A 144179-nucleotide genomic window follows, 5' to 3' on the forward strand; every position below is an offset into this window, starting at 1 on the left:
AGGATCGATTGCCCTGCCCATGTTTGAACAGTTTATTGCTGCGAATTCCCCTAGTCTCTCTCTTCCTGAATCCTACCAGGGCTCGCATGATTATTCCGAGATAAAATATTTTTAAAACACAGTTTTGTCACTAAAGTTAAAAAAGAAACACACAACGTTTATGGAAAATGAGTTTTTCTTACCGGTTGCATGTTTCCCATCGCCACGTGAAAAGCGCAGCTCTTGGTGTGTGAAACCTGACCGTGCGTTACTGCAATAACACGGTTTTACAACAGGTTCCCACTACAGTAACAGCTCTAACAGCACGACACACTATTAGTCGTCCGACAGCGGTGCCGGCGGAGGTGGCTTTGGACAGTCCTCCCGAGGGCTGGATGCGGGGCCCTAAATACCGCTCTGGAAAGGGTCGGTGAGGCCGCAAGCCAGGCTCCCGCCCACGCTCTCCTGCTCTCCCACCCGCGTCCTCGCCTGGCGCAGGTCTGCCGCGGCCCCGTAGCAAGCCCCCAGCTTGAGGCCGCGCGGGAGGACCAGAGCGCGCGGAGCGTCCCCGGAGCGCGGAGTGCGGAGCGCCTCGGCACGGGCCGTGGGCAGGGCTGCCGTCCCCGATCCCGCGGTGACGTGACTCCCGGAGCCGCTGCAGCCCGCTTAACGGACCTGCGAGGCGGATGGGATCCGTACGTGCTTCCGTAGCCAAGACCTCTGCACAGCTTTACCTGCCGCACCGGGAACAGCCCGGGGCTTTTCCACAGCCTCCGGCCGGCCGGCTCTGGAGCGTTCCTGCAGACCACCCCTGTCCGCCCGCAGCGCATCCCACAGACGGACATAACAGTCCTTTGCAAAGGAGGGTGAAGGACAGTCACCTCTGCTTACACGCAGGAAAACAGGGCAAAAAAATTGCTGACAGCAAAACAAGCAGTGCAAGTTCTCCGAGACGTCCCGCACGGAGCTCAGCCCTGAAGTTCAAGCACCCGAGACCGTGCTACAGGCAAGCACAGCAACAGAGCCCGGATCCTTCTCCATGCTCCGGCACGGCTACGTGGAGCTGAGAACAGCGGGCAGGAACACAGGCTCTAGGCTTCCAGACACCCCCTCCTCCCTTTGCAGGCAGCCCTGGCCTGTATCTCGAGATGCAGCACTGCAGATGCTGACGTTTAAGGGGCTTTGCCCCCACCCCCGGTAACTCATCTTTCCCATGGATCAATATAGGGGGAACCTCGCCTCTGGTTTGAAGACCAGAACAACACACACTGACTTGTCCTCAAAAATCACAGCAGTTCATTCCCCAAATAAGCCCTGTAAACCCGAGGCTGTAAAAGCCCCCACAGGCACTTCCAGGCCTTTCCCAGGGATCCCGACTCTTGGAAGCTTTGGCCTTTGACAGACACTCTTCTTTACAGATCTCTCCCTTCTGCACGCCTCACGCTGGCTAGAAGTTATTTGACACTTTTTTTTGCACCTAAAAGGCCACTTTTCCGTCTTTCACTCCTGGGAGCGTGCTGCAGGCCCCTCGGGGCAGGGTCTCCCCAGCCAGGGTAAAGGACGATGGGCGCTCAGTCCTGCAGGCGATTTCACAGGACCCGGACCCCGCGCATGCGCTTAATGATTCTCCACAAAACGCAGTTTCAAAGACGTAAACGGGAGGGGGCTGGAAAAGAGATCGCAAAGCGGCGTGAAAGCGTTCTCGTAATGGGTGACGCCTGAGATCGGTGTCGGTGGTGCTGCACATCCCGGCCCCGGGCGATCTCTCCCTGGAAACAACGCTCAGACTGCTCACACCCTGCTCTGAAAACTTCTCCTGCTTTCAGAAAACGTCGAATTACCTTCACCAAGGAAGTCTCCCGAGTACCCGCCTGCACAGAGGGCTCCACCGGACTCGACTCCAGAGAGGAAACCGGTTCTTGCTGCTGGCACACCTGGAAAGTGCCGGTATGGCAAGTCTCCTCTGCTGCATAACTTTCCATACGGTCATGGCCAGGCCTTTCCACGATCACTGCCTATATATGAGCATGTTCATCCCCCTTTACGGGCTGCCTGTGATCAAAATGCCACTTTTACCCACTGTCTCCTTGAGAAACCAACCAGGGTGCTCGGTCTAAGAGCAGCCCGTGTGGACCTCCTGGCCGGAACATTTAATCTCACATATAGGCAGAGGACGGAAAGAGCCCCTGCCCTGAACAAGTGGGTGGTATTTACTCTGCCTTTCGAGGCACTCCAAGGCTTAGCAACTCGGCGCAGAATACCGCAGTGAATCTGTCAAGATGAACTTTACGGTAATGATTGCCGTGTTTGACTCTAATGCGATCATGGCATGAATCACTTCTGAATGCAGATGAAGTGGCTGGGAAAGGAATTTTTTTACCTACGGTATTGATGTCTTTTTCAATCCAAATGGTCAGCCAACATTTGAAGCTGGTTTCTCTGTATTTTCCCGTGTACTTTCGGAGTCAACCCATCGCTTTTTCACGCCTAAGTTAGCGCCAGCCAATACCCATCTGCAGCCCCCGGCACAGGGCGTTCAAGGGCACAGCTCTGCTGTCGAGCAGAAGCAGCACAGCCACGCTGGCACTGCACCAGCCCGAAGCTAATCTCCCAGCTGAGTCTATCAGCTCGGGCTGCGCTTTCATTGATTGCGGCAGCCCGGCTCCTGGGCTGCGCGGAGCAGGGGCAGACCAAGCCCACACGTGCCTGCGGCGATCTGTGCAGGCAGGTCCTACGCTGTCCAGCAGCCCTGCGCTGAGCTCTGCTTCGGACGGAGGTACGGGCTCGACTACCGGATCTGCTCCCACTACCAACACCGAGCAGTGCGGAGCAAACCTACCGTTTCAGTAATGTTTGAGCCAACCTGTTAAGCTACGCTCAAAGCATTTTGGAGGCCATATAAACAATACAGGAATAACGGGGAAATGCAGTCCTCCCATGAAAAGAAAAGCACTCTGCCAGCTGGAGAAGAGGAAAGGAAAATGTGAAGAGAGTAAACTGTCTACAGGCACAACAGCAATGCAGATTATTAGCATTAAGCTTACACTCGTTTCAGCCAGGTTTGGAAGGAAAGCTGCATCCCATGAGGATGTGTTGTTATCAGGCACCTGCATTTCTTTCTGGGGAACAGCAGAAGCTTTTATAATGCCACTGGCTTTTCTATAGCAAACGTTGCATGCAGGTGCTTAAGCAAAACAGCCAGGAAGAATAATGCATGCAATAAGGAAGGCCTCTTCATAAACAGACTCCTTCCCCGTCTCTGAAATTTGCTTCTTTTCCATTCAAAAGATATATTAAAGATACTCTATTAAAGATAAAAGCCTGTGGAAAATTCGGGCCCCTGGTATATAGCTCTTTGGACACAAACATGCCCCCTCAGCACACACAGGCATCAAGGGCTGGTCTGCACTGACGCACGTGCCATGTGCACGCGTGACGGGCAGCGCTGCTGTGTGCGTGCATACAACGCTGGAAGTCAGGCACCGGCGGGGCAGCCGCCTCGCCAGGAAGAGCTGGCCGTGCTGCGCCCCGCGGTTCGCTGCTCAGGAGCAGTATTTCACCGGTAACGGCAGCGATGCGAAGCGTGGGGGGCACCGCAGACAGCAGCGGTGTTCCTGGCGCTCAGGTGTAAAGGACCGATGTGCCTGCACACGCAACGCACACGCAACGCACACGCAACGCACACAGGAAAAGTAAGGTCATCTCCGCCTAGCAGAAGGCGTACCCATCAGAAAAATGCCTTTCAGATTCCCTACATTTAAAACCTCTACAAGTGACTCAAGGGTCCATCTCAGAAAAGCATAATGGCAGGAAGCCATAATATATTAAAACAGTAGATTAAAACAAACAAGAACATTTTGGATCGGATTACACATCACTCTCCTCACATCTGACAACAGAAGAAATCAAAGGCAGTAAAAGACGATCGTAGACCATAATGGTCTAATAACTCTGTGATAAAAGTGCTTGTGGGAGTATGCTGTGACTAGCTCAGCACAGTCCTCAGGATACAAAGCAATCCTTAAATTCACAGTGGTGTACTCAAGAGCATTACAGCTTAAGTGCTCATTTAAGACTTCCTTGAAAATGCAACATGCTCACTTGAGAAACGTAATTAGGCCTCAATTGTGGGTGATGTTCACACATTATGGATCATCCTTAAAAATGACAGGAAAAGGATGATGGAGGGCTCTGGATTCTGCATTACAACTTCCTCTCCATCATCCCAGAAAAAAAAAATCTACTAATAACGCACCCACAGCGTTTCTCACACAGGGGTGTGCTTTCTTTCAGCTGTGTTAATATCTGAAGGTAAGATGGTAATACTGCTGCAGCTATTCTAAAAGATTAATTACTATATTCATCCATGAGCATGACAGTGACACCTAAAAATACATGTAATGCACAAAAATGCCATCCACCATTATTGCTTATCCTACAGAAACGTTCTGCTTTCCCCACGCAAAGCCAGGCCACATTTTGGTGGGTCCTGTGCAGGCCTGTAGCAGGAGGCTGTCCACCCGCCCAGCCTCGTTAGCCTCGCAGCCTGCTGAGACAGCGACTGAGACGATGCGGTGACTCTCCTAAAGGTACACGGCAAGCAAAACTGTCTGCCAGACGCTGCTTGAAGAAGCACACAGCTCTTGCAACTTCTCAGCCAAGTAAGTGCGAAATCTCCTTTTTCAGTAGTTTTGGGTCACTGGATTCCCTCCCTCTCCCCCCCCCCCCCCCCCCGCCATGCCCAGTAAATTATTTGAAGACTCTTCTTCCTGTCCGGGTTCCTATTCTGTTAAATAAAGAGAAGCAACAACAACCTTCTGCACAGAAACAGACAGTAGTAGCAACCCAATTACGAATTGCAAATCCTGCACGTCAGTTTGATGACTGAGCTATTTGGTTAGATTTGGAGTGGTTTGCAAAGGTTGCTAAGGGCGCTCAGGTGCCCGCTGCTGCTGCATGAGCTCTCAAAGCCACCCCATCGGACACCTCATCCAGCTATCAATACAGCAGTCTTTTTTCCATTCCTGAGCTCCAAATCTGTTTTGCCTTCTCCCCTTCCACACCATATTGTGTGTCCTGGAGCTGAACAGGATTGACTGAAGCATCGCTTCCGCATCATTTGGCATCATGGATTTCAATCCAGTATTGAAGATCTTTCGAGAGGTTGAAACTTCTATCACCTTCCTGTCATCTGCATCTGATTCCCGCAGTGCCGTCCCGGCTGGCTGCTGGGTGCTGGCAATGCACCCGCTTTGTCGTCAGGAACAGCACCGTCTGGGCGAGGGCCGGTAGATTAATGTTCACCTCATCCATCACAGACAATCTCCGTACCGCTAACTAGGCTCAAGTCAAGATTCCTCTTATTTCCAATAAGTCATTGGCAGGCCTTGATGTACTTCAGGCCAGTTTTTCAGTTTCCACTAGCTGCCAGATATGGAGGCATCGATGGTAGAAGCACTGGAAAAGAATTTGCCTGAAATAGGGCATTTGCACAACATATCACCTCAGTACAAAATACGATGCACTTTCCTGAAGAAACATGGAATACAGAAAACATTTTCCTTTGTGCACAGTTATCTGAGGCGTCTTTTGGAAAGACCTGGACGTGCTGCTTTCCCGTGAACACAGACCATGATGAAGTGAACAGTTTGCAGAGAAGATGGCGAAGGCTGGGGGACAGGCTGCCAGACTGCAGATACCACACACAAACTCATACTTCTTTTTTTCCTTTTGCAAGAGCACCATTTTTCTTTCATGTGATCACTCCCTGCCTGCTTTAGAGCTTGTCAAGGGAAGAGTACCCAAATGTCAGGGGAGGAGTATACAAACACACTGACTCTAAATAACGACAGCTTGAAACGACAGAGCCTGTAAATAAATCAGATGTTTTCTTTATTACAGAATTCAAAACTTACCCTGGCAGAAAGCAAACACCTTTATTTAAACCAGCATACTACTGAGATGGTTAATACTATCTTCTAAGGAAAAGTCAAATTAAGACCTTTATATGTTTCCTATTTTTCTGCAATAAAACTGTATTCAGTTTCTTTCATGTTAAGAACAAACTTCCAAATTAATTTCAAGTAATAGCAAAGCTTCAATTCAGCTTTCATTCCTTTTCAACTATTTCTCTCTTGCTTTTTTTCCCTCCTCTCACAAAACCCAAAAGAAAACAAAATTTGTAAACTTCAGTTACTACTTTTGTTTGAGCAGCAAAATTTTTGAAAGAGGTAAAAATTGTCACTGCTTTCAGTAAGACATCTTTGTTGGCAAATGTGTTTTCACTCAGCTCCATCTGTGGTGGTTTTGGATGGAGGAAGGAAAAGATGCACAGAAATTCCCAGCTGATTCCCCGGCTGGACATCTCTCTGAAGGAGCCAGCTGCCAGCAGCCATGGATCTACGTAAGCACTGCTGGCACTACAGTGGATCACCTTAGATGATTCCTACTCTGCCAAACACCAGGTCTAAAGACACACGGTGAGGCAAGGTGTGGAATTCCCAAAGCTGGACTCGTGCCACCTCCCCTAGGCGACACGCGCAGGTGCCCGGGAGGCAGAGCGGAAGGCACCGCTCCGCAGCCTGACTCAGGTCTGGATCAGCTGAGGCCTTCTGGAGACGTCGATGTCCCCCCCTCGCCTGTACAGGGGGACAGAAGCAACCAGGCTCCTCATTTAAGTGCCCACAGTCGGGCTGAGGCTGCATCTCTGCGGCCCTGATTCTAACCCAACTTTCTAGCATGTATACATTTACGGGGGCAAATTTTACAGTGGAGTATTGGGGTGATTTTGTATCAAACCATTTTTACCTTACAGGAGTGTTGCAATTATTGCTTTGACATGAACGACTTCTGTGGGAGTGCTGTCAGGATCTGGCTAGAAAATAAAAAGATTGCAGTAAGAAAGGTTCTTTCCAAATACACAAATCGGGAAGTCAAAATTATTTTGTGCCTTAATACTCAGTATTTTATATATCACTAATTCCACTCCAACCTTAAACAGAAGGGAAGAAAAGAACTCAACACTTGAAATATCCATTTGCTATCATTTGAAACCTTGTTCCTCAGTACCTCAGGGTCTGGTCATAGCCCACTGAAACGAAGAGATCCCACTGATGCAGCAGGCATCAAACTGGGTTCTTAATTCTCTTAATTAAACTCCTGGTAGCTGCAATGTTGCAATTAGCAAACACATTTGCAGGGAACATCAGGACTTTATTTACTGAATATATAAGTCCCATCTGGCCCCCCTTGCATATTCTCAGTCCACTTAAGATTGTCAGAACACGTCCAGTGATTTCACAGAAACACATTTTTTGCCGTATTATATATTGTTCTAAGTCTGAGTGCTTTATGCCCAGCTTGGCAGGTACAGTACAGACCAACAGAATGAGTCACAGCAGCACTGCTAAGAAACAATAAATTGTTCAGCATAACTTGAGATACTGTTAGCCTAAATCATAAACATAGTCTCAGTAATCTCTAAATCTCACTATCTTCAGTTTGTCTCTACCTCTGCTAACAGAAGTAGGAATTTTCTGCAAGTGCTGTAGTTTTATTTAACAAGCTGTCTTGACAGAAATCATACTGGCATAATTATCCAAGTTAGTACGTTGACTTCAAATTAAATACTTACCCCTGACAGAGTTAACAGCAACAGATTATCTCAACAGCAAAATAAATTCTGAAAATCTTGAGCAAAATCCTGCTCTCATGCAAAGCCCTGCCACTACGTCTTCTGTGGATCTCCCTCCTTCCCTTTATCGCAAGTACATTTTCACGTTTGCGGTACAAGCTCCACAATACCTGGATTTTGGGTTCAGTACAACCTCCCTATCATCCTCTCCTCAGCCCGCCCCTTGTTCAGACGATCACATCTCAGTTGTGCCTCTCCCTTTAAACTGCATCCATCTGTTCTGCGGTTTGAGGTTTTTCAAGGCCCCTCTGACATGGCATTAGGTGCACCAGCATCTCTGCCTGGGAAAACTGTTTGGGCTGGGATTTCTATTTATAATGGCTTTTTTCAGATCCTGCAGCTGTTATGCTTCCAGCTCCACTGGAGTATTTCTCCTCTCTCCTGCGGTGTAAGGTATTCTCACCACCACGGAGTGTAAATGTGCCTTCATATGCGTTTCTGAGAGACCCCTGAAACCTCTCCAGAAATCAGTTCAAGATAATTTTGGTCTTTAGTACATTGTGAGTGATGTATTTTGACATCAAGGTAATGAGACAGAGGTCTGACTTTTAACTCCGCGTCCTTCGCTGTGGGCCAGGTCCTCAGAGGGCTGCGTCCTTATAGCCGTCACCGAGGCTAGTGAGAAATACCCAATGCCCGGCACCATTAAGCATCTGCTCTGTTGTATTTGCTCCGATCTCAGCAGCTCACACTATTTTGCTCTGCACTGAAATGCTAACTAGCCACAAACACAGCCGTACCTTATTTCAAATAGATTTCCTCTTTTCAATGACAGTGTTCTGCGTTTTTAAAACAAAAACGGCACAATACAGCACTTTTCTTTTTGAAGTTACTTACTGCAGTATTTAAGGTACCATGAGTTTTCCTCTGCTCCCCATTACTGGTGACAGTGAAACATAGGCTGGAGGAGTTCTCAGATCGTTCTGCCCGGGACGAGAAGCCACACGTCACTCAACAGAGAGAGACTGTCCATACTGGAGTAAACTATTTCTCCCTCTCATGACGGGCAGCGCAAAAAATACAACACACACATTAAAGATTAACGTACAAATTAAGAACTACTAGTCTGCAGACTCTTGATCACATGGTGGGTTGGCACTTACTAGAAACCTGTCCCACTACTGCGAGCAAACTTGCAGCGTTGCTCCAGCACTGATTCTTGACTACAGGATGAACCCAGGCTTTCCTGATCCCGGCTGACATCTAGCCCTTATTCCCCACCCCATGAATGATGTGATCTCGGCTAAAGTCCTGTCCTCCGAGAACAATAGGAATGACACCTTTAGAGCTTTTGCCCTGCTTTATGGCCTCATGATCTCTTGGCCTTTGGAGTTCAAATGTCACATCAGGCAGCAGGCAGGCAGTTTTTGATGTAACCTCTGAACTCTGAGGGATAAAAGACTGCGATTCTCAAAGAGACAATCCATCTCTGTGTGGTCAAACGAAGAACGCCGTTCAATCAGACCATCGAATGCAAATTAAATAACATTTTCCTGGCACTTACTGGTGAATCCAAATTTAGAAGGAAAGCAAAAAACAGATTTTAAACCTGCTCCAAATTTATAAATCAAAGTGTTTCACGTGCAAGAGAAGAACTTGCCTGCGTGGTAGTAGAAAGGTTTAAAGGTTATGAATTACAATAAATCACTTGCACAGCATGCAATAGATTTATAGACCAGTACTTAAAAAAAACTTGAAAGATATAGTGCCAGTTACACATCCGCTGGCTGAGGTGCCACTTGCCTTTCCAGCCACCTACAAACCCTTGCTAAGTGACCCAGCGTTAATCGGCACTAGCTGGCACACGCATTAACGTCCCGGCGTTGCCGTGAGGGACACGGAGGAGCATGCTGAGGAGCAGATGGTATTTGCAGGACAACGCGGCGCGCCTCTGAGCACAGCCCTGCTCGGCAGCGGCCAGACGGGGCTCGGCACGCTGCCTCCCGCGAGGGGCAACGCAAAGCGACCCAAGTGAGAGGCACCCGGACCGCATCCCAGTTTAGCGAGGGGATATGAAAGTAGTTTAAAACCAAACCCTTCAACCAGTCCGTGCTGAGAATAAAATGTGAGGAGTCAGTCTGTCCTGTCCCGGTTTCGGGGTCTGCCTGCCCACCGTGACGCAGGTGGCAGAACAGGAAAGCAGGCGGACACTTACTGCCTTTATAAGTAATGACAACCGTGTGGATATTTCCTTAGAATCTGAAAATATACTTGTAGTGGGTGGTTTCCATTTCTAAGAGGTTATTAAAAGGTAAAAGTGAGTTTAATGTATTTGCTGTCAACAGGACATGAATATTCATCCTCCTGCAACCTAAACTGCTCTCTCTCTCTCCACCGCAAAACGACCTCGATGCCAAGACAATCTCATAAATTCCCAGAATGAGTTTAAGAAAAATACGTTTAAGTAGTTTAGGGAAAATATGTTCAACGCTTATTTAGAAATACAAACATACCTATTGAGAGCAGCTTTACAAAAATTGTATTTCGGTCGAGTTCTAAACAAATTTAAATCAAGCAATGACAAATCACCGCAATTGAACCTCCAGCGCGGGCAGGGGCAGCTGCCGCTCCGGGCCCCGGCAACGCGAGGCGGCGAGCCCACAGCTGCGGGCGCAGGAGCTGCCCCCCTCGACGGGCACCGGCCGCCCGGCAGCTCTGCCCGCGCCGCAACCTCCCCTCCGCGCCGAGGGGCTCGCGGCGGCTGCCGAGGAGCGAGCGGCTTCGCGCCCCTGAGGACAGGATCCCCCGCACAGGCCTTGACAGAAAGCAGCGACAGGCTGATTTACGACTGGTTAATTGACCACAATCAGCTTCTCCACAGCAACCGCCAGCGCAGAGCTCTCGCTCCTGCCGAATACGAAGTAGCTTTTCTCCCTCCGCTACCTTAACTGGGAAACGCGAGGTTAAAAGCGACCACCCCGACAACCAGCACAGACCAACCGATGCTCGGCAATTTTTTTTTTACCCTACTGTAACTTTCTAGCAGGAGAGTCTGAGATAATGCTCCCGTGAGGAAAAAGTGATTATCCTGGATTCAAATAAAGGTGGTATTTCTTAAATTCTGCCATGCTTAAGCAGGCAGCTCTCCATTCAGAATGCTGCTGGACTGCAATTGCCATTGCCACAGCTATTTAGCCTGCCAGAAGCTCTCTGCATGGAGGTAGCGTCCCTGCAGCATTCAAGCCGCAGACGTACAGCCTTTGTCAAATTAGAAGCTATAACAAACAGAAGCCAAGTGCTTGCTTTTACCCTGCAGAGGTCCCCTGCGCAAAGCCAAATGGCCCAGAGTTGTGCCCCCAGAAAATAAAGCAAAGACAGGCTTCTTTCAGGCATTTTGTTGCTAATGTCCAGGACCCGCGTGAGGTGCAGAGGTCTGGCAGTATCTGATCTCCTGCCTCCTTGGGGCTTGTCGGGGGCCTCCCCCCCTCACACTGCCTGTGCCCAGCCGTGTACCTCGCTGATTCAGCTCCTGGCCTGCCGAGTGCTCTTCCCTGGCCTCCTCCCTCGTCTCTGGGCTTGTCCAGCAGTCCCCTCTTTGACTCTGTCCATGGCCAGCAAACACGCTCCGCTCTTCTTGCTTGGGAACGGCGGGACTGCAGCCCTCGTCGGGGAGGACGCTGCCTCTGCCTGCCTCGCCCCTGGGTCGCGGTAGCTTGTTTCATTCAGTTTTAAAGATACTCAAATGATGTGGCTTCTCTTGGGGAAAAAAAGAAAAAAAGTTTTCAGACATCTGAGTATTTAAACCAAAGTCTTCGATTTTCAGCATCGCTTAAAGGAGAAAGGTCACTTTGGAAATGCTACAGAAACTGAAATACCAGAGGAAAGAAAGCAAATAAAATCACTGCTCTCTCTCATTCTTCCCATCTTCTTCTATCTATTCATATCTCTCCCTCCCCATCACAGCCAGCTAGTAATGAGAGCTCGCTAATGGCTCAGCTTATGTATAGAACAACTCTCATCACTGTTCTAGAAAATAATCAATCAAGCACTTAATTTTAACATAAGAAATAAGCTGCCTAGAGACTGTTAATAGATAACTAAATAAACAAACAATTGTGTGTGGGATTCAAAACCAGAGCAAATCTTTATTCACAGCCTTCTTGAGTTTGTTTTGTTTTGTTTTTTTTACAAAAACCATGCTTAGGCTGATGCTAAATTCCACACCTTCTCCAAGCTTGTAATCCCTTGTGTAGCTGGGTCTTGCTGTGAAGAAATCGTATCACATGCAGCCACTTATTTTAAATCCCTTTCCACATCCTGAAGTGTCACTTGGCATTGTCCTAGGCACAAGATCACAGCAAATATGGAGCCGAGGAGGTCTGGAGAGGGGAACATAGCCTAGCCAGGATACACTTTCATCTATAGGAGAACAGACTGTGCCTTTGAAACCAAGGCCCACACTGAATTTGACACCTTACAGAGAAAACTACAAATGCAGGTGTTGCTCTCTGTGCAAGAGGCATGTCATTTCTTAAATGAAAGCCTTGTATAATTGTCACAACCACCAAGTGATCAGTTAAAATGATACTGGAGTTTGTTACAGCGGGTAGGAAGTCAGGAAAGTGAAGGCAATACGAAATTATTCCTTTGCAGTATCAGGTCAGCGATCATATATATGGGCAAGTCTCCACTAGCAGAATAAACGGCTTTGATTACTGGGGACATCAATTTCCAAAAAAAAATACAGAAATACTTACACAAAAGATGCCACTCACAGAACTTTATTAGTGAACTCCACCCTCACACACCCAACTTGACACCGAAGAACTGTGAATCCAGAAAGTTAAAGTGACATTCTTTTCCCTGAAAGCCTAATGGATGGACCCACCATGGCTTCACCTGCATTAGCAAGTAGTTTGGCACAACGGGAACAGGTTAGTATATCACAGCGCGTGCTGAGGCCCTGCAGCTACACTACGGGCCATTTGGGTATTTTACTCCAGACAACATTTAGTCTGGTTCCTTGGACCAAACATTCAAACGGGATTCAAAGCTGTCCTTGGTTCAGATCCTTTTGCTTCTATTGGAGCATATTTGGTGCACACCCACAGTATTTCCATCCAAAGAAATGTAGTTGAATATGCATCAAAGTTGGTACACAAAGTGAATCGACACTCTGTAAGGGGGAAATACGTGCTTCAAAATCCTCTACTGATCTGAATCAAAATGCTGTTCAGTGAGTGCCAGTACGGAAAAAGAAAGGAACAGAGAGGACATGAAATATCACTGTAAAGAACTTGCTTACTCAGACACACAGCTGAATTATTTCTTTCAAAAAATTTAATTGGAATTCCATCTTTATGGCAAATGATACACAGTAAGGTTATACAAATTGTTTGTGTTACACTTAATGGAAGTTCTTGTTCAATCTAAAATCTGTACCTTGGACTGAAAGCAAGTGTTTGTACACATCTGGTATTAAAAAAATAAAAGGAACTTTTGTCTCTTTTGCGTCTTACATTTCATACTAATTTCCCACTCTCTGGTTGTGGCAGAAAGGGAATAAAAGTGAGCTTTTAGGTATTTCCAGGAAAATCCTGGCCCCACTAAGTTCAACTGCAAAATCCTCTTATAAAGGGGGACCAGAATCTTAGCTCACAGATACTATCCACACACCTTTTAGTATTACAGCACCACTTTTGGAAGCTATCACATTTTCAAAAATGCAGCCAAGTAGGGAGATTTTATTAAACTCCAAGAGAGAAAAACTTCATCAACCACAGAAAAGGCAAAAATACAAAGAGTGAAAGCAAATTCTTCAAAACATTCCATTTGCAAACATCTTTATTTCCCACTTCTTTCCTTAGGACATTAAGGTTTCTATATCCAAATTCCTCTACTTTGAAACAATATACTCAGGCTAGAGCTCCACAACACTGGGAGCATTAGTTTGAAGATTTTAATCCCTGGCCTGCAGTCTCGATTGTGCCAACTGCTTGTGATCCTGCACTGCAAACTGCACCACAAACCACTGCATTAGCACAAAAAAGAAAGAACAGCCTGGGCAAGGGGACAGCAACAACAGCGCTGCCTCCAAAGCCCCCACGCTGCAGAATTCCAGCCTGAACACTCAGCTCGCATTAACGAGCTCCTCGGACACAACACTGCCTCAATCGATCACTTAAACTCACTTCTGCTGGTGGCTTTTTTGTCAAGGCAAATGTTAATGAAAAACACTTGCAAATGAAACAAAGTAGAGTAAAAGGAGCATAATTGATAACAAAAAAAAAAAAAAATCAAATTAAGATTATTGTCCAACGACTTCAGCCTGTCAGATGCTGGCACCTTCACATTTTCAAATCAATTCAATCAGAGCAGAAAGTGGTCAGGATCTGACAAGACTGGGTCCTGAGTTAGTAGCACCAAATGTTTTAAATCTGCCACAGGGGCAAACCAAATGCATAAATGTAGAATTAAGTAAGACTGTAGTCTCCCTTTTACAGTGGCTATAAAGCATTGGTAGAGTGCTGAACAACAAGGCACATAAACAAAACATTTCAAAAACACCTGTCAGGATGGGATTCGTCTCTCCTTATCTGAGACATCTTGCGAGGCAGCTAACCACATCTGAGTTGGTGCACCAGGCTGCCTTCACAGAGAGGCAGCAACACGGCTAAATTCATCCAACCTGTTGTGGACATCAACCTCAAGGGGAGATGAATCATTTCTCAGAAGTACTTAAAAGATATCTTCTGACCATAAGCAGTACCTAGGAGACTAGCTCAGACATTGACATCTGCATCGTAAGTATCCAACGTAAGGTCAAATTCCACCATTAGTTAGCATGGTCATAAATGCTCCCAAACATAAAACCCATGATCAGAAGATTTCAATGGCAACAGAATTCTCACTGTTATCAGTGTCTGTGATTTCACTTTTTTATTTAGTTTTTAAATGCAAGGGAAAAAAACAGATTTCTATTAAAAATAATTGGTAGAGCTGCTAGGTCACTCGCTAGGGTAGTTTTCCAACAGGCTTTTTGATGTTGCATTGAGACAAAATAATATTTTGTTACATAGTGGACAGAGTGATATCATACACTGTTCAGCAAAATGAAAAACCCCACCAACTCAATGAGACATGATCTATCTGCTAAAAGCTAGAAAATTAAGTGATTTTACATTATGGTCTAATGGTAACAATAGCCTAAACAGGCCTAGTAATTATCTCACTTGTGGTTAGCATACTTTAAAACTGAATTTTAAATACCTTCTATTACTGGGAACAAATGTAATGCCTTGCAACTAATGCCAGCTGATATTTTCCCTACTATCTCCAGTGTGGAAGTACAAAGCCAATCCATATTCATAGCATCACAATGATCATATAAAGTTAATCTTCAGTTTCCAGCTTCAGCCAGACTTCTAAACGCGCTGGTCACGACCTGGATTTGAAGGTCAATATACCCTTCAACTTACAGAAAAAAAGAGATATTAGTAGGAACATTTTGTAAAATAGACTGTTTGCTACTGACCCACAAGTGTCAAGCAGAGAAGTGGGAATGGAGAGAAGCAGTTCTTCGTGAAAGAGACACATAAGGTCAAAGTTTGCTCCCCACATACACTGCAAACTTTGTTGTTCTTTTGACATGATTCATCAAAGCCTTTCCATGACAATTTCACCCTTCCACGCACATGGGACAACTCTACATAATCCATCTGAGCAAGGGCAGTAACACGCTCTTAGCCTTCCATTTTCCTGCCAACACGGTGAGTGCAGAGTCGGAATGGAGCAAGGAGGGGAAGACGGAGATGCACACAAGGAATCTCCACAGCGATAGCAGGCACTGTGAGAACTCTGGTACTCTCCATGCCAAGACAGACAAGAGAACAGCCTAGGACCAGAACTGAAAGATTTAAAGGCAACTGAAGCTCCTGGAGGGAGACAGTTTTGGCTACATAGTGCCTTGACATCATGCTACAGTCCTATTCAACACATACATTCAAAAGCCCAGTCCACTCATGTCCACAAATGGGGGAAAATTGCCCTACAGATTCTCCCACTGTTTGAAAGTCATATACCTCCACTAGTCAGAGAACACTAAAAATACAGCAAGGTGCTGGAAGTCAAAGCCCTGGACAGGCAGCACGCTCTCATTCTTGGCTTCTGCAGACCTGCCCCTGCTTCTGGGCTCCCTGCTACTGAGAACAGGCATAGACACAAAGGGTCGAGGAAGACTTCTTTCTGCTAAAGCAACAAGGGGTAGCAGTAACGTAGGGCGGTTTTGTCACTGGAGGAGTTTAAGTCTACCTCACCATAATCACACTCAGAAGCTGCAGCGTGGCAGTGGAGACACTTCATTCAACTCTCGAGACATATTAGGCCACGGGTCCCAGAGAGGCAGAAGACCACAGTTTACATCACTCCATGGCAGCATCTGGCCCACTGGATGATCAACACGGCACCCACTTATTTCTTTAATATCCCAGGTTTAATTCTTTTAACATAATTTAGAACCAGGGGACCATTTGTTTATAGTCAAAACAAAAAAGCAAGCCCCTGTTAATTCAACAGGGGCCTGTTTTCTTCTTAAACAACCTTATCATTAAAAGATCAGAGGTTCAAACTGTTCATGCTTCATAATTATATAAACAGATAAAACTGTCTGAGCAGCATGACCTCTACTTCTTCAAATATTATGATTAGCTGGCTCATCAATTTACAGAAAGTCTGTGTCTGAAAACAACCTGCATTGCCAAAGGACTGGCATTTCAGTGCTAATTACATCATGTAAATGTTTATATCCACGAAGCTGACGCCTAGACTAACACACATAATGCTCAGTGCCACAGAACACTGGTCACAGCTTTGCTCTTCCTTCATCCCAAGACAGCCTGGCGTGAAAGACCACTAACTGAGGTGCTGCGGTACTTCCACCCTGAACTACTTCAAGTCCCCAGGTCAGAAACGCTATGTGGTGACCAGTCTTTGAAACAAAGTCCCCTGATATCCCAAGACTAACCTAGACATCTGTCCTGGTGTTGACAGTGAAGGAGTAGTGCCCTAAAAAGGTTCTTCCACTCTACAAAACTAACACTACTTAGGAGTGGATTCAGCAGTCCTGAGGCATCCAAATGCCTGCCAAAACAAGCAAGCAATTTAAATGGGTTATGGGTGCATACTCCAGACCCACTCTAAGTGCCAGAAATCTAATAGATTTCAGCTTTAGACCACAGGATGCAAAAGCACACAGCTTTCAACATGAGGGGCAGCCTGCTCTCCTCTCACTCTGCTCTCAGGCACCTAGAATGTAATTTACTCCCAATTTATCACCTCAGTTTTAAATGACAGCTTCAATTAAGTTAGATCAGTTCTACCTATGTAGCTCCATAGGTATCCCACAAGAACCACAGCACTGTGACACAGCAGAAAACAGAGAGCAAATCTATAAACCTTCTGGAGAGCAAGCCTGACTTCCTAAGTTCACTTAACCAGAGAAAGCCCTTCTTAATAATGATTTTAAAAAAAGAAAAAAGGTATTTTGCTTAAAAGATGAGCCAACATGTTCCAACATGCGCTCTTGATGGCTGCTAGATCTGAACCATAGATTATCTGTTTCAACCAAGCATGTTCCTCAGCAAGCAAGATTCTTTCTTTCATTTTATGCTCTCCAAACACAGGGCTTTCCTGAAGATAATGTTTTTCTATAAAATGTAAACAAATCTTGTGAGTTCTACTATCCTAGCTAAGCTTTCATAGGAAGCCTCTGGCAGAAAAAGCAAAACAAAACAAAACCTTATCCTTATGTTCTAAAAAAATACGTTATTTTAAAAAGCATTAGAAGTCACTTGATCTTCAAAACCCATCTGAAAAGATCACTCTTAGAAGAGCTACCTGGTGACTGTGCTGGCTATACTGTACCATAAGCATAAACAAAGCAAACAATTGTACACTTGACCTGGAAAGCTGAAATTAATATAATCACAATGAAATCACACACAAATAAATCCCTGAAAAGTAGACAGAAGCCAAATTCCCTGAAAAGTAGATAGAAGCTAACTTACATAAAAGCTTTGCAAGTTTTTTTCTGTGCATACTGGGCTCATGCCAAGTCCCATCAGAATTAGACAAGATGAGGTCTCTTCACATCTCACAGGATCAGGCCCTTATCGCCCTACTTTCTACAGACACTCTCAAACAAAACATAAGGGAAAAAAAAAACCCAAAAAAGTCAAGTTCTCCTCAGTTACACCAGGTTAACATCAGTGAGACTACCATTCTGTAAGTACGTGACAGGGAGAAGAGTTCGGTCAAACAGTTCCTTTTCTTTGCACTGTCACCAGGGCAACTTTCCTGTATAATCCAGCAGTGTTCTCCTAGACTGCCCATCACAGCTGTTGATCAGTGAAGAAGGCTTTTGTCTCCCTGCAGACAGGATTTACACAGAGCGGACAGCAGAGGGTTAACTGCTTAGAGCAGATTTCATTTGACTGGATATGTGAATAGACCAAGTCTGCCAGAGCCTGAAAGACAGTTAATTAAAAATTCGACATGAGCAAATCCACTTGCATAAAATCAAAAAATGCATTAATGTGTGTTACAGACTAGTGAGATTGCAGTCTGATGGATTCACAGTTTGGCACTCTGCTTTTTAAGCACCATCTCCCTATGTTTCAGTGGAAAACCCCATTTTAGAGCTGCATTGGCATCATATCTTAAAAGAAATATTTTGTGAAGATGACTACAAATGAATAAAAAATTGTTTTTCTTTGTCAAAGCAAACTTCTAAACTAGACTTTTAAATATTGCAGTAAAAGAAAACATTGCAGTTTACAGATTACGTGCAGGGATTTCTGGTTTTGTTCTTAAACCCAAAATACTTTAAAAATATTTGAAGACACCCATAATCTAGTAGGAAACACAACTGCAAACTTCTACAACTATTGCAACAAGCAGGATACCTTGGAGAACAGTGGATTTCCATTAAGAGACTCTGCTCTTCTGATGTTTTCAACTCCACACTGAATCAAACACAAGAAGGAAGAGAAAAGTTAACTCTGTTAGAACCTTCATTAGTTATCTTTCAAAATCCTCTATTTTATTCAGAATTTGCCCCAAAATGACTGAATTAAATTCAATATCGTGTTTTTCAATAGAGATAAAGTGACAATAAGGCAAAATTTCACTCTGCTGCCAAATATCCAATGCTTCCTTTTTAGTTAGGATAGTAGCAGCTTAAAGAGTTCAGTCTACTAAGACAAATTCCCACCTCTTTTGTGCTGCTAAAAACTCGTTTGAGCCCAGCCAGTTCAGATTCATTCTGAATTTACAGAAAAAGAAAATTTGCCCCAAATCTCATAGCAAAGAGTAACTACAAAGCAAAATTTCAAAAGATGAAAAATACTTTGAGAGCACCACTATCCAAGCAATTATGAAAACTCTAAAATATTTACCTCGTTTGCTAAAACTTGGGCATACTCAATATCCAGTTCGTAAAGTGTTTCAATGTGGTCACTTGTAAATGCTATTGGGACCAACAACATGTTCTTCTTTCCTCTTTGACACAGTCCTTTAATGGTTTCATCTGTCTGTGGACCAAGCCAAGGCATTGGCCCAACCTGTAAGAAAAGGAGAAAAAGAGGACAAATAAATCATTCTGGGAAAAAAAAATTAAAGGAATTAATCATTTCTTTAAGCAGGTCAACACAAACTAGGTTATTTTTAACAACATCAAATATGTCCGTCTATTTTTGATAATACCTCTCACTTTATCTATTACATTTTTATGAAGACACATGGTCCTCCCATTTAAGTCCCCCCGCAAAAGAGTGTCTGGGCTGGCTTTAAAAGAGATTCTTGTATCAAAATGAAAGTTGTTTGCAGTTCAATAAAATCCTAATCACTACTGCACAGGTTTTACCTGTCTTTTAAAGTAGTAAGCATTTTCAGGATGCAACAAAATCTCTCATCACTTTACTATCCATGAAGTATGAAGTAGAACAAAACAACAATGGTGTGTTAGGCATAACGCCCTTGAGATATAAGTTACTTGTACTACATAATTCTGATGAAACAAATGTTCCTTGGTGTTTGCAGTGGTAATAAGAACAAAGTAATGGAAGCAGTCTTCCTGAAGAATAATAAGGCCTGTTTGGATTAAGTTCTTCTTATTAAGAATGTCTATTTCATAGTGACAACTTCTGAAAACATTGCTCAGAGATCCTCAAAAAGCAACACAGAAATCCAGTGGGTACTTGATTCTTCTTTCTGACAGATAGAGAGAGATGCTTATCTGAATATTATGAGATCACAGGTTTTCTAGAAGCCACACCAAAAATCTACTTTAAAATTAGGCAAAATATCTCAAAGGCAAGAATCTGTGGAAAAAGAGTATCTGAAAAAGCTGAATATAAGCAAGAGATCAGGGTTCTATTACAGCAGAAATATTCCTGAAAACAGCAAAAAGGCTCTGACATTATGACAAAGTTGGAAGAAAAGATCGTAAACTCTAACAGCTGAAGAGCTTTATAGTGCAGATGGCTTTATATTTTTCTCTTGAGCGCTTACCTTGGACTGCCACACAAGCCTGTAAGGATTGGAATAGTTCAGCTTCTCCATGACTCCTTGGACAGTAGCTCCCACTTCTTGAGGATATGGATCACCACGGTTCACTACCTTCAACACAAAAACACCAGCCCTTTGAATTCCACAGGGATACATTTGCGCTAAGTCCATCTAAAGACTAAGACTCATCTGTTGCTCTTAAACAAGAGGAGAAAGAAACCAAACAAAAACCCCACAAGCAAAGACAAAAGAATCATTTACCTAGGAAAACACAGCATTTACATACAACACAATGACATAAAGGTTATAAAGTCTTTTGGCATCTTGAGATTAATTCAGCTATTGTAAAGAGAGGTTGCTTGGTCTACAGGACAAGGACTGCTTCTCACTACCCTTTTAGCATGCCCAACATGCAAAGGCCTGGAGCCTCTAAGTTGATACGTGCACAAGTAAATTAAGAGCAAGCCCTTAAAGTCAAGCGTATATATAGAGAAACTGCTAGAGCAGTGCCTGGCCCATTTTCACCCCGTGCTGCTAGGCCTCTTCTACACAATCCCAAGCCATGGTTTGGCAGTTAGCACAGGCCAGGAACCTTTCCCACTAGGCAGGTTGCAAGTGGTGACCTCATCCCGACAGGAAGACAGTTTAATACCGCAGACACGGGTCATTCCCCACCTCCGGCTTCAGGGACAGAGCACACCAGGCACACGTGACTAACGGCACGGAGACAGCCCGGGAGCCCGGCATGACGAGCGATGCTGAGGGTCGGCCTCTGCCACGACGCGCTAGCAGGCAGCAGGGCCTCGCGCGCGCTGCCAGCCAGGGAGAGGCCGGGGCGGCACCGGCACCCCTGCGGGCACCCCGGCCTCAGCCCCGCAGGCATCACCACCACCCTGAGGCCGCAGAACCCAGACCGCGCTGCAGCTTCTGACAGAGAGCGTCCCGAGTTTTCTCCTCCTCTCTAAAGCACTCTAACAGCAAGGGCTCCCCACACTGGCTTTCCTGTTTCTGTCCTCGGAATTAGCTGTTCCGGTGCCTCCATAAAATAAGCGGAAGTTACTACATACCCAGAGTGTCCGTGGAGTTACAACTGTACATTTTTAAAGTAATGCACAAACACACGAGAGTTTAAATCAGGGGCTAAAAAGAAATGGAGTAAAATTCCATTGAAATCAGTTGCATTTTTCCCCCAGTACAGTAATGAGCTTCTGGTTGTACTGTCTGCTTCACACACCAAACGTTCTGGGGAAGTGACCATGTGAAAAGGTGAAGCACATTACATATGGTTTGACTGAACCCTGGGTAGGGTGTATAAAGTTCTTGACTCATCTTAGAGGAAAAATGACATGACGGCCCAACAGCATCTACGACGAATTTGCTTCACCAGAACATCTCCTCCTCCTCCTGTACACAACGGATAAATTCTTCAACCTTTACATGAACATACGGTCACATTTTGGTGTCAGTACTGTATTTCTGAACAATGACTAGAAGCCATTTTGCTGAAGTTGCTGGTTACTGACAGTAGAATGTTCAGGTCATTTAGTGCAACCTTGCAAAGAGCTTATTTTCATCCCTTCAGGGAAAATAATATTACTACTTTCTAGAGAGAAAATACTAAATTTTCCCCTCTATTATCATCCAGGTTTGAGCTTACAAACACGTGAGACCATAAAAGCAGCCACACTGAGTCCAACCAGAGATCCACCTAACCCAGCATCCTATTTTCAACAGCAGCCAACAGTACAGATCTGAGTAAGCACACAGGAAAGTAACAACAGCTCACAAGCCTCGTCTTTAGCTCTGGCTCAGGCCTTCAGCTCCGACTCACAAATTCATCTTTTTGTTTGTCTGACCCTTCCACAACAGTGGTGGACAACAAGGTACAACAACAAGGTACAAGGGCGGTCCTGTGGCATGCAAGCTGCACAACCTTCAAATCAGCTTAGCCAATGTGACTCTGATCTAGTAATTTCAGAAACAATCTTATGTAACTCACAGACATCGGGAGCGAGTGAGCTGAGAAAAGGATAACAACATCTTTCCTTTTGTCAGGTGGAAACAGATCCAGTTCTTTCTGTATGTGTTCAGCAAAGCACTGTTAAGATAAAAGGAGCAAAGATCTGAATCAGGAAATGCTAAAAAGTTAGTATACACTCATCAATGACTCAAGACAAGCACCTTCCGTGTTCTAGGTTGCTTTTAGAACTTCAAAATGCTGAGACCCCGCACGTATACTGTTCAGTATGTAATTACACACAGTGCCCAGTCCCAACACCACCAAATGCCCCTGTCAACTTTCGATCATTCCAATGGCTTTTAGATGCTGGTAACAAACTGAAAGAATATAGCCAATCAAACCAAACTATCCTTTACTGCCCCCAAAATGGCTCCCCAACCAGGCAGGCCACACAGATGCAACTGCTAGGGCAAGGGAAGAGAAATGGGTAAACAGGGGCAGAGAGACATCCTTTTTAACAGCCCCATTACACTTAAACTAGATTAAAGGAAATATGCAAACACGGCCTCAGAGAAGAACCTGCTTCATGGATTGTTGAGAAAAGCTCCAGAGAAGAACTTTATTCAGAGAACTCTACCCTGACCTCAGCTCCGAGGATAACATGGGAGACAGAATCTCTGTCAATCAACACTTGAAAACATTCTTAGTGCTACACAAAAAAGTAATGAAACACTTCTGACCTTACACTCCCACCACCAGCGTTCGAACCGAGAACCTGCATATACACATGAATACTGCATATACACAGCTGGGCTGAGGGAACGCACAGACAGAAAAGCAGCTGCCATCACAGCTTGCACATGCTGCTGCAGTAACGGGAAGTAGCTGTGTGGTCTTTTCTTAGATATTTTACAGTGAAAAATGGGGCAGAAACGTTAAAAAAATTGAAATGTAATTTCCATTTCAATTTTATAATCAGGGACTGAGCCAGCCATCCACTTACAGCTTCCCTTGGGCTTAAGGAAATACACACTGGTTGGCTTATTAAAAAAATAAAAGCACATGTGTACACGCTGTCTAATGGAAACTATTATGTTGTAGATTCTCCAAATATACCAAGGGTTCCTAAAGTCTGCTGAGGTGTTTCGCTGAAGGCAGGAGGAGTGCCTACTGACAAAGACAGACCTCAAGGTAGTATCACACTCAATCAGCTTGTCAGGGGAACTTCATGTAGTGCAGGCAGTTCCACTTTTCTGTCCTTCACTTATTTTTACAGTTTGTTCATCACAAGAATTGCTAAATCCAAGCCAGAAAATAAGCATTGAGCTCTCCAGCAAAGAACAAAAAAATGCCGTTTTCTCTGAAAACTAAGGAGTAGGAAGGTTTCTCTCCATTGCTCCTGCCGCAACCATGGCTAGAATTATGCACCCCTTTGTCAGATTCTCATGTGGCAGCAAACGGATGTGACCTGTATCTGTATCGACTACAGACCTGCTTCAAGCGGGAAGCTGGACTAATGACCTCTAGAGGTCCCTCCCAGTCCGCACCACTATGATAGCATAATTTTATGTTTTTAAAACAAGATGTACAGGGTGCTCACTTTCTCAAATCATCATGCCAAAGCATCTGGCATGAAATAATCATCCCTTATAATTTCAGGTATAGATATACAGTAACGAAATACGTCTTGTGTACAGAATGCATCCTCAAACTGAAGCATTCTTTTTACTCCCCCACCGCCTTAAAAAAAAAAAAAAAAGAAAGAAAAACACAACATAGTCTAAGCCACAAAATAGGTTCCTCTCCTTTTAGGATATTCTGTAGCTAAAAGCCTTTTAAGTCTTGTAAGAAACTAAGACTTGACCTAAAAAAGTGATTCCTCAGAATGTTTCTGTTGCGTAAAATTATTCAGTGTTTTTACTGGCAGCAAATATTTCTAAAAAGAAAACTCAAATGTACGTATTTACTTTACGAGAGCTCTTTATTGTTTTAAAGCCAGCTGTCAATGTGAAGATACCAAGTTTCTCCTACATTAACCAAGCTAAGAAAACCCCAAGGAATGTCAACTTGATCACATAGCCATAACAATGGGATGGTTGTAAATGAGTACATCTGACTCCTGGATGCTGAAGCATACCCACACTGTACGTGCAGAAGAACTGCAGCATTCTTTTTGCAGCTGAAATAGTGACTTTAAAAAGGGTATTTCAGGGTACCTCCATATCAAAACTGTTCAATTTACATGTCTCATTCTGACTGCCAACTTCAAAGATTCTCATACAGATCCATACCTGAATAAGAAGGGGATGTGTGGGCCATCGGTCAATTATACTCCACTTCATCTTTGGCTTCTCCCCCTTTTTATTATAGTAGCGATAAATAGCATTTAAACTGCTTCCTGAAAAACCGAGAATTAAGAACATAAATTCATCCAAGGCATTAATAACCTGTGAGATGAGAACAATTTTGTAGCAAACTATTTTAATATTTTAAAACACTACATATTTAAAATACAACTGTAAATCAGAACTGAGAACATCAGAGGGGAACAATTATTTCATAAAGTCCAAATAACGCAAAAGCAAAGAACAACTTGCTAAGTTCTTTAACTAAAGCACAGTTATTGCTGTAGTTTCCATGGAGAAAGTTTACTCAGTTGTGTTCCTGGACTTTCAGTTTATTTTATCTTAAAATAATAATGGCAACATAATGCTATCCTTAGTAAAAAATCTCTAACGAAAATTAGGAATTATAATAGAATACAGAAAACTCTGAGTGGGCAGTGAAGCCAACTGGAAAGGGTACTTTGATGAACACAGGATAGATTTGCATTAACACTTCACATACTGCATGAGGCTCCCTGGTTTTGGCTCACAGACACGTGGCTACATTCACCTCTGCTGTTCACCTTCTGCACCCATACACACTCTCACCTGTGGTAGAGCAGCTGTATTGTGGATACTGCGTGAAAGCAATAGCCCTTTCAACCCCATCTTTCTCCATCTCTTCGATTGCTTCTTCTGTCAGAGGATGGACATACCGGAAACCGATGTAGTATTTGTGAGGTGCTGTCAACCACATCACAGGAAGAGAAATTGCAGATGAAAAACATCTATTGAGAACTCCCCTATATTTTAATACCACCCTTCAATACCCATGAGTCATCTCTACTCAGAAGCATGGCCCATCAGTCAACATGCTAAACAAAAATTCTACCAATTGCTGAAGTTTTGACCCCTTCATTCACCAACAAGTACAAAACCAGATAGACCTAAAGTGCTGAAATAAACCTGCTGATACTCCTCTGGCTATTTTTCCTCAACTGCTGTCATATAAAAACATCTTTCATTGGCCAAGTATTTTGCTGTTAACTTACTCTGCTGTTAGGAGAATTTAGAAGTGATGTATATTATTATTTGTTTCTGCAGGAATCATTGCACTTCTGGTTTTGCTTAGCTTAGTAACAACATAGTTTTCAGACTACACAGAGTTCTGACACTTTACTAGATAAAATAAATAACTAAAATGTTTAAAGGGAAGACAAGGCTTTCTTCTTTCTGCCATACATTTTGACAAAAGGAAGGAAATTCTTTAACTAGTTTGTACATTCTGGGAAGTTTTATCTACCTAAACTTTCAAATATAATTAGGCTGCCATTTTGTGGGCCAACACCGAAACATTCAACTCTACAGGGATCATCTTGAGAGGATCAATTTTCAAAGAGGAAAAGACCCTGCACCTTATAGATATCAGCTTCCTGTTAGGCATTAAGAAAGTCAGCTAACCTTACTCCTTTCAAGCTCCAAGTGCCATTGGAGAAGTCATCAAAACAGCATGACTTCAGTGCATAAAGGAGTTCACGTGATGAGGGCCTCAGTCATGACACTGCAGAGGGCTTTTAGACAGAATTACCTGGATACTGATCATTTGTTCAACACATCCTCCCTTCCCTGCCCTCGAACTCCTATTTCAACTTCGAACACCTGGCTTCCTTGCCTTTTCCTCTCCTACTTTATCATCATCTTCTTCATCCTTCTATTTACATATAAAACTCATATTTCATTACTTGCTATTCCTTGCCTCTAGCTAACTCCGTTAAAAAACAAAAACAAAACTAGCACAATGTGGAACCATCATTTGATGCAACTGCTCTGGTCACTCTCCTTGTGAGAGAAGATGCCTCCCCCCACTCTGGATAAGTCTGGTCCATTTGCACATAAACCCCTAAGGACAGGGACCATTGTTTGGGGCGGGAGATTACTGATCCGAAATAAGGGACACGTGTTCTTCTATTTTGGGCTTGTTTCTGTCTTTCCACAGAAATCTTCACTCATGTAAACACTTTAGTTTGGAGGCAATACTATTTTCCTCCAAGGACAATGCTTCATGTTTTTGTTTTCCAGCTCTAATCTTTTGGTTAAACAGCCTATAGGGTTTTCTTTTGGGTGGGGGGAGAAGGGGCTTTTTAAATGGGGGGCAGAGGTTCCTGGGAGAACAAAAACTAAGTTTCTTTTTTAGGGTTTCTGGGTCACTAGTTCTGAAATAACATTTAACAGGTTTCTGAAGGAAGCAGATGTGCTGTGTTTGGTCTCCAGTCTATACATTTATGCAGGATTTGGGAAGCAGGTTTAGCTGGCCCCAGTTCTCCGCAGGAGGCAAGAGAGCTCACTGCTGGGAGCAGTAGCAAATAATGACCCAACTTCAGCAGCTCTGGAGGCCAGCAACCTCATTAACATTTTTAAATGGCATTAAAAAAAAAAAAAAGACTAACCAGAGGGAAGATAATATGGCTCTAACCTGGGAAGGGACATATTGGAAAAATTATGAGCAACTAGGGAGGTTCTTGCAGTGTTCTCACTGTATTATGTTTTGTCTTGGATCACGGGCAGCAAAGGAGAGATTTTCACGTGCGCATATGCATACATGATTTATAGTTGCAGTTAGAATCAGGACTAGTCAGAGTAAGTGACAGCTCCTTCCACCAAGAGAAGACAGCTGCCAATCTAAGGAAACAACGTGGCCCTCTCATCCCCTGGTCTTTCGTTCTTCCAACAGCAAGAAGGGAATCAACTGAAATAGGACTTGTAAAAAATACTGTTTGAACTGAAGAACTGTTTCCTTTCCTTATTGTTTTAACCATATTTTAAGAAGGCACATTTATAATTAACATTGCAAGACATCAGCCTACTCAATGCTACCATATGAAAAACAACACAATAGAAACAGATTTCCATACCACCATATCTGCATGATTTATTCAAACAGACTACTGAGCCTACCCACCCCTCTTCATTAAGAAAGAATTCTGTTTATTTTTCAGACAACTGCCTGTAACAGTAACAGTTCATTTTAAAATATTATTGTTCCCACCCGGATGACATGGGTGAGGCTGTTTATTTACTATTTGATATTGGTCCCATTGTCAAAATGGGACATGTCAAACATATAAATAAATCAATTTACTGACTTGCAGTACACAAGAGGGAATTTTATAGGTGGTTATTGATACTGTCTAAAATAAAGTCTTCAGGAATTGTAAATACATAACCAACTGAAAACTCTACCACCATCCCCAAAAATAAAATCCAGATCAGGGTAACAAAAGCACACAAAGTATTTCTCCTTCACCATGCATTTCATGTGTTACCACAACCTGGGAGTTATCCATTAACAGTACTTGTTATCAGTGCTCCCATTCGAAGTGTTAAAGGTGAACACACAATATTCCAAAATATACGGCTCAATCTGGAAGCACGTTTAGGTTTTTCAAGCTATTGAGAAACAACACAGTAGTTGGTATCACTGCAAAATTACTGAAGAAAAACTGTAGCACATTCAAATTTTAAAACTGCAGCTACCAGGAGGCAATAAAGTAGGTCTTTAAACAACATATCAGGCCAGATGTAAAAACTGCAACAACAGATAGAGACAGATGTGACTTAACAAAAACAGTCACCGAACAAAAGCAAGTGGGAGTGGTACTCTGAGGAAAAGCAGATAAGACTTCTTAAGTTTTATCTACAGAACCTTCTGAAAGCCTGACCCTTCGGGGGCTACTTTAAGTGAAAACACTACTGGTTTTGATGCCATGACAGGGCGTAGTTTCAGCTCTAGGCATTGACTATACTTTCAAGGACTGCAGCTGGAATTAAACTATACGGTAGCATCTGTGGAAAAAAAGAAAATGAATATAATCCAAATGAATAAATCTGTGACAGCTGTGTGTTGAATGAAAGAGAAAGAATTTTGGTCCTAGTCAAAGGCTGCTATTTTTCACTTTCCAAACCCTTCTATCTCCTAGCTCTAATCCTTTCCTACACAAGTCTGAAGTAGGTCCTAAAAAGAATTACAAAATAGCTGGGAATCAAATAATGTGCATTGTCAAACATAGAAGGGGATCCCCTGACATGCCAGTATCACATCAGCAAAAGACTGAGGCCACAGAAACTGAAGGAAAACAAATGCTTGCAGCATCCACCATCGTAAAGTTGCTCAGCTGAACAGAATGGAGATCTCCTTTGGTTTCTCTTACTTCAGCAGTTTTTCTATTAAAAATGTTTAGTGATCATACTGTAGCGGCAGGATGAGAAATATTTGAAGCAAACACTTTGGTGAGGAACTAAATGAGCAGCTTAGTGTTCTTGTTAATTCCTTTACTCACAGAGGTAGTTTGTCACTACAGAAACAAAAAGCATAATGCAGAGAAATGGCTTACTAGAAAAAAGGTGACCCCCATGCAGCTCACTTCAGACAGAGCAACCATCACATCATTGTTTCTCCTGGCTTCTGTCAACACAGTGACGATTCACTGTCTTTTTAGCCTATACCATGAGAGGCAAGTGACAGAAGACTGCCACCATCCTTGAGCTGCTACGTGGATGTGGAGTTTGATTTCCAGAGCTGCCACTCTATTTATTAATACCACGATTTTAATGTCACATGGCAAGAAACTGCAGCATAAAAGGTAATACATGCAAATGGTCTATCACTTCCAGAAAAAGGCAGAACAGCAGCAAAGATTTCTAGTTCCTCATAGCTGCTAACCAAGCATGGCTGAAATCTAATTCAACTAACAACCTAGCTGAAAGTAGTTTAGCTAAACTGGTACAAATTCCACTGTAAATACATTTGAATACATTTAACCTGAGTTAAAAACAGCTTGTGTATGAATTCAGTTTGAAGCTTTAGCAGGGAGGGATTGAACATGATCGAATCACAGCAGATTAACATTAGGTGAATAATACAATCGCCTGTCTTTGCACACCTAGCCCATTCCAATTACGAGATACAATGTGTTGACTTAAACCCTCAGCAGGAGGGCATCCACACAAGAATCTGCAATGGTTTTCCATTATACCAGTGCTACCAAGTATTTAAGGGTAGGATAACCCATACAAGGGTCACACCTGCATGCCATGAGGGAGCCTAAGTTCAAGGAAATTCAGTGAATTTGATAGAGGGGATGGAAATTTTGTTCGCCTTTCAAGCTTCCTCACAGCCAAGGAAGAACTAGCAAACACAGTATCTACTTCCATCCAAACCAAACCATCCGGCCTTATCTCCAGCTCAGGTCCTGGGGTGGGGCCGACAGCTATTACTCAACCCAGCCCTGCAGTTTCAACTATGAAACAGTATCTTTTCTTCCCACTGACACCCTTTTCAGTCCTGCAGTCAGGTATAGTTGGTGTTATCGCTTTTATTCATTATTAATGGTTACAAATTCAGTGAAAATTTCGAGAACTCTCAGTATGCACAAGCAGTAGCTGCAGAGGGACGTTTTAAAGGAATGAAAAACAGATCTGTGGCCTGGAAAAATATTTGAGGCTGCTGACACCCTCCCGTGCAGTTACTTATCTTTTAGGCTCACACTGACATAACAAAGCCAAATACAAAGGGCTTTAGAGAATTAAGTTCTGGCATCAGAGCTGTCTTATGTAAGACAGTCGCTGCACAACCTTCCAGCTGAGCTAGGTCTGTACTGGGAAACGCACTCTCAGGATGAGACAGCAAGGGTGGGAAACGCCGCGCTGTCCTCTGAGCCCTGACTGTGGGATGCTGCAGCTGCGCGCCCACCCAACGGCACAGCTCTGCAGTTAGAGGCAAGAAAGAGCCACGAGGAGGCAGCCGTGCATTTTGCAGAGGGACGGGAACTCCTGCCGTAGAAACTCAACAGCCTCAGCGCTCAGAACACGAGCCACCAAGAAACGCCAGATCAACAGAAGTTTTACTGTGTGCGTGCATGTGCGCATACGTGGGCACACGTGCAGCCTAAGGGGATCAGCATTCTCCCACCCTGCCTCCTCGTAAACAGTCAAGAAAGCTGCAGAGCTACAATTACATGAGATTATCCTGCCAAAGGCTGCAAAGCTCCATCTCCTTTATGCGAGTAAAAATCCCACTCTGAATGCCTTTCTCCCATGCCCGCCTTATTTGTTCTCATGAAATATACTCCCTTTCCTATCATCTAAGATTCAAGCTCAAGGAGGGCTTACACAGTAGGGCATGACCCCTCATACTCATACGCACCGACTGAGGCTCCTGGCACCTAACTTAGCCATCTAACAGTAAGACGCTTTGTCTAATGTAGTCATCTGGGTTTCTTCCTAGGAGAGAGACAGGGTGCCTTTGGAGGGTGAGCTCCCCCACGACCACCACCTGACAATGATCTCCAGATATGCTGGATCAACCTCTCAATATGCGCTGTTCTCTCTCGATGACGGGGGACCAGAGAACACCAGTTTAAGCCAGATATCTTCAGCCATTAAGAAGTTAGGTATGCATGATGAAACGTGCCAAAAGTGTCCAACAGTGGACACACCCAAATCAGCTTTTAAACCAGTTACCTCAGGCACAGATGGAGGTGGCACCTGGACCACAGCACAAACTGCGTCCAGCCTGAGAAGGTGGGTAAATGTTTCACTGTTGGTTGGATTGTGGTGCTGCTCTGTTGCTGCAGGTTCAGTGAGCACTGATAGCAATCTACTGTGCAAAATTAAAACTATTCTCCAACGCAGTCACAGAAGTGCTCACAGCACCAAAATATATTTGCGTGCATGGGAACCCCATGTTTTGCATATGCTGAGCTTCCAAAGAGCAAGAACTTTAGCAATATCTTTACTGCGATTTCTAAGTGCGAACAGTGTTTTCTGTCCAGCTCACAATAAAAGCAAGAAAGAAAAGCTGCTTTACAAACATACATTTCCAACGCATCAGACAAAACCAGGTTTTAACAAGGAGAGTGGAGTAAAGCAGTACCAGTGTGAGGAGACATTCTATCCAGCAGTTTCACCATGGCTTCTCCCTGCACCGCCGTCCACTTTTTGATCGGTGATCCGCCTCCAATCCTGCTGTACTGTTCCTGGATTCTTGGGGTGCGGCGTTTGGCAATGAATGGTGCTAATTTACTAAAGCATTCAAAAGCCACACATGTCAGTACCATAAATAACCCCAATCATCTCCCTCTTCCCCACAGACCTCTAGTGGACTGGGGTTTCTTTAGCCATCTCTCTGAAATATAGACCAGCAACTATAACTAGTCATTAATTGCATCACTTGTTTAATGTTATATTCTATCGCCCTTCCCAAATTTGTTAGCTGACAATAAACCATCGTTTGCGTTTAGAAGTTAAGATAACAATCTTGGCATTCCTATTTTAACAATCTTGGCATTCCTATTTTCAACACTTCCCACAGGATTACAAAACTTTTTCTTGCGCTAATTAAAAGACAAGACAATTAAAACAGATTCTCATTTTTAAGAAATGCTGGTGTACACAAAAGCTCTTAAAGTCTGAGCATACAGCTAGGACAGCAACACTCAGCACTCACCCTAACACAGGAGTTCCCGCCGTTTCTTACTTTTGTGCTGGAAGAGTCATTAGATCCCTGTCCAAGAAGAGACGAAGTAAGAAATCATGCACGTCATCCAGCCTTTCTGGACCACCCATGTTTAACATCAAGATTCCTGTTTTAGGTTTCCTACAGAAACAAAACAGACATTTCAAATCCTCGTGATGTACTGCTTTTTTAAAATTGCAAGACAATCAGCTTATCCTCCTGCATTTGTGTTTTGCAGAAGTAGTATTCTATTTAAAAGTTAATCCCATTTAAGCAAAAATATGAACTACAAGCATGAATAGCCAGCAAACAATAATAATAATCATCTTGAAACACTGAGCTTAATCTGAAGTATACTGAGAAAATTATTTTGCAGCTTGAACACTAAGAAGTTATAAAACAAGGTCCAAGGAACTATCTCTGATAAATTCCAGCTGTAGACTTTAAACCAAATTAAACTGATGTTTCCTTAGAAAACAGATGAGGTACTCACAGGTTTTTTTCCCATCTTTGCTTTAGAAAGACATCTTATCTCCTGAAGCAGTGAAAGAAGTGAAGAGCCTTTCTACACATAAAATCAGTTCAGCTTTGTTTATTTTTTTCACAATGGGTTTTCTGTCTATGTGCAGGTCTGACACACTGTTGAAATGGGAAAAGTGAGGCAAAACCAGCTGTACATGGCCATCGGACTACGAATGGGAAATATCCCTGACAAAACAAGTCTGCCAGCCACATGTCCAACACGTGCTGCCTCTCAGCTCCAAAGAGATGCCAAGAAAGAGTAAGGGAACTGCAACAGAACTAGATCTACCTTCTATCAGCACAGGGTCCATTATAAGACCTGCATCAGGAGCTCATATGTAGGAGAAAACACATGTGGGAGACAGACTGATTTAAACCTGAGATTCCCAGGCACTCTTTCACTTGCGATTTTGAAAACAAGAAAGAAGCTTAGGTAGCACACGTATTCTACAGCCCAAGAGAAAACGGCAGGGATGGCAGGGGAAAGACAAAGTTCTACCTAAGGAAAGAAAGTTTAAACAGCAACAAGTTATGCGCTGTAACATCCAGCCCTGAAAATGGATTCCACAACTAGGAACAATGTGCCTTTAGAAATGTTGGGGCAGAGTGAGAAACCTGACCCAGAAAACAAACCAGGCCAGGACCTGAGACTGAGCCAACACTGCTAAATGCCAGAATGCTCAGTATCATCTCTTTCCTGCATTAAACACGCCCAGTGCTGGGGGCATAAATACTTCTGTCCGGACAGGGCTCCAAATCCTCTCCAGAGAACAGTCATCTTTTTGAAAAGGACTTAGCAAGACTAACTTCTCTCTCGGCACAGCAAAGCAGATGGTGGTAATCACCTTTTTATATAAACGGCTGCTAGTCAGAACTCTCACTCAGGAGGCGGAGATCCCAGTCAAAACATTTCCACAAGCTGAAGGATTCCAGTTACTAAGATCTCTCACCTCCGGAGAGTGTTGCACCTATTTGGAACTTTGCCATTCTCCTGTTAAAGCTAAAGCTAAAAGTCTGACAAATAAAAGGAGGACTCAAAGGAGCCTAAATCTATCTTACTGGCCAGGAACCTGTTTCCATTCCATCCTTCCCAGAGTGTTTATGCTGTTGAACAAAAATCAGGAAGCAGAACCCCAACTAAGTAAAACAAAAAGAACAAACAGTAGGGTGTTATTTCTGCACTGCCTCAGGCCCTTATCATGGCCAGTGCCTCACTTCATGCCACAGAGAACAAGTAAGACGATCCTTGCCCCACAGAACTTAGCAGTGCGGAAACAAGCAGCTCAGTGAATACAGCTAGCCAGATAATGGCAATGACCAAAAAAAATAAAATAAAAAAAAAAACACACACCACACCAACCTTAGACGAATCACCGTGACTGCTATGTTTTGTAACATAACCACTGTTAGGTAAAGCAGCATACCTTATCAGAGAGCGACAGAGCACAACTAAACAAAGTCACACCCATCCACACCTCGTTGCAAACTTACTGCACTTCGGGCTGAATTTGAGGCTTTGTGCTTTTTGTCGCTGTGGCTGCAGCTGCAGTTGCCTGACCTCTCCATCGCACTGGGACCCTCACTTGACTGCTGCTTTTCACAACTGGAGAAAAAGATAACAATACCTTGTTAATCTCGCACCAGGCTGAGGGTTCTCTTCACCAGACACACGCTAGTCCCTCAACAGCTACACAAATACTCTTGGCCATGCTGTGCTATTTGGCATTTTATCCCTTACACTCCAGGTCCTGGAATCAGAATATTTCATGAAATTTCAAGTGTTTGTCTTTCTTTAGATACAGTGTACAATAACAGCCTTTTAGATACTAGGCAATAACATAAAAAAGAAAAAGAATCCTGTGGGGTTTTTCTTCTCCAAAAGCTTAATTAATTTTTAAACTCCAAATATGAGTTTAAAACATCTGGTGACAAAACAATAGAAACCACCTAGGGCTAACACCACTAGGGAAAGAAAATAAGTACATCAAGCTGCATAATTTATTATGGAACACGTACACCTAAGCTAGCTCTGAACAGGTTAAGTATATCTACACCACCTGTAGGTTAGACTTTCATTAGTCGGGAGTCCTCAGCAAACTTTCAGCAATGTAGGGCAGCACCGTGGCCCATATACAGTTCCTTACTTTGCCCCATACTGAACACAGCAAGCAGCAGTTTCAGCATCCATTTACCCAGGGATGCAGGAACCTTCTTTCTCATTACTTGAGCTGAACTTCTTCCATTACTCCTGGACTCCGGCCTCAGCCAAAATATGGCCCCAAAACAGAGGACGTTTTACTTCCCACATACTGCTTACAGTGTGCTTTTTTAAAGCATGTTCCGCTCTTCTTTAGGAGTTCATACCATTAAAACATATTTAAGTGCAACAGTAGTGCGAACTGCCCGAGATGAAAAAACTTGTCCAATTCTGCATCTCAGGCTCCCCAGCAGTATTCTGGTGTGATTACTTCCCTCCTCAGACTGTAGGAGTTCCAGCAGCAAACGAGCCCCGATAGCGTGGAACTCCGCAGGGGCAATTTACCCCGTAAGATCATCTTATGATTCACAGTCCTCTAATAAGATGCTAAACAGATGCTGAACACCCTTAAGACCTGCTGAAATCAATGAAAGTGGAAAGTGTCTCGAAAATACAGCTTCTTACTTGGGATTAGCAGTGTGTACTTGTGGAAGCATGTATCTGGAATGATATAAAAGGCTGCGATCTAAGCAATTTCATGCAATTTTAACATTGCTGCTGCCTGAAAGATTCTTTTCCTCTTCCAAAGTTTATATTCTTCTTCCAGTTCTCAAGATTAGCAATGCCTCAAAAAAATAATAGTATGTGCAAAAATTACATAGAACAATAAAAAGAAGCTTCAGTGGTAGCATTCATCCTGCACTGTACATGAACACTGTACAGCACTGGTTTTACGTAACTAAAGGTGAGGTTCGTGCGTCTTTCTATCCGCACCATAAAACATATGCAACAAAATGCACAGGATTTGCAACGACGATGATTCCATCTTGATGGAACATTGATAAAAGGGCTTCTATAAATTTTAAAATTAGCATAAGCACTTCAGCCTCTGGAAGCAAGACCCAATAAAATTCTTCTCCCACATACACACTCATTTCAACTGCTCTCAGTAAGTTTCCAAGCAGGTGGGAGTACAGCAATGCCTCTTTACAAGCAATGCAACATTAAGTTACTTTGTTGTTACAGCAGTAACTGAAAATTGTGTTATATTCACCAAACAGTAAGGAAAAAAGCTCCCAGTTTACGGAGTACTTAAAACTCACTGCACATTTTAAATCACAATACATATTTGTATTATGCATGCTTACAGCATTAAGATAACTGTGGAACTGACTTAAAATTGTATTTTTTATTCATATTTTGTTACAGTATCTAGTGTTATTTTTAAAATGCAACCTGTGGGTTCTTAAACAAAGATGATTTTTACATGAAACATTTAAAAGAAAAAAAAAAAAAACTTACTTAAACTCCTGATAGGAAAATACCAAGTAAGATACCAGCAAACCACAAGTTTCTTACAAAGGTAAAAAATCCCAAAGCCTCACAGTTCTCTCTTTAGATAAAAAAAAGATCATTATACCTTTTCCTTCTCACACGCTCAGCTATATCAAGCTAGACTTTCTTCAACGTCTCTAAAGAACAGTTTGTAAAATGTATTGCTGGGACACATTTTTAAGAATACCTTTTAGACTTAGATACATACCAGAATTTTCTCAAACTCATCTGCACAAATGCACACACTACCATGATCCACCTGAACACACAGCATCCCTTGAAATAAACCCCTGATGGCCTTCTCAGCTTAAAAGATGATCTGGGGCGTGTGAATGCCGCTGAAATACCTGCCTGATCAGCATTTAAGGAGCAGATTCTCCAGATATACTTTTTAAAGAATAAAAAGCCCACTGAGGATGTACTGAGTCCCCTTCTGCAGGACGAGTAAAGCTTCAGTTGTTAGTCACGCACCGCTTGGAAAAAAACCCAAGCGACCTTGCAGCTCGGGGACCAGTCCTCTATCAGCAGAGCAAGCATCGAGCGCAGCTTCGGTTAAGCGCTCGGCGAGTTGAGACCGGGACCAAAAGGCCCTCTTAATCCACAAGATTTTACTCAGGACGCTAAAAGGAGCCAAATCACTTTTTTTTTTCTTTTGGTCACAGGTCCCGAGCTAATTAAAGGAGAACACTGACGCTGGAGCCTGCTTTGCAGCCCTCAGCGCCCCGCCGCAGTCCCCACGGGGCCGCGCAGGCGGCAGGCAGACACGCAGCCGTCTCCCTCCAGCCCACCCGCGCCCGCCGCTCCCTCCCAGCCCGCCGCGCTCGCCCGCCCCGGCCCCTCCTGCCCCGCGCGCCCGCCAGAGCGGCCGGGCCGGGCCGGACTGTGGGGGGGCGCCCGCGCCGGCACCGCCGCGGCTGATGGCGTTACGCAAAGGCGCTGCCCGGAGGGAGCCCGTTGTGTAACGCGGTCCCGGCGGCGACGCCGCGCCGGGCGCCCCCTCCGCTCCGCTCCGCTGCCTCCCCGCCCGCCCGGCCGGGCCCCCGGCTCTGCCCCCCGCGCCGGGCAGGGGGCGGCGGGAGGACCCCGCCGGCCGCAGCGCCCCGCTCCCCGCTCCCCGCCCCGGCGGGCCGCCCGCCGCAGACGGGCGCCGTCCCCCCACCCCCCCCGCGGCCGGCCCGGCCGCCCCGGGGGCAGCTCCCGGCTCCGCCGCCTGCGGGCAGCGAGCGGGCCGCGGCCCCGGCACCCCCCGCGGGAGACTCACAGCGCCACGCCGCGCGCCCGGCGGCAGCGGCCATGTTGGCGTGCGCGCGGTGCATTCCCTCAGACCGCGGCCGCCGCGCTCCCCGCCCGCCCCCGCGCCTCCGGCGGCCACGGGCAGCGCGGGACCCGCCGCCGCCTCGGCCGCCGCCCCCCTGGCGGCCGCCCGCCCTTCCCGCCGCGCGGACATGCGCTCGCCGCGCCGCCCGCCAGGGGCCGCCCGGGGGCGGGGCGCCGCCGCCGCTCCGCCCGCCGCTCCGGCGCTGGGGGCGGGCCCTGGGCGCCCGGCGGGGCAGGGGCCGCGGCCGCGGGGGGGCCTTGGCGCCGCGGGGCGACGTGTAACGGCCCCAACGGCCGCGGGGCGACCTGTAACGGCCCCAACGGCCGCGGGGCGCTGTTAGCCCCGGGGGAGGGGGGAGGTGTAACGGCCCCAACGGCCGCGGGGCGCTGTTAGCCCCGGGGGAGGGGGGAGGGGTAACGGCCCCAACGGCCCCAACGGCCCCAACGGCCGCGGGGCGCCGTTAGCCTCAGCGCGGGGAGGACGTGTAACGGCCCCAACGGCTGTGCGCGGGGTGGCAACGGCCCCAACGGCCGCGGGGCGCCGTTAGCCCGCGCGCGTGTCTGTGAAGGGGAGGGTGGTAACGGCCCCAGCGGCCGCGCGAGGGGTGGGGGGGTTGGTAACGGCCCCAACGGCCGCGGGGCGCCATTAGCCCCGGGGTGGGGGGGAGGTGTAAGGGCCCCAGCGGCCGCGGGCGGGGTCTAACCTGGTCAGTCTGCAGCTCAGGGCTAGCGGGCTAGCGGGGCAGCTCCCTGCAGTGAGCACCCCTCTTCTCTACAGAGCCCAAGGGGAGAGGCACAGGTGCGTCTCAGCACCTCCAGGTGAAGTACCTTTTTACCTAAACTGTGCTACCTAGGTCCTAACCCTTATATTTTTCACAGACACCCACTGTAATTTGGCCCATTACTTGTCTCAGCGTCTTCATTTCTTTTCTCCTTCTACATTCAAAAGTCTTCCCTACTGTTCAGGCCAGGTCAGTAAGTTCGCAGCTGTTTGGATCAGCTGTTTTCTTTCCAGTCAGGGCAGTGCAGCTGCTCCGTTTTGCCGCTTTTTAGTTACGGGGTGCTGTCCACAGTTGGGCTCTTGCTGTGGGAGCTGCCGTTGCAGTGCTTGCAGGGCCCGAGGAGGGTGGCCATCACCAGCGCTCGCGCTTTGCCTCCGACTTCCCCTTTGGATGTCTGGGGTCTGTTCAGACTCGGCTCCCTCCTCCCTGCACAGCAGCTCCGTTTCTCTTCTCGTCCGTGTTTCCTTCTCGGTAAATGCACTTCCCTCTCCGTGTAGCACTGTTTTGCTATTTGTTTCAGTTCCTTTTGTACTTTTACTGTTTTGATGACCTTCTTTTGCAAGTCCAAGTTAAACCAAAAAATAGCCTAAAATTAATAACACTTGAGGCAGACTGAGCCGTTTTGTATGAGCCCATACCTGCAGCCTGATTTCGCTAAATCCTAAGCATGAGAACAGATGTGTTCCTCTTGCCTAGTGGCTGGGGACTGACGAGTCTGGCACAGCTTTGATTAACAAACCTCATCATTTAGCTCCAATATCAGAAACAAGCAACTAGAAGCTTTGCCAAGGATGTAGGGCATGTCGGGAAGGTTATAGTTGTGTAAGAAGGAGCTGTTCTCATGATGAGGGAGTAGCACAATTAGGGCTCAAGACACTCTGAAAGCACGAATGAATGCCAAAAAATATTACTAACGAATTGCAAATATGAATTACAAGCAACGTTGAAGTGCCACAAATGGGAGCGTCTTGATTCTGCGCTGTGTTTATGAAGAGAACAGGTCCAAGCACAAGGCTCCGAGCAGCAGGCTGAGCTGGCGAGAACACCCCGGGGTTCTTGCGCTCCCTCAGATCACTCAGGTTTTTTGGCTTATCTATAAACAAGCTGATATTACATGATGTATTTCTTGGGGCTGCTTATGTGCACTTTACACACAGCCTGAAATTTAAGCCACAGACTACGTTCATTCAGGGGCCTGAGGTATCTAGTAATTAACTTTGTCATGTCTTGGTGGAAACGTACTGTATGCGGGAAAACAGGCATAAATGTGCTCAAATGCAAGTATTATTTGACAAGGGTCGACATAGTGATTGTACCATGTCAGTAAATGTGTACACCTTATAGAGTGCTGTTGTGGTCAGCAATAGCCATGTTTACTTTCCAATAGCCTTGTTTAATTTCCATTTAAAAGAATGTAAGAGAAGAGTGAGTTAGAAGGCCAAATGTTTCCTTTTAATGTAACAGATACTGCTAAATGCAAATTTATTCTGAACTAAAAAAGTCCATGTTTTGTTCCATTAACATCAAAATAATGCATTTCTCCTTCACTGTAATGAGTTGCTTTCTTTTCTCACGGATCAAAATCTCACCAGAATAGACGCATTCACACAGAAACTCTTAAGGTCAACAAAATAATATCTGTGGTTGGAAATGGATTATTGGAATTTTTTTACCACTGATAACATACACTTTTCAAGTGAGGCCACAGTTATATTTTGCACATTTTGACTGTAACAGTACAACTTTGGATAATGTATGAGTTTTATCAAAAGTTCAGTAGCTGGTGTTATAAAGATGCTTAGCCCAGACGTGATATTCCCTTACTTGTATGAAAACAGTTGTATCAGATAAAATACTTCAATACAGATTTATTCATCTGCATGCAAAAGAGGCTATACTGACTTAGCAACACTGTAGTAGTTTAACTTGTTTCCAGATTTGTGTCTGTAAAAAGCAAACAGTTTATGTTCACTGAGAGCCTTTCAGTCAAATGCTTCAGCAGATATATCCAAAATGCATTTTAAGCTTGGCAGCTTTGGCTTTGCCCATCGGCTTTATTTCACAGTCCCTTTGAAGAACGCATGTTCTCCATAGTGTTTGTTGTTTGTTATCCCTTTTAAAGCAGTTTCTCTCTTACTGAAAGAACAATAAAACTAAATCATCCCAGGTTTAGTACTGACCCCTTGGCATATTTAAGTATGCACTTTCGTATAATCCTATTGAAACTGTGAGCCTCCTTGGGCAGAGTTTACAATTTCAGGAACCGTGTGAGCTGAAATGGTCCCTCTGCCGACTGCAGCGGTGTTGTGTTCAGAAACGCTGTAGGAAGGGAGACTAAGAACCTAAGTGCGAAAGACCCTTCACCACCCCCACCCTGAAACCTCCGTTCTCACAGTCTAAAGCCCACCAAGTGCCTTGGTTTTGGCCAGGAAAAGATCTTCAAACTGCTGCTGTTTCATCAGGGCTGAGCAGCACAACTGAGAGCCTCCAGGGTGGGAACTGTCTTTATCCCGGGAGGTCTCATGCAGCAGTCCTCCACTGCGCAAGCCTGGCTCCTCCACGGCCCGAGCTCTGTCCCAAACCCAAGAGCCCGGACAGGGTATCGCTCTTCTAGCAGGGTACCTGGTTGAACCAGTAGCTCTGTGGCTGTAGCACATGCTGAGCAGTTGGAGAAACGTGGATTCAGTGTCTTCCTCAGCTTGAGGTTTTCAAGGCTTTCAGCCCCACACATCCCAGGAAAGTGTGTGTCAAGAATGACACCCCCCCCCCCCCAAACCACTCATCTGGGACTCCACCTCAGCTTTCACCTAACATCAGATCCACTCCTTTTGGGCTCATAGTTTTCCTCTTTGTCCCTCTGACTTTATTGGGTCTAACTTCCTCTCAGTCCAGCCTAAGCCCCTGGTCTTGAGGCCCCAGGAATCCCCTGTCCATCAGCTGTTCAGCATCTCTGAAGGCGAGCATCTTTCTCGGTAATTCAAGTAGCTGAAACCTCTCATGATGCGAGTTAATAGAGCTTTCACACTCTGCGGTACTAGTGCAAGCTCATCACACTGCTGCTGCAGAAAGAATCGATGAGGGAGTCTATTTGTCTGCTCTAATTTGGCTATTTTGCACTGCCCCTGCATGACCATTAGCACTAGCCCCAAGGGCTCAGAAGTTATAGATCAAGCACCCAATAATCACGATTAAAACAAAACTAGACAAAAAACACCCTAGCATCTAGGTTTTGAAGCTAAAAATAATAGAAGTCTTTCAATTTGCATCCCTTACATTATACCTAGGTTACCTTTTCAAGGTTTTCTTTGCAAACATAACACTAGAAGATTATTTTTAAAAACTGACACTTAGGCATTTACTATGTTTGCACAGGGTTGGGAGCTAGACGCTAAGAAAAACACAGCCCCTTAAAAAAAAAGATGTAGAGTTCTGTGGACTCATGGGAGAGCAGTTCTTGATCCCAGTGTGGTATGAAACACATGCAGTGTTGATTTAGCCCTCCACATGACATGGGAACGTGCAGATCCTGGGAGCTTTCTCAGCAGAGCGGCTCATCGCACTTGCTCAGGTCTTGGTTAGTCTTTGAAGGTAACCCAGGATCCTTGCCTGCAAAGATCTCCATGTCCCTTGTTCTCTGTTTCGTCAAGAGCCTTGTGCAGCTGTACAGCGCTTCTTCCCGTTCACATTAACTCGTGGCCTCTTCTACCGTCAGGCTCCTCATTTTGCCTCTAGTGATTCTCCACTCCTCCAAGGGCCGCCCCATCCCCTGCAGCCCACGTTATTTCCATCGCTGTGGACAGTCCTTAGGCTTGGAGAGCAGCGGTTACCCTGGGTCTGGAAAGGGAAGGACATGGTCCTTGTCAGTAATACAGGATCCAGATGTACCGTTTTAATATAGCAATTTAATTAAAAGTCTGTATCAAAATTCAGAAGCTGTACACAGGGTACCAAATGTCCTCAGAGCATTCTGCAGCTGTTCGTGAGCCATTCTGTCATCTGCCCTCTTTCCGTGCAAAAGGCAGAAGCACAGCCACGGCAAAGGAAACGATGAGGACAAAAACCTGAGTTCCTATGCGTGTGTGTTTCCATCGAGCATGTTAAAGGGGGACCAGAGGTATGTGCAAACTCAGTTCAGATCAAACAGATTATTGGCCAGACTTTGTTCCTGCAAAAGCACATTTAGCTGGAATTTTTTTAAATACTGTTTTTATTTGTGTTTATGATTGGGGAGGTATTTTCACATGAGCTTTCACTGAAAAAAGCAAGTTGGACTGAAGTCAATGTATATATACATACACCCACACCCACATACATATATATATATATATATATATATATATACACACGTGGGGGAAAAGCAGGGAGGGGAGAAGGTTTATGTTTGGGAAGTACACTCCAGGAGGGCAGCGCCTGCTTGGAAATGGCCCTGAGCACTCCGTAGGGCTACATGTGCAAGCAACGGAGGAACATCGGCTGCATCAAAGCAATGCTTACTATTAGGCCTTATTTTACTTCTGCGCTAGTACGCTTTCAATATGACCACAGGAAAATTACTAGCCAGAACATGATATTTACTTAAACAAATCTGATAAAATTATAGCGCGACAAACAGCAAACGAAGCAAAACCCTCCCCACCCTGCGACTGCAGTAACCTCTGCAGAGCCTCACGCAGGCTTCCTGTGGCAAGCAGGCGTCTACCTGCGGCTGAGGGGCTTAATCAGTAAGTAATAGTGGGACCTGGCCCTAGCGGGGCTGCACGTGGCTATCTGCCTGCGCTCCTAAATGGAGTGAACGTGTTGGTCTCAGCCCAGTGCACCAGGAAAAAAAATAGTTATTTGCTGTGGCTGGCACCTCTGTGTTCTGCAGCCTGAAACCTTCTCTAGCAGGTAGAAAGAACGGACGTTTCACGGCGTAGGCGCCGTCTTTGGCAGGGCGCAGTAGGAGAGCTTAGCGGTGCAGTCGCATGTTGCCCACGTGGATACGCACCGTGCTTACAGTATGCCTCATTTATGAGATGTTCTTCACGTGCTGGGAGGAACAGAGCTTCTCAGCTGGGAGGCACAGAGCCACAGACCTCAGTTTATGACCAGCAGCACCTCCGCATACCAGTACAAAGCAAGCTGGGTTTCCATTATATCAACACCTTAATGTTGTTTGTGGATGTTAGGAATCAAAGGCAGCATGTTCCAATGAACGGGGGGAGTCAGACAGTGACGTATTCTTGGCCCTGCTACTGACTTGCTCTCGTGCGCTTTGGGGCACTCACTCCTTGCTCTAATGCTGTATTCCTTCCACCTTTTTCCACATCCTAAATTTAGCCAGCAAAATTTGAGGACATGCATATGCAGCAATATAACTTAGACAAGCTCCAGCTCGCGTGGAACAACACAGTCACCACGGTATATAGAATAGATACAGACTATCAGAAGAATTAGCCTGCTCGTTAATGTTTAATTTGAATCTCACGTCTTCTAGTAGCAGCTTAAGAAATTGCTCCGTGAACAGCTTAACAAGGTGAGGAAGTGAAGTACACATATTCGCTGACTACACCTCCTACAGCGATGACCTTCCTCAAAGCTCCTCGCAGTGTTTTCGGGCTTACACGCGTGCACTCCCGCCTGTCGCCGGGTTGGATTCAGCCCTGACAGACACGGGCGCTTTTCATCTGCCCTTCGCATGGCTGTGTCTGCTTATTCCAGGGCAGACCGGTCTGGAAGCCCAGCAAGTTAATTCCTCATTTTGTGATGATTCATCTGTATGAAAGCAAAACCTTATGTTAACACATTCCCTACCGATTTGAAAGTCCCCGTGCTTGATAAAATGCTGAGCTGTCCATAAACTTCGACTTGTCTTGAAGGTGGAAGGCAGCGTTTAGCAGCTCATTACCCAGTCTGGCACAACCCAGTCCTGCCCCCTACCCCCAGTCTATTCATACAGCCGGATGGAAAGTCGAAGGTGGAACATAACAAGCAATACTGGCACCTGGGCGGGACAGGGGGAAAAGTGAAACACGCAGCCAAAGCTCGTGCCCAGTCAGTTCAGGCAGGTGGGTGCCGCGGCCCCGCGGAGCGAGCGCTAAGCAGCAGTTCTGCGTGGTGGCTTTGGGGAACGCAGCGGTCGCGGGCAGCGGTGACGGGCGAAAGGACCCCCTAGGCTCGCTGGCCCTAGGTGATCCCATCGGCACTTCGTTAGCAAGACCGTGCTTCTGCCACCTCAGCCTCGTAGCATTGGTCTAGGGACTGCTTCGAGTCCTAACAGACAGGTTCTTCAGAAGTTTGTTACTCAAATGAAGACCCAGTTCTCCTCTGTCTGTGAGATTCTCGGTAACCACAGCCCCCAGCGCAGCGTTACCAGCAGCGTATCCGAACACCCACACTCCCTCTTTGTTCTTCCAGTGACCCGTGAAATCCTCCGTGAACAATCAACCTTTGAAACAGATGCCGGGCTGCCACGCAGAGGGCTGAAGCCCCGACTGCCAAGGTCGCCTTCTCTGCAGTCCTGCCAGGTCCACAGGTGAGGCCCGAGGCCACTTTCAGTGAGTGGATGAGACAATGGCAAAGGAGGGGGAATTTAGGTATATTAGAAACTAGAAAATCTTTCAGGACAGAGAAGAAGAAAGAGAAACAAAAACCAAGCAATGTTTATTTCTTAATCAGTAAGAGTAATTTTCTTTCTTAACGAATAAAGGCCTGAACTGTGCCTAGACCATAAACCAGGGGCCACACCAATCCTATTTAACATGGAGAAGGTTTGTTTTGAAGCAACACTTTACCACCTGCCTGTCCGTTAGGTTTTAATAGTTGGGTAAGAAATTGGTCCTTAATAATCCACCAACAGATTTACACTGCCTTTTGCTTAATTCAGGGATCCTTCCCATGCAGGTAGCTTGCCCAGCACTGTCTCTGCACCATAAGCAGATTATGAAACTCCACAGCATCCTCTGTGAAGTTAGAGTTGATGGCATCTTTCATTCCAGTCACCTTTAATCTCCTTGTCTGATCTGCTTCTTCCACTAGCCTCTCGCATGTCCTGAGACCTCCTGTAGCAGAACTGCAGTAGCTCTCTCCGAGGCTTCCCGATCCCCTCACTCCAGGCTTTTGAATGAAAATTTCTGATAGAAGTCTGTACGTATTCAGAAATTCTCCTTACATATCCGTAAATCCTTAAATCTATACAAACTCTGAATTACAGAAGCCTCTTGAGCATATGAGCACAAAGCAGTGGGGAAAAAGACAAACACGAAGGGTGCGATTACTATCTGGCAGCATGTTTAACATTTGGAGCAGGGTGACTTTTGCTATAGCTCACTGTTTATATTGTTTCTCAAGTACATAAGTTTGGGAGTAGGCAATAGCTATTGTTTTGTTTTAATGCAGTCAAGCTTGTTCATTTTTATTTTCTTTCTCCAGCTAATGTGCTTAACACATATTCAACAATATCCAAGGAAAATTATAGTTGACTGCACCTTTACAAGAACAACAACAAAAAAAAGCTTTAGTTCTAAATTCAGACAAAGAACAGCACAAAAGAGACAAGTAGGATGAAGGTGAGAAACAGAACTAAGGCACATTCCTGTTCAAGAAGCAGCTCTTAAAAGCTGTTGTCTTTTTCTGTTGGAAAAAGACTAGGCCACAAAGGAGTGGGAAAACAGGTAAAAAATGTAAATTCAGAGACATGTAGATAAGAAAGAAAAAACTATCCTTGCAATTCTCATTTCTTAGAGCATCTTTCATTCATCCTCAAAGTTCCTGTTCCTCACACTCCTCCAACAGCACACCCCGAGTCACGCAGCAGTGCCACAGTAGTCCCAGAGAAGCCCCAAGAGGACATGGAATCCAGCCATTCAAGAGCAGCTCTGGGCGCAACTTCATTTCTTCCAGCTATAGCAGCTGCTGTGACGGACAGGTTAGGTCCACTAAAAACCTGGCCGCACTTCTGACCTTGGGCCATCGCAGCTACATACAACGCCAGATGGTTCAGTCCTCACAGCAGCCAAGTCATGGTCCATTCCCGCTGGAGCTGGTGCCTTGGCAACTAATCATCCAGCATTAATTTTCTCATTTATTCTCTACCGGATGTTTCTGAGGGGAACTATCCAAGTCAAAAAAATCCTGCTTTTATGTTGTTGGAGATTAAGTTTAAAAACTAACAAAGCCACAACCCAATGCTCCCCCCCAACAAAAGACCTGGTTCCATTTTTTCCAGAATGTGTGTTTACTGCACTTTAAAATTCACATCTCATGTTTTTCCCATGCGGATATTGTCTAAGGCAAGACAGAGTATATTAAACAAGTCTGCTATAAAGGCCCAGTGAGGGGGAAAAACAAATAAACAAAAAAAATCCATAGGCATTACAGGTCAAAAAACATTGTCTTACACACCGACTTTTCCATATTGCCAGGAATTTATTGACTGCTGATTTAGACTAGTTTGTGTATGTAACATGCAAGATGAAGAAAAAACCCAATCTTTTACTACAAAAATATGGACATCACACAGCTCAACAACAATTCTATGAACGGCAAATCCAGATAAAATCTCAGTGCAGGTAGCAAATGATGCCCCTACTTTTTTTTATTTCTTCTTTTCACTGTAGTAAAAGGACTTAGTTTGTTTATGGCTAAGAAGCATTCAGATGACTCAACAGATTTAATATATAATTAATTCCGTTTGATAGCTTGTTTACAGCAGAGAACCTGCTAAGACGCAGTAGCAGAAGAGTACACCGGGCCAGCTGGGAAACATGGGACTGCTCTAGTATGAAAACATTCTTTAGCAGGAAATGGGAAAGCACTGCTTGAACTACAATTCACCTAGAGAGGACAGAAATTCAGTCAGCATACAGTGCTGGAAACCAATTCTGTTTCACAGTTACCAAGTTCTTTGGGTCTTCAATCAGTTACTTCTTGTTTGAAGCAGAGGGAAGAACCTTGGTTTTAAAAGCAACACAAACATCCAGGTGCCCATGAGCTAACAGACAGTCCTCTTAAAATGGTAATTCAGCATGTTAGGTGTGCGTGGTCCCACTATTGCGCTCTGTCCACAAATGCCAGGGAAAACTAACAGTGTACCTCACAATCAGTCTCAATAAATACTTTGGAAAAAAAGTACACCTCTCGCAGCAGAATTTTGCGTTCAATACTACATGCCTTGCTACTGAATAAACTCAAAACTTTCATTAAAAGCAGTAGGAGCTAAAAAGTGCAGCGCTTAAATGTATTTATTCTAGTTTTTATACTTCATTGCGCTATATAGATGATAGCCTCTTCATGACATTCTCAATAGTCAGTATTTGGGAATTTAAAGAGCTTGACCTTCCGATTTCTCCAACAAGAAACCACAAAAGAGAAAACAGAGGTCAAAAAAAATTAAATGCCCCAAATATTTTATTCATAAGTCACAGACATTAAAGGTAAAAGCGCATCTTCTTTTTTTTTTTAAATACCAGCTTATCAGGATCTTTGTTTTATGGCGACTTGAGAGTATTTTTACAATTTTTTTTTTAACAATTTTTTCTAAGAATTCTTCCAGTTAATTAATAGCATTTTCCTTTAAAAAGGGTTCCCTCCCAACTAAAATAGCGATTGTATTAACCACAGGTTGCAGTAAGTCTTGTTCTCGGACAGGCTGTAGTATGGTAGTGAATCGTTCTTTCCGAAGCATCAGTTGCTCCGTTTCCTAGCATTTCATCACAAGGACGGCTATGGTTTGCAGCGCTGGACGAAGCGAGGATAGAGACAGACATCTCTGATATGGTGCCTGTTCAGGATCCAGGTCAGGAATCGTTCCAACCCCAAACCATATCCACCATGAGGGCAGGTACCGTATTTCCTCTGTGAAATTAAAAGCAGAAAGAAGATACTAAACATGCAATTATTACCTAAATAACAAGCTAAATAACACCAGCAGAAAAAAAAATACAAAATCATTTTCTGAATGAATGACAGGGAAACTGGATTATGGTCTTCCCAGATAAGATAGTTGTGTTCAGCTTCTGAGGGGAAAGACTAGAAAAAGGAAGCTGAAAACGAAAGTCTTAATGACCTTTTTTCAGCCTTGTCCTTTTCACTAGGTAGAGCTATTCAAGTCTGAAGAGACCAATCTGTCTTCATCTAAAAAAGAAGGGCCTCACAAAGGTAGTGCATGGCAGAAGACATTACGAGAGGCACATACCAGCATAAGCCAGTCTCATGAAGGTGATCTGTAAGGGCAGTGTGCACCACAGCAAGCAAAAGCAATTTCAACAGAACAGAAGCTGTTACCCACTGCATTTTGCAAATGGCTAAATGATCATCTACTTCTGGCCATAAAAAAATGTTTCCCATTTAGACTGCATCACTTTAAGAGGAGTTTAAAAAAAATTCGGATACCATGTTCCCTGACAGGCAGGGCATGGAATCTGTTCTACGCACCTGGTCGGTGTACCAGTAGTACGGTGTGGGATCGATGCCCTCTCTCTTGTAGCCTTCTATTAGCTCCTCACTGTCCCAGATACGCATAGAGCCTCCAACAATCTCACCAACATTCGGCATCAACACATCGACCTACAACGCACAGCACGAGATAAGCTAGTACAAATAAGCTGTCTGCAGAAGGTGGAAGGAAAAAGAGCCCAAACATAAAGCATATTTCCATAACACTTTTTACCATATAATTTTAACTCTATGAGGGAAGAAGGGAAGGCAGTTCTTATTAGACTCAGCTTATAGATGGAAGAAACCAACTGACTAGGTTCTCCAGTTTAATCTCTGATTGAGAACAGCACCTACTCTTCCTGGCTGCCAAACGGCTCGTGTTCAGACAACAGGCTTCAAGAACAGTCAAAGGAATATTGTCTTTAGATTATTTATAAGCACTTTAGAGTTGCTTTGTTTATTTTAGTACCAACAAGCCATGCCAAGAGACTCCCAAAATGAAATGTGATAAGAATTCTTCAAGTTTTTTGCTGTAATACTCATTCATTTTATGCTCATTCACACAGACTTTCCCACCCCGTTTAGGAGCCTGTAACATAGGTAAAACACCAACTCACAGATTCTGTAAGCCGGGAATCCTCAGAACAGCGCGGCATATAAAAGGACTTTATCTCTGCAGGAAATCGACACAACAGGATTGGCTCATTAATGGTGTCTGTCATTAGTCTCTCAGGAGCTTCAGGAATATCCTACGATTAAAGAAGACTTATTAATATTTAAAACTAGAAACACTACAAAATCTCAAGGCCCACAACACATCAGGCAGGAAAGACAGACAGTTTCAGACCACACATATCCACACATTCACCCATTGTACCTAAATATTTAATCAAAATTATCTTAGAAGAACTCAAGAAACTTTATATAAATATAAATAATCCTCACAGTGTTTTAGACAGAAAGCTTATGAAAAGTCCAACCTGAAGGGAGACTTTCCAAATGACTAGTAAACATTGAAGAGCCTAAATTCCTTCCTCCCCCCAAACTGTTTTCCATAAACCTTAAAACTAAGTTTAAGTGCTTCCTTGTTATGTATACAGGGCTATTTATTAATAAACTCAACTGATTAATTACAGCCATGAGAGTATTTTGTTTTTTAAATTTTCTGACTGAAATTTCATAAACGGTGAAACATCAAGCAAAGTGTACAACCAGAAATTTTGTTTTAACCAAATCAGCAGTTTTAGTGTTTAAAAGAGGGGAGACGGGAAGGATGACACCGCAGTTACACAGATAGACCATGGCTTGTTAAACATTGTTTAGTTAAAAACTCCTCCTATCCCCCAAAGGTTTCACTCTTTCAGCTGATGGTAACACACATTTCTTAGACTACAAGTTAAAGTCAGAATACTAGAGTTTTCTTTAAAAAGAAAGAACAGCCACACGTGCTGGTTACTTGTTTTTAATCCAGCCAAACGCTGTGTTGCAGCACTGCCTTGCTGTACACAGCAAGGAAAGGGTAAGGAAGGGATAGGAACATAATCTTTCTCACAAAGCAAGCATCCATCTGAAATGGAGCAGGGAGGGGAGAGCAGAATCCCCATTTCCCTATGGAACCGAACGTTCAATGCGGTATGAAGGTCTTTCCCTCTATAATCCTTTCATACAGCAGCAGGAAAAAAAAACCCAGCACACCAGATTTCAAGCAACCAGTTTTTCTTCAGACTTTACTCTGTAGACTTTAAAGTTAAGGAAATCATATCATCTCTGCCTACAAACCCTGCTTCTCTTAAATCCTTTTATGACTATGGCTACGCCACCACCAAGTCCTACTGAGTTCCTTAAAGCATTCTGCCTTACATGCTGGCAAGAAGCGAGACGGGGAACAGATGGACACATGACAAAACGGGGTTTGATTCCAGCGTTCCACGTCACTGCATGAAAACCCAGGCCCCACTTGCACCTCCCAGTGCAACTGCAGTACAGCATCGCTACATCTCCCAGCACAGTCCAGGCCTGAGATTCATAGCAAAATCCACTTTGACTTAAATGGGACTAGAATTTCACTCATCAGCATCATCCTAAACAAAACAGCAGATTTCACACAGCAACAAAAAAAATCCAATAGCATCATGGTCCAAACACATTCTTCTTCCAGTCACTGACTATTACACCTTTAGTGCAGGGCTACGGGATTTTGTTTGTTTGTTTTAATTCCTCAAAAGGACTTACATCTCCAAACTCGTAGTAAGTGCCATCTTCCTTCTTCACATCGTGTTCCTTTAACCATGCAATGGCATCAGTATAGTTCATCCGTCGGAACGGACGTTTAGGGGGCTGGAAGCCCTACAAAGAAGAACAGGCATAAAAATGGTTAGAAGTGTATCTTTAAGAAGGAACTTTTAGAAATTTTTCTAATTGATCAGCAAGTCTATTTCCAGACTTAAAGTATATACATGACTCTTTCCAGCTCATGCATCAATAAATTGTTAGTTAAAAGATCAAGCTCAGAGAAGTGCTGAAGCAAGAACCAAACACAGCTGTCTACCCAATGCTGTACAGTTCACAGAACAGATGCTGAAAAAGATGGCAGGAGAAGGAAAAGCGTTTTCAAGACGGGCTCCTTTTGTGACTTCATTGCATACGTAGGTGTTAAACTGACCGTTCTGCAGAGGCTCCACACGCAGGGCCACAGGGCGCTATGCCACGACAGAACACTGCCACCTTCCCGCACACAGCCATCCCTTTGTGAGAAGGTCACAGGGTGGCTCCTGCCTGTGCTATTTCCTACCTCGTCCCAATCTCAGCCCAAATTTAAAAGTGAACAAGCAGTAAAAATGCAGTGTTTATCAGGAAAATAAGTCAAAATAAATGGGAATGACTGAGTCTATACGTCCTATGAGAGAAGAGCTGGAGATGGAAATAACACTGTTTAAGAGGCTGCTAACTTCCTTTGCAGAGACAACAAAGACAGCGTGTCTCTAACAGAGGATAGCTTTACAGACCTCCAAGTTCCACAATAGAAAGTAAAACACCAAAGTTGCGTCACTGCTCCCTTGTGCTCAATCTGCAAGTACCAGCTGGTCAATACTACCAGCTCTGGGACAAGTTTTGTTCCACTGGTACAGTACACACTACGGTACACAGCTGGCTCCTGGACCCTACCAGTCTGTAACTTCTCCCACCGCAGTCCCTGCTCCCGGGAGCACAGTTACCAGCCTTGCAGCATCATCGCTCTTTTGATATGACTGAACATTGCTACAGAAGCAGAGCTCGCTGCCATGCCCTGTCTTTTCCAAACGGACGGACGTGCTGACTGTGAAAGGCTAAAGATCAGGTTTTCTAGTCTATTCAAGACTGTTTTCCACACTGCTGCCTACCGGGTTTAGGTCATGCAGTAAGCTTGCTGCAGGTGATTTCAAGACTCTGTCCACTACATCACAGACCAAGTTCTCCAGACGGTCCAACAACTCCTCAAAACTTATAAAAGGGCATTCAGCTTCAATGTGAGTGTATCTGAAACACAAGGTCATACCGTTACAAAACACACACACTAGCAAGTTATCTTCAGCTATGAAAAAAGCCTCAAGAACCCCCTTTATCCCCTTTTTCATTTCTCCCACTTCTAAATTGTAAAGGAAATAAGGCTGTAAACACATTGTCAAGGAAACAACAGTATCAGCTGTATTTTCTAAATAGATAAAACTTAAAAATTATGTCAGCTCTGTTTAGCCCAAGTCTTCGTTCGGTAAACGCCAACGTATTACGACCCACTGGTCATTCACAGAGACAAGATGCTGCCCCAAAAGAACTTTTGCTCAGTCCTTCCCTATTACCCTAATGCAGTCTCCTCACTGTACATTCCATCATCCAACTGTCTGCTGCTTCCCTGCTTTATACTTTCATTTATACATACGTAATAAATATGCATATTTTCTCCATACTCTGCCAAGTGTCTGCGCGTCCTGGATTGCTCAGCTCTGTATGACTGAGCGATACAAAAAACATCTCCCAATGCCGGAAGGCAGGTCTCCAGGTAGAGCTGGGAGGATTGTGTCAAGTACGCCTCTTCACCAAAATAATCCAGCTTGAATAGGGTCGAGCCTCCTTCAACCTGTGTTTGGACTAAAGTTGGTGGTGTAACCTGTAAAAGAACAGGACTGTCATTACTTCAGTGCAGAATTAAGGACAATGATGACAACATGCAAGAGCAGTGACGTAAGGCACACTCTTCCAGAACACCCTCTACAAAGCTTTTGTACATAAGCATACAAGTACTTCATTCTGACATCCTTCATATCCTAAGCAGAAGTGTGCAGGTTTTTTGTGAATCATGCTGTAACACTTACATGCCCCAGAAGTGTCTACATATCTTTGGAGATTTCAGGCTATGTCTATAAAAGCAATCAAATAAGAGTTTCCTAACAAACAGCTTCTCTTTCGCTCATTTTAGGTCAGTCAGAAAGTCTATACAGTTCTTCCAAGAACAAGATGGCTCTGAAGAAAGGAGATTAAAGAAGTCAGTTGCAGACAAAGAGAAATACACTTACTTCATAGTATCCATTGGCAAAGAAGTGATCCCTGAAGACCTGTACTACCATGGAGCGCACCTTGAAGATTTTTGACATATTCTCGCCACGAATCATCATATGCCTGTTGTTAAGCTGCACGTCAACCTCTGAATCCTCATTGAGTAGGTTGTCAGCCCCTCCTGCCGGGGCCAGACCGATAAGCTCCCAGTAGTCGCAGTTCAGCTCGTGGCCTCCTGGAGCCTGCCAATTTGAAGAGCAGCAACAACTTTAGTCCACTTTTTGTCACTCGGATGTCACCATGTGGCATCTCAACAGAGATGCTAATTCTTCCAGTTTAAACAAAAGATGCTAAAGCCCTTCTAAATGCAGTTATTTTGAAAGTGGCTGCTTCGTAACCCAGTCATACCACTTCAGTCATATCACCCCTGAAAAACACCATTTGTAACCCATCATACACCTTTCAGACTTAACTGTAGGACTGAGTACTACTGCCAGGTAATTAGAAGATAAACGGAACACATCTAGAAACTCAGGTGTAATGTATCATAGAGAACTGGGTTGATTCTGCAGGAAGAACGGGATGCTGAGAGGGCAGGTGGAACTCCTTACTATCTTCAACTATTTAATGGGTGGTTACAAAGAAGATGGAGCCAGACTCTTCTTGGAGGTATCCAGCAAAAGGACAATGGTCACAAATTACAGTAAGGTGGTTTCAATTGGATATAAAGAAAAAATTCTTCACACCAAGGGTGGACAAACTCTAGAGCACGGACCTAGAGAGACTGTTCAAACTCAGTCCTTGGAGATTTTCACAAACTCACTTGGACAAGGCCCTGGGCAACCTGGCCTAACACTGGCTCTTCTTCAAGCAGCAGTTGGACCAGATGACCTTCAGAGGTCCCTCCCCCTCCCAACCCACAACCCTTCTATCTAGCTTACGCTGGCACAAAGTACCTCCCTGTATGCCTTCAGGAACGTCACACCACACAGACACAGTGAGAGGCCTCCCATATATTAGAAGACAATGCCAACTCAAAATTGCTGTATGACATCGGAAATATTTTGTTCTTTGTACTGTTTGAGACACACTCTGGATGGCAAACTCCCAAAGAAGTCAAAAGAAGCTGCTTAGATCATGACAGGGGAGGAACTAGCTCACTACGTATATGGTTACCTTTAAGTTTGCCTGTCAGAGAGGCCTGAGCAATCTTTCTGCACTAGGAAACATTTCACCATTATGTGAAAGCAGGAAATTTCATACTGACTCATTTCCCCCATTCTGTTCCCTACTACATGGCAAACAGAAGTCCCAGACCCGGGACTGAGCCCTCTCCAGCTGCTTGGGCTACAGAACTGACCTCTGCACTTCTGGTGCCAGAAGCTCCCCTGTGTGAGTCACAGGAGAATGTGCTTTTGGTGCCCAAAACATATTCTTCCCCTCCGCACCCAGTATTTTCAAGATATAAATGCAGTTTAAAAAGTCTAATCAATGGATATTTGACTCACTGTAAACAACATACAAATCTGGTGTTTTAGTGTACTGAAGCATTATATTGCTGTGACGAGACAAGAAAACGTAAGCAATGGACTCAAGCTTAACTGAGCTTGTCACTCTAACCTTAGGTAGAACTCTTGGGGACAGGACCCAAGTGGCAGGGAGAACTAGAAAAATTAAGCCTATCTATCCCAGTTTCATCTGGAAGACATGCCGGTAATGGCCAACAGTACATGGTTTACAAAACAACCGAATTATATGCAAAGCACCACACAGGAGTTCCACATTGACCTTATTTTATATACTATGCGAAGCCACAGAGAGGACTGCTTTGCTCAAATACTGTCTAATGCATCTTGGAAACATTGTCTGAAACAGCGCAACAATGCTCCAAGATGCGGTTTTGTTCAGATATACTTGTCTGCTATCTTCCTAGAGTTAGCAAACTTACTCAAAAGAACAGACATGAGAATATAAATGTCAATCTACGAGAAAGGAAAACAAATTCTCGCTTCTATAGCTGATGACAATTTTGAGTATGTATCTAAAGGAAGAGGTAAGCTTACAGAATAGCAAGATTAAATGTACATCTATTCTGTAAATCTCAACATGACTGCTTTGTGTTCTCCTTCAGAAAAAAACAACGCTATAATTAGCTATCAAAAGTCCGTGTCTTAAAAAAGACTACTTGAGATTTAATCTGTCCTCAGCTTCCTTGCTGTTGTTGTATCACAAGTTTTGCAACACAGATGCACATTTACTTTTGTCTTTCAGTCAATTCTGTCAGTTAAGACAGAAGTCTTACAGTAATTTTGAATAAATACCCTGACATGGGCCTGCGTGTTCTGATGCGTATATTGAGTCACTGTCACAGAGAAGGGCTCCTAAAAGCTTCTCTGCTGCCTTCAGTTTGAATCCTTTTTAGGAGTCATTTTTCACACATAGCTCCTTAACATGGCTTTAGCCCCAACTCCAGATTCAAACAATTTTCTGAACAGCAACAGTTTGTAGATCTCAACTATGAGAAAAGTATGAGGCATAAGCACCATCATATTTTGAGGCTTAAAATCACATCTGCCCGGTCACTAATCTGAGACCACCATCATAAACAGTGTTACAAAGCAAGTCAACAGATTGCCTTGTTCTTACTCCTTCACTAGAGGACAAATTAATATCCTCATAACAAACAACATGGTGAAGAGTCTACAAGCACATCTCAGTAAGAGAAAGCGCTAAGCCCAAATTCTTGATCACATTAAAAAAAAGAATAAACCTTATTCACTACCTTTCCAAGGGAAAATAAAACGTCACTTAGTTAACACAATTTTACATTGATATACCCTATAAAATATCTACAGGATGTATCAGTGGAAAATTGTTTCAGGCAAAAGGTAAAGCAGAACAGTCACTTAGTTCTCGTTCTCTCTCTCACACACACACGCATGCACGCACTGAACTCCAGGTAACTGCTGCAGCAGCTTTAGGTTTGTGGGTTTTGTTTTGTTTTGATTTGATTTTTAAACAAATTCCCACTGAACTCAACCAGTAATTACGTCCAACTCTGCTTCTCGTCCCATCAGGAAAACGATAACCTGTTACAGAGCAGGAGAACCCAAACACACAGCCGTATCCAACTGCCGTACCTGCTTGCCTTCGGGAACAAGGGTCAGCACACCATACACGGCAACACTGCTCTCCGTAGACAGAAGTAGCCCATTGTAACACTGACACTACAGAGACAAAAAGAAACAAAGACGCGGTTAAGATAATTTTTAATTTCTAGTTTTCCTATGAGATCTACTGGAGTCATGGACAAGATTAACTCATAATGACTTCTAGTTAGTCTTCGCATTGACAAAAAACTCGAGTGGTACGAGATACAATTTAACAATAGTAGGATTTAATCAACAGGTTTAGGATAGCTTCCAATCATCTATATAAAGGAAAAACAGATGAGGTACGAACTCCGCATTTATTCATTTAGAGACAGAACAGAATTATATCATCACAACTTACCAGTTCATCTGAAAGGACACACTGTAGAAATCCTGTGCCGTCTCTCAAAACAATGAACATCAAATTTTTTCCTAGTTAAAAACAGAACAAAAATGCAGAAAGCCTCGGATTTATTCACTGATCCACTGAACAGACCCACCCCCAAAAATATTACCACCTGGTGTGCAGCTTATTACTGAAGGACTGTGATTGTGTTAAAAAACAAAACAAAACAAAAGATGCTTCAGGTAAACACTGAAGCATTAGCTCAGTTATAGAAGCCTTTCACAGAGCTGTATTTTGTATAACTTGAGCTAAAATAAGCTTCAACAAACATCAACAGAAAAGCCAGCTGCAACCCCAACAGGGCTGGGATTGCACTGCCGTGCCATGACCTCAGCAAACGCACTCGGGTCCTGAGGGACTACAGGTCTGTCTGACAGAACTGATGAATGCACAGGCCCAAGTTACAGCTAACGTGGAGAAAGTGATGTCACGCTTCATCCACATCTTCACAAAAGCATCTGATGAGAAATTCTTTTTTCTAGGAACTAGAATCAACCACAGAGAAGCAGAACCAAAGAACTGGTCATGATATCCAAATCCACAACCACTTGGTCAAGTCCTTCAGTGAACAAAGATTATGTCTGAAGCCAGAATCAGCTTTGTCATACGCTTCTAGATTTTTTTTTTTTTAATCACAAGAGAACACTAAAAGCAGCTTATCGTTTTCTGGCTTTGTACTGGAAAGTTTTACGCAAGCCTCTCACTCCCCAGCTGATGCCACCTTGCTAACTAGGGTATTGATCATTTTGAAAGCAAACATACTCACTATACTTAAAAGTTATGCCACTTCACATAACTTAAAAAACCCTGATTTGTTGGTTTTGCCATGAGCAGATGCTAGTTAGCTCTTCAATTTGAAGGATTTGTTTAAGAGACGAAAAAAATTAAGTCTTTTTTAAAAAATTCTGTAGGATTGGCCTCCAAATCAAACATCCCAAAGGCTTTGGACTAAGAAGTCTATACACATTCATACATGATGATTAAGAAACATCTACACACTCACACATTATGCAGAATTTGTCAGTGGTGCACTGCTCAATTTGGGACACCAAAGGGGATATCTAACTGATAGTCTAAAAACTTCAGAAGGAATCAAACACCATTTACACTAAGTTTCCAGATTTTGATGGCTACCGAATTTGTTCCATCTTCCTGCATAGGTTTGATAATTTTTAAGTGCTTGTGGTTTACCTTGCCTACGTAATCTGTGAATCCAGCCAAAAATCTTCACTCTTTGCCCTCTGTAAGCCTCCAGAGCACCAATCTTTACCTGCACAGCAAGGAATAAAGGCAATCAACTGTAGAGAAGTCAATCAGCATTTAGATGATGTTTTCCACATAATTACTTAGAATACAAGTATATATGACATTCTCCTCCCCAAAATATCTCCTCCCAGCACTTGAAGGGAAGTTCCATTCAAAATATGAGCACAGCTGCCAACACTGAACAGCTGTTTAGGAAGGAAAGAGTATTTTATCCAGTCACATCAAAGACAGCATGTTTGGACAATACTTGCAGGCTTCATGTTGAGCCTGTTCTATTTAGCAGACTCACTTTGCCCTAAAGAAACTAGGAACTGTAATACCTTCAATCAGTCAAGAAACTCACTTTGCCTTTGGCCAAATAGAGAAGTCAAAACACTCAACAGCTCACACCTGAAGACCAGAGCGTTCAGGTATTACTGGAACTCCAAGATACATTAAATCACCAGATAACTTGGAGATGACGTCCCAGAAACATTTTCTGGTGCTCTGAAGCGTGAGTGGACATCTCTGGATTAATTTCTAAAAATATTCAATAGAGGAGTTCAGTCAGCAGTCCAAGACGCAGAGGACATCACATCTGGATCTGGCATAGGTACATCTAGACGTGCGGCTGAGGCACTGACACTGCTGTGGGCGGAACAATGAATCCAGCAGGCTCCTTTGAGAAGGATCAGGCCTCAGTAAGTCAGACTGCTGGAGCGCGGTGGTCCCGAAGAGACAGCAACTGCTTCCAGCCCAGCTGGGTACAGCTGCCCCTTTCACAAAGAGCAGCCATGCGAGGGCAAGGCTCAAAGCAAAACCATCTTCCATACGCGCTACACAGGGCCTGTCCAAAACATCACCAAGCAGCACATGTAACAGCTGCTTCCTAAATTAAGGCTTGGACAGCCCCACCAAATCCAGCAGGACTGTAGGAATAACCAGAAAGAACGGCACTCCATGTCTCAACAACTTGTGTTCTCTAACTAGCAGCGTTTCTTCACTCTCCACCACAACAAGAATCACCTAAAGGAAGCAAAACTAATGAACTTTTTCAAACAGAAGTATGGTCTCTACCAGGAGACAGACACGGACACAGAAAAGTCTGATGCATGAACTGACAAAACCCAGATAACCATCAAGTGCACGAGAAAGATCAAAGTCCATATACTAGCAGACACAGGTAAAAGAAAAACAAGATTACATTTATGGTTAGCAACAAGACGGTGGCCTTCAACAGCTGCCAGTGCCACAAAGCAGGGTCAGAACCAATGTCTGTACAGAGAAGAAGCTGTAACTAAGGCCATGCATCAAGTACACGGGATCTTACTCACACATTTTGGCTCTGGAAGACTAGGATCATTCTTGATAACAACCTTCTTAGCTTCCTCTAGGTTCTTCTCTCTTCTCAAGAGATCTTCTGCCTGGTTGTTAAAAAATTTATTAAACAGTTGCTACGAGGCTTTGTAAGATTCTCACACCTCACAGTTACTGGAGACTATAACGCACGCTTACGGACAAGAAGCTTTGACATCACCCTACTAGGGCCTACCCTAGTACGGGAACCTTCTCATCAAGTCCACGACGAGAAACTACGCACAGAAGCATTTCATATTTTTTCCAGGAAGACTAAAGGCAACAAATTGCAGTCATACAAACTCATCCAGTTTCAGTCATTTGCTCGTCCTAATCTAAACAAAGGCAAGTTGTAAATAACCTATATATAGAAAAGAATGATATAGGGAGGAACAAACTGAAGGTTTTTCTTTGGGGTGGGGGTGGGGTGGCTATTTAATGTCTTTGGGAAGGAAAGATGCTAATTCCAGCTCGGCATCATCTGCAACCTACCTCTTTCTTCTCCTTAGCCTCATTCTTCATTTGTTCCCTGTGCCATAGTTTTTTGACATTCTTCATCTGTGACTTTGAAATAATGCTCCATCTCTAGATAAATCCAGGGAGACAGCAGAAAATAAGAGATTACATCTGTGTCCTTCACACAGAGGAGCATCAAAACAACAATTTCTACTCAGAAGCTCTAATATTACAGTACCTCATTTTCTTTTTGCGAATCCACATAAATAGTAGGAAACGGTTCCTTTCCTGCTGTCATTAGAGCCTAAAAAGGTGTGTGGGGGGGAGAGAATTAATGGCACTGTAAGTAAACTAAACCCATGCTGAGATAAAGCAGACTAAAACCATGTAGATATCCTACTTCTGATCGTTCTGGTCAGGGGGTGGGGGGTGGAGGTATAAAATTTACCTTTAGAAGTACGTTACATATACAATGCCAGCCGCTTGACCTAAGTGAGGCTGAACTGTGAATTGAAGATAAACAGCACACGTTTTCTGCAGTTACCTTTAAAACAGTTTTGAATGGTTTCTTTTGTGTCCCATCACCAGTGGAATCACTGCCCTCTTGTTCAGAGACGTACAGCTCTTCTACAACACAGGACAAATACAGACACCTGCTTAAAAAAGTATTGACTATGCCTACATTCATGAAGAAACTGGACACACACAAGGATTTAAAATCTTCACAATTATCAGCAGTGACAAACCTTCAAAAACAACTGCTTGGCCAGACAGTATAAGACTTGGTTAGTATTTTCCATTTTAAAAAAATCTGTCCGCGTAGTAAGTGAATTATGTCAAAGTTTTAGGGACTTCCTAGACATGGAACTCTTGGCAGTTACTAGCTAACATCAGGAACCAAAGAGAAAGAAGCTTTTTATGGAAATAACTTTTTCCAGATAAGCAGGGAGATGCTTATCTAGAGAGGGAGATGATAAGTTGAGAGAAGTCAGACAGCTTAGCTAAACATTTGGCTGACTCATAGCCAAGAAATGAATCACCAGTTAAAAGAACTGAAGATATTTCCTCCTTTCTCCACACCCTAACTAGAAGTCAAAACCACAGGACAAGATCTATCTGCTCCAGGACCCACAAAGCACTTTCACGATCCCCTGCTCGGGTACGGGCAGTCCGCAAACATGAACCTTTCTTCTAACGTGAGTGCAGTTAGTTTCAACTTCCAGGGATAGGAGCACGTAAAACCTCTGTCTGATGGCAAGTCCATTACTAAAACCTTGCTTCCCATATTAGTATTACCGGACTTCGATTTCGCCATCCCTTAGCCTTCTCCATGCTAAACAGAGAAGCTCCATAAGTCTCGCAGTAAGGAGCATTTCCAATCTTTTAATCATTCTCAAGACTTCTCATCTTCCAACCTTAACTTGAATGAACCTCCAGTGCACTACTAGCTTTGTTAACTGCTTACAGCCACACCTGAGCACAACAGTCCACAAGAGCGAAACGCAGAGCTTATCCACATCCATCCATATATATATATATGCACGTATGTCAGTGCACACACGCAGACAGGTACATACATCCACTTCATTCTTTTCTGCTACTTTCACACATCTAGAAGCCAGAAACACACTGGTGAAAACTCATGCTAGAAATATTCTCCCCAGTCAGAAGGAAAAGCAATATATACTTTAATTAGCCTCTTATAAGCAACTAACTTCTATCAGGACGGTGTGCACGTGTCTGTATTTTAGTTGGAGAGTTCAGAAGTATTTTAATGAATAATTCTAGTTTTCATGGAAAACGGATTTGCTCATGAAAAACCAATGGGGAATAAAAGCATAAACTACCACGATAAATGACGTTAGTGTAAGGTTTCCTACTAGCCCAGCCACGTCTGGCGAAGGATCATAACCAATTTTAGCTTTCAGCAGGTAAATTCTCAGGAAACGCCCACCTCAGGCCGGGGCAAAGCAGGAAAAAAACGAGTAACCAAAGGTTACGTGGTTATGCGACCCCCGGGCCGGGGGGGGAGGGGGGGGCGGGTCCCTGCCGCCGCCCGGCAAGGGGGGCCCAGCCGCCCCCGGCCTGGCCCCCGCGAGCCGCCATCTCCCGCCCGCCCTCCCCGGTCCGGTCCGGTCCGGTCCGGTCCGGTCCTGCAGGGCCCCCGGCGCGCGCGGCCGCCGCCCCAGGCCGCGGGCCTCACCCATGGCGAGCGCCGCCGTCCTGCCGATGCCTTCGCCCGCCATGCTGCTGCCGCCGCGCCGGAAGTGCCGTCACGGCGCTTCCGCCGGTTGCATCAGCCGCCCCGCCCCGCCCGGCAGGGGGCGCAGGCGCCGGCAGCGCGGGGCCCGGGCAGCGTTTGGGCCCTGTCAGAACCGCGTCGCCTTCCCTAAGGGAGGGCGCGGGGCGAGAGCTAGTGCCCAGGCCCGGTGACGCCGAGCACCGGCCTACGCTCGGCTGTGGGCTCTCCCTGGGCGCTACCGCGGTGGGCTCGGTGTAACGGCAGCCGTTCTGCTGGAAGGCGGCTTCCAGGCAGAAAACGGAAACCCGCAAACTACCGCAGCAGCGGACGTCGCCTGGAAACGGGAGTCAGCCGGCGAGACGGAACGGCGGGCAGAGGGCCAGCACGTCGCGTCCCACTTTGTGGCGATTGCAACCAAGGCTTTCTTCAGGAAGCTGAAATACACAGATGCCCTTTAGACACTAAAAAACCCCAAAGCAAAAATCAAGCTTTTCACGGCGAGGGTGGTCACACGCTGCAGCAGGTTCCCCAGAGCGGCTGCGGCGCCTCCGTCCTCGGAGATGCTCCCAGCCCAGCCGGCCGCGCGCCTGAGCAAGCTGCTCTGGCCTACCCTGCTCGGAGCTGGGCCCTGCCACCCGCGGCGATTCTCCGAAACTGGTGAAAGCTGCTCTGCTCTTCATGGCTCACCGGAGCCAAAAGTTACGAAAACTGATTATCTACGACATGTTTTTATTAAGTCTCATTGGAAACGGAAGGAACATAGCCACCTCAGTTTGCATGCTTAGTATTTTAATATCACGCCCAGTTCTGGAGTCCAATACTTTTTTCTTTTAAACCACCAACGCCATCCATCTCAGAGAGATTACAGCTATCTCCACTTTTTAAATCCCTTTCACACTCCTGAACTGCACTGTGCTGACCCATATACTTATCAGAAAAGAAGCTGTAACTTTAGGATATTTATTTCCATTAAATTTTTGAAATGTACATTTTTCATTGAAAAAGAACTGTATATCATGTTTTTTGCTATAAAAACATTTCAGTATTCAACCTTAGTCCATGAGTCAGAAGTAAGTGAAACATTCATACACCTCAATTTGAAGAGTGAAAATATGTGCAAATGCAGAGACTTTCATTAAAAACTTTTTACACTCTAAGAATGGTATTTATTTACCAGCAAGTGAAATACATTCAGTATAAAAGCAAACAGTTTTCTAATTAACTATTATTCTTCATTGCTGTATCTAAAACAACTGAAATGAACATATTTTTGCCAGTTCAAAGGGCAGCTTTCCAAAGATTGAATATATCTCTTCATAAAAATACTGTACAAGAAAGAAGACACAAACGTATCCAAGAAAGTTAGAAAGAGAGAGACAGAGAAAAAAAATCCTGTTGATTGTTGCCTCAGCTCTCCATTCCAGGGAACCCCAAGGAATCAGCGAGGGAAGGAGTACCGCCATACCTCTCTTGCTAACAAGGTGCAAAGAAAGATCTCTTCCGATTTAGCACAGCAAGTTGCAGTCAATCATTGAAGAAAAAGAAATGAACTGAAACCACACCTATAAATGTCAGAATACCTAATACAATCTGATGCTGACTAAAGCTTATCACCAGATATATCTGAATCTCAGCTGTACAAGCTCAGGTGAGATTTTCTAGGTTCCTCTCAAAAGACAGATCAGATCACCTGATTTGCCATTGTCACTGTAAATGGTGCACACAGGTTAACTGCGTCTTTGCAGTTCACCTTCAAAGTCATGATATGAAATGTAGCTGCAATTTTATTCCAATATATTATTAAAATGTGAAAAAAGTTTGCAATTCCAGACATCACTAAAAAAATTACAGTGCTGGGTTTTCATACCCTAGATTGCATATCTTCCAGTTTCACATGTAACAGACATAGTTGCACAAGGAGTAGTAGCTCCGTAGAAAAATCTTGGCCTTTCTATGTTTCCAGTAGTCCTAAACCAAGAGGTTTTGCGATAAAACGTAACAATCTTCATATCCATGTGCCATTTGGTTAAAAAAATATCCTGAGTTTGTTTTAAAAAAACCCTTTTTTTGTGCAATCATTTGAATAAAAAGCTTCTCTCCTAAAACGTAGTAAAAATCAGCTTGTTTCACGAGCTTCTCTGACTTGTGTCACACTGTTGCGTAGCACTGCATCTAAAGGAGCACGCTTTCTGCATATGCTGCGTCCAGAAGCAATGAGATCAGCATATCCCCGCTGGTGGGAGAAAGCGTAAGCAGAACGACGGCCAGATATCCCTCGTCGAAAAGTACTCTGTCGTCGCTTCCACTGTTGTTCTTCTGCCATATATTTCTTACGGTTCTTCTTAATCTTCACGCATGCAAAACCAGATTAGATTAAAGATTCAGTACAACAGAATAGATTATAAAGGAAAAGAGCTTGTTTGCATTTACTGTTTGGGGAAATAACCTGATACTTTTTTACTATGTTAACTGCTTTACAAGAGAGTTTCTTGTTTAATTTGATTATGTTAGAAACAAGAATATATACAGTAACACATCAAAGTTTCAGGAGGGCTCACTGTGTTCTTTTTTTGCACTTCAATAATTGTTTTCATTTATTTTTAAATGCCTTTCATTAAAGTGGCATTCTGTAGATTGAAGATACATGGGATAGCTTTCAACTATGTTCTGACACTGGCAACTTCTTTCTTTTTAAACCACACTTTATCACAATTATAACTATTTCTTTGTGCATATGCAATTTGTCAGCTCTAGGCAAAATACAAGCAAAACAAAAACCGCTCACTATATCCTGAAACATAATAAAGAAACTCCAACATAGCCCAAATAAAAACAAAAGTCACACCATTGGTGTCACACCAAAGTAGGCTCGTGTGGTTTTACAAAGGCAAGTGTTAAGCCAAGAGAAAAGATTAGTTAACTAAACTGTGTGATGAGACTGTACACACACTTCTACATTACACAAGCACTCAAGGAAGATACGGGGCAATGAGAACACATCAAAGTAACACTCCACTTTGGACGGCAAAACATCCCGGCACCAGTCCTCATGCAATTAAAAGTCTGGCTTTTGAGCAACGCGGCTGCCACCCTCCCCGGTCACAGGAGCTGAATTCTACGGGCTGGGGGTAATTTTCCCTAGAGCACAATCACTTATCTTATTCGTTTCTGAATATTTGAACTAATACTAGATCCTGTAAGTAAATACACACCAAACTAACCAAAATACTGTAAGACTTTACTTACCCTATCACTTTCTGAAGGCCAAACCGTCATTGATAAGAAACGCAGCGCAACAGCAGGAAGCAAGCAAATAGCAACTGATAAAATCATGGTCAACCAAAGGTACGGCTGTCTCAGAGCATTCGGCGCAGTTCCTAAGAATAACAAGAGCAGAAATTCGTTTAAGAGCTTACACAGGATACGATCGAGTAGACTATCTATAAAACATAAGTAACATACTAAAAGCCACACAGCTTCTTCCCTGAGGACCTAACACTCAGGTATTCTGTGGCGTATCACAACATCCAGCTTTTATTTATAGAATCTACTATGAGGAGACAGAAGCTTACAAAACAGTTCCATTACCTTTACGACTTAGTCATATTCACGTTAAAGCTCTTTTAAGGGCTATGTGAGGCTGTGAGACAAATGCTTGGCTGAGATGCATGGCTTTGGTACTGCTTTAAAACATACAAAAGCAAGAAAAACTCCTTCTGGTACCATTGCTATGTATGTGGTCTCGAACCTAAGTGATACCTTAATATGAAAGCCAAACACCAAATCTTATGAAACTTCCTATCAGACTAACTAGCAGTTACATCTTTACATACTTCTGGAATGTGTACTATATTAAAGTACAAGGAAGCTACTAAAAACAATTCTAAAACATTACTAGAAGTCAAAGACAAATATTATATTAGAGGCAACTGCCTTTTTTCAGTTGCATTTGGCTTAAGAATGGGAACATAAATTGAGGGGGTTTATTATCTCTTTTTGGAATACTTAGATTCAGGCAACATAAGAATGCTTTGTCACTAGGAAGATTAGGAAGCTCAGTTTTCCTAAGAAAAAAATTGCCAAAGGCCTCTAGTCATGCCTCATTGGACTTGCAGCAAAATCCCAAGGAGCTGCTAACAACATTTGGCTCTGTCCTGCTTTGACCTTCCACTGATCAGTTAGGGTATGTGCTTCACATGTTGCCAAGTTACTCTGCGAGATCATTAGATCCCTTTATTTCAGGCTGTCCCACCAATTTTAACTTGATTTTCATTTGCAAACTCCCACTGTTGTGCAGTGTCAAGTTCCAGCTCACTTTCATTGAAAGAAAAGAATTATTGCAGTAGAGCAACCTGGCCCCAAACATCAACAAAATCTTTCTTTTGAAGCGAGTCAGTATTTACCACCATTTACTTTTACAGGCATCAGTTCCTGCCACAACATTTGGCAGTGGTTGTGCTCAAAGCTGTCTGAGACAGGAACAAGACATGCAAAAAATAATGACTGACCTGTGAACTGAAAGGCGGAAGGAAAGAGAACATGGATTCCAGCGCTGTGAAAGTCAAATGTGATACCAAAGTAAAGTGCAATACTCCCAAACACTGAGAAAGCATTAATGAAAGTCCAGTAAGATGTATCCAAACCAATCTGAAAGTGAAAACAAAAATCAAAAACCCACACCTCTGAATGAATTCATTAATTCCAAAGATACGTCAATTACTCTGAAGACTGCCAACTTCTTGGTCAAGTCTTCTCTCACACAGTTACACTTCAGACTGAAAAATAAAGTTGTGAAAGAGAAGAGAGAAGGCAAAAAATGTGAAAGCTTTTCTGCATATTGTTCATTTTCAGTAGAAGTATTTAGAAACATGACCAGAAGGTGTTTTCAGAGCAGAGATCATGAAACTAAGCTTACTTGCCTGAAAATTGACGATGAATATAAGAGAAGATGCTGTTGTGACAGCAAATGACTGATAATCCGAAGGTGCTTCTCCATCTTGTCCCATAGTTTTAAGATAAGCTCCATACGGTATGAAGAAGATTATCAGTGAAGTTGTAATTCCATGAATCAAACTTACAAAGAATTTCCTGTAGTTAAAAAGTAAGTCTTTCTGTCCCAAAACATACAGTCCAGGGAACCGAAGACTCAATCTGTCGCTTACATCCTTAATAAAAGGAAAAAAGTTGCTGCAATTAGAAATGAGGAAAGGCCATAGAACAAGTTTTTTCCCTCAGCAACATTTGGGCCTGGAACAGGAGCTTGGTGGGGCTGCCACGACAACACAGCTTTCTTGTTCTCAGGGTGAGCTCTGAAGAGTTAGAAACTCCGACGTCGCAAAGGAAACAGCTCTTTTCCTTTTTCAAAAAGCAGGCATTACTCTGTGGAAAGTCCTGCTACTAGGAAGGACCAAGACCACAGAACATTTCTCATGCAGCTACTGCATGACCTATTTCCACAACTTCTAGGTTTTTAACTCATTATTTGCAAAGACAAGAACATCCACAGCTGTGTTGCTCTTTACAGCTATATGTTGTGTAGAAGTCTTTTCACTACACTGTGAATAAGGAGAATACTAGTGCTATCAATGCATATCCTAATTTTAAGTCTCTAACATATACTCAGGAGACAGCTTAATTTGGTGCTGAATTTATTTTAGCTTTTATCACAGAAGTAAGCAGAAATATTGATTTGCCCCACCAGCAGGCAAGCCTTGTCTGGAAAAACAAGCAGAGAAGGCCAAAGCACTTGTCCCATTGAATTAAAACAACCGCTGCACACCGAGACGTACTACCAAATACAAAGTCATTCAAAATTGTTCGGTCCCTGCATCTTCAGTGCAGGAGGCTAAGTGAGGAATATCTTCTCCATTAACAACGTCACCTGTTGCTATTCCACAACATCACTCACACAACACAGCAGGCACTTGGAAATATTTTTAACAAACAACGTTAACACTGAAGACCTCTGACCTGCTTAACTTTGGCTATTTCAATAACCCTCTGCTTATTGTCTTTTGTTACCCCACCCACTGAAGAGGCAAGAGGAATACTTTCAAAAGAAAGAAAAGAAAGCCTTGTATGTAAAACAAAGCAATCAGTTTCGGTGTAATTTAACACTTGATGCCTTTGCATTCATCTCGTTAACAACACAGCACATACCTGGTCAAGCAAGCCAACCAGCAGGACCGGAAGGCTAGTATACAAAACATTGTACAGTGTGATGAACCAGTCTTCATATGCTGTCTGCAAAAAGAAAAGGAAACTCAGCTGCTCATTATTTCTTTTTGATTACACCTTTTCCTTCTAATTCTTGAGAAAATTCACACTCTATAATAGCATTAAATTACCTGTCTCAGCGTTTCCCCAAAAGGCAAGCAGCACCTTAGGTCAAAGGCCTGGGAAAACCATTTCTAACCTGCATGAAGCTGCCTCACTCCTTACAAACCATCTACGTTACCTGACCTGAAATACTGTCAAAACTGACATCTCATGCTGAGCGTCAGTCCAGTTTACAGCCGCACTGGTGACTGCGATGAGCGCTTGGCATCCCACATGCAAGTTTGGTGTTAACTCCCCCGTGTCTTCTAATACTCTTTTCTGCTCTGCCCTAGGCATCCACAACTTCCATCAAAGTACACACCATTAACCACTGAACACCGTTAACCTCAGGCAGGGCTGCTTGTTTGCGACCCTCCGCGGTGGCGGTTTATGCATTTAGGTGTGTGAGCCTTTCGGCATAGACCTCGGGAGGTGTGTTTCATCTCCCAAAGCCCTTGTGGTGCACAGGTGACCACAACCTTGCAACACTGAACTTTGAACATTGCCATTTATAACAAACACACTTCAAGCCACTTTAAGCAGCAGTTCAAGATTTAAAAAAAGGGAGGGGGAGGGGGGAGGGTTGGTTTCATACTAATACATAAATGCACCATCTCTCCATCTCACTTCACCTAGGAATATCTTAAGCTGCAGCGCTGGGAAATACCTCTTTGCCTCTCCCTGAAACATGCTTTTGCACATAAGCTTTTCTCTTTAGGAGGAGACCATCCTGAATTTGCTAAACAATCCAGATTTTGTGGCACCTGGTTCACTTTCTAGGCTTTTGGAAGAGGGTAAACAAAACAGTGTTTTGCAAACAGCTAAAGACTGAGAGAAAAAAGGAAGGTTAAACCACTGTTTAACAATCTTTTTTTCCCCGTACAACCATGATACTGACTTTAAGCGTTCTGGCATCCTAACCTACTGCTTAGCTTGTAACTAACTAGCTTAGTAGTTATTACCTATTCTCCTGCAGAAGTTATTGCCTTTAAGTCTGTTCACGTTCACTTCAGGTTCCCATCACTTCCCAGGTTAAGCCTTTGCTATTCCTCACTGACAGAAAGAAGATCTGCTTATTCATATTAAACACGAGCGTGTCTCTTACCTGGGCAGAAAAGCCATTAAAGAATGAATACCAGATGTGGGCTAGTGTAAAGGCAAAGTTTTTGTAGAAAAAAAATCTTAGAAACTTGCACATCCTTATGTAAGACCACCGGCCATGGACCAGCAGCAGTCTTTGGAGGTAGCGGAATTGCCCGAAAGCGTAGTCACTCGACATGACAGCTTGCATCCCTTCTTGGCCACTGATCCCAACTCCAACGTGGGCAGCTAAGTTCAGGAAACAAACACCAGATGCTAATTGTACAAAGGGAGAGGAACAACATCACTGAGGACAAATACTCTATCGGTCCTGTTCTTTACTGCAGGTTCTTCTGCCCTGTTTTATTTTTGTATACAGCATAAAGGCTACTTTAAAGACTTAACACAACAGTGCATAAGCCCTTCCTCTGATATTTATTGCTCACGAGTCCACAGTCATTTGTATTCTTTCGCTAAATACTCACTCCATCAGAACGGATGCTGGTATCAAGAGAAGGGAAGGGAAAGAAAGGGAAATCTGACTGAGGGAATTAAGTGATCAGACAGAGCAAGCAACCCCTGAATGAACTGGCCAGGCAGTTTACAGTTTCCTTTTCAGGAAGCATTTCAAAGAGCACCAGTTGCAGTACAGTATGGCTAATGCCTCTGAGTACAGGATAGCAAAGTTCTTGTTCTGCCTTTTATTACAGTACACTTTTGCAACCCACAACATGACAAGAGATGTAATTCAAGTGCCTTCTTGGGGAACATCTACAGAAAAAGCTAGAATATCAGCATATCAGCAAAAACCACCGACCATTTCATAAAGGGTTTCCTCAAAAAGGGAAAGCAGACACAGAAGCTAACAAGAACCACCAAAGTAAAGTTAACATGGGTAATGAAGTAAATTCTAGATTCTTCTTAACACCTTAATAGTGAAAAGACTGTGCAAGAACTCCCAGCAGAGATGTTTCCTAACAAAACAAACTTTACAGCTCGCTTACTTTTAATCATGTTTACATCATTGGCACCGTCTCCAATAGCCAGAGTAATGGCTTTCTTGTATTTCTTCACAAGCTCGACCACCATGGCTTTCTGCTTTGGAGTCACTCGACAGCAGATCACAGCCCTGCATTCGCATGCCAAATCTACAAAGTTCTTTTGCTGCTGTTCTTTGTTAGCTTCAGCCCTTCTTCTAATCTCAATTTGCTTTTGTTTTTCTTCTGCTGTTCTGGGGAATTTCAATTTAAGTTTCTTTTTCTTCTTTTTCTTCTCTAGCAGGATTTCATTCTGTGTAACCCGAGACAGAAATAAGCTGTGTTTCAAATAGCACTTTAAGGATTGCCTTAACACACAGAGAACACATTAAACTTCATTATGTCCCCTTTACAGCATTTTCAAAATACGCTCATGCAGAGGAGCGACAAAGAACACTGGAAACAATGGATAAAATGTATTGGTGAGATTAACAAAACCAAAACACCTGCTTTCACTTCAATGGCAGCTACCAAGGTGATTCAAAAGGCCCAAGACATTCCTTATTTTATAGAGCACTTTTTCTCTCAAATCTTCAACACTAAAAATATTTCTGAGCATAAATATCAAAGATGTTCAGCTGGCGGCACAAGGGCCAAAGGACTTTCACTGACTGGTCTGGCAAAGCAGACAAGTCAACAGAGTCCTCAACAGAGGACACTGACACGCTGGTACTCCTGGCCCCAAATTCTCAAACACACAGGAGAACCTCTTTTGCACATACCAGCCAGGAGCCAGTGATTATTAAAGCACGATCTCTACCACTTTGAAAGAATGGTTCATTCATTCGTAGAGAGGAATGTGTACTTGATTCAGCTCTGTTCCTCTGGTTTTCCAGCCTTGTTTGAAGGAGAGCACTGGAAAGAGAAGCAGACACTATTACAGAAAATTCAAGGATAAACTTTAAACTAAGCTAGATCAGTCCCAGACTGGAAATCTTTAAGAAAGAAATGCAACATACGCTACAAGAACTTTTTGCTATTTATTACGTGATGCTCTAGGTAGTGCTGGAGCAACAGCAAAGAGAGAATCACGTTAAATGAATACCTTTGCTGTTTTTCAAATGAGGAAAAGTTCAGACACTTGCCATTACTAAAAAATGGGTCAGGAATAGTTGTGACACACTGTTACAAGGTTCTAGTTCTTCTCCCAACCCCATGTAGCCCTTCCTGAGCATTTTGACAAACTCTTCATCACTAACCTCTGGATACGTTGCAACACATCATGTTTACGTTTTTATAGCATGGGTCCCTGCTGTGTACAGGAGTGTGGGATCGGGTGAAAGACCAGCTGGGGTAATACTGGAATTCTGGGGCAGGCTACGAGAGCAAAACCTGGCACAGATTTGTCTATGAGTCCTACAGCAGCACTCTCTGGGCTGCTCTACGTACTGAGCTACTCAAGATTTGGACTAGGGAGAGACCTACTCAGCCCACTCCAGAAGGGCTCTTGGGAGTATTCTGGAATGAAATCTCTATACATTTTCACAGAATTTGGACCATGGTTCTACTCTAGAGGGCACAGGGCTGAATCTTACTTATTTGAACTACAGCACAAGCTTAATATTTAACGTCAAGAGTGCTTCCCCCAAATATTACATCACCATCTTTACCCACAATGAAGATGCTGCCTTGTAAAATTGCAATTCTGGAAAAATCCAGAGGAACAGACAATGTACAACTGAACAACAGCCACCAAATGCTGTTCAGTTCAGTGAAGAATCACTGCAGGAGAAGCCAATGTTACTACCAGGATGATTTTGAAAATTAAACATTTTTAACTCCCACACAAGAAATCCTGTGTGCTTTTCACTTGCCTGATATCTTCTCCGTAGCAGATTGTTGTTTCATCTGTTAAGAGTTCACAAGAGAATCCAATATTTTCAGCAGTTTCTACAGTTTAAAAAATAAAAATAAAAAGAGGAAAATATCTAAAGTTCTGTAATGAGTTACTGTTGGGAGCAGCTAGAAGTGCCTCAAGTCCTCTTAAGTATATTTTAAACTTGTGTTTAAGTATGAAAAATTCACTTTCATTTCCATGCAGTGTAAATATAAAAATCATGTATGGCACAGAGAAGTTGGGGAAGTGCTTGTTAATTATTTCTCACAGAACAAGAACTACGTGGCAATGAAGATCCAGTGGGCGATGGGTTTAAAGTCAACAACACGAAATTATTTTTCCCGTGCGACACTATGGACCAGTATATTACAGGTGGACTGCACTGCCACAAGATATTCTGAATGCACTGCACTATACACTATGCTGTACTATGCTGTATTAGTGAAACAGGATGGTCACAGCCGCTTCAGGCTGGAATAGTTGGGATGCTGAAAGACAGACTGAAGAAATAACTTCATCAGGTTCTCACTGACATCCCAAACCCAAGTTAAGAGTCAAATGCAGACTGGAAAGTTAGGAAAAAAGGAAAGGGATTACTCTGAGGCAGAACTCTGATGAGACTGCAACAGTTGGGACAAGCAGGAGAGGCTAAGACAGTGAGTCAATGAGACCGCAAAAAAATCTTTGTAATCAAAAGACGTATGAAGGTTAATTATGGCTCGTACAACTCTGAACAAACATAAACACTTCAAGGAAGTGTTAATGCAATACAGCACTTCTTGTCATCTTTAAAGAGATTTTGTGCTTTGAACTGCAGCTTAAAAGGACAATATTTACATTTATGATATGAGTCAGTGAGGTTTCAGACCCATGACAACACAGAGGGCACGTAATGGAGGACTGACGTATGAAAACACAACTGGCTTCACCAACGTCTTCCAAGGAGGCGTTCCTACCTGCAGAGCCAGGCAGGCCTGGTGGTTAAAAGCAAATTGTCCTGCATTTACTTTGCGCTGGGAAAAGCAGTAGCTGGGTATTTCCCTACAGAAAACAGTCACAAAATCAGTCATCTAGGCTAATATGCTGAAGGAACACAAATTACACGGAAATCCATCTAGTAAACTCTGTATTGGGAACAGCTGACATGAAATACTGCACATCTTGTAGAAATTCCTCCAGTTTTCATTTAAATGACTTTCATACTAAGCTTTTCTAGAAACATGTGCTTCATTTCTAGTTTATATTTGTCTCAGTTTATCTTCTAGCTATTATCCAGCTTTTGCTAGCTCTTTGGCTGTAAGTAAACCCACCTTTTTTGTCACCAGTAAGCACCCAGATTTTAATGCCTGCTTTGGAAAGTTTGGATATTGTTTCTGGAACTCCATCCTGTAGTTTGTCTTCAATAGCTGTTGCACCAAGGAGCTGGGAGTTAGATGAAACACAAGTATTTAGTAAAAGAAACGCATACAAAACTGATTTCAGATATAGAAGAGAATAAAGCCATTCCATATCAGAGCAGAAAGTGTAATAAACTGGATGACTCAGTTTTCAATAGTTTGCAGTATAATACTAATGATCAAAATAATTTTCATCTGAAAGTAAGCTTTCCCAATTACACACAAAATTTTCCTGAAAACCACTTTAATTGTAGTCAATTTTCCAATTCACAAACCCACAAGAAGTATTCTCCATTAAAAAAAAATAGGCAAGTCTTGAAACCGTATTATTTAGAAACCTTAACCCAGTGATGCAAAACAGAAATGAGAGGAACGCTATCTAGCATACTCAAACTGCATGGTTTACACACCAGGATTATGACTGCAGATAAAAAAAATTCACCCAGAGACAACACTAGTAAGCAGAGCAAAAGAACTGTATCTGATATAAGCAGTTTCTCTGCAGTTTGAGTAGGACGCAAATCCTATTTACGGTTACTGCTTTTTGAATTGTTTGCTCAGAAGTTTCCATGCAGGTTGCATTCCAGAATCTTAAATTAGCAAGTTTAAAATGTCCAGAAATGACAGTGTTGAAATGCTGTGATAATAAGTGAGATCTGATCTGAATAATTTTGAGATTAAACGGTTAATAAGTATAATTATCAGCTAGGAGTTCAGAAATCAATTTACGGTGACCTTCAAAAATACAACTAACCAGTCTAAGTTTAATATAAGGCATTTCTTCAGAAGCAGCAAAATATTCTCAAATTTTGACCAAAATTCTCTAAAGATCATAGAGCAGGCACCTAAACAGGATACGGTTCAGAGCAATGGGTTTCTACACAGAAAACCTTTAATCTGAATGCAGTTAAAGTCGACTTCTATTCCCAAATACTAGTATGTGGTTTTACAGGTTTTGCTTATCAAAATATAACTTACAGCTTAGTTCATGCTGCTTATAGGACCTGCTACTTTGGATCACACTGTTTGGTCTGTTCACTCTTCTGTCACACATGACACTATATTCAGTCTTCAAAAGAAACTAAACAAACCCTCTGACACAGGAAAGCTGAATCACAGAGTAGAAATGCTTACTAAAATTACTCCAGGCCTGAAGAATTTTGTAACAAGTTTGGGGGTTTGTTTGTTTGTTTTTTAAAAACATGTTTATAATGCAACTACTGGTGTAAACTGGAAATGAACCTGTACATTAAAGAACAACAGAGAAGAGCATGAGATGGAAAAAAAAAAAAAGAAGAAAATCAGCTGAAAATATCATATTTTCTTTCATTCTGTTAAGCTCTCTAGAATTTGACTTGGCCAATAAAATACTCAAAAGACCTTAGACAAAAGCAAGAATAATCTATTTTCAAAAAGATCTGTTTCTGCTTACGTAAGAAAAAACGTACACTAAAAATTTAAAGTTCTACTTACAATCAAGTTCTTTTCTATTTCCTCATATACTTTATCCAGAGCTTCATCACGGTTAGTTATAGCTGCACTGGCCACCATGAACTTTTTATTCCATGCTTCAAATTCATCATGACTAATGTCTTTATAGCAGAGACAGAGTGTTCTAAGAGTCTCATTTGCAAAAATCTGAAAAATAACAAAAAACCACACATCCACAAGATAAAATTCTTCATTTTGAAACCAAACATCAAAGTTAAGATAATAAGCATTAGTCATGAGTCTGATAAAACAAATCTGACTGAGCAATTAATCCTTGGCATTTCAAAAAGCTAAAACTTAAATTATAGATGATGAGGCAGTCTGAATTGAAAGACTAAACAGAGAAGTGAAAAACAAAACAAAGTTTAGTGACCCGGAATATTGACAGCTATCAATTATAGGTCTGCATTTGTCCTAATAGCTTAGAAAAAGGAAATTAATAAAATGAGATTATGGGCAGAAATGAACTTAAAACATTATTGTGAAAACAGCATATAAATTGCAAACATACATCCAGCGCTTCTTCTGTAGCTTCTCTCTTCAGATTTCTTGGATGCAAGCGTTCATAAATTACTGTGTCGGCTCCTTTACAATATAGCCTGATATTTCCCTCAGATTCTCTTACTGTAGAGTAAAATACGAGAGGTGGGACAAAACGTTAGAGTAATCCAGACAGAGGAATTGTTTCAGATTAGATTAATTTTTCAGATTAGAACAGGTCTACTGCTGTTAACTACCAAAACTACAAGATCATGTTTCTTTCCAGTACATCATCTCTTAACATAGTTCAGCTATGCACCCTCTTCTTCCCTTTCCAGAGGGGACAAGACACTTGAACTCCCAAGAATTACGCTTTTGATGACGTTTCATGTAATAGTAACATCTCACTTGCGCATAGGAGCTGGGCAGAGACATACACCACAGAGATGATGCACAATAAAATAATGAAAAAATTTAGGTCTCTAACTGATTCAAGGTTTATTTCTTTAAAGGTAATTAAAATCAAAACTAAAAAGCTATTTATACCTTAGCCTGCAAACCTAGTTCCTATAGCTGTAGCTAGAAGAAACATCACATACAACCAATTTGTTCTCTGGGGGAAAGGGGAGTAAATCATCTTTGTAACTTTTCTTCACGCTTCTTCTAAGGCGACCTAAGATTGTCTTCAGCAGAGACCATGCTTGAACATCAAGACAGTCTAGTAAACACATTTGCAACTAATTACAAAGCTTCTCTTTTGCTATCCAGAGCTTTGCAGATTAAAATCTATTATAGGACCATGTCACACAGCAGAACTTCTTGACGTCAGACAGCTTCCCTTGCATTTACTTTTTCACCTACAAAATATGCATTGCCCTTGGTTCCTCATAACACATTGCTCCCAATTTTTACCTCTGCTAAGGAGCTATACAAGCCTATCACTAACATTTAGTTGTCTTTGGTCTTTGAATGGCAAGGTGAGCACGTTAGAATTATAGGAGTCAAACACCATACGACTGCAATGCACAATTTCTAGTCTCCAAACTTTTTTGTAAGAGGTCTTATAAATTAAAGGTTGGTTGTAATCAACTTACCAATGACAGACATTCGTTTCCTGTCACTGTTGAAATCCAAGATAGCAAGGACATCGTAAGTTCTTTCAATCCCCATCTCGCTTATAGTGATGGTATTCTGTGTTCGTGAAAGAAAAACATAGCCAAAGTTTCTGGCTGCTGTGACCAAGGCCCCTTCATCTGGGGAGGCCGCTTGATAATTGAGCTGACCTGTATCAGTGCAACAGTGAAAAGAAAAGAAAGCCAGGGTATACTTGAGCATCACAGGGCAGCACTCAAACACCGCAGCAAAGACTTCTCATCCACTCCTTAAAGGAATTGAGAGCCGCACATGCAGGGCTGCACCCTTTCCATTTCTGAGGTTGGGTCTAAAACTGAGAGCAGTGCAAACAGAGCACAGGAACAAGGAACTCCCCATTTCCTATTATGAATACTTTCCAAACGGGAGAAGTCACTGAACCTCTTCCCTCCATGTACCTGTAACTTCTCTGCCCCAAAGTAAGTATAATTTGAGTATCTTAACTTCTCAATCCTTTCATTTAAGCATTTTCAAAGGAAGCTCAAAAACACAAATCCTTGGCCACAGACACAAACATAACGTAGCGGAAACAAAACCAAAAACCATTTGTAGAAATAGCAAGAAAGGACAGGAAATGCTGGCTTCACAGAGATCTCACAAAAAGACAGTTAAAGAAATTCCTAAAACAATAGCTGTCTTCTCTTGTGTCAAGTATGTTTTAACTAAATCTTTCATCCTTACTTTCCACATTCACCAGTTCTCCCATAGCCACTCACCTTTACATTTATTTTCTGTCATATTTTCATTATTCAGTTTTGTTATTTGTTGCAGATATTCTTAGACTAGACATACCCAAATTCATGTATGCCTATGGAGCTGTACTTCAAGGAATAAGTGCATGAAACTCTCACGCTGAAAACATTTGTTTTCGCCACACTGAAAACAACAGGTCTCCAAAAGTATCTGTACTTGCAGAAGTGTATGTGGAATCAAGAGATTATGCTCGTGTCATCTTCATTTTATGTGGGGTTTATGCTTTTGAGACTTTAAATATGGATCTGCTTAGAGAGAAGTTCAACAACCAGAAAACAAAACCTCTGTATAGACAGCTCCACTACCTTTCTAAGTCTGCTGTTATTTAAGATGCATATTTACCAAAATGGTGACTGTCGTAAAGAGAGTCCCCCTATCATAAAGAGGTAGATAAATTCAGCACAAGGAATGCCACTGCGTCTTGCTGTTGTTTAATTTAAAAGAACAGCCTAACATTCCCTCCCACCTACGTGACAGACATTAGTTTTTGACCTCTCCAATGCGCAACTGGAGCTGAACTGTTGTTCCCCCTAACACAGGAAAAATACTCACCATCAGAAACATCAACCATGACAGTGTGACAAATGGCAAGTAGAAAAAAGAACTGTCGAATTTCTGGATCCTTTCCAGATTTTATTTGCTCTATCAGGTAGTGATCATAGAATGAGAGCTTTCCATCTGCATACGTGTTCCAGCTAAAATCAACTTGCTGGTAAAAGAAGAGAGAGGCTGAGTCATTCCATGTGCAATTGCTTCAGGCCTACCTGTAGGTCTTCATGTTTTGGCAAGGGAGGGTTCACTACCCACCCTAGGGACCTCAGGGCCGGATCAGAGTGACCTACCTCGGGGTGGTTTTGCAGCTGCCCTGATCCATCCCTGCAGTCTCCTGCAATGCAAGCACCATCCGTTGGGAGGCATAAGAGAGAATAACAGTTTTCACAACTCTTTCACAAAGTAAACAATCACACTAGAATATCTCAGATTAAAAAAGCAGATTTATTCACAACAACAGTACCTCCGTATCCTGTCAGGTATCTCTGTCTACAGGAAGGACGTGGAACTGTCATAAAATGTCTATGTTGGTTTAAGGCAATTTGCACTGTCAGAAGTTCCACCTCTGTCTTTAGAGGTAGGATGTTTAAAAAACACGTGTCATTGCCACACTGTGTTCCTTGTTTGAACTGATCAAACTATAGTTCAGTTTTGGAGTATGTTCACTGTGTATTTTAAATATTCCAAACAAGTTTGGAAATAGAACTAACAACAAAACAAAAACCTGCTCCCATTACACTTTCTTTCTTGTTTCTAAATCAATTTTGGCCCAGGAGTGTTTCTACCAAAAGTAAAGCATTCTGTAAATTACTCATTTCTGAGTTTTTTCCTGGAAGGTTTCCAGTCAGGTCCTTTATAAAGGAGCAAACAGTGCAAAGCCCTCCAGAACTTCGATTTACTGGATCTTTATTCATTTCCAGGGCTAAATTGTGGAAGTTGAGCTGAAACTAAAAAGACTTGTACATATCTCATTTCACATATACTCCCCTCCTGAACAGGCGTTACAATTTCTACTCATTTTTACAGGCTAAAGACGAAAACCGGGTCAGAGGCTGCCAGCTACGCTACACAGTAACTTCCAAGGTTTCGGCATATGTTCCCGTTACAAACTGGAACTCACGTGGGCGGCGTTTCTGTTCTAGTGCCCATCCCGGCCAGGGACTTCACCCCTGAGCCTCATACTTAACCTGGGACATCATAAGGGGGTCAGTCTCTGTCTCTTCCCTTCTCCAGGAAAGCAGAACCAGGAAAAACTTCCACTACCCTCAACTGCTGTTGATATCCCCCTGAAGAGAAAGGCTTCACATGGCCCACTGGGAATCCCAGTGCCAGTTCACTCAATAAAGCATGCTTCTGGAAGCAGCAGAACTTGGCATTTGCTATTGAAATTGAAAACTGGTTTTTATTATGGGGTGCAGCCGTAATGGCATAGACTTACCGTATCTTTGGCCATTAATGCAACATTTTTTAAATGTCATGACGTTCTGAGTAAGTGTTCCTGTCTTATCAGAGAATATGTAGTGGATTTGTCCAAGCTGTTCATTTAGTTTGGTGGTTCTGGCCTTTGCAGCTGTATCCTTTTCAGGGTAATACATTTGCAGGTCCCAGTCTATAAAATAGCTTTGTCCCAAACGAATCACTTCGACACTAAATGAAATAGAACAAAGTTCTTACTTCCATCATCATCTCACATTTCAAAATAATCACACCGTATCAGATCCAGGGAGCTCTGACTATATTTTCAGGGATTTGAATTACTTACATAGCCCAGAGGCTTAAGATGTAACATTTACCATCACCTTACAGAAGTACCCTGACCCCTTGACAGGCCAAACTAGTGACTCAAACTACACAGCTCAATACTGCGGTAACTGGTGAAAGACCCCAACTGCTTTATCAGTGCAAAAGTAATGATGGTGCTACTACTGTAACAAAAACAAATCCCACTTGGGAATAGCATTTTAAGTACAATTTGGACAACAGTGGGTGGAAGGCTGGACCTATGTTATAGACAGGTTTGCCAAAAGCAAGGGCAGTAAGAAAGGACTCTCTTTTGAGCTAAAAATTGGGACTATTTTTTCATTTTAATTTTATTTTAAAAGTAGTTTCTTCTATGCATTTTGTTAAACAGACTGTAGAATTACACAAGTTAAATACTGACAGGATAAATCCTGCAATTTTCTCAGACATCATTGCTTGGGAAACAATTTTTCCTTATTCAAAGTATAAAACAAATATGCTCATTATTGTAAGAAGAGCTTGATATCCATAAATTCTGAGTCTAGGATCATGATTTTAAACAAAAAATAATACAGCATAGCTCACTTTCTTCTAAAATTCCAGTAGAGAGGGTGAGCAAGTTCAACATCTTTTCAGTAAAACAGAATTACAGGGGATTAATTAAAGGGGGAATTAACATGCTTTCCTACCCAACATGAAGCTCTGTTTGTTACCACCATTGGAGAATTAAGTTCATTCACCATTAATTCTGAAGATCAGTAATTCAACCCTGTCACCAAGTCAGCTATTTAAAGGCTAAGGTATTTACCTACCTCACATACAGGGAAATGGGAACCATGGCATTCAGAACAATGATATATCCCCAAAAATTAAGAAAGCCACGGTAAGAAGGGCTGTAGTCTTCTCCGTCATAGAGGTACCAAGAAGAGTTACCAATCTGCTGCTCCCAGTAAGTGTGTCCAATGGCAAGGCCCGCTGAGAACAGGATGAGGAGGACAAAAATCTGCAACACACAAAGAGAGGGCCTGTGACACTTCAAAAATGTCTGCTAGACCTAATTCCCAAATCTCCATGTTCAAGATAGACTATAACATTTCTTTATAAGTAAACAGTAGGGAAGCAAATCTTTCCTAGAACAATCTCTTCACATAATCAAGGTTCTAACTTCAGTCCATTCTCCAAGCATCATTTATACTTTTTTACATTTATGTAGGCAGGTAGTGCATAGGGTACATGAACGTCTTCGGAGCAGGGGCAGAATCACAGTCTCGCCGAGATAGGTGCCAGCACCTGACAACAGTCTAGCTCCTTTTTGCTCTTTCCCTGTCCAAGGGTATCATTTCATTTTTACATGCTACTTTCCAAAACTGAACTGCAGATTGGAGGACACTGCTTATTCCTCTCACACACATGCCAAGGGTACTCATCTAGGAGGAAAAGCGTGGGTTTTTAACCTTTCAGGCTGAAGGTATCGCTGCACCAGGATCTAAGTTCAGTTCTTTATCCAAAGGTTTAGTGAAAACAACGAGAAGCACCTGCAACTCTGTTTTTGAAGTGCTTTTTTGCATTGTGTAGGCTGCCTACACATGCAATTTAGTGTCAGATTTCACTAACAGCTGCAGAGCGTTTCAGTCCCTTCTACTTGAACCCAGCTTCAAAGGTTTAAACAAAGTGGAAACATACCTAAACAAACAAACAAAACAAAAAAAACCAAGAAAGTTTCCTAAACTTATCTTCATTCAGTTTGCTCACTTAAAGTGATCTCAAACATCTTGATTTTAAACAAAAAGGCTTACAGTATAAACCATGTAGTTCATAAGGGAGTCAATCTGTGTCCTTTTAAATCTGGTCTTTCCACTATTTTTCATTATTTTTGTATCAGCACCTAAAATAAATAAATAAAATTGCATGCAAGCAAGTGTTATTACTACTATTTTATAAGACTGGTACATAAAATATAGCCAAGGTTTATAAGCGAAGGATGCCACGTCACTTCATGGGACATGCTTCCAGGCAGTAACTACTACAAGTGTTCATTTCACAAATACCTGCAAATATGACCACTCCATGGCAGAAGTCTGTGTTCCTGATTTTACATCCACGTAATAAAATCTTATCAGCATCCAACGGATAACTCATGTTTCTCCAGAATAATGATCCTGCAAACTTATCCAGTCGGTTATTAGGTTCTTCACATTCAATCAGACCTAAAAATTTGCAGGAGAATATGTTTAACATACATCAGTTTAATAAAACTGTATCAATTTGTACCTACTATACAAGGAATTTTACTCCATGCATTTTGGGGGGGGGGGGGGAATAACTGTTCTGAATGATCCATTTCTATGAAAACTTTGAAAATATTCAGTATTGTGTTGCTATCATTTTAAATATGGCATCTTCAGTGTATTTTCTTTCCAGACTGCAATAGCAGAAAGAATACATTTCTGCACCAATATCAGTACAGCTTTTACTCATAAATAGGACACTTGGCATTCTTGTACACCTTTTCCTTAACATTCCCAAGTCTTAACAATGGCGTGCAGGCAAGAGCGAGTCTGTCTTTGGATCTTACACTCTAGGACGAATGCAGTGTTCTGTATCAGCAGTTGGTATTATTTTGCCATTGAAGACTAACCAGCAGTGATCCAACGGAAGAGTATCCAAACCACACAGTTCCAAGCTGGACTTATATTCCACCACCTCTCTTACCAACTTTATGAAATATATTGCTACTTATTCAGATATCTGTGAATATTTTGGCTAAAAAGGTGACATTTGACTTTTAGGACTTGCACTTATTCCCACTGTCTAATGTATGATTGGTCACTTGGTACTATATATTTGCATTTACATCCCCAAAAATCGAGCTCATTGTAAATTTTTGGTTCAAGCTGCACTTACCATCATCAAAATTCTGCCTCATAAAAAACAAACAAACAAAAAAGAATTAAAAAAGTAAATAGCAACATGAACGCAGATTGCTACAGAGGAACGCACAATGGCAGCTCCAGGTCAAAGCGGCGGTTTCTCTAGCCCAGAACTGTCTCTAATTGAGAATGGTGGATGGGCAAGGGAGAGTAAAAGTACAGGACCAGTCAACAGTCACAGTCCCCAACAGCTTGTGGACAACAGATTTCCTGAACTAGAGACTTTTTACGTCCAAAACATCCTCTGGCATCCTGTGAATTTAAGCTTAACTGCGTATTGTGTGAAAAAGTGCCTCCCTTTTGATTATTTTGAATCTGTCAGCTGTTCATTTCATTTCACGCTCCTTGGTTCTTGCAGTGCAGCCATTACTTATTTACTCCACCATTCCACCCTATGCCATACAAAGGAGTAAATGAAGAGCACCAATGAAATGCATTGTTATAATTTTGTTGTAAATCTCTTTTTTTCTTTGAAGCATTTATAAGTTTAAGAATACTAAAAAATTAATCTTGAGATAAAACTTTATTTCAGATCTCAGTAAGAGAACGGATTCCTCCCTCTCAGGTTTCACAACATACACAGAACGTAGCTGGATTATATGGATTATAATGATAAATATGAAAAGGATAGTAGAAGCTATTTTCCAAATCTACTCCAAACAGCAAACATACTTTTCCAAAGAAATGAAATAGGAAAATGCTAATAAAACTTAACTCAGTCCTCTCTACTACTCAGTGTCATAGCTTATTCACGACATAGGTCTCCTCTTCAGATGGCCTGTATTTTGCTGGGCATTTTGCTCAGCAGCACGAACCTTTTCATTGTATAACTTACACTGCATTGTGACAAAGGCCAAGAAATCACTAACTACAGAATCACATGTACCTTTAGCAACATTTTAGTCTGCATCCGTGTTTTATTTACTTGTACTATGAACCGCTTGAGCAACACTTGAATAGTTGGAAGCATAAAATACAACAGTACAAACCACTGAAGTCTGCCATTGCACTTTCTTCTTGAAGATATCTGTCTGTTACCTCAAGTGCCATCTTGAATTTTAAGTTAGTCTCACTAAGAAGAAAGGATAAAAAGATCATTTTAATAAAAATACAGATACAGGAGAGAAGTCTGAACAATATGAAAATAAGAAGCAAAGCAACATGCCACAGATACCAACTTTCTAATTTGAAGCAATGGCAAAGTCACGCATTTGAAAATCTATCGTTCATGAATGTGAGAAATCCAAGAATTACGCGATTAGTTCTCAAATGGTTTAGTCATTTTTCTTCATAACTGAAGAAATCCCTTTACCTCTGCTCACTATAAATAGGTGAAGCTTCTCGGAATCATTGTTTTACTAACAAAACAGTTAAGTCTGAGGTAATGGTTATCTGAATACAATATTTATTAAGTGACATTGTTAAAAGCTCAGTAAAGAACAAACATGTTTAGCAACACAAACAGATCCTTGCTTTGCATGATGTTATAAATTAGTCTATAAGACCACTAAAGGTTGAGGGAGGAAGTAACTGCTCATTCAAAAAAATTAACATTTTACCTCATCAGGTGAAGTCCATTTCATTACAAACTTTTCTAAAAGAAATTCAGTAAGAGCTTCTCTGACAACATGAACTAAAAGAACATTCACAAAGCATTTTGACAGAGACAGGAAGATTTATACTATTTCATAATTTGGAATTGGAACAGTTTCTGTTTCATAATTTTTCCAGGGACTGAAGTGAGGCTGACTTGTTTACAGTTTCCTCATCTTCCTTTTGCTCTTTTAGCAGATGGGTGTAATACTTGCCATTTTCAGGCATCTGGGACTTCCCCTCTCTCTATAACCTTTAGAAGATGATTGACAGTGGCTTTACAATGATGCCAGCCAACTCTCGTTACACCCACAGATGCATCCCATGAGGCCCATCAGGTACAATTCATATAGACGGTCCCTAATTTAACTCTCCCCTGCTACCAGTGGTTTGCCATTTCCTTCATGGTTGCTTCTTGGCATAGAGACTTAGGGGCTGACATTATCCACGAAGACTAAGGCAAAGAAAATAATTGTACCCTTACCCTGAAAATAACTGTATTGCTTTAAAACAGCCTATTTCTGAAATACGCACTGCTTGCTCTTTTACTGTTAAGCCAAAAATAAACCTAAGAAATCCTTAAATAGAGCCTTACCCATCTAGTTCAGCTGTCTCTATGTAGCAGAGACTGTTTGGTTCTGAGCTGGATAGCAGCAAAATATCAGCCTAGTAAAACAAATAAATACACAGAAAAACAAATAAATCCAAGTCAATATTTGTAAAGAATGCTGTAGAAACATAAAATAAAAATATATCTAAACTACTTACAGGAACAAAAGTATTTTTCTTCAGACGAATAACATCTCCAACTTTAATATCTTTCCATTTTGTGGTTTTGAACCTAACATGAAGATAGTTTAGTGATTATTACTTTTTCATCTAAAACAGTATGTACTTTATAAATCTTAAAATTTTGCAACTTTCTTAGTACAAAACCTTACACCTTGAGCGTAAGCTGTGTTTCTCCCTTCCAGAAACTGCAATTTAGTTGGGATCTAAACCTACCTCTTCTTTTCCCTCTCCACATACATTTCTCTCCAAGAAAGTTGTTCTTAGCATAGACTTAGTGCCACAGAATAAATGTAAATGACTCCTTTAGGCAATTATCTTCTGATTCCAATTGTCACACAGACACGTGCAGAAGAGTGAAGAACAATAAGCTGAACTTTCATAGTCATCTATGGTTGAAGATCTGTGATGAAACTTAACAACAGGGCAACAAACACTACTTACAAAGTTAAAAGGGAATTGTACAAACCTCCCATCCTTGATGACATCACATGTCCTGTTATTAACCTCACTGTCCATCTTGTGACAAGCCTGAAAATGAGGAGCAGAGAATTTACTCACTACATATGCAGCAAGCACAATTAAAAAAAAACAAAACCCCAAAAACCATTGTTTTCTTTTAATATTAACAAAACATGTTTCTTACAATGTCATCCACTAGGTCTTTGACTGCAGTTATTCCCAGCACCAAGAGTAAGGGCACCAGTGTTGTATACCATGAAAGAGTCGTTATTTGGGGAATTGTCTGCAAGAAACAAATAAATAAAAATCAGCTCAATACGGGATTATCATCACGTTAAAGTGAGAGACATTAAGAGTCAACTGACTTATAACAAAGAAAGCCAACGCATCAAAGAGAATTCCAGGCTGGGTTGTGAAGATGCACAAAACTCTCAGGGACAAGCTTGATCATACAATAATTGTAATAATTTATCTTTTGTGTTGACACTTCTGATTCGTGAATGGGACTTGAGAGCCGTCATGTTTTACAGAGAAAGAGCCAACAGAAACATCTTTTTCCCACAAAATTCATGAATTATGTAACTAGCTTATCCTATCTAATACAAAAACAAGTAATGAATAAAACCTGCGTTGTGCTAGATTTGTATTAAAACGTGCTTAGTTTCTGCAGTAGTTGAAATACAGTCCCCTGTGAAGTGCCCTGCAACTTCCTGATAGGAGAGCAATGTATTGTGTCATAAGTATTTAGCTTAGTACATAAGCACTTCAAACTCATTTCACACTTAAAGCATTCTCTATGTAAAATATATCTTACCTGTAAAATAAGAAGAACAAGGAAATAGAAGTTGGCTGCTCTTTTAAACTGCTCAAACAGATTCAGTGGTAAAAAAGTGATTGGATTGTACTTGTATGTCTTAATTGCATTTCCCTGTTGAAGAAGATCAAATGTCATTCACAAGAGCAATACATTAATTGATTCTTCTTCAATCACAAATGTACAATTCATATTTCTAAGTAAAGCATTTTACTAGTCAAATCATTCCTATAAATAGCTTTTTTAGAGTTCTGCCTTTCCTGAACGGTTTAATGTGGGTTGCTGTCTCAATGAAACTAACGCACAAGGATCCGTTTCGCTGATTTTAACATACCCAAAAAAGCAGCTTAGACTTCATAAGCTTCAATTCTAGCAATACGTTAAAACACATAGAGTGCCTTGTAAATCTGGAGCACTACTAACAAGATACAGGACTTGGCACCCCTAGGTCACAGTTTTAAGTTTAGCTCAGGTCACCAGCAACCGTGAAGTTGTTGCTGTGTTACCAGGCGTAGTTATACACCTGCAAGCAGATCAGGGAAAGAACAGACAACTTATGAGACTTAACCATTCAAAGGCTATACAGCCTCCTTTAAGCACCACAAATGAAACCAATATCCTCGCAGTCGACAGTCTCGGATGCCAGCTCTGCAGCACGCTGGCAAAGGGCTGTGTTACAATGCAGCAAAAGAGAGCTGGCAGCATGAGCAGAGGTGGCAGTGGCAAAACTGTGCTCCTGTGGATGTAACTCCCTCTGCAGCCTCCGCTCCAGGACTAGCAAATCCCGCGGTGCAAGAAGCAACTCCGCTGGAGAACTATGCTGGAGAACCACACCACAGGACACCACACAGCCCCAGCGCGGATGGGATACAGCCTCCCTCAGGGAAATGGCACGGTGCACTGTGCATCTGTGCCAGACGGGCGCAGAGAAGGGGAGGGAGCGGCAGTGATTTTATCCCCCCAGACAGTCTGCTCTGAGGTGCATCATTTAGACGTTACATTTGCTTTATCACGGACCTACTTGATATCACTATTTGGCATGTAACAGGTCTCAGACATCAGACTAGAAATACTGAATCCAAACACAAAGGGCTGTTAATTAAACCCATTCAGGAGGGACAGTGTGGGACCCAGCAAAGGTTAAGTTGCATGAGAGTCAGTCCCATACCTAGTCCGCGCATAAAGGATTTCCATTCTAGTAAAAACTGCAGTTGTAGAAGTTTTATTATTAAACGTTCATGCTTGCACATGAAATAACCCAAACTGCCTCAAGTCCACACAGCAGCTATCTCAGGAGACTCATGAAACCACACAAGCCACACAGATAAACCAGGCCAGTTCACGTGGAACCCTACAGTGCTGTCACCCATCACTTACAACCAGTATTGCATACTAGCGTCACAGCTTTATTACCTTGAAAAGAAACAGTTCTATTAAAAAAACAGAAACGGGGGGGAAAAAAATGAAGCTTTTGTCTTGATAAATGAGATAAAAATGTCTACTTGATCATAGTCAGGTGGATTTAGAATGGGGGATATAACCCAGACTAGAAGGCTATCACTCTCTGTGTTTAAATGACCAGACAATCCTGATTTTTAAGACTGTCCCAGTCTAGCTTGATCAGGATATTGCTTAATACCACAATAAGACTTATATGAAAGATAAGAAGACAACACCTATTTGGATGCTCGTAACAGCCATAGTTGAGCAGATAAAACTCAGAATTTGGATCAAGGACACCTGCCTTCTAATTCTCTGTCTCATCTTAAGTAATTCTCTTGATACCTTGATTTTCCACTCACAAACCCGAAATCAATAACACTTCCCGACCATTGTGGAAAACCCGAGGAAAGTGTGGCTTTTATACCAATCAACAGTTGTTGAAAACATTGTACTGAGATTAGCAAAGCATTCATCCTGATCATCTGAAAACAGAAAAAAACTTACTGCATATTTGCTTTTTTTAAAGCACAGGAATACTGTTCTCTTAAACTGGGGCTGTTCGTGGAAGTGTCGATCATTTGCTTTAACGTGCCAGCTGCAGTCTGGAAGAGACAAGGGAAAATGGGTCAATAGCTGAATGTTCTAAAGATAAAGAAACAAGTTTGCCAACTGTAGATTTCCTTTCAAATGCCATCTTTTTAAGGTGCCTTCAATTGCAACAAAAGTGAGACTGTACCTACTTTTTTCATATATTGCCTAAAGAAGGTTTTCAAGAAATTTCCAGGTTGTCTTTATTAACAATTACAATACAGTCAGAGGTACTGATAACAATTTGGAAGTTGTATAAGGTACTGAAAACTGAACAGAGTAACACTTAGTCACACTAAATTCCCTTCCTTCCTCTCTTCCAACCTGCTTTTGTTAATACCTGCTAACCACTAAGTACCCAACACAGAGTTTCTGAGTCTTTTCTAAAAGGAAAGGGTACACCCTTGGAAAAATAAATTCATAAAACCATACCATGCAATGGTTTTCATTTACAACTGTAAAAAAGGTCAAAATCTAAAGAGCTCATTTTATTTCCTCAGCCATCAATTTTGCTCAATTGCTTGACAGCTTAGAAATATGAATTGCATTTTGCTGCAAAATCTAATAAAACTACACAAATTACGTCAGCAACCGCCTTCTGAAGTTTTGGCCCACAAGCTGATAAAATCACTTACAGAACAACTAAGCAATCTTGCCTCCTTCTGTCACCTTCAGTATCTGGCTTTTAAAGCCAGACTTGACACGCAGCATTCCTAAGGGGACAGTTTCTAGAAACCCTCCTCACAAACCCTCCATCTCCACTGCAAGGTGCATTATGCAAGTCCTGTGAACTCCACCTTTAAATGGAGTTCATCTAGGATGCAGATAGCTTTTGTCTGAATAATATTTATTGCCAGAATGACTCCTGCTGTCCAGCCTCCTTCACCTGCCAAACCTTTACTGTAATGGGATGCTTGGGGACAAAGAGCAGTACTAGAATGAACCTGCAAAACACTCTGACGTGCTTTTATAGCAGGCCCGTTTAGAGGGTTAACTTTAGAGTAGTTCAAACAACCTGAGGGGCTCAAGAAGTCCGCTGTGTCTTTATCTGTCTCCCCCACCCTACTCTACTCTGCATTTCGTCCTTTGTCTTTGCTCACTTGCCTCAGCCCAACCCATCGTGTATTTTCTATGCCCCCCCTTTCACCAGCTACCTACTCTGGATCCCGTTTCTGCCCCCAGGCCTACATCACCGATAGCCCTATGAATCTCGTTACCCACACCTACACTTTGAGGTCCTGCCCACACCGAAAGAACTCCCCCACGAACTAATTCAGCAGGTTTTTAACTGACTCACATGAGTACTTTACCTGCCCAGGAAGGAGGAGACAGAGACAGTATTTGAAGTAGGTTTAAGTCCAGTTTGCTTCACTCATCAGTTGCCTATCTCGCCCTTTTCCCCAACCCACAGTAAGTGTCTCTAATCAGTGCTCTTCCTGGTTTCATGGGATGCGCAGGATCTCAGTGTATCCACCACTACAGAGCATCAAAGGTGCTAAATTAGAAACAATAGGGGTGAAACTCCAGCAAGTAACTGGAGTTACTGGGGGCATGCCTGGGGGCCGCTGGCCTGCCACACCAGAGGCCTCCGGAGGAAGTAAAGGTGAATTCAGTACGAGGCGACTGTAAGCGAGCTGATCATAGGCTGTCCGAAGACTTCAAAAACAAAACCTCAAATCCAGTCACAAAACCATTTTTTTCCATCCAACACATAAAGCAAGTTCCCTTTTGACAAATCCGGGAGTAAGGTCTTTGCTGTCATCACACAACTTTGATTTCCCTTACATTGTTTGCAAGCTGTCAGAACACTTTGGTGCCATACGCTGCCTCTTCAGGGAGCTATCGCCTAGCTCCACAAGCAGATCGGAGAAACGCTTACCTTGCTGTAGCACCTGCGCTGAAAACTGCATAAATGAAAACACACATCAGATGAAGATGCACTGTGCATCCTTTTCAGGGCTTACATAAAACCCTGCAACTTACAGCACTTTTGGCTGTCTCGCATATGATTTACGTAAGAATTACAAGGGGACTAGTTTTTGATTTCTAAGGAGATAGATAAACATTACGGAAGTGCATGAATGGAGAAAATGATTGAATTTTATCAAAATGGCAGGACTGAGGAAAAGACTGTAGAAACATCCACAAGAACGTTTCTTAAAAAAGTTAATTCATAAAAATATTGCAGCGTTGATAAACCTTAGTATCTCAGATCAAGAACTGGCTGATTAGGTTTTAAGTAAAACCTTCATGGAGAAAAAAACCACAAAATTATTTTCAACTGCTTAAAAGTGATATTAATACCTAGTATTTGGGAAGATGGATCAATAACTCATCATCTTCAAAGGAACATGAAGGGAAAACCACTTTGGTTGAGGGTGAAAAAAAGCATGGAAAGGATGGCATTTTTGCTGTGCTACCTGAAGATAATTAACCACTGAACCAGGGAAAAGGTCTACAAATTCTGCAACTTACACCAGAAAATTATCCATTAATCAGAAAAAGGAAGAAAAGAAGATTAAAAAAAAGTCTGAAGGAAAAAAAACCCTGAATGAGTAAGTTTGCCAACTGCCTATAAACCCTTATGATTAGAATAGTGGCCTATCGAGCTTGCATGGTAAAAGCTCCTACCTCCTTAAAGCTTTTGCCTTGCCTGGGAGCTCAAAGGGAATCTGTCATCTCCATAGCTCTCTTCCATATTTTGGATAATAATTTGGATAACAGATCAACTGCATAGATGAAATAATTTTGTGGTTTACTGAACTAGCAGGTGTTACAACCCCTTTGGAGGGTGGAATCAAAATTCACCTCACTGATTTCAGATTCTCTGCAATTCACTAGGATAAAGGAAAAGGAGCATGTTACACTTCTGAAAGAGAAATTAAATGTGTGGGAGGTTGTTTTATTTCAGTTTCTTTTTTTTCCTTTGGTGCTTACAGTACGTGACAAAGTATAATTTGGGTTAGTGTTTGCCAGTGTACTGTGTCTACACAATAAAGTATCCGAAAAAGAAAAAAGAGACAATAGTCATAATGAGAAGCCCAGAAAACGTAACTGATGATGAAAAGCTAAAGAAGTTTTGTTTATTCTATAGCCTATACCACCTCAATTATCAAAAAAAAAAAAGAGGCTATGAATATGTAATAGCTGGTTATAAAACAAAAGGTCATCAGTTGTTCCCCACTGCCACATAAGCAGGCAGAAATCCTTATATATGTAGCAGGGAGTAGTTAAGTAAAAAGTAACTGCACTGGAACACCGAAAAAAAGTACTTAGGGTTGTAGACTTTTCACTCACAAAGGTCAAGAACAGGTATGTCTAAGCCATACCAAAGAGACTTCTCTCGTTTAGGTTCTTATTTTGGTGGCAGCACACAGGCTGTATTTGATGGATTTCTGCAAGTACCTTCTCACCCTAACTTTCTATTCCTCTGTAACTACTACAAATAAAGAAAATCATGAGACTAAAAGTTAGCATGGAAGCTGAAATCTCATTTGTGTAAGACTTGGAAAAAAGAAGTGTACACAAACCAACGGACTAAGCAGAGCAAGCTGGCTTATGCTGGCTCAAATTTACAGATTATGGGGAAGAACACTAACTGATGATCTCTTCAAGCAGTTCTCAAACCACAGACTGTGTACATTAAGGATCTGCCTCGATTAAGATCAGATCACTGTGCAGATCATTAGTTTTATGCAACAAGTAATGGCATAGAGTTTTGGAATTAGACTAGAATAAGTTGATTTTCCTCCTGACCTGTGTTAAACTGAATTACCATCACTAACTCCTCTACAGATTTACATAAGCTATCCATTCCAAATTCATTCTAACAAATAAAATACAAAAATCAAATTGATCTATGCACGGCTCAGCCCATGAAGTCAGAACTATTTACTATCCAAATAAAGTTTCTCTCATAACGTTACCTTTTTTAAACGACTCTTGTTTCTCCTCGGCTTCTCTATTGATTCGATTTTGTTCTGGCTCAACCGCAGGCTGCTGGCTGTCCAATTCATCCTCTGTCTCGTCATCGCTGTACGGCACCACCTCATCGTTGGGTTGAGAATCCTCATCAAAGGTGGTCTCTGAATCCTTTTCGGAGTTCATTCTGCTAGCGCTCTGTGAGTGTTTCATAAAGACAAAGGAATGAGTTAATGGAGCAAGTGCTGGAAACCATGTCTCCATAAATGTAGTCTGTCAATATCTGTCAGCAAAACCACATTCAAAACTAGTTCTCCGAGAGCAGCTTAGAGCATGGACTCAGTTTTCAAACACAGTTCAAAGCCATGAGGCGTAACAAGTCCTCCATAAACTTTCTGCTATATGTAATTATAAATGCTCACATGACCTACTAAGGGAACATCCTATTTTCTTGACGTAAGAAATCTTTAATGGATCGTAGAAATTAGTAAGCCCATGAACACCTGAAGCTTAACAGTTGCCATCACACTGCTCTTTATAGCAACACCAGGATGACAAGAGTTAAAGGAATTTAGATCCTAGGTCAGCAGCCAGAAGGCTGAGCACCGAGCACAAGCCACTGAGCGCTTGCAATCAGCAATTCAGGTCATGCAACAGCTCCTCAGGCCCAGGTCCCCTGGCTGCAAGGCAGCAGGAACGGCTCTCACACAAAATAAACCTTTGCTTCCCTCTCCCCTCCCCAAAGTCTTAACAGGAACATTTGCCATTAAAAGATGTCACATTTTGGTGTCCAAATATCTAAGGAAGTTTAAAACTCATTTTTTAAGATGTTCAACACAAAAAAAATCCAATTGTACCTATGCTATGTGTATGCGCATAACTCTGCCTGAAGCTTTTCAAAAAGCTCACGTGGTCCCTACACCTTACATACAAATACATTGTCTTCCAAATTGTGATCTCCATCTTCCATAAAGTGCATTTAAACTATAGCTCTTGAGAAATCCCTGGAATTGTTATTATTTGGGCTCCCGCATCTTCATGCGATCTTAGATCCAAGCAAGACATGCAGGAGAAGATCCTAGCCTCCTTTCGCATTTTCAGACTGCGCAGAAAATTTCTGCTGCTTAAGCCATTTGCTACAGTGGACAGTACTGAACTGTTTGTAAACAAAACTCAGAAACCACCTACTCATGGGCAACTCCTCCCCCTCCAACCACCACCCAGGAACAACCACCTACACAGCTCCTAAACGGTCTTCATCGACACTGGGTTAGCTAATCACTTTGCTGAGCAGTTTGGCATTTTATTAACTGATCTAGTACAGCAATTTATATAATTTTGGTGAGTGTGCCCCATTCATTTCCAGCCATCTAATACTCCCATCAGTTATACGGAAGCCTACATTGCTTGCATTTATTTCTAAAGGTAAATACTTCCAAACAGATTCTGTTCTGTCTGCTCAAGGCACTGTACAAGTTGGAGGAATATTAAAAACCACTGTGAGAGGAATGGGTTCCATAACCTCAGTAATTTCAAAATTAAATTAAATTAAATAGCCAGTTGAAGCCAAGTAACATACTAGCTGGCTACCAGGTATCTGCCTAGTGACCCATGTTCTAAAAAGAGCGTGGCTCTGTGAAATAACACCAACGCTACCCTATACCCCATATGCTGCTGCTAATGAAACCAGCAAACAGCAATGCCAGCACCCATTATTTGGGCTGACAGCAAACCTTGTCAATACCCAAGTTTCTATTTTTACAAAGCTGAATTGTCTCCCCTCCCTAATATCTCTTGGCAGAGAGATATAAATATTAAATGAGTACTTAATATGCTACTCAAATGACACAACTGTCTTCTAAAAGCCCAAAACATGTAACGCTATTTCATCATCTGCAGTTCCAGAGCATTCTCCTACCGCACGAGCTAATGTTTCAAGACTGCCAGTTTATAAAACAAAATGAAAAGCAGATATCATATGAACACAGTTTGACTGAATATGAATTAGTACAGCTTCTTCCGAGACCCACTCAGGGTGCTCACTGACGCAGTCCGCTGGGAACGGGACAGCGAGTCACTAACGCCCAAGTTGTGGAACCTGAAACTTCTGCGGAAGCATTATGTGCTTTCCTAAACAGCCTTGGAATTAGGCAATTCATCTGAGACACACGGGATTCAAGCTTAAATCCATGTACTTGAAGATCTCACTGTGCTGTTTTGGTTCCTTTCTCCTCTTTTTACCCTCTTTGTTCTTCCTCGACCACCACCCTTCCCGCACAAAATCTCGTACTTCACCTGATGCAGGAAGGAAGAGAAGTACACACCTGAAAGCTGAACTAAAAATGTATTTCCATAACCACCTGCTCATTAGCAGCTTAAAGCACAGAGCCAGTATAACCTGAGCGCACGTCGCTGCAGAAACCGGTCCGTGACGCAACCCATCCATCTGCCCCACGCAGAGGGCAGGGGGACGTCGGCTGTGCCCAGCCACGACACGGCCCCTGCGCGACGCCCCTCCGCACCGGGAGGGCCTGCCTGGCCCAGCGTTCGCCCCCGACCCCAGAAAACGCAGTACGAGGGTCAGGGACAGGCGTTTTGCGCCTCTTCACACAGGCCTAAAAAGATATGGAAAGGTAAGGTGCTGAAAGGGAGTTTTAAAAGTGTTTAAAAACAACCAGACCAGTTAAGTGGCAACCAAACACACGCTGGCAGCAAGACTGAACGTGTGAGGACATAAGAGAAAGATGGGGGGAAATCCAGGGAGTAAATAAACTCTGACAGTTACTGCTTCTGGCATGATGTGAGGGACAGATAATTGCTGCACATTGTTTTTCTTAATGTAGGCGGTATCTAGTGTCCTCAAAAGCAACTTCAATTAGAAATATAATTAATACCTGCTTTTTTTAAGAATCTGATACTACAATCTCTGCTGTCGATGGCATACAGACAGAAGTTTTCCCTACGTTGAGAGAGAAGCCATTTCAAAACAAGATCCCAGAAGTTTTACAAGATGCTGCATCGAGGGATCCCAATTTATTTTACATCTGCCAGCCTCAGACAAGCGTTTTCATCAACTATCACAGGTTTCCTCAGTCCAGAGGAAAACTGAGGCTGAGCACAATACTTAATTTTTCGCTTTGCAATTAGACACATCTTCCATCATTTCCATGTGCATGTGATTCAGTATCAGAGCAGACACAGTCAGAAGGCACCAAGGTGCGCAGGACTTACAGCCTGCAGCAAGCACAGTCACTTGACATCCCCCGGGAAGGACAGCCGCTGCGCAGGTGCCCCTCGCTCACCGGTACCCGGTACGGCTGCTCTGCGACACAGGCGGAGGCGGGAGCGAGGGAAGGCACCGGGCTCCCTGCGGCATCAATCCAGCGTCAGTCCCGAAGGCAAACAACCCGCACGCAGGAACCGAGAGCGCAGCAGAGCCTTTTCAGTAAAGAACAAAAAATCCAATATGACTAAATATTTATTCCAATTAAGTTCCTGAATTTATCACTGACCAGCACCTATTATTGCCTCTGCCACTAAATGGGTTCCAATAAACCATAAAAGACTCCAGAAAGGAATCCTGACAATAGTTACCATAGAAGCACTAGGAAAATATTGAAATAAAGCATACAAAAATACATTGGTAACTATTTGTGAAGCAGCAGAATTTCATTTGTTCTACAGCTGTATCACTTTCTTGAGCTGCTTTTTCTGACCCACAGAACTGTATTCAATAACCCACCACATGCAGGTATTCCCAAGCACAGCAGCTAATTTTTGTCATCATTACTCAGTAATGTATTACTCAGTAATCAGTATTACTCCTAGAAGCAGTATGGAGCCAGAGGAATGCTAACAGCTGATGAAAACTGCTAACAAGCTACTGGCTAAACCTTTACTGTAATGCAACCCATGGGACACAGCCGAGAGCCCAGGCCAGCAACCTTTCTGCTCATCAGCGGGCATTACCATTTCAAAATATGTAAATGGGAAGGAAAGCAAGTAATGCTGTTAAATGTTATGAGCAGAAAGGATAGTGTATCATCAGGTTATTGCGTGTCTTTTACTTCTTCCTCTCCGCTATGCTGCAAGCTCCCCTGCACTCCCAGCTAGTGTCATGTGTAAAGAGAGAGAGAGGGACACATCCTTGGAGAACTTCATCGTGTGGTGGATACTATAGGTTAGCTCTGGCCTCCGCCCTCGTTCCCCTCCACCGACGGCATCTCACACCTCGTCCCCCGAACCAGCACGAGCCTCTGCCACGCACTTCTTCCCCCAGAGACCTCTGTGCCCGGCAGCGCGGCTCCAGCACGTCGCTGTCAGGAGCAGCCAGGCGAGAGCTCACGACCCTCCCGCTTTGCTTCATTCAGGGTCTCAGCATACATTCAAAAAACCGGAATATGTATGAAGAAGTAACTGCTTCTAAACAACCCACAGTCACAGAGTCATTGAAATCAATCTTGCCCACAGTGCAATGGAAAAGCAAGTCAATGGCATTTTTGGGTTACTTATGCTCAGAAATGTATTTTGCAACATTTCTACCTGTAGTTTTTATATTATTGCTAGACTTGCTGCATGCTCATGCTATTTACGTTTTACTGTATTGTTCACTGCATTATAAAAAACGGGGGGAAGGAGGGGCAGGTGAAACAAGAAATATCCCCCACCTTTATAGCCAGGAGGAAACAGTCACAAGTCCTGAAATGGGGACAGGGACAGATGAAGTCTAGTATTGTTTACCTCCTGCGACTTAAGGGAAAAACAAAACAGAACAAGACAAACAATCAAGAGTACAAAAAGAGTCCCACACTGGCTCAGGAGGCAGATCCTGTCTGCACTAAGAGACACAGCAAGGAACTGGTACAGTCGACTAAAAAACCCACAAACGCAGAACTACAGAAGCGGCTCCACTTTGTCTTATGACAGAGTCTTCTGACAGCACGGTAGTATTTTTGAGAGTGAGCCAAGTTTCCTCCAACATCATTTGGGGAAAACCTTGCCAGACTCCTAACCATTTTCCCAATTCAGAGGCCCTGCAGGTTACTGCAAGGTTTTCGCTCCCTCGGGCAAACCAGACAGATACTACTGAACCAGGCGTTAGTCTTGGACACTAAACCCTCTAAACCCTTCCGTATACTCTTACTTAGCGAGCAATTACAGCCAACACACACCAACTTATCCAAGTTTTTCCTGTCCAAACAGGGGAATGGATAATCCTGCCCTTAAACATAATGTCTCGGCTTTGCAAGCAAGCCACAGGCAGGCTCTTTGCCTAAGTGTCTACTTTAGAAGCAGGTTTTATGAAATGCTTAGATTTCCTTTTCACTGCATGCCTGTGCAGGCAGAAGAAATCCCTCAGCCTGGGATTATGTTTTCAATCACAAGTTGCTTGAACATTAGATAACATCCTCCGAGAACAAACAGCAGGTAATGCTCAATCTCAATTATTCTTTTTTCTTTTCTGTTTTGGAAAAAGTAATATTCTCAGACTACAAGACTGCTGCAGCCAAAGACTCTGCCACACTAGTATCGTAAACGGGGAATGGTCGAAGATCCGTACACACCAAGTCCTTAAACCAAAAGTACTACCAGACCTTTGAATCGCAGTCACTCCACAACAAACAGAATAAGCACACATGCCTGGCACCTTCGCCAGCCCCGGAGGGCATCGAACGCAAAGGCCCCGCTTCTGCACCCAAAGACCCCAGCGCGAACATCCCAGAGGGCTGGGACAGTATCCTGGGAAGCATCACCGTGTGCCTGCTCTGTCCTTGCACTCCTCGGGGGGATGAACGGCAGGCTGAAAGACTTTGCTCTGCCTCGGAAGGCAACTCTTTAACGCAGGAGCAAAACCACGAGTTCATGCACTCACAAGCAGCGGAGTCGCCTACAGGAATGCTCTTGCACTGTTAAAAGGATGGAAACGACACGGAAGCAGTTCACCAGGAAGCATTCCCAATAACGCCTTTCTTCTCACCGTCCTCAAGCCAGCCACATACTGACCACCGGGTCTTCACCAAAACGACCATCTTGGAAATGGGGTGAGGGAACCACAAAAAATGCTACTTTTTCTTCCACGGGCCTGGAAAGGAATTGATGAGAACTGCCTCGAGAAAGGCACAGGATTTCACGGAATGAGGGAAACGGCTGGAGCATACAGGCTTGATGGGAGTTTAAGATGGAAAACCCCCCGACTAACAAAGGTATGACAGATCCGAACAGTGCCGGGGCCGAGATGAGCTCCTGGAAACACTGCTGGAAGAAAGAAAACCGAAGGATCGGGAAAATGGCCCGGGGCTGCCAGCGAAGGCACGCAAGCGAAGAAAGCACGGAGCTCAGAGCTCAGAGGCCAAGCAAGAAAGTACACGAAAAGGCAACGGCGGTTTGAATAGCGGAGTGTTTAACGGGCTGACAGAGAAGGAGTCACCCGGTGACAACCTGACAAATTGGTTCAGGGTCAAGTTTCTTGTCACCTGGTTGGCCTGAAAAGGGCTAGATGAGAAAGTCGTGTCAGAAGTTCAGAGGAAAATGAAGAGTGCTTAGGAGGTAAGAGAGGAGGAGAGAGGAACTGAAAGCAAGGAACAACAGAGATGTCAAATAATACTCAGCCAACACAGGACGGAAAGCGAGAAGAGCAGACATCAGCTAATGCATGGATGAGGGAAGAGTGGAACGGAAAAATCAAAAGGTGAATTACACGATAGGAAGAGAGGAGGCCACTACTAATTTTTTCAATAATCAGTATTCAAAGAAGAAAAAAAAGTCATCACTCAATTAAAAAAAAAAGTTAGGAAGGCTACATTGCACAGGAAAAGCAAACTATCAAACGGATGTTGCAGGCAGACCTCAGGCTATCATATTTGGCAGGCTTATCTATGCAGGTTTTTTTTTTCCCCAGTGTTGAAATAAAATAAAAGGTCGGGTCCATTTCAGAAAGGATCTGCTCTCAGCAGAGAGAACAAACGAGTTATTCAAGACAAACAATTTCTCACGTTAGCGCGCACAGCGTACATTCAGACTCGAGCTGGAATAACATTCACTTACAAAAGGGTCTTTCAAGCAGGAAAAAAAGAAGAGTTCAGTTTGCTGGAGCTGGGGATAAAGCTGTTTCAAACAAGATGCTACCTGCTTCCTTTTTTACAATAATATACTTAGCAAAGAACACCGCTTTTACAGATCCTGCATGGAATGGACTAATAAACCAAGCTACAAATAAACAGGCTTTAGAAACTTCTCTGAAAGCATCATCTCTCTCACATCAAGCTTAGATTTAACCAATAATTAGTACTGTTTGAGCATATGCAGAGGGAAGGTAAAATAATCAGCAAAACAGATTTCAGCATGAGAAAACCTCTACAATTCCTCACAGAGGCCAGATCAGCATTTCAGAAAATGTGATGTACTTAACTGTATTTACTTCAAACCATATGTATAATTCTGTTTGAATTTATACCTGGCTAGCCCTTTCCACAGCCAGGGAACTCCATCCCGCCAGGAGCTTTGCACACAGATGCACTCCGGCACGGCGACTTCCGCTTCGCTGTTCTTCTCATTCCGAGAGAAAAACAATGGAGACGGAAAACAGTTTGGTCATGGTTCATGCACGAGGGAAAAGAAAATAAACATGCTCGGAGTACTACTGAATAGCAGCAAGATAAGCAGCAGGGGAAAAACCTAAAGGGATGAAAAAAGGAGATGATAAATTGGAAAAAAAAGCCAGTTTCCAACATGACGACTGATTTGTCTCCTGTCAAAACTTACGAATACAGAAACAGTGCCTGATATTAGAAATCAAACAAACAAACAAAAAAGTAGGAAAAAGGCCAACAGCTCTGAGAAAATGTTGGACTTGTTTGGGCGAGAAGGATTTGGTACCTGGTAAAGCAGTTTTAAACAAATTAGAGAAACGCTACAAGAAAATGTAATTTCCCCAAGGTGCTGATGATCAGCCCTTAACTACTTCAGTTCTAGGCATCATCTCTAAAAAAACGCTCTTTCTAAAGAACGAAGCAGAAGAACACACCAAAGAACATCAGCTAATTGTAACGTGGTCCTCACCGAGCACAGACAATTTCCAGTGGCATCACCGCGATTAGCCACGTGTGACCCTGGGACACGATGGGATACGCAGTGGTTCCCCAGCACAGGCCCTCGTTCAGCACGTAGGTGTTCATCTACGGCTACAGACGCTACACGAGAGAACCAGCCACTTCTCTCCTGAAGACAGGCATCCAGGCGAGGCACGCTGACGGGCACCAGGCAAGCATCCATCCCTCTCACGCAAGCTGTACGTTAACCAAAGAGCTTGTAACCGTAAAGCGTACAGGTAACAACCCCAGGTAAACACCTCCGCTTCAGACCTCGGCCAACGCACTGATGTCGTGGCAGCAACCACCCCACTGTCCGGGCTGTGCCGACGGGACGCAAACGGAGACACACACACAGGCAGGAACCTCCACCCTCGGCCCAGGAGAACCCAAGCTGTTCCCCAAACCCCCCAACTCTCTAGAAACTAGCCCACATCAAGAATCAGACTGGGCTGAACTGAAACAGCTACGATCCAGTGAAATTTAATAGCGAGCCTCTGTCTCGCCACTCATGAGCGTAATGATTACTCGCAATTCAGCATCATTTTGTGAGGGCTCACCTTACTCAAGCAGCAGTTTACAGTACCACACGTGACAGAGGACACAGTAAACACTTCTAGTCATTGAGATGAAGTCCTAATGTCCGAGTAAGTACAGAAAAAGCATATTAAAAGAATAAATGCTGTCACTCTACCTCAGCAAATCTGAGGCTTCCTTGAGGAATTCTTGCTCATCACAGATGATTTATTCACTGAAATTTATCCCATGAACTGCCAACTCGTGAGTTTCGATTTTTGTTAACCCAAACGCGTTATCTGGCATTCTTCGGCAATCTGTGCTTCTAGGCTCGAGCAACCATCCACGAGATCTCAGCCCTAAACAAACAAATGAGCAGAAGAACAAGCGACATCCAACCCTCACTATTGTGAAAGTGAACTCAAACATGACCTGATTATTCCCCCCAAATCCTTCCACACCAAAGAAAGCAAAATTTTTTGGAAGGATGTTCACACCATTTCAATGACTGAAGCTGGCACTACTCACAGTCAAGCCCTGCCTTGATGAATCTGCACTATCCCTGTTTCCCACCACCACTTCTTCACTCTTTATTGCTTGGTCAGACTGCAGCAAGAGTAATTTGCTGTTGTACACAGAACCTGTGTCCCCAGAAACCAAGATTAAAGGAATATAACAAAACCCCATAAATTCTGAATTCACTTCCAGTGCTGCCAAAATTTACCGAGATCCTGGTGTCTGTGGTAACAGTCCTTCTTGGAGGGTCTGAGCTGCAACAACCAAGTTCACGCATGATGCTCAGTAAGTCACTCAAAACACACTCCAAACAGTTCATTACAGGTTGTATGATGCTCATTTTCTAGTCCCTGACGTGACAGGTAGGTTAGACTTACTGAAGGACTGCCTTCTTACAGACGCAGGCCAATGGCGTTCAAAACACAGTTCCAAAATGATGGGCTGAGGAGCCAGGACACGTTTGTTTCGTGCTGAGTACAAGGAAACCAAACCTTAACAGAAAACTTCTACTTCTGGCTTTTGCTTCCACCTCGGCTCCCTTGCTGTTACATGTTACATGTTACCTTAACTTACCCTCGCACTGTCACAAATTTATTAATCTCCGCAAGCAGTGTCTTTCTATGAAGAGGATCACCATAGAAACTCATGAGGAGTTTTATACTTCTGAACTCTGTTTTTAACTGCTTGTAAATAACACATGGAGGACCAGCAGGGGAGAATAAAACATTACGGGTCTCCTGACATGCATCACCCCTCCCTACCTACTACTTTCATTAAATCCTTACAGTATGCAGTACTACTCATACCATTTCATAATCTCAGACTCCTCCTAACGCAGGCTTGAGTTTTAGCTATAAACTCTTTGGTTTTTCAGAAACACGCATCCAGGTGCACCTCTCGTAAGGGGAGAGCACCTTAAACGCCTGCTAGCTTTCAGCTGGTGTCTTCACATTTCACCTCTGAGAAGCACTCTGTGCTACAGTTGAATTTTAAGAGCTTTCTAGATAGCATCATGTTTGAATTTATAACAAAAGTCACAGGAGCCTGGGCTGCTGGCAGGCTGTTTGTTTTGTTTTCAAGCATAGCCTCATGAACCGTGTATCCTGCAATCAGATAGAGTCTATTACTTACAATGTAGTTAATGGTTAACATACCGGGAAAAGCATCCAACAGACTGTTCCAGATTCTTTTTCCTTCTCCCGCTAATATAAAACGCAGAGAGAATTTAAGAGTCTTAAGACTGTACTTCTCTTAAAAAAAAAAAATTCATCCACCACCTGCAGCATCCCTGAGATACCTCTAAATCATCCATTACTGACGTTTGACTACACTGCTGTGAATTCTCTACTTTCTACAGGGACCTCCATATCTTCCACTCTCCTATAAATTATTATTCATAGCTTGCTTTTTACAGGACGGTTATTTTAATTAGATAATCTAGCATGAGGAGGGACAGAGTTAAAATCTAAGTATATAGTGAAAAATTAACCTCCTGCATTCCCCAAAACACAGGCCTTACTATAATCCCTGCCTCACAATAAAACTCCTGGGCAAGAGGTTCCATCAGTGCTGAAGACAGGGGTTTTCACTCCCTTTTAAATAAGTCACGAAAGCACGACTCTGGTACCATCCACCAGCATTCGGAAACCGTCGCACACCAGCATCCAAAGCACCAACGTGAACTGCAGCTGCTCTAACCTCACTCGCGTACAGGACGACTGCAAGCACAGCAGGACCGTCTCTCTGGGAGGGACAGCAGGTCACATCCGAGCCCAGGCAAGGCCCGGGGCTGGCTGTATTCTCCTTCTGGACAGGTAACAAACACTTAGCTCCTGGTTTTGGCACTGCATGCATAACCCAGCCTTACCATCTATTTATCTTAGAAAGTTAAACTGGGTCAGCTACCTGCAAACTACCTACTGGGTCAACTACCTGGGTATACAGCCCTGCAAAGGGGAGAAAAATATTATTAAACACAAGTCTCATTTTATCTGACTATATTTAATGATAAAACTATTTACTAAAATGGTAAAAAACTCAGGTGCAAACTTTAAAGAGCTTCAGTCACTTGGCTTGTGTGCCTGTTCTTGCCTCATGGCAAGTACCAGCTAACTGGGAATAACTTAAACCTCATGAAAAAAGCACTTACAGCATTGGTGTGAAAGCAGTAAAAATCTTACTTGAAACTCTCCTCTGGAGCATCACCGCACACGACATTGTCTGCTGTGCCACAGGGAGCGTAACTGCAGTGCTGTAGATCAGAGGGTCACGCTAACCGACATTCAAAAGAGCTACAGACCAATCTAGAACAATGCACAGGTATTAATAAAGCAATAAAAATGCTAATGAAGTTCTGTTATTTTTATTTATTTTAGATACGAAAACCTTTGACTCAAAAGGCAATAAGCCTAACAATTAGATAAAAGCCAACCATCGGCCCTTCCACAAAATAAGTTTAGCTCACCATCTGTCGTAGTCTCCTTACGATATTCCTCTGCACAACAATATCATATGCATGTCATGGGGTGTTTAGCACAAAGGTTTCTCAAACCTGGCTGTCCACTGCTGTCCTAGAATACAGTAACCTCAATATTTTAAGTAAGAGTCAAAAAGCAAACTCAGGAGAGGCAAGCCCAGACAGACCTTTCTGAACTACTCCAGGTCAGCAGTCAAGATGTTTCACACATGTTTAAATATGTATTAAAAAAGTAAATGATGAGAAGCCTAAACCTCGGACGTTTTTGTCCCATATTTTTTCTCTCTAGAAAGATCACAAGAATCACTATCATATGTTAAAAAAACAGGTAAATGCGAACAATCCTCCGGGTTTAGTATGCTCACGAATTAAGTCTTTCTTAGACACCTGTCAGGAGGATCCCAGGAGGAAATCTAAACAGCAGCAAACTAATCACTGACTTGGCAGGCAAGAGAGAAATACCGAAACATCGATAGCTGCATCAACCAAGCATTTATTGAACACTGATCACCGGCCTCGCCATTAACAACATAATCCAAACACAAAGCTGTCAGGCTTCATTTTGTTGTGAAATAAGGAAATACATTTTGCCAATGCAAGAGGGAAGTAATGTTCACCAATAAAATAGCAAAACCACAGTTACAGAACATGGTGACACAAATGTCCTGTTCAACAAGATCAAAACATACTTCAATCCTGCTTGGGCAATTCCATTAAACGTTTTAAAGCCAGTACTCTATTGTGAGCTCCAGCAATAAACTGGTCGAATGGTATTCATTTCCCTATTGCCAGCAAGAATGGTGTTGCAGCAAAATAACAGGAAAAAGTTTTTAAAAAATTTTAAAAATTGAAATTTCTCCACCCATATAAACTTTTTACATTCGCCCACCTGCATGTTTGAAGAGTTTTCCTGTATTTATTAAACTTCTTAACAATGCGTTACTGGAGAAAGAAGCAATTTTCTCCTCCCTGCAGCAAGTGTTCGGTTTTTAACAGGTTTTTTTTGGGGGGGGGGGGGGGGGAGGTGGGGTCTGAAACATTAACCCGCAGAGGAGCCGCGCAGGAATGGCGCGGGCCAAGCCTGCTCCGTGCTCTCGCCGATGGGGATGGCTGCGCGCTCCGGGGACCGGGCGGAGCGGGAGGGAAGCAGGGTGCTCGCGAGCGGCAGCGGCAGCCGAGCCGTCGCAGCCGGGCAGCCCGGCGGGCAAGCACGACGCGGGAACCGCGCGGCCCGGCCACACGAGCAACGCGCAAGCCCTGGCAGGCCGGCAGGCAGCGGAGAGTCGCGTCTGATTGTCTGAGATACACAACAGAGGATAAAATTAATGGCTTTCTAGTAGTTTGCAGAAGAGTGGTGGAAGGTACCCTACAAGGTATCCCCCTACAAGGGGATGACTACTGCAAACAAAAACTACTGTAGTGCTTTCAGATTGTTTCACCAAAGATGCACAGCCACTAAAACCAGAAAGTACCAAAGCTGAAGGTCAGCCTGTGTTGTCTGCCTGCACACCTAAAAAGATGAAATAACACCCAACGACAGAAAGGCAAGCTGCGGAGGCAGAAAGATACTGTCCCAAAAATAAAAGCTTGCAGCTATTTTCCATTCATAAGAACTTGCAAGAAAAAAAAACAGTTAAAACACACTGGCATTGCTCTAGCTGACAAAAACCCATCATGACGGAATAAACAGAGAGAGAAGACAGCAATAGAAAGCTCTGACACATAAGACTGACGGCCCAGGCTGACAGAGCCCTTTGCTGCTGGCCTCCGCCATTTGAAGGTCAAGTAACGTAAATGTTTTAGAGCAGGATATCATCAAGAACAGAGACACTATTCTTTCTCTGTCCTACTGTAACAGAGCAACAACCGAAAGCAGACCCAGGCTCTCCGGCCCCCTTCGGTGCTCCCACACTTCGCTAACCGCTTCTCGTCTGGTGCAGATTTCTTTCTGAAAAGCATCACACCTCTGTGCCGTCGACGTCAGTCCAGTCTTGCAGCTGTCTGGTACCCATGCAAATGACTCACTGGAAAGTATACTTTTTAATACAAGAAGTACTTTTATTCTTTTATAAAGCATCTATTTAAGGTAAGGCGCAACCAGGTGCATTAGCATTATTTCAGACCTGCAGCTCCACTAGAGCTAGGACTGCACACAGCCAGCGGCCACGAACCGGCATCTCTGCTTCTCGCAACTCAGGATCAACTGACCTGTCTTTTTGGACAACGCATATGTAAAGGAAAGTTTTTAATCGAGATGACTATCTCGTTAACCGGATTCAGGCAAACAGATGCTGACGTGACTAGGTAGGGCACACAGGTACCTGATTGGGAGGATCCAACCTCTTCGCACAGCAAACAAAAATGCCAAATCCAGCAAAGCTCCCCGGAGACTGCGTCGGGACAGGGAACCCCTGGTTTGCGCGGCAGAGCAGGAGGCACACAGAGGTGCACACGCTGTGCCTTACAGCTGGCGTTCTTGACCTAAAAAGACAGCAGTGGGCTTTAACACAAGGAAAGAAACTTAAATTATGAGCAAGGGAAACCAAGAGTGAGTCAAAGCATAGGGAGACTCGTTCAGTCGACACGCAAAGGTTTCCCTGCCCCTGCCACCCCCCCTCCTCCATGGCAGCTATTCAAATGTATATTGTGTAGCTGCTGCTATTTTTATGGCATAAGAGGCAAAATCCCTTCACGTTATGGCATGAATACATCCACTGAAGTTATCTAAATGCAAGACAGTTTTGTACCACGAGTCACAGAGGAAGCAGTAAAAAAACACACCAGAATCCCAAATTCTCACCACAAGAATTAGCAGCGGTGCTCTGTAAACATCAAGGAAGAAGCAAAATACTGTATCTGCTTCATTTGCAAAGTGAAACTTCTGCAGCCACAAAAGTAGCTGCTACCCAGCCTCACGCTGGCTAGCGCGAACAGCAAATGAGGTCACGACTGTAGGGGAGCACCACGGTGTCTCCGAGAGCACTGCTACTTGGGGACACGGCAGGGCAGTCCACTTCCCAGCCTGATAACCATCACATCGGTAACACGGCTTCAGTTAATGCTTCTGCTGTTCTTGCTGGCTATTTAATCCTCCCAAAGCAGCAGTCAGGACTGAGGTCCTTCAAAGGCAGGATATTGGTTTTCTGTGCTCACTTCGTATTGCCAATGATCCCAGCCAAACGCTTTAACAAAATATCATCCTTCATTAAAAATGTATTAATTAACTAATCTACCTGTAACAAGAGCTTCTGCAAGGAAACAAGGAAAGAATAAAACTAGATTTGCTTCCAAAATTTAAGAGAGAGATCACATATTACTCAAATCAGGTAGGAAATTTTAGTGGTAACAAGACGTATACAGACATTAGAGAAAGAAGTATCTTCTGAACAAACCAAACTTTCTATCTAATCTTTATGACATTTTAAGAAAAACAATTTAATTACTTGAAAGACTATGAAGCATCATAAATGGGCTAAGGAAATAATCATCATCCTGAACCCTACTAAACGTTGGTTCGATTTCCATCTGACCTATGTGCTTCAAGCCCATCAACACATACGGCTACTTCATACATAACAGCTACACTTACTTCACTGAATGACTACTTTAAAATAATTGAGCCCCCAAAATAACTTATATGAGGGGAATGATTTCCATCAGTCATTTGTTCTGAAACACAGTGACTTTTTTGTACAACATCACAGTTTGACATGTGCTACAATGTGCTACAGCCCCAGCTCCTGAAATGTCCCGGAGAACAAAAAACTCAACAGTTTAGATACTGTTTATAAAAAAAGTTTCCTGTCTTCCAGATGGCAGTGAAGGGCCTGAAAAACATGGAATCTCAGGGGGCTGAAACAGAAAACACACACACGCACACCCCTGAGGAGCTGAGCTTATCATTATAAAATTTAGAGATGAAGAATCCTGCGTTTCAACTGCAGCTGGAGACAGTCTGCTCATCTCAGGCAGTCTCCATCAAGTATCATCAACGTAGTGTATTAGAAATGTGGCAAAGCTGCCACAGAGTCTATTGAAAAATACTCTTAAGTGATGGGCAGTTTACTTTCTTGTTCCCAAAGACATAATACCTTAAATGGTGTTCAAATTTCATGATGATTGTTGGTTCCTCAGTCATCCGGGTGAGGGAGTTACCACCGATTCACTCCAGAAGCCGCCGGGATTGCTTGCACCTCGTGGTGCGCCTCCAGCAAACATCAGGGTAAGTCAAGCCCCCCGTGAGGACCGGGGCCTGCAAACATGCGGCTGCTTCCAGCTGTCTGTAGACGGCCTCATCTACCTCTTCCTGACCAGGGGGTCTGTAGCAGACACCCACGGCAACGTCGCCGACGTTGGTCTGCCCACTAATCCGGACCCCAAGCTCTCCGCGGGCTCGTCAACACTCCCAGGAACAGCTCCAGGCATCCCGGCTGCTCTCCCACGTAAAGGGCAGCTCCCTTCCTCGCCATCCCAGCCTGTCCTTCCTAAAGAGCCGGTATCCAACCATGGCAATGTGTCACGGTTGGATAGTCACATGAGCTATCCCACCACATCTCTGTGATCCCAGCGAGATCGCAGCCCTGCAGCTGCACGCAGACCTCGAACTCTGCCCGTTTGCTCCCCGTGATGCAGGTGTTAGTTAGCGTGCAGGCACTTCCAAAAGGCACCCCGCGGTGCTCATTTCCCAGAAAAGGCCTGACAGCTTTCCCCATGTCACTGCACCACCGGCACTCCCTTACTCATGTGCGCACATGTGAGGTGGTCCCCCTTCAGCCCCATGCTGCTGATCACGAGGTCTCTCCTGTCCACATCGCCCTGCACCCCTCGCTCGCCCTCCTGACCCACCACTTCTTTACTTGATCGTTGGTCATGGTCTCCATGAATAATCACCCATTGATTGAGTTATCACGACAACAGCAGTTACAGCTCTTCCACCTAATGGAAAGCACTTCTTAAAAATGTTTTCAAACATCTTAACTGCATATGTTATGACGCACACAAGATACTTAACATGTGGGGGTACAGCCAGCTCTCATGCCAGGCCCTTGAAAATGTTTGAAAAGCATAAAAAAACAAATGTTGTAGAAAGAGAGTTCTGCTGATTATTCGTTTGCTTCCCCCAAAGGTGAATAAGAGCTGAAGAGCTGAAAGCTCAAAACCTAGAAAAGTCATCTAAGATTCAGCTTATCTGGAGCTTCTCAAATGCCTAAGGATCCCTACAAGGAAGCCTCAACTCCTCCAAGCCCATCGAGTAAATAGCTGCTTTAGACAAAACCCCATAGCTTACAGCATGGAATATATGACAAGCAACAGTCGGAGGGCTCTGACTGTCAAAAATGGCCCAGGTTGGTATAACCGACAGGGAAACCGTGCCCCAGTACCGCGGGCAGCCAAGTTCTTAGCAGCTGACCGACAGGCGGGCTCCAGCGCCCAGTGCTGCTTCAGGAACGCTTCAGGCACGCTCTCTGAAACGAGTACGGTCAAACCACATCGACATCGTAAGCTACCCGAAACTGGGGTAATAGAGACGGAAACTTCTGAGGAGCCAGTAAAGACACAAACTGCAGACCTCACGCACCTTTCACTGCGATGTGACCCTGGAGAAAGTTCCCACCTCGAAACACGCTGGAGCGAGGCAATGCCGACACCTGCCTAACTTGAGGTGACTCGGACTTCTCACCAGCAAGAGGTTAAAAATCAGATGATTACAGTTTGGCTACGGATAAAACAACTGTGGTAAAGAGAAGAGGAAACAACTGTAAAAATTCAGATGCAGCAGTGACAGATACCACAGCTTTGTACCAAGTTTTGTAAATAGACGGTGGGCAAAATAGATACTGAGAACATCACCACACTGCAGCCTTCCCTTACTAGAAAGCCACTGCTGCAGCTTCTGCAGTTCCCCAAAATTTTCCTAACTAGTATATCCCTTACTGCATGTTTCTACAACAACAAGACTGACCAGTGAGACCAACACCAAAAATTATGCTGTGATTAGTCTGGTTTGTGGAATAAGCTGCTACTGAGACTTGACAGCACACTCCTTATTAACCACATAAGGTTTTCCTTCCTTTGCCTAAAAATGTTAAATGATAATTAAAGGAAACCTATGAAATTATGTTTAATGGCATAACAAGATCCTCCAGAACTAATGAATGGCTGCTGACAGAAAGGGGAAAATGCTTGAAAAGGATTAAAAATCCCAGAGCAAGGAAAGCTTGTAGTGGTTTTTTTTTAGTATAAAACTAAGTATTTAAAGAAAATCAGCATCACACACTTTATAAGGAACAAGCCGGTAGAAGTACATTTTCATCTAGGGTGTTATGGTAAATTATTGATACACGATATAGCAGAGAGAACCTCAAAGGACTGAAACACTGCTTTCAGAGGCTCAAGCTATCGTTCCACACTAAGAAAGCCTTGGGAAACCTGTTCTGTAACTAACATGTCTCCCTTTGAGTCAGCTCTGATTATATCAGTCTGTTTCTGTTGTTCACCCAACCCCAGATTTTATACATGTGTATGGATTCATACACACAGTATATATGTATTTCTCTATTTTATTCACATGACTACCTCATCTCACAGACAATATTTATATATATATTAAAAAAAAAAGCAGAGCAGAGCCATTTCAGGCAATTTGTGACCACAAACTGTGTACAAAATACCCAGAATTTAATCTGAATGGGAGAGGTTCGTTTCATTTTTCACAAACATCAGTGTCAGTAACGTTAACATCTTGTTGAATCTAACTAAAAATACTGCATTCTGCACAAAATCAAATCACGAGCATGAGCAGTAACATTAGCATTAATATCCACCAGGGAAGAAGAATGCTCAAAACTCCAGTGAATAATTTTTTTTTCCTTTTCTCCCCTCACCACCAATTGTGAAATTTCTATTCCAGCATGAAGATCGGAGAACACCAGCCCCAGCACAGACAACCAGTGAAGAGCTGCATGTACACGGCTACACACCAACACACTGCAAGCCCACAATGGCCTCACTCAAAACCTTATGTTTATGAACTCACTCACATTTGAGATTGGAAAACAGATATGCCACAATCATGCAACATAAGAATGCTGGAGAAATAAAGATATAAGCAAACTTTAGCACTTGCAGAAACAAAATAATAATTTTACCCGTTATCTGCTGTAGGGTTCTTCATTGACGGATGCACAGACTTCCCATCATTTAAAGTCCACATCAAGGCAGGTTATCTTTGAAGAAGATAATAAAGCCGGTAACCTTTGCTCAAGCTGCAGCCTGAGTGTACTCTGAAGGGGCTTTGACCTGCGTTTTACAGAGAGCACTACATTCCCCCAAAGTTCATGTTATAAAACAATACATTTTTGTTTTGAGAAAGGAAAAGATAATTTTTTTTCTGTGTATTGTTTGACACGAAGGCTTTCTGGAGTTTCAGACAGAGTTGTTTTCCTCAGTATTCCCCTCTCCCATCAAAACCAGTAGGTATTTTTAAGTGTAAAAAATAAAGGTTACTTCCTGCTAACAAGGCTGGAGATCACACATACCTATGCCTTTTGTCAGCATCCAGAATTACCACCAAAAGTACTTTCCTGAACTGACTTTTAGTCAATGCGGTTTGTGAGAGAACGCGTTACGGACACCTCTGAAAGGCTGGTGCTTGTCAGCTCCCACAGAGCACCAGGCCAGCCAAGAAGAAACCCCTCCACCAGACCTTACATCAGGCTCCATCCCTAACGAGATGATGCTGCACACAGGTTTACAGGACAGACCTCCACCTCACGACACTGTGCGCACCACAAAACAAGAACATTTCTTTTAGGCAGATAGTAAAATGAGCTTTCTTTGAAAAGCTTTTTTAGTAAAAAGAGATATTTCTGATTAAATATTCCAAACACTCTCATGCTGTCTCTTCTTTCACTCATGCTAACTCTTCTTCCTCTTTCTACACTCAGAAAGTTATTTCACCAAGTGACCTGGTTCTTTCATTTGACTTATTTTCTCTATTTTTTTTCCTACAGTGCTCATCCTTCTCCACTTCCTCGCACGCTGTCTTCGTTTCACCTCTCCCTGCGCACAACCAGACGCCCTTCTGTAAGCAAAGGCATCCGTGAACCTGCCCAAGCGGCCCGGCTATCTAGTCAGATTAAAGTCATACTTCTAATTTACATGCCAACATGCGAGAAAAGATACAGAGCCCCAAGCACGCTGCTTCAAGATACAGAATAACTCCAGGAGCACGCCAGAAAGCGGGGCTGCAGTCGCAGTGCCCTGCCGCGCAGCACAGCATCTCCGCGCACCACCCAGGGCTCGCGCATCGCCGGTCCCCGTGGACACAGCGAGGACCACGAGCAGGGGCACGGAGAGGGTGAGCGAGCTGCCCAAGGCCCCGCAGCAGCGACAGGCAGGGCTGGGGCTGGGTTTCAAGGGCTCCGGGCTCATACCCTGCCTTCAATTAAGCCTATGCACAGCATCTCACCTAAGAGAGACCAGAAACAGCCAAAGAGGAGCATCAAGACCCCTCAGAACAGAACCATTCACACAAATAAACTAACTGTATTTAAATGGAGGCAGCACATCACACTCGGGCCCCACGCGATCAGAAGCGCCACCAAAATAAAAGCTGCAACAGCAAAAGAACACGGAAAACAAATCCAAGCTAATATAAATGAAAATGCAAAGCAAGTGGCTTATTAAACTCATCAGCACAAATTGCAAAACAAGAGACTGGGATATCCACAGGCAGTCTCACAAGGGAGAATTAAATGAAGAGAACAATTTAGAAGTTACTAAAAACGATCTACGCAATATTTAAAGTTGACAAAGAGGCAAATACAGGTCTGGCACGGGTGCAAAACCACCATATTCTCATGTGGATTTAGGTAACACAGCAGTGCAAACCCACACAGAAAAGCACAGATGACGTAATTTCACTACCACTAATTACTAAATAATTTTACTGCCACTTGACACCTGAACCATACTTTGAAAAGAAAGCCACATAAAAACCAGAACTAAACACAAAATTGTTAGTACATCTGAGCCAGCAAAGCCACATTTTGCAAGGAACTAACCCAAGGGATCCAGAGGCAACTACCCAGTCGGGTCTGTACAAGACCAGGTCAGCTCAAACCCCCGCTGCTCTGACCACGGCACTCCTCAGCTCCCTTCGGCTATTTGCACTGAGGAAAAAAAATTGCAATTTAACACACTGCACTATTACTTATTGGCAGAAGTTTTTTACCAGCAGAAGCCTCCTGTTCAGTGCAGCTTCCTCAGTACCAAAACGTCCCTCCTGATCCTGGAAGGCTGCTTCAGCCGGCGTGCTAACACAGTTGCACTCGGACTTCAAGGGAGGAAGGCTGCTTCAGCGGGGGCTCGGGCAGCAGGAGGGCAACCGAGATGCTCCTTTTCGTCAGAAAACGCTGCTGACCTGCCCAGACCGCGACCAGCCCCACACGCAGCCACCGGGCACCGTCGCCGGCAGGACCACAGCGGGTCTTGCCCGGGGACCCTGCCACCGCGCCGGGGCCGTGCGACACCGCCGGGCAGCGCCTGCGCCAGGCCGCGGGGCCGCTTCCCTCATCGGCGGGTGGGGAAAAGCCGCGGGGCTGGGGCGGGCGGGGGGGTGGGGGGCTGCGGGGGCACCTGCCCCGGCCCTGCCACCTCCTTTAATCCGACGTGTCCGATGGACGAGACCCCACCAACGCTTCGGCGACCAACCTGAAAGAGAGGAAGACAGAGGAAGAGAGAGAGAGAAAGAGAGAAAAAGAGAGAGAGAGAGAAAAGGAGAGAGAGAAAGAGAGAGAGAGAAAAAGAGAGAGAGAAAGAGAGAGAGAGAAAAAGAGAGAGAGAGAGAGAAAGGAAGGTGTTATTGTGGCTGGAGGAGAATTAGGAAGCAGCCGTGGGCTCTCGGCGAGGGCAGCCACAGCCCCCGTGCCAGCATTGCTGTCAAACGTGTGATTTTTGGTGTCAAATACATAATTTTTGGTGTCAAATGCGTAATTTTTGTGTCAGACGCGTGATTTTCGGTGTCGCACGAGTGATTTCCCGCCGCGCGCCGCCGGGGAGCGGCCCTCACCGCAGACCCCGGCCCCCCCGCGCCCCCCGCGCCGCCTCGCACCTGTGGGGCCGCGTCCCGCCGCGCCGCCCGTCACGGCCCGCTCATGCCGCCGCCGCCGCCGCTGCGCCGCCCCCGGCCCGGCCCGGCCCGGCCGGCGCGACCGGACAGACGGGTTCCCCCGGTCCGGCGGCCCGGCCCCCGCCCGCCCCCCGCCGCCGCGGGGCGGCCCCGGGCGGGACGGGGCGGCCCCGGCCCCGGCGCCGCGGGCCCTGAGGGGAGCGCGCGCCCCCCCCTTCCCTTCCCGCCCTTCGCCTCCCCTCCGGCGGGCGGCGCCGGCTCTCCGCGACGGCGGGAGGGGCAAATGGCGCCCGCCTGGCGCGGAGCTCAGCGCCCGGGGCCTCGGGGCCTCGCCGCCCTCGTCCATGGCCGCCATCATCCCGCGGGGCCTCGCCACCCTCCTCCATGGCCGCCATTGTCCCTCAGAGCCTCGCCGCCCTCGTCCATGGCCGCCATCATCCCTCAGAGCCTCGCTGCCCTCGTCCATGGCCGCCATTGTCCCTCAGAGCCTCGCCGCCCTCCTCCATGGCCGCCATTGTCCCTCAGAGCCTCGCCGCCCTCCTCCATGGCCGCCATCATCCCGCGGGGCCTCGCCGCCCTCCTCCATGGCCGCCATTGTCCCTCGGGGCCTCGCCACCCTCATCCCTCTCCATCGTCGCCCCTCAGGGGCCTCGCCGCCGTTGTCCGTCACCACCATCACCCCTCAGGGGCCTCGTCTGTCACCACTGTCGCACCTCGGTGACCTCTGCGCCATCGCCTCTTGCCGCCGTCGTCCCTCGAAGGCCTCGCCGCCCTCGTCCATGGCCACCATCTCCCTCAGGGGCCTTGTCTGTCACCACTGTCACCTCTCAGTGACCTTGCTGCCATCACCCCTTGCCACCATCATCCCTCAAAGGTCTCCCTGCCCTCATCCCTCACCACCATCATCTCTCAGGGGCCGCGTCCATCGCCGCCCTCGGGGGCTTCGCCACCCTCGTCCGTGGCCACCATTGTCGCTCAGGGGCCTCATCCATCGCCAGCCTTGGGGGCCTCGCCGCCCTCGTCCCTCACCACCATCGTCCCTCAGGGGCCTCGCCGCCCTCATCCATGGCCACCATCATCCCTCGGGGGCCTCATCCCGTGGCCGCAGGCGAAAGCAGCATGTTTCTCTGGCGCTCACGGTGCGTGTCGGCGGGCCGTTTTGGGTCGCGTCCCTGGGAGGGTCGGGGATAGGTAGCGGTGGCCCCAGAGCCCGTGTGGGAGGAGAACAGGCGGAGCTGAGCAGACGGAGGCCACGCGTCACCCGTGTGCCGCAGCTGCCTCCCAAAACAAACGCACGCGTGGGGTGCGTGCCGTGGCCGAGCGTGGGGAAGGCTCTCGGCAGCCAGCTCGGGGGCACGGGAGGGTGCTGGGGCGCTTGCCGTGGGCAGGGAGTCCTCCCGGCCTTACTTTAAACAGCTGGATTTTGGGACAGGCGTCCCCTCCCTGCCGTGGTGAGCAGGACTGCACGCTGAGCTCCAAGGGCTGGGGCACGTGGCGGGTTAATTAGCACCCTGTGATGGTCACGGACTGTGGGTCTGCAAGTGAAGGCAGGGTGGTGATGCCCCTATAACGACCTGAATCTCTGATGCTATTTTCTTTCTTTTTTTTCATGCAGTATCCTTCAGATTCTGCAGACCCTGATCTCAGCAGTCAAGAAACAGAGGAAATTGTGGACGTCTGCTGTGCCCGCGCCCGTGGGCTGAAAGGCCCCGCCGGAGGAAGGGCAGAACATCACGTCTGCTTTTCCAGGTGACCTGGCAGCAACACAGACTGTGGCCAAGGTAAGTTACTAAAATACCCAGCGGATGTTGAGAAAAAAATACTAATTAGGCCATTTAAAATAGTCACCTGTGCATACCTACAGTCTAGTTATCAATGTCCAATGCAAAATAAATTTGTTTGCATGTGCAGATAGCAAAGTGATTGCCCCTTTTAGGATTGGAGTACTCAGACCTTAAGCAACCCCAACATGTTTGCAGACAATTAGTGGTTAATATGGATAAATAAGAGGCACCTGTAACTTTCTAGAGGTGAGGCTGGGTCTGTAATGAGTTACTGGGGACAAAAAGTTATGATGGAAGTATTTCCAGGGAGTTTTGGTGCTTCTTTCAAGATTTTACTTGTATTTGGAGTTGTGAGGAAAGGGTGTATTGGGAAGGGTTGGGACTGGGTCTCTCCCATGTGACAAGAGGTGATGAGCATAAATGTGTTGCTCAGATACAGGTGAGTGTGTAAGTCTGTGAGTGGAAATGCTTTGCCTTACCAGCTGGGGAACACTGAGTGTCTGGTCTTGGGGATTTGTCTTTCTTTACCCCTAGGATTGGCCTGGCCTTCTAGTGCGGTGTTAAAAAACAAAGCAAAACATATGGGCAGATACATCTCTTTGATTTTGTAGACCAGACACTTGGAAGTGGGAAATCTCTATACTGCCCAAATTAGAAGTGAGTAAAATGCATGTATTCAGTTTAAATGCCTCTTCCAGAGACCCCCTTAAACAGTATGGTGAAATGTAAATGACTGGTCAGAGGGTTTGTCTCATGAAGAAGAAGGGAGGTGCTGTGGGAGAAGAAAAACCTACCCCTATTTATGCTCTGTATCAAAATAAGCCATAGACTGAGATTATTTTAGCCAGCTAGGTATGCTTTTTGTTCCTCTTTTGTATGCTAGTTCATTCAGAAGCTTTCTGGCAAGGATTATGTAAGTAAAGGTAAAGCGCATCTAGAGCTTAAAAAAATAGACCTAATTAAATAAATGTATTAAATACATTTTGTTTGGCAGATGGAGACTGAGTAGCCATAGCGATATCAGTGTCCTAAAGGTTTGAGTATGGTTTCCAGTAAAATATTGCTTTTGCGGAGATCCCAGAGAAAAGGAAGGAGGGAGATGGAATGTTACCTGTGTACAGCAAGATTGGTCATAATCCAAAGGAAGGATTGAGAGCATTTTTCAGTTGAGACAGTTACTACATGTTTTCTCTGCTTGGGCAAATTTGCAGCCTGTCTGGATTTTCTCCTGCCTGAAAAATTCCCGGCATCAATTGGTAGAAGTGGAGGGAAAAGCAGGTGAACATTAACAGGATGCTGAACTAGGATGCAAGAGTACACGACATAAATATTTTTTTTTCTTCCCAGCCATGACAACATGCCGAGAATGGACTAAATAAGAAGACCAAGAAGAAAGCCAACAAGGGAGTGAGTATGTGTTTTATTAATGAAGCCTTTTATAATGTTAATCTAGAAAAATGTCATTGACATTCTACATAACACTAAAAATGGCATAAAATCTAAGTCACTGGTATGACTGAGTTACAAAAGAGTCTAATAATTGAAGGCGTGTAACTGAACGTGTATCATTCTAAAAGTCCAATTTCAGAGTAAATTAAAAAAAATTAGTTGTGTATATATATATTTTTTTTCCTCACTTAGAATTCATTTTGGTTGAGATGTGTTTGAAGGAAGGAGTCGTCTAGGAAAGTTTGCTTGTGGCTTCATCCAAAGTTTAATGCTTTATGTGCCATTCTCCATAAATTTTATCACTCTTAATCATAAAACTTCTTCTATTGCAGTTTCTCCCGCGGTACCAAGTCCAGTTTTTGTTTCCTCTCCTTTTCTAGGCTGTTTTGTACACTCTTTCCAGTCTTGTCCTTGGAATTTAAAGAGTCTATTAAATAGCCCAGTTTAGAGCAAAATTGACATCAAGCTTTTTAGTATTTAATATGACCTTTCTACAACAATTTGACTCAGTGGCTGGCCACTGTAAGTTCAAAATACACATTTGCCACGTCTTCTCTCTAAACTAGTGCCCAACTTCTTTATTTTCTTTTAAATGAAACTTTATTTTATTTGACCTTATTTGTATAAGTGAGACCTCCAGAACTTTGTTGAAAATATTTTCACTGCATTCTGTGGGGTTTTTTTGTTTGTTTGTTTGGTTTTTTTGCTACATCTGTCTTGGTGGTTCCATTTTTGAAGCTGTATACACTAATGCAAATTGAGACTATTTATCAGTGTCCACAGTACTACATCAATTTAAAGACAGAGTAAAATCTGCTTATCATGGTATCATAGTATTTGTTCATGATGTTTTGTTCCATTCTTGTAAAGGGTGTGTCTGTCTGCCTTTTGTGCTTTGTATTATCACTCTTCATGTGTTTTGTGGTACCTACAGAAACGATGAGTGGCTGCTAGACAGAAAACTGAGTGGTATCCTCAGGTCCCACGGTCAGGTTGTCGTTTTGTTCTGTTGATGTTCTAATTTGGGTCTTCCTGATGTGCACGTTGCCTGCAGCTGCTACCACACAAAGTGGTTGTTCTCTCCGCTGCCATGTCCGAGCTACGTAACACCTTCTCAGAGTGCCTTGCTTGCCGACCACAGAAGTCTTGTGCTCTCATACTGAACTGGATCAAGGGGACTAATGAGGCTAAAAAAATTGTTTTGCTGGGTTCCTTTTCAGGAGGGTTGGTTCTCTCCTCCAGATTATTCCGTGAACATTTGCATTAGCACAGAGCATGGAGTGATAAAAAGGTTGAGGAAAACAGTTGAGAAAAGTGTTCAAAAGTGGAAAGAACTGACATTTGGGCAGCAATGCTGTTTTAAAAGCACACTCAGTATGGCTTTGAGGATTTTTGCTGGGTTGTCTATTTGCATGGATTGGGTTATCTTCTCCTCATAAACCAGGTGCTGTTTTTGACTCCACCTCTTATGCGCAAAAGGCAGCATCAAAGCTACTACTAGCACTTGCAGAAATTTCCGATGTTGTCACTGGTTTTCAAACAAGTATCCGCTTGCCTCTTGGGCTGAAACTTTCCATATTGATCAAACCTAAATGGAATTAAAAGCTTTTTCATACACCAGAATATTTTACTAATGCAAAATCCCTGTCTTTCAACCAGTAAGGAATTCTGCAGAAGGCAGCCTGTCTGTTCCTCTTCACACAGACCCCACTCAAAGAGGGTAATAGCCGTGTTTAAACGTGGCGAGGTTCAGGTAACTGTGTCCATGTGGCTGTAGTGATATCAGTATCCCATCTGTCACACCTTTATTACCCAAGTTACTACTAAATAGTGAAAATGAGTGAGAGAGACCACAATAGAAATTCTTCTGTTCTTAAAATGAGAAATGTACTTTTACCTTAATATAGTATCTTAGTTTGGCATAACATTAGTCATATTAGTCAACAGATACATAAACAGATACATAAAAAAAAAATACTTGGTATCTTGCAGTTTTTGATCAATACGCCATCAGACCATCATATCTTTTGATCTCTTGCTGTAGGCTTAGCTAATGTAGTCATGTGTGTTTGATCATTAAATATATAGGGGACTCTGACTAGAGTTAACTCTATTTAGCTGTTCGGTTATGAGTAGCTGTTGCAGAAATAGAACCTGCCCTCTTGGGGATACTATCCTATAATATAAGTGATCTTTATTTCAGATCGGCACATATGTAAGAGACTGGTTGGTCTCTTCTTTAAGAGACTAGCAACACTAGTCAATTTTCCTGTGCCAAAAATAAGTCTTGTTCAAATAGGACTTTTTTTTCCCTAGACCTAAAAGCTGAGATTGAATTCCTAAGTTTTGTCTTTCAGCATCTTTCTCTCTTGCTACCAGCATCAAATTCATCACACAAGAACAAAACCAAAGTTAATTAAAAATCAAGAACATTTTGGACTAACATAAAAGCAGAGGTTTATTTATGCCTCTGAGAATACCATTTCTGTCCAGGAAGTTAATTCATGTCCGGGGCTGAATGTTTGGTTTCTACATCAGTTTTCATGAGGTATCTGTATGAACAGTTGGGTTTGGCTGATAGCCTATCGTGAAGACTATTAAGAGATAAAAGGACCCCTTAATGGTGATTAATTGCTATAGCAGTGATTAGTGGCCTAGCCCAAATACCACCATTTACACGCGACTGATCACTGTACCATGCTTGAGGGAAACGCACCAGCCGTCCTATAAACTGGGGGTGTGATGAAGCAGCTTCAGGCGCTCTCTTACAGACCCTGGGCTTGGTGGGGCCCAGCAAATAGCTGTAAATTTCTCCTGGAATCCTGTTCCACTTCCAGATTTTTCTACTACATACTTCTTTCTCTCTTTTATTCTTCAAACTTATCTTTTGCTCTTCTCAGGCTCCTTTGCCCCCAGATAGCAGCATACTCTAGTCAAAAAATTGCTTGTTTCTACGTTAGTTTTTTGTCTCTTTCCTCTCGCTGTTCATATTTGTCCCTTTCGAAACCGCCTGAGTAGGAGTGTCCTCGAAAGCCTGTGTCCATCAGCTCATTCTACAGCTTAAGAGATAAAAGCCAGAAAGACTCCATTGCTGAATAAATGTTTGGAAAGTTACTCAAGGGGGCAATAAGAGCAGAAATGAATGCTGAAAAAGTGCAAAGTTTGTCAGTGTTCAGGACTCGCTGCTTAAGACTTGAGGCTTCTTGGGAAGATAGGAGGAGTTGAACAGAAACGATTCTTGCCTAGCTTCTGCTTGCTACAAATTCTGTGAAAATACAAACCCTGTTACAGTGATGACGAGTTAATGTGTGCTTCAGCATATGGTGTGTCCGCTACCTGTGTACTGATCAGTCTCCCTGCTCTGTTCTCTGCTGTAGTTTTTCATGGAAGAGGAACATACAGGATGAGGGGATATAACCATCCATAAAAAACTGGCTTATCTTTCATTCTGTTGGCCAAAGCCTTGCCAAAGGCTGTTTCCCCCTTAAGAAGGGGCTGTATTAATTCCTGGTGGATGGAGAGCAAGTTATTTTTTAACAAATATAATCACTTATCTGAACTGAGATAAACTAACTCAGGATACAGGTATCTAAGGTAGTGTTTAGAATCTGCCAGACAGGATATTGCCTTTCCCTTCAGCCTCCTTCCCATTGCCGTATAAACCCCAAGGTGAATATAAAGGTGCGTGTCCTCAGCTTTTTGGTTTTGATGTGTTCCTTATTACCAGAAATTTTTAGAACTTCAGACATTAATTTATCCTTTGAGAGTCTGGAATTATATCCACATTTCAGGTAAGGAAAAAAGACACACACACTCATATTCATTTCCTTCAAATCATGCTAGCAGTCTGTGGCAGAACTGGAAATCGAACCCAGAACTTTCTGAATGTTGGTCTAGTCTCAAATACAAAAGCTATCTTTTTTTTTTTTTTTTCCAGTCATCAGTACAATCCTTTTCAGAATGGGTTGTATAAAGTAAGTAGCTAGTATTACAATGTTAACACTTGATTGTCAATTTTAATTATTATTTGTTTTTAGCAGTTAACAGATCTTGATTTAAATAATTGAGCACAATTTCAAGGCCAGGTTACTCTTGCTGATAACTAATTGTTCAAACATATTAATGGATGCCTAATTTGTCCCTAACACTAGGAATTGTTTCTGTTTATCAAGGATTATACATATCAGTAATTATATATTTAAGCAGTTATGTAGCTTGATGCAGCTTTTTCACATCCTTAATTTGAATCATTTCCTAATATGTAGAAAACAGGGAATGATGTATCTGTTCTTTTTACACAATTTCTATATAATGCCATTTTTGAAACCTGTCATCCAGCTAGAGAAGTTCTTACTGGGGGATGAGGAGGACACTACCATCAGTGTATTAAACACGTAACAAAGTTATGTAATTACAGCATGTTCTCAGTTGACTTTGACTGTATTTATTAAACAAAGGGCATAAACTGCAAGTTTGTGAAATGACTGATTACTTCTTTTGACTACGTGCCAGACTTCATCTTTGAAGACGGATTTCTTAATGCAGAAGTAATCAGCTGGTAGGACTTCTCACCGAGTTCGTGGAAAGATCAGTCCCTCAGTCTTGCAGAACACTTTGGAGGGAGATGCCTCGCGGGGCTTGCAGGAATGCCCCAAGTAGGGTAGGTCCCTCCCCAAGTTTAGGTGCCTCTCAAAGTGTGGCTCAAGGTCTTTCAAATTTGCAGACTGAGAAGTCTGAATCCTCTCTCTTTCACAGGCTGTGCTGTAAAAACAATCTTCTTCACATTCAATTGATTTTTCAACTTTGAGTGAATTAACCCAAATGGGAAGAAAAAAATTCTTCATCTTTTAGCTAATCTGAAACCAAAAGTAATTTAGACAGTTTTTTCTGGTGCTCAAAAAGGTTAATTTAAATTGATTTAAAATACTCTGATTTAAAGTGTTCCTGACTTAGCATAAGTCTTGACTGCAGTATTTTTCAAAAAATGCAGGTTTTTATTCACTGTGGTAGTTCTTCGTAAAAGCTTCACAGAAAGACAAGTCTCTCTGTATGCTACAACTACATGCAAAATGCATGTTTTGGCATCTGTTTGATTCTTTTTATTATTATTTTTTATTTTTTACTCAGACCTGAGATTACCCTCTGAGAACTTGACTATGAAATTTCTACTGTTGGTTTATATTTTCCAAATGACTTGCTTCCAGCATGGCAAAGATTCAAGCCGTATCACTAGACATACTTTGTAATGCCATGAGTGAGAACGAAACCTTCCTGAGTGAGGCAATCAGAAAAATAATGATATCTCTATAGCTCTAGTAGTTAAAGCTATAAGAGGAAGAAGGCTTGTACGGAGAGGTAATATCTTTTTATAAGAGCAACTCTTATATCTGAAGAAGAACTTTTGGGGCACACAAGCCCTTCCTCAGTTCTGAAACAGAAAGAGATGATTTCAGGTTAATTGCAGCCTGGGAACAATATAAAGGCTTAACTGAACTATATTAATCTTAACTTAAATCGAGAGTGATTGCTCCTAACCTGTGCTTAGTTTGTTGTTTGCTGCTTCTGTTTCAGACCTGAATAAAGGTTTGAGATCCCCAGATTTTTTTTATAGTATTATTTTTTTTCTTCTTCTCACAGCAGGTTGCATTTCTTCATAGGTTGGTGGATTGAAATAAAAGATGGGCAGTGTTTGACCATTAGTTACCTGGAGCTAAAGCATTTGTAATATTTATGACTTTTTTTCTCTTTTTGCCTTTTTTCACCATTTAAACTACAAGCTTTCAGACAAGGAGGATAGGATAGGTCAGAGGTCTTTATAGGATGAAACCCTCTTTCAGTGTCAGAGAGGCAGATTCCAGATCTCTAACTGCTTCAGCTTTGGAAGATTCAATATCCTTAGGTCAATATTTAAAATTGAAGGAGCTGGAAAATCAATAGTAGGCAGAACTCTAGGGATAATCCTTAGGACACAAGAATATCCACGTGCTTGTCTCCATGTCTGTTTAGACTGTAATGAGACTTCGGAGGGAATATCAGTTACAAAAGCTGAGAAAAGAGGTTGTTTCATTTTGTGCCACAACCTTAAAAATTCTTCAAATTATGGAATAGTCTCAAGTTTTACAAGATTATTTTTTCAAAGCCTGATACTCTAAAAGTAAGTGTCATTAATGAGATGAGCAAAGTGGTCACTTTTCCACAGTTGTAATTTGTAACGCAGTGACTCAATGATCTAGCAAAATCCAGAAGCAAGTATCCCTAACAACTGCTTGCTGACCTGTGACTTGTATGTTTGTAATACAGGTTTCTTCATGAAGGTCATCTTTGCATAGATTCATTTTTCTGCCTGATGTTTTGCACTTGCTGGAGCTAACTCTGCTTTAAATGAGGTAGTTTAAATGAGCAGTTCCCCTTTTTGCAATTTGCTTGTTAATTAGTGGTGTTCTGGGTCGGTGCAGTTCAGCAGGGAATTCCAGAGACGAAATCCCTGCTGAACTGCATGGGGAGTGCACTTAATTATTCACTGTTTTAAGGGATATATTCTCCTATACCGTACTCATAAATAAAGTAATCCTACTGCAATGTTCATGGCGTATTCATAGAGAAGTGGAGGAATTCTGACCCTGCATTCTGGAGGAATAGAAGTATCACCCTCCGTTGGTAGACTGGTAGCTGTTGCATAAGACCTGATGATTCAGATAACAGTATTTATAAATTGTAATACTCATGGGACACTTGATTTGTTAATGATATCAGAAAACATTTTCCCACTCTACCTACAGGAGCTGGTGGATGCTTAGAGATACCCAAATCCAAGACTCATATATTTAACCTGTTTCGTAGATGTTGCGGCTCAGTGAGAACATTCTTCCTGCTAGCAAAACAGGCCCTCGTCAAGAATTAATACAACACTAAGTTCCACACTGTCCAGTTCAAAACGCTGATAGTAACTTTCTAATTTGCAGTCTCAGCTTTGTTTCATTTAGCTATTCTTATGCCTTGTATCACTTCAGAATGCGGGAGTATCTCAGGAATAAAGGAATTTCCCTTCTCGAAGTCCTATTTGGTAGGCAAGTTGTGTCATCCCTGTTTTAACAGATATTGCACAGAGAAGTGATTTGCTCAATATCCTGCAAGATAAACACGGATTGATCTGAACTGAGATATCTTAACAATACGACCATTCTGGTTTTTATCCTGTTAATGCCTAGCATGGTGGTAGAATGAATCTTGAGGACCATCTTTAAGAGTCCATTGTACTTAAAGCATAAAAATAAGCAAGCTTCATTGGGAGGGTAAAGATAGTCATTTTTACACTGAAATACGTTTGTTTATCATGGATTTCTTCACAGTATATCTCCATTCATAATTCCATTATTGGCCATCTGGAGTTTCAGTCTGGTCTATGTTACCTATCTTACCATGTATTTTTCAAAGGCTGGTGGTTTTAATTGCTCTGTGAATTCTGCCTACTGTTCTTCTTGTTTTCATACCTCTTCAAAATGTGACAAGCTAAAATAATACCAGAAGAGAATATGTCTGAGGAATATTTGTTGTAGAGGGTAGTCCACACACTTGGCACAGCATTGTTTAAAAATTTGTTTGGAGACTGGGGTTTAAATCTCTGCTGTTTACCCTGTGACAGAACAGTGTGTTGCAAGCAGACTGTGTTGCAGTGCTGACTTGGATGTAAGCGAAATGGATTTGGGTCTGGGCATGTGAGCAGCAGCAGCTGCCTCCATAAGAATGGGGAAATGAGCGTGGCTGGAGATGGAGCTTCGTGCAGGAGGGTCCTGCCTTCAGGTTAGAGAGCGGCTGATAAGCTTGGGAAGAAGGTGTGGGAAGTCAGGGAGCAGTGAAAGGACATCATACCAGGCCTTTCCAGGAAACGTCCCTCAGTTGCTTTCCTCACGCCCCCCATCTTCCAGCGCTCTTCCCCCGTCATAAAAGCAGCCAGACCTCGTTCCTTGCTGTCTTACTGCTTAATTCAGCCACATAAAGCAAGAAAAGGTGGAAGACCTGTTCCAAAAACAGCTGTGTTTGAAAAGAGCTGCCAACTGTAATGCGCCTATGTTTTATACAGCAACAGGACAAAAAGTAGGTTTTGCAGTGCAGCTGTTAAATCACCCTGTAGGGAACTGGAGCATGTTATATGGCTCAGCAATAAATTCCAGAGAACCTCTGGCCTAAAAAAATAGTCCTGAGGGGAGGAATGTTGGATGGAGTGCCTGGGTTTTCCTCCGTTCACTCTTCCAAGGTATTGTGAAATGCTTAGGAAACACAGTAAAGCTGTTCATCAGCCATCAGGAAGAGAACAGAGCGTTTTTCTGGTGAGGACTATTGATGGGGTGCTCTGAGAGCCCTGCTGAGACCCCATTTTGGCCTTATCTGCCCTTGGGAATGCCGTGCATTCTTCCTCTACAGCTCTGGCGTTGGTGTTGTTCCGCTGACGCTGTCAGTGGAAGATCTCCTGTGGTTAAGACTGGGTTTTTTTGAGCTCCTACTAGTATATTTATTGATAGCACACATGAAGCCTCGCTGATAAAGAACTGTAGTATCAACTGTAGTGTAGCAGTTTTGCGTAGTTCTATTAGTGAGGCAAGAGAGGGTTAACCTTGCTTAAAGTAACAGTGGGCTCAACTGGTAATTGTATCCATTGCAGAGAATTAAAAAAAATTAATCTCCAATTCCAAGTATTCCAGAAATTTAATTTCCTATGCATTCTCATGCCTGTGATCCTTCAAATACATACACATGGATTTTGTAGAAGTATTGAAATCCCTGTCCCTGTAAAGAACCCCTATGGAGTCAAGCGAGCTAATGATGTTTCACATGAGAGTGACTTTGTTGAAAATGTTGTAAAATCAGAGCTCAGTGTTTTTAACAGATACGTGAGGAACCTTTGAACTCCGTCTGTGTTTTATAAATCTGTGATGATATTGCTGGCTTTCAAGGCAATCTCATCTCAAATATTTTGTAAGATTTTGGGAGGAGATCTTATTTTTATAAACCACAAGTAGGAGTAAATCAATCTATGCTTTTTACACAGAGAAATAAATGTATCGTTCCAACATATTTGTTTCTGTGCATTTTATGTACTAATGTTTTTGCTAAAATAAGAAGACTCAGCTGTTACAACTGCATATTCATATATCCAAGTAAATTGTTTTTACAACCAAACGGTGAGATTTCAGCACTGGAAGGCATATTGCCTAATCTTCCATTTTCATGAGCATTAGCTTCCTTTTTTGCTCTCTTGATTCCTTATGTATCAGGAAATGTGTTATCTTTCATCTGGCCAATAGATGGAGAACCACACCACTAAAATACTTGAAACAGGCTCTGTGTAGCAGCTTTCCAGCACTGACATATTTGTAGATCTAAGGTTGCAGTAATTTATTATGAAGCATGTTTTACTCTCAGGTCATGGTTGCACAGTCATTTCAATGGGCCATAAATCTGCAATTTCCTCGCAAAGGGCAGTCATGCTGTCTTTCCCACAACTGGCTGTTAATTCCTGCCATTTCCTTTATAACAGCAATAACAATTTTGCCTCTGCATGATGAGCTGGATCAACAAAATGACCAGGCTGAAAACTAATTTGATCTCTCCACCCCAAGAGAAAAGGCTCCTCTTCAGCTGGATCGGTTGCTTCATACGGTTTAGCAAATTGCTGCCTGCATAGCAGCACCTTTCCACCCATGGCAGGGATGAGCAGAGGACAAGAGGGAAAGGGGGACTGCCCATTTTAGGAGCAGCTTGGATTTATGCAGAATAAAATGTCTTCGCTTTTTGGGTCTGTGTAATTCCCAAGAGATAGATGATAGGTCAAAATTTGGTCCTCTGGAACTGGGTTTGCCGTATGATCCTATTGTCGTGTTAGGTGCCTTTGAAAAGTAGCTATCATTTGTGTTGAAGGTTTTTACAAATTCACTTATAAGACACTTGGACAAAGTCAGATTTTTCAGGGGGCAGGTACTGAACTGCCTAGAAAATCATTATTAACTATAGGCTCAAGAGAAGTATCTAAAAACCAATACAGCTACCTTTGTTATACACTTATGAGCATCTTGATTGTAAAATTTTTAAATATTATAAAGTATTAGATATATTTACTGTCACTTAAGATTAGTTCAGGAAGCAGAAGAGGTATGGAAATCCTGCACGGTTTGGATAAATTGCAAAAATACATTCGGCTGTTGCAATGCCTTATGAGACTGTGCAAAGGGAAAGAGAAGCAGAAGAGGGGTTTCACTGTGTGTCGGACACCATTAAGCAGCAAAGGAGCTATGGAGACATTTATTACTCCTGCATTTTTATGGCCAATTTGGGCCTTTGTTTTTTGTCATGCAGTTGCGTGACTTGGTATCTAATATAGCTTTCATAGAAGGTAATTTTTTTTTTTTTTTTTTTTTCCCAGAAGAGCTGAAATTATTTGGGCCTGGATCCACGCCAGCGTTGAGGTATTTCGTTCCCCCTCAGGTTCCCGTGTGGTGTTTCAGCGGGAAAGGGGGCTTTGCTCACGGCTGCGGGAGCAGTGCTGTGCAGAGCAGCCCAGGGACCGTTCGGCGTCCGCGGGGCCCTGCGCCGCGCTGGTGCAGCCGTTTGCGTGGCGGGGTGAGTCTGGGCAGAGCCGGTCGGACGGCAAACCCGCTCCCCTCTGCCTCCCCGCGTTGCCTCCCTGGCTGGGTTGTTCCCCGAGGTGGTTCATAGGCAGCTGTGCCGGCACAACCGAGCTGGTGGTGCGAGGGCAGAGATGAGCAGCTGGGCACAGCTGGCCCTGTCCCCGGGGTGCCCCTGCCTGCACGCTGCCCCTGCGCCCCGCAGGCAGCCGTGTCGCCTGCCGCACTCTGCTCGCCTCCTGCGAGACTGAGAACAGTGGTCAGAGACAACTGGGTTATCATCCCACCATGGGATGTCAGAGCATTGGGTGACACCGGGGCATTGTCCTCCCGTGGGCCATCACACCACCATGGGTGACACCAGGTCATTGTCCCCCCCGTGGGCCATCACACCACCATGGGTGACACCAGGTCATTGTCCCCCCCATGGGCCATCATAGCACCATGGGTGACACTGGGGCATCATCCCCCCATGGGCCATCACAGCACCATGGGTGACACCAGGCCGTTGTCCCACCATGGGCCATCACAGCACCGTGTGTTACCATAAAAATGCTCGTCATAAGCCTGCCTTTGTTTTATCGTAGAAGGGTTTTTTCTTCTTTTTCCTGCGAGTCTGTGTTACAGGAGTTCAGATGCTGTGTTTCCTGACTGTCACTTTTCTTTTCTGCAATCTGTAAAGCAAGCTGTCTTTTGGGATTTTGCTGCGTCTTTCCTGAAGGGAGCTTTGTGCTTGTTTAGCTTCCACATGATATATTTCATTGTTCGTCTCGGAGCACTTGAGCGTGTTATTGATTTTGCGGCTTGCACTGTTGGATGCACAAGAATGTGTCCATTTTGGGTAATTCACTGGTTTCTTACTTTCTGAGAGAAGGTAACGTATGTTGGGTTGATTGAAGCGGCAACAAAATACAGCTATTAGTTTATGTAGCTTACAAAGGGGATCTGCCTTGTGCTTCCCTGCAGCTATTGTTGGAAGCGCTTCTGTGATCAGGAACTGCTCTAACAGCGTTCAGAGCGGTCTTTGTGCAGGGTTTACTTAAGACTGCAATCCCAGTTAGTATCCACTGGTTATCAGTGTGCTCCTGACTTGCTGTCCTGCTAGGAAGATGGAGGAAACTAGTCTGTCAGGCAGTTTTAGCAGTAATTCTGTGAAATTTCACTGTAACAACAAAATCTCCCAGGAGAAAGAAAGGTATTAAAGCAATAATATTACTTACGAAGTATTGTACAAGCACTAAATAATTAATCCTTACAGCAATTCCAAGAGGCAAGTTCCAGGAAAGTAATTTCAGCAACTTAAATGTTCCTGAAGATTCTGGCAGGCGTCGAATAAGATTACAAAGAAGAAAGAAGAATATCAGGAGCAAATCATTGTGGCTGGATGATACGCGTCCAGCGGCACTTAATGGATTATCGTGTCACGGATTTGTACCCTCCACTTGCTCTCTTGCCATGAGGTCTTGCATGTCCAGACAAGTTGCCACAACTTTAGGACATTCAAGTAATATATATGCATTATATATATGCATTTTTTTTTTCTGTTTCAAAATACAGCTTGGTGGTTTGCGGGGAGGATGGCTGCACCGTGTGGCAAGCCCAGGCTATGGGAACCGTTTAGGAACCGCTGCTGTGCTTGTGGTGAGCCCAAGCTCCCGCTGCCGCAGGCAATAGCAGACACTGCAGGTCGCACCTGCGCAGTTTGGCTTTGGGACTTATCTGTAGTCTTCTCCAGAATTCGCAGTATTTATCCATCACATAACAACTGTGTGTTTTACCAGAGGTGTGCCATGTGAAAGTGAGTCAGTTTGTTTGTTTTTGAGGGAAGTTACTGCTTTTAGCAACCATTGAAGAGTCATTTTATATAACATTTTCATGAGTGGGTTTATATACAGCAGCCATGTCTATATATATTTAGAGGTGTTATAATAAAGTGGCTGCATGCAGTCTTTCTAAAATGCTTTTCATGGTGTCCTTCTCCTGTCTTACAGCATCTGTGGTTCTTTTTTGCAAGCTGCATATCATTTTTTGTGGATATTGTCTTTTGTGCGTGAGTTCAACACGTGCATACAAAGAGAGCCAGCAGGGCATGGGCACTTTCCCCCCGGGAGTTTTGTACTGCTTAGTATTAGCCAGCAGAGAGCATGTGTTCAGATGAAAAACAATTTCAATAATAATGGCAAGTTCACTTCCATTTGACTGTAGTCAGAAAATGCATTCAGTCTTTGCTAAAATATAACAAGAAAGAAGTACTGAAGTGACTGACTAAACCTCATGCATGGTGAAAATAAATAATTTTGGACTTTTCCCCCTTTTCGTGTACCACATCTCTGCAGAGAGAGAGGTGCTTTATGGCAGTTATAATGCTGTTCCCTATAGATATGTCGTGAAGTCTGAAAATAGGGGAAAGTATTCTATAAAGAAATCACAGAGCAGAGTTCTTGTTTAGTTGCATGTCCCTGAGCCGTGGGAAGGATTTTTTTTAACGTCACAAGGGGAGGGAAGGGTTGTGCCTGCCAGCCAGCTGAGCTAATAACAGGGCTTGTGGGTGCACTTTTCCCCTTGCAGTGTTCAGGATATTTAACTTGGCCTCCCTTTTTCAGCCGTTCCTGATTTTAGGGTAATTTATGGGCGTAAGGAATAAATATGCTGTGTGTTTGGTTGCATAGTGATGCATGGATGATGAATGACTAGCATCTTCTATCGTGTGGCTCGGTTGGTGATGAGTTGGTCGCTTGGGTTTAGAGGCAAGATTTTCCAAGGCACTTTTAAAGGGTTAGGATGATTGCCTAAAATGCCTAAATAGTCAGTAGACATTAGGCACCAGCCTGCCTAGGTGCTTTTGAAAGTGCTGTTACATCCCGGTTGGGATCTGTAGGTGCCCTGCATAGCGCTGTGGCTCATAGCCCTTATTTTTAGAACTAGGAGAACTCAGGCTGTAACATCTGGAATCATCACCATCTTCAGATGGGATGAAGATGTTGCTGGAACATTTATACACAATGCCACAGCGTGGTGTCTTCTAGACCTGGCTCGTTTTTATGTTCGCTCAGAGCACTGGAATTTTCAGGGTGATTTTAGACTATATAAAGCAAAAATAATTACAGATTTAGTGCTGTAATAACTGAGAATTCATTAATATCAGACATCTCTACAGAAAAAAATGTATTTCCCTCTGATGGTTTTTGACAGTCGTTTGGGGTAAATCCAAGACTTAACATTAATATGCAAAGAAGCGTGAGCTAACTGGAAATTCTTTCATTCATACTTCTTTAAGCCCTCATTACTTCTTAAAATGGCTGATTTATGATTTTAGAGGTTGATAGCATTCAGCTGATTTAAACTCTCCAAGTAAGCAAAGTAGAAATGCCAAAGCACTGAATTGCTGGTAGCTATGAAATATGCTTTATGTGTGCTGTTCTCATAAAAATGTCAGCAATTTTAATGCAGACACATCTGTGTCTGCACGATTCTTGCAACTTTTCCAAAAGTGCTGTTATTTGGACCAAAATATATCCAATAATATATTTACTAAGTGTGTATGCACCAACATACATGTGGATTCTGTTTCTTTTGATTTGTAAAACACGCTATGTTGGAAATACACCCTTTTATTCTGACTTTCATAGGAGGTAGTACGTAATTATTAGATTGGGTGAGTTAGGACCTATTGGCTTAGCCTCCCTCTAAGGCAGGTTTAATTACTCAGACTGCTGCTTAGCTAGATGAGTATTGTCTGTGGTATTCGGCCCATCGTCTGGGTTACTTTCTGTGAAATATGCTTTATGTATGGTGTTCTCAGGAAAATGTCAGCAATTTTAATGTGGACACGTCTGTGTCTGCATGGTTTTTTTCAGGTTGGGGTTGGTATTTAGAAGTAACATGTTTAGGTCTGTCTGGAGTATATACTGCTCCAGCTTTCCAACCTTAAAGATATGTCCATCAAAATATATAAAAGCATGATTGAAGAGAATAATTTAAGGAGATGGGGAGACTAGAAGAGAGAGAGAGAAATGGAAGAAGAACTAGAGAAATCTGGATGGGAAGGAGGAATGAGCAGATGACTCAAATGGAAAATTAAAAAACAGGTGAGAGAGAAATGGGCAAGGAGAGGGCAATTTGTTCTTACTCTGGGACCGGCCACTTCAGGACAAAAAGGGTCTGTGTGTTTGGAGAATGCAGACAGAGATCAGGAGTAGGCAGAAGACTAAATAAGGATATTGGGAGGGTAGGGGGGGAATACAGGAGGAATGGTAGACTATCGATGGGAATAAACAGAAGAGCAGATGGAACAGAAGGACTGGGAATAAGGGAATGGCACCATGCTGCAGAAAGACCGGAGGAGCTAAAGAGGGAAAGAAATGGGAACTTCAGAGAAGTGATAGTAAAGAGAAGTGAAAAAGAAATAGGGGAAAGGGGAAGAGGAAGATGCTTAAAAGAACATAAGAGAAGTAACATGGGAGAAGAAGTGAGTGACAGCAGGGACGCGTGTCCCTGCGCTGTGCAGGAGACCACGCCTGGAGCAGGGAAGGAGAGCCAGGAGAGAGCAGCCTTTGAGCAAGCAGCGACTTATAAGGAAGCACAGGAAAGTAAGGCTTTTCTGGGTTGATCTTAGTTGATCTTTTATTTTTCAAATTCTGCGTCTCTCTGAATAGAACAGCTACCTTCTATTTATAATTTTTTTTAAGCAGAGAGCAGATTTACAGACTCGGTGGGTGGAATTCACTCTTTGGCACGACGGGTGCTGAAACTGTCCCATCTTGGTGTCAGAAACGGGGTGAGCCATCTCTCATTACAACTCCAGGCACCTGCTCCTTTTGCGTCTGTTCTGCCATCTGCCGCGCTATCTCTAACTTGTTTGAGTACAAGACCTTTTGTCGTATTTTGCACAGATTTATCATAAAGAGCTAGAAGCACACAGAATAGCTAGGGCCAACTGACATGTCTGTGTTTTCCTTAGCAGGTCTGAGGTGTATGCTGTCTCTGCGCCGGTAAATCTTAGGGTATTCTTGGAGGTAGGCCTAGAAGGTATACCTAGAAGGTTGATCACCTTACTGTTTCCTTGGTGCAAGATGGTGTCAAGAAAACTTCAATTCTTTTCCACAGTTTTCGTTCATTTACTATTTTAAAGAAGGATGAGGCTTTCTGGAAAATGTTTATTATTTGTTGAAGCTAGAGGGCTTTTGTTGAGGTGCTTTCAAGCTTATTGGGTAGGTAAAACCACAGTTTTAAAAATTTTTTTAGTTAAAAAAATTTTTGAATTAAAATGATTCAAAATCAATACATAATAAAGTTATAGCTGATTAAAAAAACAGGCAGAATCGTGCAGGAATCTCTGTTGAACATATGAGGATACATAGCCATTAACACAGTTATGCATACCTAAGTTTTTGACACCACAGAACACTCAGTACCTTAACTGATGTCTTTTTCGTCTTTATACCGATCCTCCTCCCACTCTTCAAGAAAATTGAATGCAAAGGCTTACACAAATGCCACATTATAAGCCTTCTTCCAAAATAACTTTATAGATCTCTGGAGAATTATTCCTGACTCTTACTTGAGTAGGCTGAGACTTGGGTTCTCTGTAGCGTTCAACCTCTATCCTCACGTAAACAGAGGTGCTGCTTGGCATTATCCAACTCACGTTGCCTGCAGATAGGTGTTTGGGTAACGAGGAATCCTTCCAAGTTGCTTGTGTTTTTCCCAGAAACTGGAATTCTCAGTTCAGGCTCCAATTTTCATAGCAATACTGCTTGACTGCCAAGCTGATGGCCCCACCATGCTGCTGGAAAGCACCGGAGCTGCAAGTTGCTGGAAATAGACAGTAAGGAGATAACAGCATAAGCATTTCATGTGTAGCTTACCATTTTCTATCCTTTTGGCTGCACGTAAATGGCAGCCGTCTTCCTCTCAGAATTAGTGCAGCTTACCGTTTTGGCAGAGAAACTCAGAAGAGTCTTACTGCAGTGGTTTGAGATGTCCTGTCCCCAACTGTCTGCACCTTTCCTCTGCCAGATGTCCCTGTGCCCCTAGCAGTGTCAGCAGAGAAGCGCGTATGCTGTTGCCCCAGCCGCGCGGGTGTCACGGTGCCAACCTGCCTGGGTCGGCAGACTTTCAGTGAACTCCCAGGCTTTGCAGCAGCACAGCTGAGGCAGGGGCACACGTTCCCTTCCTTCATCCCTGTGACGGCACGGTCACTCCTGGAGAAAGGAAGGGTGCGAGTGTGTTGGGAATGTGGCTGCTTCTTAAACTGGTGCAGCAAGATTTGCCTTTGCTCTTCTGTCAAAACCCTTATGTGCTAGTCTGTGAAAACTTTTATACAGCGAAGACACAAGATGTGCAATGAAGATCTCCGTTCATCATTTCCTTCTGTTTTCAGCAAGAGGTCGCAGTCATCAAGACGCAAAGTGAAAGGCTGTGTCTGCAGTATGTGAGGTTGTTACGGAAGGAGCATCCTGTGGCACTATACGTTTTGTATGTGTTGCAGATACCACTTCTTGGGAGGACTAAGCGGAGTTACACAGCCAGAGGAAAAGGGAACCGCCAATGAAACCAAGAGGCATAGACCTCTAAAGTCGCTCTGGAAGACTGAAGACATTAAATAGGGTCACAGCTCCTGGCAATTGGCAATGGCAGTGCTCACATCATTTCCTGAGATACTTCCTAGTCAACTGTATCTCCGTGTCAAGGCTTCGCTAAAGTGCTACGTACGTGCTGAAGATTAGCCTGTGACTATGTTCTTTTGACTTCAGAAGGTTTTAGAGGTATATTTAATCGCTTTTTTTCAGGGAGATAGTGCTAATGTTACACTTAAATTCTATATTGAGCAGGACTTTACTTTTTTGATCTGTAAGTACTGCAAGAGCATGGGATCTCCTTTTGGTGTGAGAGAGGAGTTCAGAATAGTCTGTATAATATACACAGTGGTTCCAATGACCAATCAGAAATCTTTATCTGAAATTTATTTGGCCTACTTAAGTTGCACAGTGTCAAGAATGGACACAGCAGTGCGACATGCTGCTGTGTAGCCTTTTCTGACCACTGTTTATGTGGATTTGTACTATACTAGCTAGGTGGTTAAACACACGTGCAATGCTGGGATGCTGAAGTGCTCTGTGTGCCTTCATTTTGTTTTCTTATTTCCTCATTTCTGTACATTTAGAACTATAGCCTGATTTGGTTGGCTTTTGGGTTTTTTTTTGTTTATTTTTATATATATATTTTAATATATTTTATTTTTATATTTTATATTACGTATTTATTTATTTCAGGCTTGATTCAGTAGGCTTCCTTTGTTGATGACATCATCTGTTTGCTGCCATTAGAAGCAGTTCTGATTTCCTCATGTTTAAACAGTATCCTATAATTTTCAGGCCTATCATAGATACGGATAGCAATTCATATCTCAGTGCACTCCATCAATCCTCCAATTTGTGTGCATTTATGGGAGCATAAGAAGGTGTCACTTCCTTAACAGAATTAATTTATCTAGCTTAGTTATTTCTTGTAAGAAAGAGTCTTGCGGTGTGGATTCGTCCTGATTGTGTTGCATTGATCATTTCCACCTCAGTAACGTAATTCAAAACCATTCTGGACAGGACCTGAACAGTCTGCTGTGGGAACGGAGTCCAGTCAGCGCCAAAGAAATACAGAGATAACTTAGGCAGAACTCGGTTTGTGAGCAGTCAAGAGCTGACCTACCTCATTCTATGTTTTTTGTGTTCAGAATTAAAAAAAATAGTCAAGCAATAAATGTTTCTCTGGTACAGAAATGCAAACCTGTTGAATCTTAGGCAGTTTAAGATTTAATATTTCTGACATATTTACAGATCTTCCTTGCTGACAAAGATATCTCTGCAGATCTTTCAATGTCGGAGGAGTTTATTCTTGTGATGGTCGTGTGAGTCAACGAGAGATGCGATCCTCTTGCTGAAGGCATGTCCTTGCACTGGCGTTACCTGTCACCTGGAGGGTCCTCTGGCAAGAAGCGGTGTCACTCCCTGCTTCCTTCTGGCTCTTCTCCAGGCACCAGATGGAGACGCATACAGAAATGCCAGGAAAACAGTCTCCACATAATGTTTAGCCAGTCGTATCTGCGTTTCATCCGGAAAGATCAACATCAGAGTCATGAACTCTTTTTCAAACAGAGCTGATATCTTGTCTCTCCTGCAACACAGAACTGTTTTATCTTCGAAAATACCAGAGAAGTTTTACTCTTAGTGCTGTTTATGGTTCTAGCGTGGTAAGATTGGTACCGCAGGAGCGCTAAGAAGGCTCAAGAAGAGGAGTGGAATAGTTAGGGGTATAGTGCTGTTATTGCCTTATTTCACAAGAACTGGTGCGTTTCTTGTTCCAGCTGTACTCAACTTCTGCTTTTTCCTGTGCCCTTGGCGGTAAAAGGAAATAAATGCTTTTTCTCAGATTTGAGCTGTGGTGATGTGCACAGCAGACACAGACACTGCAGACCTGAACGCTGACTGGATAGTTAACATGTATTTTGCACCAGCGCTCAAACCAGGATACCCGTGGGACCTAAGTAGCTGTACAAATAAGCCAAAGATTGTCTCCTTATGGCAAAGCAGTAAAGCTGTGCTCAGCTTGTTTCTCATTTTGTATAGCTTACTATTTCATAATTAAGCCTCACACTTAAATCACTGAACTCATATAGACCCTAATTCCATGTACTCATCCAGATCTTGTTCATCAGTGGATCATTAGCTAGTTTTCCGCTTTCCTGCACAGATGTTTCTGTGTGCCGAATATAACACCTTCACGTCCTCACTGCTCTGCGTCCCTGTCCTCCCTCCCGGCACCCACCCGAGACCTCCGTCCATGTGCGCGTGTCCTCGGTGGGACCTGCTGGAGTCGCGTCAAGGCAAAGCTGTGTTCCCAAAAGCAGCCTTATGCTTCTGGTTAAGTATAAACGAGTCTGCAGTTTTCAGGATTTGGGGGGAACGCTTCCTTTTGTGATCTTCCTGTACGCTACCTCACTGTGCCGTATTTATCAGCCTTTGGAATAATGTCCCAGGGTGAGGCGGGTGATTCGGCTTCGTGGAGCGGCCTGCTGGAGGTCGCCTCTCGCCCCGTGCGGACCTGCCCGTCGCTGCGAGCCCACCCCGCCTGCTCCTCGCTGCTGCCAGCCCGGCAGCCCCGTCCCACGGCGCTGGCACCGGCATCTGCCTCCCTTGGGTGCTGTGGCTTCCCCTGCCTGAGGTGCTGCCGTGGTTGGGAGCGCTGAACCCCGGACTTCCATGCAAGACCCTGCAGCTGCTGTACTTCTTCGAACATACAGAGCATACTATTTTAGCAGGCTTGGTTATAATCTCAGACTTATTTTCAGTCAAATAACGAAGGTTTTAATAATAAGGAGACGTTCTACTAACAGAAATACGCCCTTGTAATAACAAGCTTTTGCAGCATCTGTTGTCAGGTGAAGCACTGTAATTTTAAATGCTGCATAAACCTCACAAAATCTCTACAAGAAAAATTACCAGTCCGTCTATTTTAGAGAACGGCAGATACGGAAATTGTTAGATTAGAATGGATACTGGTTTGATCCCATTCATACTGGTTGGTATAAAATAGCTAAGCTGGCCAAGGCACTTCTTGTGTGTAAAGTAATAATCAACACCTCTGGGAGGACAGATGAATACTGAACAGAAACTGGTTGTTCTAACATCTGGCCAAGTTTCAACATCCTCAGACAAGTTTATCTGTAACTTCATGCAGTCTCCTATTTTTATCCTGCATTTATGAGGACAATCTATGTGCTATTTATAAAAAATTAATATTACTGTGTACTGCTTCCAGCTAACTCCAGTGACAATTGCAGTAAATTCTTGTGGTATCTTATAATTGGGTCCCTGGATCACTTTATTGAAAATCATCAGACCTATAAACTCTTTTTTTCAGTTCTATTGCATTGCTAACACACTAAAATAAACAAATCATTTGGAATGTTTCAATCTGGAACTTTGAGTAATATCCTCACTTGGCTACAGCTATTAGTGCTTGTTATATAAGTTGGATTCAAAGAACAGACAGGCAAAGACATTGGAAAGAGGTGAAAGTTTCACATATGTTTCACACACATTAGGACATTATACTTTCTGTAGAAGGAGGAACAACTGACATTTCCGCTCTTGTCTCTGCAGGACGGGTAAAACGTTCCCTGCTGCACACGTGGGATCCAGAGTCAGCAGAGAAAAAGCCTCCAGCGCGGGAGGCCCAAGCGGGAGTTAGCTGGGAGGCATGCAGCCTCGATCCACACAGCTAACGCTGCAGCAACAGATGCCGCCTCGTCTGCTGCCAGAAAAAGCTACTGCTCTTAATGATATTTCACATTGCCAGGTCATGGATCAAGCGGCCAGCGCAAGATGTTTACAGAGGATGAAAATTAATTCCAGTTTCAAAAGTCTTTCAATCAGAGTGTCTGTAATTATTATGGAGTTCTCTGGCTCTGCAATTCTGAAGAAAGATTTTGGAAAAATGTAAATATGGAATGAAACCCTGAATTGCTTTAATTTCCTACAGAAGTGGTATTCTGAAGGGAGAAGTAAAACACCCACTAAAGCACCTGACAAAGAAAGTAAAGTTTCTCTCTACCAAAATCACAAATGATGCTCTACCTCTTTTGTAGTGTGTTTTACACACTATGACATCTCTTATGTTGCATTTGTGGTCTAAAAACTCAGTGGTGTTTCCAGCAGTGTAGAGGATGAGCAGCTGTGGTGTGCTAGGCTAGTCCTCTATGGTATTTAATATATGACTGCATTTTGAAATACTGTGGTTTGCAAACAGTGGTGGTCTGTAAGACCATGGTTAGTTACAGGCAAATAACCCACGTAAATATATGAAACACAAAAAAGGTAATTACAGATATGAGTGTTCGGAGGTGCGGGAAGAAAACTGAGTTGACTACTGTCCATTAAGCCAAGAAGTTCAGGAGGTTCTGTAAAAAGGCTTGAACTTCCAGAAATGAATAGTAATGGAAATGAAACCCTGACTCCGACCCACAGGCTTCAGCCCGTCCCCGTCCCTGTGCCCATGGTGGTGTAGCAGCCCCCGCAGTGCCCTGGCGGATGGGATCCTGCCTGCGGCCTTCAATTTAAAAGAAATATAATTTCTGTCATTCCTATTTCCCAGGCATGGTGAGGAGAAACACCCCTCTGCTCTGAGGCACAAACGCCAGGCTACTGAGGGGGAAAAGAGGTTCTGAGGAAAGAAGTTATCTATTCTGGAAAGCTGATTTCAGCGAGGCATTCGACCCTTGGGACAACGGCAAGATCCTGAAAAAGTGGACTTACCTGGCACGTAAGTATGACCTGTGCAAATTCCTTGTTTTTCGGGGGGGGAGAGTTTTCAGGTTTTGTATTTTCCACAACATGCTGCTTTATATTTAATCCCGCTCTTTCCCTGTGTTATATCTTGCTTGCATTTTGAACCTCTGTAACCACTCGAACCGCTGCCATACTCATCAGCTATGTGACTCACTCATGGCACATTGCTTAACCCACAATGATGAATATTGATTTTGCATAACATATCTCAGGCAGGGAGTGTTATTTGCAGAAGTTTTAGTGTGAATTAGAAGGATCTGGGATACCCTTTGTAGACTTGCCTCATGCTTCAGTGTTTGACTCACGACTTTGTAATCTGGTATCATCTTCACGGCTTTATGTACCTCTCACCCACCTACATCTCAGATTTATTTTCCTCCTACTCACCCTTTTGCTCATTACACTCCTCCCCATTCTGCTCTAACTAATCCCTCCATCTCGTTTTCCCTCCTCTGCCCTGCTCATTCCCTTGTCTACACGCTGAGTGCAGCTATCGGGAAGCTTGGCCAAGGGTCTCGGGGAATTTGCTTCCAAGGGCCAAGTGCCTTTCTGGGCTCCTTGAAAGACTTGTACCAAATGCTTCCCTGAGCATTTAGGTACGTGGATTTTTCCAAACTGTTATTCCTTATCCCACACCTAAACTCTTTTGTAATGTTAAATAGCAAGTCTTTTAGATGGCTTTTGTCCTTATTTATATTCTTACAGAACCATATAGGTAATAGTGATTTTTATGGCAGCTATCACCAGGTATCCCTGTGATAGATACTCTTAAAGTGCTGTTTTCTCATGTGCACTAAATGTTTGGGTTTGAGAAAATCTGATGTTATATGAGGTTTTGTTTAGAGATGGCATTTCTTGGAAAAGGAGCTGGTGAATAGTCAGTGAGTTGGCTCTCTGATTAGGGCTCCTAAAGTAGGGTCGCTCTCTTGGAACAAGGAATTGGTGCTCTCGCCACCAAGTTATGGTACCAGCCCATTTAGAATATACCCCAGGTCTGTAGCGCAGATTGCTTCCTCACTGAGAAACCAGCCTACAAACCCTGGAACCTGCTACGGGTCAGAAGTACGAAACTGGTGTCACAGTACGATCCTCATCAAGAGGAAGCTAAAGAAAAACAGTTTTCTGGTGCATAGGTCGAAATAAGCAATGTATCAAAAATTGGTTGTATCTAATAGTCAAAATGTGGAAAAGCTGAGTACAATACCAAATCGTTTGGATTTTTGAAATGTATTGAGTAATGAATGCCAGAGGTCATCTAATATTGAAACGGGCGTGTAGGCTTGTAGCAGTATGCAAACTATCGGTTTAAATATGGAATCAGAATGTCCTAGTGGCAGGTCTTTATAAAAGATACTGTTTTAAAAAAATCCTAATGTTTTTAAAATAATTATTAGAAGAATTAGAATCTGTGTTTTGAAGACAGACTTACACTGCTTCTCAATCTTAATCTCCAGTCTCTTGGGAAAGATATTTGTCTTTTGTCCATTCACATTCTGAAAGGCAGGAAAAAATGACCACAAACACAGGACCAAAACATTCAGAATGTGTTGTTCTTGATGATAATCTGCTATAGAAAAACTGAGGAGGATAATCCAATAAATCATTACTCTATTTAAATAAACGATCTGAAAGGCAATAAATATCAGAACATCTTTTACTGTCACAAAATGATTCTTTGGATATTTTTTCTTCTTGTCATTGCAGCTCTTCTTCTATAATATCTATCAGTGCAACATATTCATACTACCGTACGCTGGCCTAGCTCTACATTCATTCACATACATTTTTGATGTAATCTCCTTTACAGCCAAAGATATACAGACTGCATTTATTGCTAGTATTATTGAAAATAGAAAAATGCATTTGCAGCTTGAGTTTAAGTTAGACAGTGTGAGAAAACAGAAGGAAAACATTTCAGATCTATTTTACACTTCATTGATTTCATGGTATGTATCCCAATTTCCTCAGTCTGCAAATGAACTGTTTATAAAAATAATTCAACTAGCATACAGATGACTGATTAATTTTCATACAGCAATCACACTAATTAAAATTCCATCAAAATACTTACAGGTTTCTTTTAAATTTTGAAATAGGTCATTGCTACAATACTACTATGTTTTGAGATTCTTTGAGAAGTTAATTTAGTAAATTGTGCTATTACAGTTTTCTGTGGTTGAATGCATAGAAATTCTTAAAAGCAATACAAAACTAAATGGACCCAAACAGGTCATTAGGCACTAATATCTAAATGTCTCTGCCTGCGCTGATGGGATTTATGCCATGGCCTGACAACCGCTCTGGGGGGCTGAAACCTAATCTTGCATCGCTTTCACAGTGACGCCAGTATTTTCCGTGTCCTGAGGTTCTTCCGGAGTCGTCGCGTTAGCTGTCCGCAGCCAGACTACACAAACATTGGGTGACTTGTCTGCCCCTTGCAGCACTTTGCTTGCCTATAGCTGCGAGAGGACTAAATCCAATGGCTTCACAAAATACGTGAGAATAGTTGTGCTTCCTTTTATGTAGCACGTTTTATTCAAGGACAGGTATTTTCCTAAAGCTTTTATTTGGGAACATTAACTTGAGGAAACCACAGAGGGTCACTAACCCTTTTTTCAAATCTTCAGTGTCCTGTATTAATATGCTTGAAACCTTGTGCTCCCAGCAAAGCTCACCTGGCTAAGGGGAGCTTGTCAGCTTTTACTAGAAGCGGGGTGAAGGGTGTTTCCATGATATTTCCTAGGCTGCGCCTAGGAGTCAAGGCAGATTGTGGGTTTGAGGGAAGAAACAATTATATGAGAGTCCCTTGTTTAGAAAAAGTAATTCTTTTACGTTTCCTTTGACTTCAATAAAATTAGTTCTGGTTTATACCAGTGCGAAATGTGAATGAGGTCCTCAGGCTCTCTCAGATCATTGACTTCTCTACAAGCCGTAGCTAAATGTACGAATCTAAGAACTGCTGTAAAAGTTGTGCTAGTTGATCTTAGATTGCCCAGACAGAAAACAGAGACAAGGTTGATTTCTCCACGGCTTGGGAACCGAACCTTAGGAACTGTAGGGAACACGAATGAAAATTTGCGTTTCTGTCTCAGACTTCTGCCTGGAAGACCTCCGTGTGCTGTGGAAGCACTCCAGAGCCTCTGTTAATGTTGTCTTCAGCTACATGCACAAAACAGAGGCACAGAAGATCTAAACCGACAAAGGTCCTTGTTCCTGTTTCCTCTGACCTCCTCCTCTCTCCATCCTTCTTTCGGTTTATCACAGTGGTTCCTCCTTCCTGACATTGCAATATGAGCTCGTTATGGCAGGTACTTGGCAAAATGGATCGCTGGGTTCTTTCAAATAATGCACATGAATATGTATAGTAACAACAATATCAAAAAAGAACCCAGTGAAATATGCAGACTACTGACCTAAACTGAATTTTCCAATTTTTCGGTACCACCTTCACAGCTAAGAACTGTGTTTTTTCCATAGTGTTGGCAGTGTCTCTCACTCATATGCCTGGTTTCACACATATGAAAAGAGTATTTTCTTCCTCTTTTTGGTACCAGCTTTTACTTGGTATTAAATTCTTCTCCAGCTGCTCCAGGAAAAGAGATGATGGGGCTGAAATTTCTTGACATACCTCCTTGAAGCAGTTTGCCTGTTTCTAATTGCAGGTTTGTCACATGCTAAAGGGTCTAACAGGCCACCACACGGGCAGCACCGCTGCTCCGGCTCAATGTCAGGTGTGATCAGGTGGGGCTGTGACTCTGCCGTGGGAATACAGAAGAGTCTGAAAGAGAGCTATGCTGGCTGACTTACCTTGAATTCTGCTAGAAGCAATATTGCTGAAGTTTTCTGAATTTGAGGTAAGCACATAATTTCTCATTCATAAAGATGACATTAATAAAAGTAAGGATAGCCCTAATAGGGTATCTCATTATTAATATAAGCTGATATACACCAGAAGGGGGACTGGGTTATCTAGTCAGCCTTTCCTATCTCCAGCTTTAATGGTTTTCCCTATCAGTCTCTATTTTTCTCACAGAACAAGTAGCAATACACTCTACATTTCTTAATAGGCTGCTTGCGCTAATAAATTAAGAAATAGCATTTCCAATGCATTAGAGTAATGTTCTTAAAACGGAAAGTGAGAGAGAGAGTGTGTGTGTGTGTGTGTGTGCGCGTGTGTATGTGTGTGCGCACGTGCACAAAATTTCAATTTGGCCAGAGGCAATCCTAAGCAGCTCATCAAAAGAGTGGGTGGAAATGGTTGTAAAATATTTCTAATTACTGGATCTATAACAGCTACAGCATAAGGAGAAAAATCAGATAAAGGTACATGAGATTTGAAGAAAATCCCTTCAAATAAATCATGATACACTCGACTCCTGGAATATTTCCATTGACTTAAGTTGGGCTTTTTATAGCAATGGTAGTGCTCAACATGAGTGAGAGGAACAAAATCTGGCACCATATGACTGAACAATACAGTCACTAGTATTTGTGAGTGAGAAGATACTGTCTGTGCTTTGCACTTCAGACAGCGATTAGATGTAAATCATTTTATCACCTCCCTGTTTCACCACCAAGCTGTTTGCTTCGTGGCTGAGCAGGACCTTCCTTCTGCTGTCGTTTGCAGCAGTGTGCAGCCCCGCTTTGTCTCGTCATTGCCATGCAGATCGTGTCACTTCCCTGGCAGAGCATATGTAGTTGCCTTTTATTAACATGTTAAGTGTTGAATATGCATGCATATGCTCTGTAATTACTGAAAACCACTTTGTATAAATCAGTTGGCATCCTGCTATAGACTGCTTCAGTCTTAAGCACCCTTATTCTTTGAGCGCATGCATGGATCCCTTAAAACATCTATTCATGTCACGTTAGGAATAAGCCTAACTACCTGATAGCAAGGGCTCAATTCTCCTACAAAGAAAGCTCTTCAATCAAGAATTTTGGTATAATAG

At 43.2% G+C, this 144179-nt stretch overlaps 3 protein-coding genes and 2 long non-coding RNA genes across 9 annotated transcripts in view; 1 reads left to right on the forward strand and 4 right to left on the reverse strand.

The window, feature by feature from the left end:
- Positions 1–5901: 5901 nt before the first annotated feature.
- LOC135324367 (uncharacterized) lies at positions 5902–11115 on the reverse strand. Its single transcript, XR_010385712.1, has 2 exons — positions 8510–11115; positions 5902–6853 (listed from the first exon to the last, which is right to left on the reverse strand). It is a non-coding gene; the product is annotated as an uncharacterized LOC135324367 (long non-coding RNA).
- A 1815-nt stretch (positions 11116–12930) lies between these two features.
- On the reverse strand, positions 12931–37512 carry LOC112985184 (ferrochelatase, mitochondrial). 3 transcript variants are annotated; one of them, XM_064500417.1, is made up of 11 exons: positions 37289–37512; positions 33987–34098; positions 31995–32114; positions 31392–31540; positions 25070–25204; positions 24428–24534; positions 22176–22274; positions 20180–20287; positions 19066–19230; positions 18574–18633; positions 12931–18135 (listed from the first exon to the last, which is right to left on the reverse strand). In XM_064500417.1, exons 1-11 carry the CDS (start codon positions 37341–37343, stop codon positions 18001–18003), a joined length of 1245 nt encoding a protein of 414 aa, XP_064356487.1. In that variant the 5' UTR covers positions 37344–37512; the 3' UTR covers positions 12931–18000. The 3 variants fall into 3 exon arrangements, with proteins under 3 accessions (XP_064356487.1, XP_064356488.1, XP_064356489.1); XM_064500418.1 differs by lacking the exon at positions 37289–37512 and adding an exon at positions 36236–36254; XM_064500419.1 differs by lacking the exon at positions 37289–37512 and adding an exon at positions 35158–35176.
- A 9000-nt stretch (positions 37513–46512) lies between these two features.
- NARS1 (asparaginyl-tRNA synthetase 1) lies at positions 46513–62044 on the reverse strand. Its single transcript, XM_064500508.1, has 15 exons — positions 61891–62044; positions 60232–60314; positions 59926–59991; positions 59724–59816; positions 59210–59299; positions 57822–57900; positions 56586–56656; positions 56213–56299; positions 53093–53314; positions 52487–52686; positions 51923–52058; positions 50775–50888; positions 49160–49291; positions 48540–48671; positions 46513–47960 (listed from the first exon to the last, which is right to left on the reverse strand). Exons 1-15 carry the CDS (start codon positions 61931–61933, stop codon positions 47829–47831), a joined length of 1680 nt encoding a protein of 559 aa, XP_064356578.1. The 5' UTR covers positions 61934–62044; the 3' UTR covers positions 46513–47828.
- An 831-nt stretch (positions 62045–62875) lies between these two features.
- LOC112985195 (phospholipid-transporting ATPase IC) lies at positions 62876–114152 on the reverse strand. Of its 3 annotated transcripts, XM_064500506.1 has the most exons (32): positions 114016–114152; positions 113137–113615; positions 111050–111200; positions 109480–109632; positions 106223–106382; positions 92312–92504; positions 88302–88399; positions 86355–86468; positions 85725–85823; positions 85548–85609; positions 85058–85130; positions 84885–84955; positions 83686–83768; positions 81815–81973; positions 81563–81651; positions 80579–80769; positions 79465–79673; positions 78317–78360; positions 78027–78183; positions 76664–76852; positions 75601–75713; positions 75072–75236; positions 73512–73623; positions 72179–72254; positions 71087–71219; positions 70332–70617; positions 69353–69576; positions 68089–68172; positions 66849–67094; positions 66438–66576; positions 65176–65306; positions 62876–64276 (listed from the first exon to the last, which is right to left on the reverse strand). In XM_064500506.1, the coding sequence occupies exons 6-32, from the start codon at positions 92490–92492 to the stop codon at positions 64046–64048; spliced, it is 3759 nt and encodes a 1252-aa protein (XP_064356576.1). In that variant the 5' UTR covers positions 92493–92504; positions 106223–106382; positions 109480–109632; positions 111050–111200; positions 113137–113615; positions 114016–114152; the 3' UTR covers positions 62876–64045. The 3 variants fall into 3 exon arrangements, with proteins under 3 accessions (XP_064356576.1, XP_064356577.1, XP_064356575.1); XM_064500507.1 differs by lacking the exons at positions 109480–109632; positions 111050–111200; XM_064500505.1 differs by lacking the exons at positions 106223–106382; positions 109480–109632; positions 111050–111200.
- A 24714-nt stretch (positions 114153–138866) lies between these two features.
- The window catches only part of LOC135324388 (uncharacterized), a 10454-nt gene continuing 5141 nt past the window's right edge, over positions 138867–144179 (forward strand). Inside the window, exons 1-2 of the long non-coding RNA XR_010385741.1 lie at positions 138867–139201; positions 142890–143081. This is a non-coding gene — a long non-coding RNA (uncharacterized LOC135324388). The remainder of the gene's footprint in view (positions 139202–142889; positions 143082–144179) is intronic.

Source organism: Dromaius novaehollandiae, chromosome W (genome assembly GCF_036370855.1).
Source record: "Dromaius novaehollandiae isolate bDroNov1 chromosome W, bDroNov1.hap1, whole genome shotgun sequence".
Classification (NCBI taxonomy): domain Eukaryota; kingdom Metazoa; phylum Chordata; class Aves; order Casuariiformes; family Dromaiidae; genus Dromaius; species Dromaius novaehollandiae.

Excerpts from the sequence above, each read along its gene's own strand:
- LOC112985184 (XM_064500417.1), bottom strand. The coding sequence starts at position 37,343 with ATGCACCGCGCGCACGCCAACATGGCCGCTGCCGCCGGGCGCGCGGCG. Across the intron at positions 25,205-31,391 it reads TAGAATGTCTCCTCACACTG|CACCTCACAAATACTACATC; the intron begins GTACTGCTTTAC and ends TGTGGTTGACAG. Across the intron at positions 18,136-18,573 it reads GAAATCCACTGTTCTCCAAG|GCTCTGGCAGACTTGGTCTA; the intron begins GTATCCTGCTTG and ends ACTGTCTTTCAG.
- NARS1 (XM_064500508.1), bottom strand. The coding sequence starts at position 61,933 with ATGGCGGGCGAAGGCATCGGCAGGACGGCGGCGCTCGCCATGG. Across the intron at positions 56,657-57,821 it reads TCACAGATTACGTAGGCAAG|GAAAAAATTTGATGTTCATT; the intron begins GTAAACCACAAG and ends GTTTTTAACTAG. Across the intron at positions 52,687-53,092 it reads TTGCCAATGGATACTATGAA|GTTACACCACCAACTTTAGT; the intron begins GTAAGTGTATTT and ends GTTCTTTTACAG.
- LOC112985195 (XM_064500505.1), bottom strand. The coding sequence starts at position 92,492 with ATGAACTCCGAAAAGGATTCAGAGACCACCTTTGATGAGGATTCTCAA. Across the intron at positions 83,769-84,884 it reads GAGACAGCTGAACTAGATGG|TGAGACTAACTTAAAATTCA; the intron begins GTAAGGCTCTAT and ends CTTTCTTCTTAG. Across the intron at positions 67,095-68,088 it reads TGGTTGGCTTGCTTGACCAG|GATGTAAGCGACAGATTGAG; the intron begins GTATGTGCTGTG and ends CCTTTTATTAAG.